The sequence below is a fragment of the Phyllobates terribilis genome, unplaced genomic scaffold (genome assembly GCF_046119375.1).
Source record: "Phyllobates terribilis strain yellow unplaced genomic scaffold, ASM4611937v1 Scaffold_2__4_contigs__length_985480577, whole genome shotgun sequence".
Taxonomy (NCBI): Eukaryota; Metazoa; Chordata; class Amphibia; order Anura; family Dendrobatidae; genus Phyllobates; species Phyllobates terribilis.
In genome coordinates this window covers 692,593,417-692,737,595 of record NW_027362762.1, presented here as the reverse complement: position 1 = coordinate 692,737,595, position 144,179 = coordinate 692,593,417, and the positions used below count along the sequence as shown (strand labels likewise).

Here is a 144,179-nt window from a genome sequence, read left to right as displayed (position 1 = left end):
ATGCAAATGTTGGACTAAAGCACATTCATCTCTGGGGCACAGAACCCGTCTCCGTCCTGAGCGGTATGATGCCTGGACATTCCCATCTTGTTTGTACTTGCGTATAATTGTTTGAACAGATGACTTCAGGTATCTTGAAATTGACTTGTACAAGCCCACAATTCTCTTCCTGATATCTTGACTGATTTCTATAGATTTCCCATGATGCTATACAAAGAAGCAGTGTGTTTCAGGTGTGCATTAAAATACATCCACAGGTGTGTCTCTAATTAACTTAGATGTTGCCAAAAAATTATCAGAAGCTTCCAAACACATGACATCATCATATGGGCAGTCCAGAATTGTTTAAAGGAATAGGAATTAGTGTATGTAAACGTTTGACTTTGCAGTAAGTAACACCTAAACATATGTCATTTCTATTCTGCATTCTATTCCAGAACGTGTCACGTGTCAAACTTGTGTCATCCGTGTGCTCATGTGCGTGACGTATTGACATCCAAGTTACCGGAAAAAAATGGACATGTCTACATGTGGGTCACACAGACACATGGTCGTGTGACGTGTGTAAGTGTCTCCAGTGAAAACGGTCACCACACGTACTGGAAACACTGACGTGTGATGTGAAGGGGGCCTTAAGGTGTTGGCAAGTTGGGAGTTGAAAAAATTGCTTACGCAGTTCATCTCTTTAATGAAGCATTCTGAAGAGTGTGTTTTTTGTGACTACAAAACCTCTCTCCTCCAAAACATAAGTAGCTGCACATATTGATAAAACAGAATCATGTCTTTTACCTCAAATAGGAGACATAAAGTAGTATAAACCAACATATGAAACCAACATACAGTGGTGTGAAAAAGTGTTTTCCCCTTTCTGATTTCTTATTCTTTTGCATGTTTGTCACACTTAAATGTTTCAGATCACAAAACAAATTTAAATATTAGACAAAGATAACACAAGTAATCACAAAATACAGTTTTTAAATGAATTTCTTTATTATTAAGGGAAAAAGAAATCCAAACCTACAGGGCCCTGTGTGAAAAAGTGATTGCCCCCTAAACCTAATAACTGGTTGGGCCACCCTTAGCAGCAACTACTGCAATCAAGCATTTGCAATAAGTGGCAATGAGTCTTTTACAGCGCTCTGGAGGAATTTTGGCCACTCATCTTTGCAAAATTGTTGTAATTCAGCCATATTGGAGGGTTTCCGAGCATGAACCACCTTTTTAAGGTAATGCCACAGCATCTCAATCGGATTAAGGCCAGGACTTTGACTAGGCCACTACAAAGTCTTACTTTGGTTTTTCTTAAGCCATTCAGAGGTGGACTTTCTGATGTGTTTTGGATCTTTGTCCTGCTGCATAACCTAAGTGCACTTCAGCTTGAGGCCACGAACAGATGGCTGGACATTCTCCTTCAGGGTTTTTTGTCAGACAGCAGAATTTATGGTTCCATTCACCATAGCAAGTCAGCCAGGTCCTGAAGCAGCAAAACAGCCCCAGACCATCACACTACCACCACCATATTTTACTGTTGATATGATGTTCCTTTTATGAAATGCTGTGTTACTGGTATGCCAGATGTAATGGAACATACACCTTCCAAAAAGTTTAACTTTTGTCTGCTCAGTTCACAGAGTATTCTCCCAAAAGTCTTGGTGATCATCAAGATGTTTTCTAGCAAAACTGAGACGAGCCTTTATGTTCTTTTTGCTCTGCAGTGGTTTTCGTCTTGGAACTCTGCCATGCATGTCATTTTTGTCCAGTCTCTTTCTTATGCCACGGCCCCATTATCAGTATTTGGTCAGCATTCGGTCAGTATTTTTTCTCAGGAGTGAGAGCCAAAACCAGCAGTGGGTGATAAATGCAGAATTGGTGCACTTGTTTCTATTATACCTTTTCTATGATTATTCCTCACCTGGTTTTGGCTCCTACTCCCGAGAAAAAATACTGACCCAATACTGATCAAATACTGATAGTAGGGTCGTGGCCTTATGGTGAAGTCATGAACACTGACCTTAACTGATGCAAGTGAGGCCTGCAGTTTTTGGATATTGTTATGGGGTCTTTTGTGACGTCTTGGATGAGTCATCTTTGCGCTCTTGGGGTAATTTTGGTTGGCCAGCCACTCCTGGGAAGGTTCAACACTGTTCCATGTTTTCGCCATTTGTGGTCTACTTCACTTTGTCAGGCAGGTTCTAGTTAAGTGATTTCTTGATTGAGAACAGGTGTGGCAGTAATCTGGCCTGTGTGTGGCGAGGGAAATTGAACTCAACTTCCCAAAGATGTGATAAACCACAGTTAATTTATGTTTTAAGGGGGAGGGCAATCACTTTTTCACACAGGACCCTGTAGGTTTGGATTTCTTTTCCCCTTAATAATAAAGACCTTCATTTAAAAATTGCATTTTGTGTTTACTTGTGTTATCTTTGTCTAATATTTAAATTTGTTTTGTGAGAGTGGGACTCTTTTTTCTCACTTGTCATCCGTATACAATCCGCTTTTTTACTTGCCATCTATTAATCATTTACAGGACCATTTACAGTTTCCTATGCTACAGAATTGTAATGTATCTGTAAAAATTGGATGGCATACTGATGGTCCGTATGGCATGCGATTTTTTTCTCACACTATCCAATTTCGCAGTGAAATTGCAGCATGCTGTGATTTTTTTTCTCATGCTGAATACAGCTGGAAAAAAATACACAAATCTGCACTGCCTTACTGATTAATATTGGTCCAAGTGCAATCTGATTTTTTATCGGATTGCACTCGTTCGAATTATACGCTAGTGTAGGCGAGGCTTGTACACTAGGCGTGACCAAATGCTTAGTGCACCATTCTGCCCCTTCACCCCTTCAATCAACATGACGACACCTTCAAGCTATTATGACAATGCTGAGGTGCCCAGAGTGAGCTCTGCCTGAATTGAATGCCCTACTTTGCATGTCCACACTGACACTGCAGGAGTCCAAAGAGTGTGTGTCCACAAAGTAGGCATTCTCTCAATCTTCTCTCCTATCTGAAGTGGTAGCACACAGGATCACATGGTAGCAGGTGGCTGCTGCAGACAGGAGAGAAGAATGGCAGAGCACCCATAGGCTATGTGCCCGCGATGCAGAGATGAAGCAGAAAATTTCTGCAGCATTTCTGCATCTCCCTGGCAGAAAAAAACACATGCAGATTGTACATGCGTTTTTCCTGCAGAATACATGCGGATCCACATGCGGATTCACATGCGTTTCCGCATGCAGATTGACAAGCGCTTTCCAGGCGATAGCATCACTTGGAAAGTGCTTGACAACTAGGTCACACTATATAAATCCATGCAAACAGCATGGATTTATATAGTGTGAACCGTAAAAATTAAAACAAATAAAGCTATACTCACCCCCGAGGCCCCGGTGTGTGCAGCAGCGCTCGTTCCTGTCTGGTTCCCGGCTGCCGGCATATCGCGAGACACAGCGGTGAAGGGCCTGCAGTCACATGACTGTGACGTCACCGCAGGTCCTCAAGCGATGCCGGCATTCAGAGAGAAGCCTTCGGAAAGGTGAGTATAAACTTTATTTGTTATTTTATTCTTTTTTTACAGGTACAATGGTACCCAGGTCTGGATGAGAGTCTCCTCTCCTCCAGAACTGGGTACCATCCGCACATAGAGACGCATAGAAGCCGCTTGTACAAATGTACAGTCGCGGTTTCTATGCGTCTCAATGCAAGTCAATGGCGGGAGTTCCGCTGCGCTTCCCCAAAATTAAATGACATGCTGCAGATTTTTGTACGCAGCATAAACGCTGCGGAAAAATCCGCAGCATGTGCATAGAACATGCGGAATCCCCTTGGGGACCATGGGGTGCGGATTACCTAGCGTTTCACAAGTGTTTATGCTGCGGAAATTCCGCAGCATAAACGCTTGAAAAACGCTACGTGGGCACACAGCCTCACTGATATTGTGTGATCTGGGGATTCAGTTCTCACTCTGTCAATCAAGCTAAGGGGGGGCATGCTGATTAAGGTGGCTGAGATGGCGAACCGAGCCCTTGACCCTGACTAGGGAGCACAGAACAGACCTCATTTCCATATTACATAAAATGTTTTTTTCACAAAAACCTAAAGAAGTAAGATCTATGATACAGGTATGATTTTTATAGGGGCTAAGTCCTCTATAGGACTGTATAAGTAGTTTAAATCAAATTTTGAAGTAACAGACTCCGTTTAAATCTCGCATTGTTGTAGTGATAATAATCTGACAAGTATATTCCGTAAACTAGATATAGTACAATAACAAAATAGACACATTTTCAGGTACTGGTGGGGGGCTCCCCGACTTCTGCACCAATTACAAGTTGAGAGAACTATACCAGAAAGTGTGTACATGAGTATGCAGGATATCTGCAAAAGATTACTAGAGACAGAATGTTAATCCACTAATTTATTCTCATTGGCATTATTGGAGTAGAGAAGTATGGGGCACCTGCCATCATGGGAACTGTACTTCCTCTCAATCAACAAGGTAGAATTATAGGCTAAACATGATGGACCTGTGTCTTTTTTTAAACAATATCAGCTATGTAACAGTAACTGTAAAAGCAGATATGGAATGATATACATCATGTAATTTAGTAACTGCGACAGAAATTTAGGATCAGTGACAAATAAGTAAAACAGAGGATTAACAAAGATATTCAACTTGTCATAGCTTTATATAGAAATACTATAGATTGGTAATCAAAGATGATCATAATCTGAGTCTCAGGTAAACCCATAGTCTTGTTCTCCCCACCACATTACATTAGCTCTACCAAACTTTAACCTTAGAATTTAGTGCACCACTCTCTCTCTTTCCATATCTCAGGCCAAAGGAATTCCAGTTATAGGTGGAGAGATCCTTTTCTCTATCGACCAAGAGGGCTCCTTCAGGCACAGGAATAACACGGTTGGGAATGGGCAGGTCAGAAGGCCAAAGCTGTCCAGCAGGGAACAATTTTTTTCTTCGGCACAAAAGGGCAAGAATAGGTGACTGTTCCATACTCCATGCAGTAGTTATTTTATCTGGACAAGGTAACGAACTGAGCCCGGGCACCAAACTAATTTCCTCACCTGTAAAACAAGTATCAGATCATTATGTAGTATTTATTCTATTTAATAAAAAAAAACGTACTTATCACATTTCATTTGCACAGTAAAACAAATGTATATTTTATTTTGTCTCCTTGTTTCTTTGAAGTGAATGTCCATAGTTAACCCCTTCACCCCCTAGCCTGTTTTCACCTTCCTGACAAGGCCAATTTTTTCAATTCTGACCAGTGTCACTTTATAACTCTAGAACGCTTCAACTTATCCCACTGCTTCTGAGATTGTTTTTTCGTGACATATCGTACTTCATGATAGTGGTAAAATTTGTTCGATTTGACTTGCCTTTATTGAAAATATCAGAAATTTGGAGAACATTTCGCAATTTTCAAAATTATAATTTTTATACCTTTAAGCCAGAGAGTTTTATAACACAAAATAGTTAAGAAATAATATTTACCACATGTCTACTTTACATTAGCATCATTTTTGAAAAAAAATAATTTTTGTTAGCAAGTTAGAAGGGTTAAAAGTTGTCCAGTAATTTCTCATTTTTTCAACAAAATTTGCAAAACCATTTTTTTAGGGACCACATCACATTTGAAGTGACTTTGAGGGGCCTATTTAACAAAAAATACCTAAAAGTGACACCATTCTAAAAACTACACCCCGTAACGTGCTCAAAACCACATTAAAGAAGTTTATTAACCCTTCAAGTGCTTCACAGGAATTAAAGAAAAGTGGAAAGAAAAAATGAACATTTACTTTTTTTCACAAAAATGTTACCTTAGTCCCAAATTTTTTATTTTCACAAGGGTAACAGGAGAAAATGTACCATACAATACAATACCAATACAATACAATAATTTGTTGCGCAAGTTCTCATGAGTACACAGATACCCCATATGTGGTGGAAAACTACTGTTTGGGCACATGGGAGGGCTCGGAAGGGAAGGAGCGCCATCTGACATTTGTAGCGCAAAATTAGCTGGAATAGATAGCGGATGCCATATTGTGTTTGCAGAGCCACTGATGTGCCTAAACAGTGGAAACCCCCCAAAAGTGACCCCACTTTGGAAACTAAACCCCTCAAGGAACTTATCTAGAGGTGTGGTGAGCAACTTGAACCCACAGATGCTTCACAGAATTTTATAACGTTGAGGTGTGAAAATGGAAAAATATTTTTTTCTGGCAAAAATGTTGCTTTAGCCCCAAATATTTCATTTTCACAAGGGTAACAGATGAAAATGGACCATTCAGTTTGATGTGCAATTTGTCCTGAGTACGCCGATATTCCATATGTGGTGGAAAACTACTGTTTGGGCACATGGCAGGGCTCGTAAGGGAAGGAGCGGCAACTCAATTCTGGAGCGCAATTTTGGCTGGAACAGATTGCGAATGCCATGTCCCATTTGAAGAGCCCCTGACATTCCAAAACAGCAGAAACCCCCACAAGTGACCCCATTTGGAAAACTACACCTCTTGAGAAATTCATCTATCAGTGTAGTAAGCATTTTTAACCCTCAAGCGATTCACTGAATTGTATAATATTTGGCTGAGTCAAAGGAAAATTACCATTTTTTCCACTAAAATGTTACTTTGGCCCTTAAGTTTTCAATTTTCAAAATGGATAATAGGAGTTAAGTAACCATAAGTGAACCCATTTTACAAACTACACCTCTCAATGAATTCATCTAGAGGTGCAGTGAACAGAACCTCACACCATTGGGCGGTGAAGAAATAATAATTACATTTTTACCATAAAAATGTTGTTTTAGCCCCAGATTTTACATTGTCACATTGGGAAATGGATAAAAATGGCACCAAAATGTGTCACACAATTTCTGCTGAATGTGGCAATACCCAATATGTGGCTATACTGTACTGGCTTAGCCAAACGGCGAGGCTTGGAAGGGAAAGAGCTCTATTTGACTATTGGAGAACAAATTATCATAGAATAGTTTGCGGACTCCATATACAGAGCCCCTAATTGCCAGAAGAGCAGAATCCCCCCTCAAGTGGCCCCATTTTGGAAATTACACCCCTCTGGGAATTTATCTACAGGTGTAGTTACAATTTTGACTCCATAGATGTTTTCCAGAAACAAGCAGCAGTGGATGTTGCTGAGTGAAAATTGCAAATCTGCCAGTGCAGTGCCCGTACATTGCAGTGCCCAGTATGCTGCAGTGCCCATACATTGTAGTACGCATACATTGTGCCCAGCTCGTGCTTCTGGAGACATGCACCAGTAAAATAAGTGAGCTCTCATCACTACAGAAATGCCAACCATGTGGATGCTAGGTGTGGTTTAGGCACACTGTGGGGCTCAGAAGGGAGGGGGCATTTGGATTTGGGAGTGCAGAATTTGCTCAATTTCTTTTGGGGGCGGGGGGCCATAGCACTTTTCCAGAGCCTCTGTGCTACCAGTAATGTGGAAGCCTCTTATATTTCCATTGACAGATGATGGACCTGAGTGGGGACTTGTTTTTTTGTGGATTGAGTAGAGCCTTTTATTGGGAACATTTTACATAACATTTTGGATCACATTTATCCTGTGCTCTGCGCTGAGCACTTGCATCGGGATTTCCATCTAAATCTTCGAGTGATGTGATTATGATGAAACCCCCGAGGGATACATTCACTATAATGAGGCAGTGGAGTTACTTTTGACTCCGTCTGGCCTCTGTTCAGCTGTGTCCTTCTTTTCAGAGGTGCACAAAACTGTGGTCGACCACACTTTTATGCAAACTTAAAAAGATGGACACCGCCGGATCATAGGCCAGACAAAGTCCACAGTGTCCCAATCTGCCTCATTACAGGGGATCTTCATTTGGGAGTTCTGTCTGAATCACGTATTTCAGAGATTTACATGGAAACCCCGGTGTAAGTGCTCAGTGTAGAGTGCAGAATGAACAAATTAACAGCAGGTGAGGAATTAGTTTTATTTATTTTTTATGCCGTTCCTCGTGCGGTGTAAGTGATTAGACGACTTTATTCTTCGGGTGCGATTACAGCGATACCAGATTTATATATTTTTTTTATGTTTGGCTGCTGTCACACACTAAAAAATGCTTTTTCTTGCAAAACAAAGTTTTTGCATAGCCATATTTTGAGAACTATAACTTTTCTATATTTCTGTTGCCTGAGTCATGTGAGGGCTTGTTTTTTGCGGGACGAGTTTACGTTTTTATTGGTACCATTTAAGGTGAGATAACTTTTTTGATCGCTTTCCATTTTGATTTTTGGGAGGCAGAATGAACAAAAACCAGCAATTCAGAGATTGTTTTTTAATTTTTTTCTACATGAGCAAATTTATTAAAATATTGTAAATTACTATCACTTATTGCACTGCACATAAACACTTGCAAAAATCCAGTTGACTAGCTAAATTATTTAAGAATACCTATGTATTTGGAGTCAGGTGCGGATTCTTCAGCAGGCTGTCCAAGGTTGACTCCCACCACCAGAACAAGCAGAGAGAAAGCAGGAAATATCATCATGCTATGCCTCTGTCCCTAGAGAAACCAAGATGTAAGAAGTTAGGCCTCATCCATATTTATTTGTGTTTCTGACCTTTTGCTGTCAACAAATGATCCTACAATGGCAATACTGCAATGTATTACGGCTCTTCTTTTAAGCTGAGTGCACACAATATGGTTTTAATGCATTTCCACGGCGGTTATTCCGCCGTAGAAATGCATTAAAATCGCTTGGTAAGAGGTATGCCATGTATACCAAAGATAATCCGCATGTGCTGTGCACATGATGTGGAAATTTCCGCTGCGGATTATCATTGCGGCACAAACCACAGCACAACCAATTCAGGCGCAATTTTGCTGCGAAATCGCGCCCATTGACTTGCATTGAATCACAACAAACCCGCATGTATAATATCTATACATGCGGATTTGCTGCGTTTCAATGTAAATCAATAAGCGCAAAATTGCGCCGGAATTGCGCCGCGGCTGGTACCTCCGTCGGGAGAGGAGGCTTCTACTTCTCTCATCCAACCGCTGCTCTCACTGATAACATTGAGAGCAGCGTGGATGGGAGAACCAGCAGCCTGCTCTTCCCAGCCCGCATGCCATCGGCACTTAAAAAAGAATAAAAAAGTAAAAATTAAAAAAAAAACTTCATACTCACCTGTCCGCGCAGCCCCCGGCGTCGTCCTCTGCGATGTCGTCTCTTCCGCGGCTCGCGCCCCGCAGTGTACTTCCAGGACCTGCGGTGATGTCACTGATCACCTGATGGTCATGCGACCGTCAGCTGATCGGTGATGTCAGCGATCACCTGATGGTAGCGTGACCATTAGGTGATCAGTACCGGCAGCAATCAGCTGATGGTCACGTGACCATCAGCTGATTGCTCAAGCTGGTAATCAGCTGATCGGTCTCATGATCGATCAGCTGATGCTTACCGGTCTCATGACGGATCAGCTGATGCTTACCGGTCTCATGACGGATCAGCTGATGCTTACCATGGGAACCTTCAGAAGAAGGTTCCCACGGTCTCTAGCTCACCGGGGCTCATCAGCTGATCTTCAGCTGATGAACCCCAGTGACCCCCTGCAGCACTGTATACTGACAGGGGTGATTTTACAGGACAGGTGAGGGATATGGTTGTTTGCTTTTTACGTTTTTTCAGGAAATCAAGGGCTTTGCGGAGGCGTGTAATAACAAAATTGTAGAACCGTGTGTTTTTTATTTCATTAAAATACTTTATTCTGGCCGTGTCTTTTATTGAAAAAGCAGCCACCATTTAACCACGCAGTTAGTAATGGAGGGCGTCTTATAGACGCCATCCATTACTAACCTGGGCTTCACGCCAGCCGCCAATACAAGGCTGACGTGAACCCCAACCCCATTAACCCCTGCCACCGCTACAGGGCAGTGTGGAAGAGCGAGGCTAAGCGCATCTTATGGATGGGCCATTTCTCAGACTGCTGAGGGGTGATATTAATATCCACAGTGGGGGCTAGTATTCATGGCCCCTTCCATGGCTATTAATACCAGCCCGCAGCTGTCTAGTTTAGCCTTTGCTGGCTCTAACATTGTTGGCAAATGGCCCCTTCCATGGCTACTAATATCACCCCCCAGCAGTCGGCTTTCCCTCTGCTGGTTATAAAAATGACGTGGGAGCCCACGCTAATTTTTTTCAATTTTAAGCTTTGTGCCCATAATTCAACATCAAAACGTTGCGTTCTATTGAATGCAGGTAAATCCACATGTGTTCACTGAACCATGCGGATTTACCGCATTCAATAATTTCTAGTGGTCAAATTTCTGTTGTGGAGGCTAGAGACTCCACAAGAGAATTTGACATGCTGCGCCGTATGTCAGTGTCCACGGTTGACAGCCTCAGATGCACACATAGTGGACATTGGATTTCTAAAGATCCCATCCACTATGCTGTAAAATCTGGATGCTGCGGGTTTGACGCTGTTTAAACACGCAGCGTCAAACCTGCAGCGGTTCCTGACCGTGGCCACGTACCCAGACTAACCCGCAGCATGTCAACTTCTGTAGCGGACACGCTAGTTTCCGCTGCAGATTTTGACTGACTGAAGTGTCATTATATGCGGTGGATTCACATGTACTGACAACAAAAGTGCGGCACTAGAACACCGCGTCTTGGACGCAGCATAAATACGCTGCTGAGTGCTGATCGGGGTTGGGGACGTATGGGCTAACGAACCAGTTGTGAGATATTATTTATGGCCATCGAAAATGTTTGGCTAGTGGCACATTCTCAGGCTAAAAAAAACAGCTCCCAGCAGTCACATAAATTACATGAATAGAAATGCTAATGAGAATTTGGTGAATGGGATTAGCTGACACCCAGCTCTTTTGTTTGGTGATGTCAAGGTGTCAATCAGACCTTTTCATGACCAAACAAAGTAAAAAAACACACAGACAGTAGTGTAAACACGTTATTTGAAATACAACAGACCCATTTTTTAATCATTTAAATGAACCAATATACTCACCCCAGTTCTTATGTTAATCCAACGGCTTAAGCAATGTCACACCAACTTTATTTAGTGCCAAAAATCATTCATTGATGCTCAAAAACTCTTAAAAAACGCATGTAAAAACACGTCATAAACGCGTGTAAAAACCGCATACGTTTTTTCTGGCAAGGAGAGACAAAAACGCTCAGGAAATTTCTGCTTCAAATCTACATCGTGGGCACATACCCTTATGATTTTCAGTCTGGAGCAAATGTTATTACCTTACTACTTACCTACTTCCTGCTTTAAGTTTCTCCTCTTGAATACTTCTCTCTCTCTACCTCCAACTTTTCTTCCCCCACAAACTCTGTTCTCTTTTCTTAATTTTTACTTTCCACCCTTACATTTTCTTCCTTTATTCCTATTCTTCTTAATTTTTTCTTCTCCCTTCGTATCTTTTCTTCTCTCTTGCATTCCTTTTTTCCCCTTAATAATTATTTGACTTTCATTCCTTTTCTTATATGATTCTTCATTTAGAAGAATCATTGCTCATTGTTATTTCATATTAACGAATTGCTTCCAAACTTCTTGCATCCTTACTTTCATTACTTCTTCTATTTTCCTCTCTCCTTTTCCTTATTTTCTTCCTTTCCTACATCCTTTCTTACCTTCCACCTTTCCCCCATTCTCTATATTTCTGTTTTTTGTTCCTACATTCCCACGATACTGTTTCCAATCTCTTTTTTTCTTGCTTCCTTCCTTCTTTATCTTCTAAGGAACATTTCTCATTGTCAATTGTGATTAAAAATCCAATCATACTACTTTCAAGTTTCAGAATGTTAGATACAGTATTTGAGGATGTACATAACTAAAAATGACTTAAAAATAAGTGCTTGCATGACAAATAGGGCACAATTCATGATTTCCATGTTTCTTCAGTTTTCTTTTTTGTCTAGTGCTATTCACTGATGTGTTTTGCGCCAAATTTCATAAAAATGGCATACACAGTTCATGAATTTTGTCTTCAACCATTTTTGCAACCCTCTAAAGCAGAAAAAGTCACCCGTTTGTCAAAATATCGTAAAAATCTCTGCTGTATATTAAATCACTCCATGGAAGGGGGTACATTTTTGGAAAATTTTGCAACTTTTAGAAAAGCCAGAAATGATGAATTAGATGACAACATCTGGAAACCCTAGACAATGCTAATAGCAGTAGAACTTTTTTTAAAAAACAGGAGCAAATGGGAAGATTAATTTGGTGCAAACAAAAACACTAAAAACAGGTACAAATGCAATAATGAATCGGGTCCATAATGTATTGTTTTAACATTGTATGCAACCGGGAAAAAGCAAATGTGAAGCATAAAAATGTGAATTATAGATATACTTAGAAATAACCAAAAAGTGATATACAGCACAGTGTTTAACCTTTTTCTGACAAGGAGCGTAATAGTATGCCCCACGTCAGATCCCCCTTTTTGGTGCGGGCTCCGGCGCTGAGCTCGTACCTTTCCGGGCACATGTTAGCTGATCTATACAGCTGACATGTGCCCACAACAGCAGCGGGTGGAATCTCTGACAGCGGCAGTTAACTCGCACTTACGGGAAGCGAGTCATAGTCCCTGCCTATCGGCATGACAACCCAGTGTCTGCAGGAGACCCCTGTGGTTGTCACTGCCAGATTGCTATGAGCACCACCCAGCGGTCGGCGCTCATAGCAAGTGAGCAAATCTGCTACACACAGGCGATCTGATCATCGTCTGTGTGTAATAGAGGCAATCAGATAATTGCAGCTTCAAGTCTCCCATGGAGACTATTGAAGCATGCAGAAAGTGTAAAAAAAAATGTTTTTAAAAATATAAAAAATATATAAAAGTTTAAATCACCCCCCTTTCACCCCATTCAAAATAAAACCGTAAAAAAAAACCACACATACACATATTTGGTATTGCCGCATTCAGAATCGCCCGATCTATCAATATAAAAAAAGAATTAATCCAATCGGTAAACAGTGTAACGAGAAAAAAATTCTAAATGCCAGAATTAATTTTTTTTGCTTGCCGCAATATTGCAATAAAATGCAATAACGGGCGATCAAAACATCGTATCTACCCAAAAATGGTATCAAGAAAAACATCAGCTCAGCGCGCAAAAAATAAACCGGCCCGAGATCACGAAAAATGGAGATGCCACGGGTCTCGAAAAACGGCTGCATTTTTTTTTTAGAAAATTTGGAATTTTTTATCACCACTTAAATAAAAAAGAACCTATACATGTTTGGTATCTACGAACTGGTAATGACCTGAAGAATAATAATGGCAGATCAGTTTTAGCATTCAGTGAATGTGGTAAAAAAAAACAACAACTGTGGAATTGCACTTTTTTTTGCAATTTCACCACACTTGGAAATTTTTTCCTGTTTTCCAGTACACGATATGGTAAAACCAGTGATGTCGTTCAAAAGTACAACGTGTCCTGCAAAAAATAAGCCCTCACACGGCTATATTGATGGAAAAATAAAAAAGTTATGGCTCTGAGAAGAAGGGAAACAAAAAACGAAAAAGCAAAAACGCACAATGTCCCGGTCATTAAGGGGTTAAATAGTAATATGGATGAATACACGTAGATTTTTACAGCTAAGTGTATTTATGAGTCTTCTGGTCAGCAAAACACAGATGTATAGCTATTGTGAAAATGGATACATACAATATTGAGAGCAGCAAGAACAGATTGGTTCATATGCTATGCCTGACTACTAATATTAAATATTCCACTTCCTCTTGTATTCCCAAATGCCCTGAAATCAGTGTCTAGGATACAACACTCATCGTTATTAATATATTCTTGGTGTGCTATGTCCTACAGACTAAAAAAATTAATGAAACTCCTTTCTTTTTTTATTTAGTTAATGATGAATATATGTAAGCACTCATTGACAGAATACTAGATTTAAATCATGTAAACGACTTGTTTACTGCAGAAATGCTGTTATTTTCTTGGGCAATGCTAACTAACTCTTGTATTTCTTATCACTTCTTTAAACTTTAGATCAAAATGAGACACATAAAACTGAGGTCTCTAACTGCAAAGCATAACATGATGGGAAAAAGGTTGAGCGGAGGGAAAGGGAGGAGAATGTAAGTTTCTTCATGCATCTTCAACAATCTGCAGATATTTTTCTTCCTCATTAAATTCTTTGTATAAACTTACAGATATACTGATTTTATATACAATGAACCTATGCATTCTGGTACAATATTTGCCTTAAAAGTATATATTAAGGTGACATTACTTTCAGAGTATAGAAGCAAGACTGTCGTCAGCGTTCTATCAGTATTAACTTTCCAATATTTTTTCGCTCACTCACCTCTGTTATCGGCACTGATCCTGTAGACGTCCCCCTTACTGTGACTTGGATTCCGGCAGGATCACAGAACGTCAGCTCTTTCATAATCCTGAGTTCTTCTCCATTCAAAATGTCAGTGTTATATACACTGACCTGGTGACATCAGCACTTCAAAAGACATCCTACTTATAGACAAGCACCTGAACAATAAAAAAAAAACAATTTGAACAAATACTAGTACATCAGCTATTCATTCCGTAAGTGCTCAATAAATCAACATTTATATTTTAGTGGGATTATTGCAATATTTTCAATGTACTGTATAGAAGAAATGCATTTTTCTATTAAGATAATGGGGCAGCCTTTGCTATTACTAGTCCATCATAAGCCAATCTCTATAGCATCATAGGGACTTCATTAGCAGATTGTAGAAAACAATATCAGGTTGGACTGAAATATTGGATAAGTCGCAGTCTGGTCAACTGTGAAGCCTCTCCTGTATTTGGGAACACATTCATGAAAACAATTGAAAGTTTCATTTAAAGTCTAATAGCCATTTTAATCTTTTTTTCAGAAGTCAATGGTACATATGAAAATAAGAAACTTTGTAATATATCTTATCAGAGAATTCTGCTTCTTTCTCCACCAGGACTGTTCTTTTGTTCTCGAAATTAACAATTAAAGGATAAAATCTTGCATTCAATGAAGACAGATTATTACATTGTGACGACGGTGGGTGTGGATCCACTGAGCCACTGGCCGAGCTTACCCTGGAGAGGTGTAACTAGGTGACTACTTGGTCTTCACTAGAGCCTCTGATGGTGAGGATAGGCTTTGGCCGTTAGGGTAGTCAACAGGTACCGCTCCAGGGCAGACCCCGGACCTACAGCAGCTCACTAGCAGGTCAAAGGCAGAAATACGAAGCACAGAGGGGAAGACAGAGATGTGGTCAGACAGTCCGAGGATGGAGCAGGCAGCACAGGTTCAAAATACAAAGCCGGGATCAGGAGAGGAGAGATCAGATTAAACAAGAAAACAAGCCTGATCGTTAACAGGAGAGACAAAACGATAATGCACCTTGACAGAGAACTAGAGATGAACTGCAGCTAGGACCTCACCTCAGGCAAGGTGTGGCGGGAGTAGCTGCCTACCTAATATATTCACTGCTGGTAGGGGATCGGCCAGGGAAGATAAACTCTGCCAAAATAGTGTTTTAAATTCCTGCAAAGTCTGGCCTCGCCTCCCCATAGCCAGGTGGAGACTCTCCAGCAACAGAAGGATGTAGCAGTGCTGGGAGTGTAGCACGAGGCAGCTCAGTGAGATGGCCTGATACTAAGAGGAGCAGAGCGGTACACGCAGTGAGTAGGATAGAGCTTACAAACCATGCAAGTCACCGGCATGACATACATTACTGAGATAGGAGATGGCAGTTGATGCTCATAAAGTTTTATGGAGAATTGTAATTGGTGTTTCAGGAGAACTTGCAGCAGAATGTCTGTGTCTGCCTCCAGCTTCTCCATCTCCTCTCTCAGGATTAGAATTTAAAAAGGACCAATTGTCATCTACTATCTCAGTAGTGGGGAAATCTGTCATCAGTGAATACAAGTTTTACCCATGGATTGAGAGTAAATGATCAATATAGGAGAAAAAAGAAGTAGATTTCTCTGATAAGATATATTACAAAGTGGATTATTTTCATATGTACTACTGATTTATGAACTATAAAAAAATACGAAATAAAACAACGGACACTCTCTAATTAATGTGCCACATTAAAAATCTATATCTACAGCATATACAGTTGAAACCAGAAGTTTACATACACTATATAAAAAGACACATATGCATGTTTTTCTCAATATCTGACATGATATCCGAATAAACCTTTCCCGTTTTAGGTCAATTAGGATTAGTATGTAAGTATAGTATGTACATTCTTACCATGTGCATTCTGGAGTGATTGGCATAGCTAGAAGGTCTTGATGAACATATTGAAAAGTAGCATGTGATGACAATATTCAGACTGTCATCTTAAAATACCTATAGGTTCTGTCACCATCTTATAAGAACTGTTAAAGATTTAAGAGGTTATTCTTCTTTGCCTTGTTGAATGCATTTAAAAATAAAAAAAATTTCTGTTGCAAAAATCTTTCTGGTTTCCTAATAATATCTTGTTTACTTTACAGTCTAAAATCCTTCAGAGCACCTCTGTAACAATCAAACATTAAGCAATTAAGTAAATAAGAGTGACCATGAGAACGACAGAGGGTTAAATCTTGAAGTGCACTGCAATGTACTTTACTGAACAATGGTTGTCAAAGAGAAAACCTTATGTCTTTTAGTATTCGCACATAAGCAATTCGACTATACACAACGATACAGCAGTAGCAGAGGCGTAGTTAGAAGTTCAGCTCCCATGGGGGTGCGGGGTACCTATATCTCCCCCATACACAGTATGATGAGCCCACAGTACCCCTATACACAGTATAATACCCCCACAGCTCCCCTATACATAGCATAAAGGGCCCATGGCTCCTCTATACAAAGCATGATGGGCTTTCGGCTCCCCTATTCACAGCATGATGAACTCACGGCTCCCCTATACACAGTATGATAGGCCCACAGCTTCCATATACACAGTATGATGAGCCCACAGCTCCCCTATACACAGTATGATGGGCCCACTACTCCCCTAGACACAGTATTATGGCCTCCATGGCTCCTGCATTATGTCTTACACTGTATAATGGCCCCAACTGTAGCCAGCACACCGTATATTGGCCCCCACGGTAGGCCCCAAACTTTATAATAGCTCTCACATTAGTGCCCATGCTATAGTGGCTTGAGAAAGTATTCAACCCTCTTGGCTTTTTTACCTATTTTGATACATTACAACCTGTGTTTAAATATTTTTGTAATCCGATTTGTGTGTGATGTATCAGCACTAAATAGCATGAGATGGTGAAGTAAAGTGAAAAAATAAAGGCATAAATTAAATTTATAGGATCAAATAACTAAAATTTGGCAAGTACATATTTATTCACCCCTTTTACTATGGAGCTCCTAAAAATTTCTGGTGCAAACAATTACCTTCAGTGATAGCAAGTCCACCTGTGTGCAATCTAAGTGTCACATGGTCTGTAACTATACACACATTTTCTGATTTTGTTCAGAAGTACAAGTCAGGGTTGGGTTATAAAAAATATAGCAATCTCTGATGATCCCCCGGAGCACCATCAAATCGATTATCATCAAATGGAAAAAAAACAATAAACCGGCCAAGAGAGGGCCGCCCACGAAAAATCTCAGTCCAGGCAAGAAGGGCATTAATCAGAGAACTAGCACAGATACCAAAGGTAACCCTGAAAGAGTTGTAGAGTTCCCAAGCAGAGACTGGAGTATTTGACCATACAACCACAATAAGCCGTGCAATCCATAGAGGTGGCCTTTATGGAAAAGTGGTCACAAAAAATCCATTACTTACAAACAAAAATTGTAAGGCTTGTTTTGAGTTTGCCAAAAGACATGTGGGAGACTCCCCAAATGCACGGAGGAAGGTGCTGTGTTCAAATGAGACCAAAATTGAACTTTTTGGCCACCAAGGTAAACGCTATGTCTGGCGCCAAACCAACACAGCTCATCACCCCAAGAATACCATCCCCACAGTGAAACATGGTGGTGGCAGAATTATGTTGTGGGGTTATTTTTCGGCACCAGGGACAGGGAAAATTGTCTGAGTCGAGGGGAAGATGGATGATGCGAAATAGAGGGATATTGTTCAGCAAAACCTGTTTCAGTCTGTCAGAGATTTGAGACTGGGATGGAGGTTCACCTTTCAACAAGACAATGACCCAAAGAATACTGCTAAAGCAACACTCGAGTGGTTTAAGGGGAAACGTGTAAATGTTTTGAAGTGGCTTAGTCAAAGCCCGGATTTTAAGCCAATTGAGAATCTGTGGTCAGATCTGAAGTTTGCTGTTCACCAGAGGAAACTATCTAACTTGAAAGAGCTGGAGCAGTTTTGCCTTGAGGAATGAGCAAAATGTGGAAAGCTCAGAGAGACTTATCGAAAGCGACTTGCACCTGAAATTACGGCAAAAAGAGGCTACACAAAGTACTCACTTTAGGGGGGTGAATAGTTATGCACTCTGAAGATTCAGTTATTTGGTCCTATTTGTTGTTTGCTTCACAATAAAAATAAAACCAAATGTTCACAGTTGTAGGCATGTTCTTTACATAAACTGATGCAAACCCTCGAAAAAAACAGTGAAATTCTAGATTGTGAGGTAGCAAAACATGAAAAAGGAGGTGAATACTTGTGCAAGTCACATATAATGGTCCCCACATTATCTCCCATGCTATATAATGGCTCCCACATTAGCTCCCATGCTATATAATGGCTCCCAAATTAGCTCCCATGTTATATAATGGCTCCCAAATTAGCTCCCATGCTATATAATGACCTCCACATTAGCTCTCAAATTGTATAATGGCCCTCACACTTTATGGAAGCCCCACACTTTATGAAGGCCCCCCACAATAGTGCTTACAATGTATGAGGGCTCCACAGTCACACCACATGTTTTAATTAAAATAAAAAACACCATATACTCACCTACTTCAGGATCCTGCCGAGTCCTCCTCCAAGACTCTGTGACTTACTGCGCGTGCGCTGGCGCTTCCGTCCCAGCATCACCTTCTGTTCTGTAGACCGCAGGCTTAAAGTGACCTGCCGTCTATAGAACAGAGAGCGGCAGTTCTTCGGAGATTGTGTCTCCCTTCTCTACCGTAGAGATTAACTGTGCTGTGCACGCCAATACAGTTAAGGGTAGCTCAGGATGGGCCCTTCAGAGCGCAGGGCCCAGGGTGACCACAATCTCTTCCTTTCTCCCCAGTAGGTACACTACTGAGCAGTAGATTTAAAAAATATTACACCCAGGTTTGTGCTCAGGGGGGCACAACCTTTTCTATTCCAAGAGCCACATTGTCATATCATATCACTATTAAAGGGATTCTATTTATATGCACATGTAGCTCTTTCAAAGACTTTGTCACTCCAGCTCTATCTTCCGCCCTACACCGCTTCCTCCTGCTTGATTGACAGCCTCTATGATGTCAAAAGAACCATCAGCAAGCAGGAGGAGGCAGCAATGGGCATGGAATAGAGCCAGAATGACACAGGCTGGAAAAGAGCTTCCACATGCAAAAAGCACTCTACCTCATTTGCATATTAATTCAAACTCTGATATCTCAGTAGTGGTGGAACAGACTGGCCATGTAAAGGTATTGGTGGACTTGCCTTTGAAAGGGTTACATGCACATATAAATAGTTTTTGGGGGGGTGAAGTTCTGCTGACATATTCCCTTTAATAGCTGCAATTAAACTTAAGAGGGCATTCCCATCTGAGATATATATTATTATTTATTTATATAGCACCATTGATTCCATGGTGCTGTACATGAGAAGGGTTTACATAAAAAATACAGATAAAACGTATAGTAAACAAACTAACAATGATAGACTGGTACAGAGGGGAGAGGACCCTGCCCTTGCGGGCTTAGATTCAACTGGTATGGGGAAGGAGTCAGTAGGTTGGGGGGTTGCAGCAGCTCCGGTGGTATTGAAGAGGCAGCGGGGTCATGGCAGGCTGTAAGCTTTCTTGAAAAGATGGGTTTTCAAGTTCTGTCTGAAGGATCTGAGTGTGGCGGATAATCGGACGTGTTGAGGCACAGAATTCCAGAGGATGGGAGATATTCGGGAGAAGTCTTGAAGGCGATTGGGTGAGGAACAAATAAGTGTGGAGGAGAGAAGGAGGTCTTGGGAGTACCGGAGATTACGTGAGGGAAAATATCAGGAGATTAGTTCAGAGATATACAGAGGAGACAGGTTATGGACGACTTTGTAGGTCAGTGTTAGTAGTTTGAATTGGATACGCTGGGGAAATGGGAGCCAGTGAAGAGATTTGCAAAAGGGAGAAGTGGAGGAGTAGCAAGGAAGGAGATGAATTAGTCGGGCAGCAGAGTTAAGAACGGACTGGAGGGGTGCAAGAGTGTTAGCAGGAAGGCCACAGAAGAGGATGTTGCAGTAGTCCAGGTGGGAGATGATGAGGGCATGCACAAGCATTTTAGTAGATTGAGGGTTGAGGAAAGGAGGGATTCTGGAAATATTTTTGAGCTGGAGGCGACAGGAGGTGGAAAGAGCTAAATGTGCGGTTTGAAGGTCAAGGGTTACTTAGAGGCAGCGGATGTCCAGTACAGGGGAAAGCATGATGTCATTTATTGTGATAGAGAGATCAGGTAGGGAAGATACATGAGATGGAGGAAAAATGAAAAGTTCAGTTTTGTCCACATTGAGCTTGAGGAAGCGAGAGGAGAAGAAGGAGGATATGTCTGAGAGACACTCTGGGACTCTGGACAGCAGAGAGGTGACATCTGGGCCAGAGAGGTAGATTTGAGTGTCATCAGCGTATAGATGATACTGAAAGCCATAGGAATTTATGAGTTGTCCCAGGCCAAGAGTATAGATGGAGAAGAGTAGGGACCCTAGGACAGAGCCTTGAGTGACTCCAACAGAAAGAAGGCGAGATGAGGAGGTAGTGTGGGAGTGGGAGACGCTAAATGTGCCATTGGAAATGTATGAGGAGATCCAGGCTAGGGCAAGGTCTTTGATGCCAAAGGAAGATAGGATCTGTAGTAGGAGGCAGTGGTCAACTGTGTCAAAGGTAGAGGACAGATCTAGAAGGGGAGTATATAGAATTCTCTGTTAGCTTTGGCTGTAAGTAGATCGTTAGTAATTTTGGTCGGGGCAGTTTTAGTGGAATGATGGGGACGGAAACCAGATCGTAGGATGTCGAAGAGCAAGTTAGATGAGAGATGGGAGGAAAGTTTAGATATGCGTGATTGTGGCATGTTTGAAAGCAGAAGGCAAGGTACCAGAGGTTAGAGAGGAGACGAGTAAGCTCTCCTTCAGTGATGTTGGAGAGGGAGGTTATGGGGGAAGGGCGATGGTTTGGTATATAAAGGGGTAGTGGTGGTTGAACAATAAAGACTTGTCTTGTTTGGTCTATCTTATTTTTGAAGTGTGTAGCAAAGTCCTCTGCAGAGCTGAGGGGGGGTCAGAGGGGACAGTGGAGGGCAGGGAGTTAAAAGTGTTGAATAACTGTTTGGGGTTGTAGGATAAGGAAGATGCGAAGTTTGTGAAGTAGGCCTGTTTAGCAGAGGTGAGGGCTGATTTGAAAGTGAGCTCTGCTTGTTTGAATGCAGTGAAGTCGTCTTACAAATGTGTCTTCTTCCAACGCCACCTCGCAACCCTGAACACTTTCCAAAGCTTTTTAGTGAGGTTATTGTGCCCGGGTTGTCTATTGATTTGTCGCACTCTGCCATGCACGAGAGGGGCGACCGAATCAATAGCTGTTGCGAAAGTGGCATTGTAGAAGACAGTGGAAATGCCACTGCCTTCTACAATGCCACTCTCGCATAAGCTATTGATGTCTGTGTCGTTGAGTGAGGATATGGATGCAAGTGGTAGAATAGAGTCAGAGAGTGTGTGAGTATCTAGATGTGCAAGGTTTCTGGGGGGGTGTTAGTTGCTGGACATGGGTGACAGGTGAGGAGGATAGGGATGAGAAAGTGAGTAGATAGTGATCAGATAGGGGAGAGGGGAGGATGTGAAGTTAGATAGGGAGCAGAGACTGGTGAAGATAAGGTCTACTGTGTGTCCGTCTATGTGGGTGGCTGAGGAGGACCACTGAGTAAGTCCAAAAGAAGTAAGTGACAGGAATTTGGAGGTTGCTGACTGGTGGGTGTCAATTGGGATGTTGAAGTCACCCATGATGATGGTGGGAATGTGACTCGCCCCCTGGGCCGTGGGGCACGCGGATCCGGGCGATAGGGGAACGACGGGGGTAGTAGTAGTGGCGGCCCGGTCCCGCGGCTCAGGGTGGTCAGACCATTGGTAGTCTGCTACTGTACTTTAGATAATGTCCGACTACGCCACCCGTGGATTGCGGTTATTAGGAACCGCCGCTGCATGCAGACCGCTGGGGCTGATGAGGTGTGCAGCTGGGGTAGTGTGACTCCCCACGGGAAGAGTGCGGCCCCAGGGCAGTGTAGTGGATGGTGGGAGTGATGGTGGTGAGAGTCCCAGTACCGGTAGTGCCGGAGGAGCGAAGGAGCACACGGACAACAAGTTACAGTCCAGGGTCTTTACTCACAGTTCGTTTGTTCCGGGTCACTTCTGTCGGCAGTGACCGCCCGAGCCGTGCTGCGTCCACCAGGTGAGGGGCTCGGTCAACTCCCAGGCAGTTCAGGAGAATGGCACAGGACCCCCTTTAATCCTTTCTCTGGCCTGCCTCACCAGTGACCCACTTTTGTCCGGCTGCCGCGGACTTGTGCGGTTAAACGTGGGCCCCGCCCTCCGCTGTCCTATATGGTGCCTTCCTAGCAGGTTTGATGAGGTGTCGCACCAATAGATGATCACGACGACCGGTCTTTGGCTGAGGGTTGTTTCTCCTCCACCAACTTGGGATCCGGTACCCTTAATCTGCCTGACCCTGCACCCTGGATTCTCGTGGGTTCTTAGGGTCCCTTCCACCTTCTTGTTCCTGAGCCCTTCTGTTTCTCTTTCTCTCCTCCTCTCCTGTTCTGTCTTCTCCTCCTTCCCTTGGCCTCTTCTCCAGGCCCACTTCTCCTTCTCCTCTCAGGCTCCGGCCTCTTCCCTAGGCCTGCCTCTGGAGCAGCACTCAGCCTGAGCTGCTGCTCCCGGTCTTCTTCCCTGACTGAACCCTGATCTAAGATGGTGCCCACCTTTTATACCTCCCTCTGACCATGAGCCCAGGTGACCAGAAACCAATGGGCTCCTACCTACGCTCAGGAACCAACCCCTATCTGCCCCTACAGCACTAGGTGTTCCACCGATCCCTCCCCACTCCAGCAGGGACATGGTCGGTCGTGCCTGCACTTATGTCTAGTGGGAGCACCGTTGAGCTGTCCCTCGGAAATGGGGTGTGTGTGCTGTATGCAGCTAACTGAGCCCTGGTCCATACTCCATCCTTACCCGGGAGTGGAATATCACACCTCTGGACTGAGGTGCAATACCCCTGTAGCGGCCGAACCCTCGGGGCGCTACAAATGTCAGCAGAGAGAAAGTGAAGAAGCCAGGTGGAGAATTGGTCAATAAAAGCAGTGACTGGGCCCGGAGGTCGGTATATGACAGCCACTTGGAGGTTGAAGGGAGAGTAGATGCCGACAGAGTGGACTTCAAAAGAAGGGAGTATGAGGGAAGGCAGAGGTGGGATTGGGTTTAAGGTCCAGTTGGCAGAAAGGAGAAGACCCACTCCTCCGCCATGTCTGTTACCAGGCCGAGGAGTGTGGGTGAAGTGGAGGCCGCCGTAACACAGCGCAGCAGGGGAGGCAATGTCAGAGGGTGTCAACCATGTTTCGGTGAGGCCCAGGAAGGCGAAATTGCGATAGGTAAAGAGGTCATGAATCACATGGAGCTTATTGCAGACAGAGTGGGCGTTCCAGAGTGCTCCAGAGAAAGGGAGCAGGGGGACGGGAGTCAGGGGGATGGGTTTTATGTAGCAGAGGTTGCAGTAGTTTATATTTGGTTGGGTGTGATAGGAATGGGAATAAATGGGAGCTATCAACTGTGGGGGTCTAGAATTGGGAGATATATCGCAAGCAGTGAGGAGAAGGAGAGAGAGGGAGAGTAGGTGAAAGTGGGCGGCTTGTTTTATGTTTTAGTAGGATAGATCTGAGGTTGAGGAGCAGGTCGGCAGATAAGGTCAGGTGGGGACTTAAGAGTGACAGAGAGATGATTAGTTGGTTAGGGGGTGCTGGGGTTCGGGGACAGCGAAGGAGAGTGACGATTAGTGGAGCAAAAGCTTTAAGAACATAAGTTAGCATGGTGAAAGGATAGGAGTAGATTCAAAGAAAAACTGGGTAAATGTGATAAGCCGTGCTTACTGTTAACTTCTGGTCTCTTCTAGTATATTCCTACATCACACTTATTACAGCCACACTTGCTGCAACCTATATCTACAAATTTATACATCTATGATTAGACCGGGTGTGGGCAGAGGGGAAGAGCCAGAGATCAGACAATCACAGCAGGGGTTAAGTAAGACACAGGAGGTAATATGGGCCTATTACTTGCTATACAGCAAGGACTGCAGACAGGCCAAAATTGACAGATAGAGAGTAGTGTTGAGCGAACATGCTCGACACTGCTTGGTACACGCCCGAGCATCACGCTACTCGGGATGTTCGGCGAGCACCGAGCATTTCCGGGTTACTTGGGCGGGAGCTCGGGTCTCCGCCCTGCATGTTTGGCGCTCTTTACAGAGCCAATGAACATGCAGGGATTGCCAGCCAGTCACTGTAATGCCGCAGCCATGTTGTTTGTGGGCATTACAGTGATTGGCTGGCTGCACAGCGTCACCTCAAGTATTTAAAACCGGGCGCCGCCATCTTGGACACAGTCGCTCCAGATCAGACAGTGTAGGGACAGCGCTGCTGATTTAGGGAGAGATATAGTTATAGTTAGTGTAGGACTTCTCAGGACTAATATCCATCCCAGGTATATCAGGCAGGCAGGCAGGCAGGCTGTATAGGAGACGCAGTGGTTATACCAGCAAACGCTGCATTACAGTCCTGTGTGCTGCTCCTGTTGCTGAAATTGCTGGACTTAGCTCCAGGTCCCGGGGGCCAGGAAAAATCCTTTTTTTTATCTAAATCCTCTTTTTTTTTTCCTCCTTCACAATGTACAAATACCCATCTTATTAACCTTTGGTGCCCCCCCCCCCCCCACCACCACCAAAAAAAAGTGTGCCTCTGATTTTTCAGACACAAATATATCTGGTGAAAATAGTCTGGTGTAGGCCAGAGAAATAGAAGTGTGGTTTTGCAGTTCTATGGGCCATTTGTATCTAAAAAAAACAGTTTGAGTGTGTCGCTCACTGTTCAGCCGCAAATATATATATATTTTAAATAGCCTGGTATACACCAGTAAACCAGTAAATTATTACTGTGGTTTTGATGTTCCATGGTAAAACATCTCTATTATCCTGTTTTTGGCATTTTTTGCTGTATAAAAATAATAATAGTGTCTCCCTGATTTTTCAGACACAAATATATCTGTTGAAAATAGTCTGGTGTAGGCCAGAGAAATAGAAGTGTGGTTTTGCAGTTCTATGGGCCATTTGTATCTAAAAAAAAAGCAATAAATATAAAATATAAAAATAATAATAGTGTCTCCCTGATTTTTCAGACACAAATATTTCTGTTGAAAACAGAGACACAGAAGTGTGCTTTTGCTGTTCCACGGTAAAAAATCTCTATTATCCTGCTTTTTGCATTTTTTGCTGTAAAAAAAAAAATAGTGTCTCCCTGATTTTTCAGACACAAATATATCTGTTGAAAATAGTCTGGTGTAGGCCCGAGAAATACAAGTGTGGTTTTGCAGTTCCACGGTACAAACCTCTGTATTATCCACTTTTGGGCCATTTGTATCTAAAAAAAACAATTTGAGTGTGTCGCTCACTGTTCAGCCGCAAATATATATATATTAAAAAGCCTGGTATACACCAGTAAATTATTACTGTGGTTTTGATGTTCCACGGTAAAACATCTCTATTATCCTGTTTTTGGCATTTTTTGCTGTATAAAAATAATAATAGTGTCTCCCTGATTTTTGAGACACAAATATATCTGTTGAAAATAGTCTGGTGTAGGCCAGAGAGACAGAAGTGTGCTTTTGCTGTTCCACGGTAAAAAATCTCTATTATCCTGCTTTTTGCATTTTTTGCTGTGAAAAAAAATAAAAAATAGTGTCTCCCTGATTTTTCAGACACAAATATATCTGTTGAAAATAGTCTGGTGTAGGCCAGAGAGACAGAAGTGTGCTTTTGCTGTTCCACGGTAAAAAATCTCTATTATCCTGCTTTTTGCATTTTTTGCTGTAAAAAAAAAAAATAGTGTCTCCCTGATTTTTCAGACACAAATATATCTGTTGAAAATAGTCTGGTGTAGGCCCGAGAAATACAAGTGCGGTTTTGCAGTTCCACGGTACAAACCTCTGTATTATCCACTTTTGGGCCATTTGTATCTAAAAAAAACAGCTTGAGTGTGTCGCTCACTGTTCAGCCGCAAATATATATATATTGTTATGCACACGCCCGGGCTAAGCGGCGTGTGCGTGTGATTGGTAGTGATTCCACTGGACCGTGCCGGAGAGTGAATGCCTGGAGGGGCGTGACTAAGTATTCACCCGATCCGACCAGGGTCGCACGACGGCATACGACACCAGTGCACCAAGGAGGAACCGAGCAGAGGGACCAGGTGCTACTCCAGGACAGACCCCGGACACGGCTGTTGACCCACACAGGGGAATACAGGAACAGGCTGGTAGGCTGGCACACAGACTGGTGGGTATAGGCAGGCACGACTGGTATGCAGGCAGGCGGGTATGCAGGCAGGGGGGTAAAGGCAAGCACAGCTAGAGTGCAGACAGGGAGGCACTAGCAGGTAGGAACACAGGCGGGATAGGACCCAGTACACACCGGGACTCAGGAACAATACAGGCAGAGGGTTACAGGCAAGCACAGCTAGAGTGCAGACAAGGCTGAGCAGGGAGGACAGGGCTCTGTTCACACGGAACAGACAGGAAGGGAAAGACAGAGCCAGATACTCACACAGTACTTGCAGAGACAACAAGCAGGAGTTAGGTACGAGTTCAGACTCTGCAGAAAAAGGAAGGGAACGGACATAGAGGCAAAACAGGTAAAGGACAGGAGAGAGTTCAGACTGGAACTGAGTGTACGGAGGAGACCGACACTGCAGAGGGATACAGGAGCGGGTCTGGGAATACGGCCCCCAGAGAGGCGGGACGAACAGGCAAGGAGCGTGTTCAGACAGGACAGACCAGACACAGGAGCGGGTCTAGGAAATCGGCCACTAGAAGGCGGAACGAACAGGCAAGGAGCGTGTTCAGACAGGACAGACCAGACACAGGAGCGGGTCTAGGAAATCGGCCACTAAAAGGCGGAACGAACAGGCAAGGAGCGTGTTCAGACAGGACAGACCAGACACAGGAGCGGGTCTAGGAAATCGGCCACTAGAAGGCGAGAGGAACAGGCTAGGAGCGAGTTCAGACAGGACAGACAAGAGAACACAGAAAGGAGTCAGTTCAGACACGGGAGCTGATACCGCAAAGCAGGAGACATACAGGACTCAGTTCAGACACGGGAGCTGATACCGCAAAGCAGGAGACATACAGGACTCAGTTCAGACACGGGAACTGATACAAAAAGCAGGAGACAAGAGACGGGACCTGGCACCTTCAGAGTGCAAGCACACACTGAAGGAAACACTATGCTCAGGCAGGGATAGAAGGGAGCCGCTGAGCTATATACCAAGTGACAGACAGCAATAGGCTGAGGACGCACAAGGGGTGTGACCCACAGCAGGTACAAAAGGCAGGAAGTGATCGGGCGCCGCCCCTAAGCAGCAGAAACAGACACAAACAGACAGCATGGAGGGAAGCCAGAGAGACATTCTGGACAGGAGATCAAGTGCGCCCTCTTGCACAGTGGGAGATGGACCACCATGCAAGGACGCCGCCAGGTATGTTACAGTACCTCCCCCTTACGCCCCCTCTTCTTCAGGCCTGCCAGAATCTTCCGCAGGGAATTCGAGGGCCAGTCGTTCACTGGGTTGGAGGGGGACAGAGACTTAAGGGTAATCTCTGCTTCGAGGTACATCTTGTCAAGCTCACAGGAAGAAATAGACGGGTTATCACGTACATAATGAGGAAAAGTCACTGTCTCTTTGTTATCTGGTGGTATCCCGGAGGATTCAGGAAACAACTGGAGGTCCTCCGCCGGGTCAGAAGAGTGCAGAGGCTCAGAGAAAACAACTGCTTCAGAGTACACTAGGTCGGACTCACTGGAGGAAGCAGGCGAGGTATCGGGTACCGAGTATAGGAAAGTCTCTGTCCATTCACCACCAGGTGGCACCCCGAAGGGTTCTGGAGACAGCTGGCGGTCCTCCGCCTGGTCAGAGGGGTGTAGAGACTCACGGGTAACCTCTGCTTCAGAGTACACTAGGTCGGACTCACTGGAGGAAGCAGGCGAGGTATCAGGTACCGAGTATAGGAAAGTCTCTGTCCATTCACCACCAGGTGGCACCCCGAAGGGTTCTGGAGACAGCTGGCGGTCCTCCGCCTGGTCAGAGGGGTGTAGAGACTCACGGGTAACCTCTGCTTCAGAGTACACTAGGTCGGACTCACTGGAGGAAGCAGGCGAGGTATCGGGTACCGAGTATAGGAAAGTCTCTGTCCATTCACCACCAGGTGGCACCCCGAAGGGTTCTGGAGACAGCTGGCGGTCCTCCGCCTGGTCAGAGGGGTGTAGAGACTCACGGGTAACCTCTGCTTCAGAGTACACTAGGTCGGACTCACTGGACGAAGCAAGCGAGGTATCAGATCCAGGATATAGGAAAGTCTCTGTCCATTCACCACCAGGTGGCACCCCGAAGGATTCTGAACACAACTGGAGGTCCTCCGCCTGGTCGGAGGGGTGTAGAGACTCAGGAGTAACCTCTGCTTCGGAGTACACTAAGTTGGACTCACTGGACGAAGCGAGCGAGGTATCAGGTACAGAGTATAGGAGAGTCTCTGTCCTTTCGCTACCAGGTAGCACCCCGAAGGGTTCAGGAGACAACTGGAGATCCTCCGCCTGGTCGGAGGGGTGTAGAGACTCGGAGGTAACTACCACTTTGGGGTACCCATTGTCAGGCTCACAGGACGAAGCGGACAAAGTATTGAGTACCGGGTGTAGAGAAGTCTCTCTCCATTTGTCATCGAGTGGTATCCCGGAGGGTTCAGGAGGCAACAGGGGATCCTCCGCCAGGTAGTAGAGGTGCACAGACTCTGAGGTAACCACAGCTTTGGAGCATCCTTGGACATGCACACCGGTTAAAGAGAAAGAAGCATCTGATGCCGGGTGCAGGAAGTTCTCCTGTGTGGAGTCTGGATGGGCAGAAGTCTCTTCGGCCAGGAGAACTGGTGCACTACCCACGCACATTACCCATTGGGGTTTCTCCGGGATACAGGGAGATGAAGCTTCAGTAGGGACTTCAAGGTTGGGGTCAGGAGGTCTCAGGGAGGACAGACCCTGGCGTGACGGCTTGCCTCTAAGTCTAGCACGTCTGGACTGCCTCTTGAGGTTGAGAGAAGTATTCTGGAAAGCGTAGTCACCCTGTGAGGATTCTGGGTGGGCAGTAGTCTCATTGGGCTGGAGGACTATTGCGCTACCCACACACATTACCCGTCGGGGCTGCTCCGGGATATTGGGAAGTGAAGCTTCAGCAGGGGCTTCAGAGTTAGGGTCCTCGAAGACCATACGAAAGGCCACCAGGAAGGCCTGCAGGTCAAGGATGACAGGATCCCATGCTTCCCATAGGGGGGTGACCCATTTCAAGGCATCACCCGCTAGGTAGTCAATCATAAAGGCCACTTTAGCCCAATCGGAAGGAAAATAGAGAGGGTAGGCCTTAAAGTGTAGCATGCATTGCTCCACAAATGCACGACACTGTCTTGGATCCCTATAGTAACGTGGCGGATCCGCAGGAACGAGGGCTGATAGATCCATCTGGACGGGTGCGTAATTCGCCTGGAACTCAGCTAAAGGGGGAAAAAAAATTTATTTATTTTATTTTAATGCATGTATTCGCTGGAAAAACTTCTCAAAGAGCGAAGGCCGTGGGGCTCAACGGGAACCATGGCCTGAGCATGCTGTTATGCACACGCCCGGGCTAAGCGGCGTGTGCGTGTGATTGGTAGTGATTCCACTGGACCGTGCCGGAGAGTGAATGCCTGGAGGGGCGTGACTAAGTATTCACCCGATCCGACCAGGGTCGCACGACGGCATACGACGCCAGTGCACCAAGGAGGAACCGAGCAGAGGGACCAGGTGCTACTCCAGGACAGACCCCGGACACGGCTGTTGACCCACACAGGGGAATACAGGAACAGGCTGGTAGGCTGGCACACAGACTGGTGGGTATAGGCAGGCACGACTGGTATGCAGGCAGGCGGGTATGCAGGCAGGGGGGTAAAGGCAAGCACAGCTAGAGTGCAGACAGGGAGGCACTAGCAGGTAGGAACACAGGCGGGATAGGACCCAGTACACACCGGGACTCAGGAACAATACAGGCAGAGGGTTACAGGCAAGCACAGCTAGAGTGCAGACAAGGCTGAGCAGGGAGGACAGGGCTCTGTTCACACGGAACAGACAGGAAGGGAAAGACAGAGCCAGATACTCACACAGTACTTGCAGAGACAACAAGCAGGAGTTAGGTACGAGTTCAGACTCTGCAGAAAAAGGAAGGGAACGGACATAGAGGCAAAACAGGTAAAGGACAGGAGAGAGTTCAGACTGGAACTGAGTGTACGGAGGAGACCGACACTGCAGAGGGATACAGGAGCGGGTCTGGGAATACGGCCCCCAGAGAGGCGGGACGAACAGGCAAGGAGCGTGTTCAGACAGGACAGACCAGACACAGGAGCGGGTCTAGGAAATCGGCCACTAGAAGGCGGAACGAACAGGCAAGGAGCGTGTTCAGACAGGACAGACCAGACACAGGAGCGGGTCTAGGAAATCGGCCACTAAAAGGCGGAACGAACAGGCAAGGAGCGTGTTCAGACAGGACAGACCAGACACAGGAGCGGGTCTAGGAAATCGGCCACTAGAAGGCGAGAGGAACAGGCTAGGAGCGAGTTCAGACAGGACAGACAAGAGAACACAGAAAGGAGTCAGTTCAGACACGGGAGCTGATACCGCAAAGCAGGAGACATACAGGACTCAGTTCAGACACGGGAGCTGATACCGCAAAGCAGGAGACATACAGGACTCAGTTCAGACACGGGAACTGATACAAAAAGCAGGAGACAAGAGACGGGACCTGGCACCTTCAGAGTGCAAGCACACACTGAAGGAAACACTATGCTCAGGCAGGGATAGAAGGGAGCCGCTGAGCTATATACCAAGTGACAGACAGCAATAGGCTGAGGACGCACAAGGGGTGTGACCCACAGCAGGTACAAAAGGCAGGAAGTGATCGGGCGCCGCCCCTAAGCAGCAGAAACAGACACAAACAGACAGCATGGAGGGAAGCCAGAGAGACATTCTGGACAGGAGATCAAGTGCGCCCTCTTGCACAGTGGGAGATGGACCACCATGCAAGGACGCCGCCAGGTATGTTACATATATTTTAAAAAGCCTGGTATACACCAGTAAATTATTACTGTGGTTTTGATGTTCCACGGTAAAACATCTCTATTATCCTGTTTTTGGCATTTTTTTGCTGTATAAAAATAATAATAGTGTCTCCCTGATTTTTCAGACACAAATATATTTGGTGAAAATAGTCTGGTGTAGGCCAGAGAGACAGAAGTGTGCTTTTGCTGTTCCACGGTAAAAAATCTCTATTATCCTGCTTTTTGCATTTTTTGTTGTAAAAAAAAAAAATAGTGTCTCCCTGATTTTTCAGACACAAATATATCTGTTGAAAATAGTCTGGTGTAGGCCCGAGAAATACAAGTGTGGTTTTGCAGTTCCACGGTACAAACCTCTGTATTATCCACTTTTGGGCCATTTGTATCTAAAAAAAATAGTTTGAGTGTGTCGCTCACTGTTCAGCCGCAAATATATATATATTTTAAAAAGCCTGGTATACACCAGTAAATTATTACTGTGGTTTTGATGTTCCACGGTAAAACATCTCTATTATCCTGTTTTTGGCATTTTTTTGCTGTATAAAAATAATAATAGTGTCTCCCTGATTTTTCAGACACAAATATATCTGTTGAAAATAGTCTGGTGTAGGCCAGAGAGACAGAAGTGTGCTTTTGCTGTTCCACGGTAAAAAATCTCTATTATCCTGCTTTTTGCATTTTTTGCTGTAAAAAAAAAAAAAAATACTGTCTCCCTGATTTTTCAGACACAAATATATCTGTTGAAAATAGTCTGGTGTAGGCCCGAGAAATACAAGTGTGGTTTTGCAGTTCCACGGTACAAACCTCTGTATTATCCACTTTTGGGCCATTTGTATCTAAAAAAAACAATTTGAGTGTGTCGCTCACTGTTCAGCCGCAAATATATATATATTTTAAAAAGCCTGGTATACACCAGTAAATTATTACTGTGGTTTTGATGTTCCACGGCAAAACATCTCTATTATCCTGTTATTGGCATTTTTTGCTGTATAAAAATAATAATAGTGTCTCCCTGATTTTTCAGACACAAATATATCTGTTGAAAATAGTCTGGTGTAGGCCAGAGAGACAGAACTGTGCTTTTGCTGTTCCATGGTAAAAAATCTCTATTATCCTGCTTTTTGCATTTTTTGCTGTAAAAAAAAAAAAAAAATAGTGTCTCCCTGATTTTTCAGACACAATTATATCTGTTGAAAATAGTCTGGTGTAGGCCAGAGAGACAGAAGTGTGCTTTTGCTGTTCCACGGTAAAAAATCTCTATTATCCTGCTTTTTGCATTTTTTGCTGTAAAAAAGAAAAAAATAGTGTCTCCCTGATTTTTCAGACACAAATATATCTGTTGAAAATAGTCTGGTGTAGGCCAGAGAGACAGAAGTGTGCTTTTGCTGTTCCACGGTAAAAAATCTCTATTATCCTGCTTTTTGCATTTTTTGCTGTAAAAAAAAAAAAAATTGTGTCTCCCTGATTTTTCAGACACAAATATATCTGTTGAAAATAGTCTGGTGTAGGCCCAAGAAATACAAGTGTGGTTTTGCAGTTCCACGGTACAAACCTCTGTATTATCCACTTTTGGGCCATTTGAATCTAAAAAAAACAGTTTGAGTGTGTCGCTTACTGTTCAGCCGCAAATATATATATATTTTAAAAAGCCTGGTATACACCAGTAAATTATTACTGTGGTTTTGATGTTCCACAGTAAAACATCTCTATTATCCTGTTTTTGGCATTTTTTGCTGTATAAAAATAATAATAGTGTCTCCCTGATTTTTCAGACACAAATATATCTGTTGAAAATAGTCTGGTGTAGGCCAGAGAGACAGAAGTGTGCTTTTGCTGTTCCACGGTAAAAAATCTCTATTATCCTGCATTTTGCATTTTTTGCTGTAAAAAAAAAAAAAAAATAGTGTCTCCCTGATTTTTCAGACACAAATATATCTGTGGAAAATAGTCTGGTGTAGGCCCGAGAAATACAAGTGTGGCTTTGCAGTTCCACAGTACAATCCTCTGTATTATCCACTTTTGGGCCATTTGTATCTAAAAAAAACAGCTTGAGTGTGTCGCTCACTGTTCAGCCGCAAATATATATATATTTTAAAAAGCCTGGTATACACCAGTAAATTATTACTGTGGTTTTGATGTTCCACGGTAAAACATCTCTATTATCCTGTTTTTGGCATTTTTTTGCTGTATAAAAATAATAATAGTGTCTCCCTGATTTTTCAGACACAAATATATCTGTTGAAAATAGTCTGGTGTAGGCCAGAGAGACAGAAGTGTGCTTTTGCTGTTCCACGGTAAAAAATCTCTATTATCCTGCTTTTTGCATTTTTTGTTGTAAAAAAAAAAAAAATATTGTCTCCCTGATTTTTCAGACACAAATATATCTGTTGAAAATAGTCTGGTGTAGGCCCGAGAAATACAAGTGTGGTTTTGCAGTTCCACGGTACAAACCTCTGTATTATCCACTTTTGGGCCATTTGTATCTAAAAAAGATAGTTTGAGTGTGTCGCTCACTGTTCAGCCGCAAATATATATATATTTTAAAAAGCCTGGTATACACCAGTAAATTATTACTGTGGTTTTGATGTTCCACGGTAAAACATCTCTATTATCCTGTTTTTGGCATTTTTTGCTGTATAAAAATAATAATAGTGTCTCCCTGATTTTTCAGACACAAATATATCTGTTGAAAATAGTCTGGTGTAGGCCAGAGAGACAGAAGTGTGCTTTTGCTGTTCCACGGTAAAAAATCTCTATTATCCTGCTTTTTGCATTTTTTGCTGTAAAAAAAAAAAAAAATACTGTCTCCCTGATTTTTCAGACACAAATATATCTGTTGAAAATAGTCTGGTGTAGGCCCGAGAAATACAAGTGTGGTTTTGCAGTTCCACGGTACAAACCTCTGTATTATCCACTTTTGGGCCATTTGTATCTAAAAAAAACAATTTGAGTGTGTCGCTCACTGTTCAGCCGCAAATATATATATATTTTAAAAAGCCTGGTATACACCAGTAAATTATTACTGTGGTTTTGATGTTCCACGGCAAAACATCTCTATTATCCTGTTATTGGCATTTTTTGCTGTATAAAAATAATAATAGTGTCTCCCTGATTTTTCAGACACAAATATATCTGTTGAAAATAGTCTGGTGTAGGCCAGAGAGACAGAACTGTGCTTTTGCTGTTCCATGGTAAAAAATCTCTATTATCCTGCTTTTTGCATTTTTTGCTGTAAAAAAAAAAAAAAAATAGTGTCTCCCTGATTTTTCAGACACAATTATATCTGTTGAAAATAGTCTGGTGTAGGCCAGAGAGACAGAAGTGTGCTTTTGCTGTTCCACGGTAAAAAATCTCTATTATCCTGCTTTTTGCATTTTTTGCTGTAAAAAAAAAAAAAAAATAGTGTCTCCTTGATTTTTCAGACACAAATATATCTGTGGAAAATAGTCTGGTGTAGGCCAGAGAGACAGAAGTGTGCTTTTGCTGTTCCACGGTAAAAAATCTCTATTATCCTGCTTTTTGCATTTTTTGCTGTAAAAAAAAAAAAAAATTGTGTCTCCCTGATTTTTCAGACACAAATATATCTGTTGAAAATAGTCTGGTGTAGGCCCGAGAAATACAAGTGTGGTTTTGCAGTTCCACGGTACAATCCTCTGTATTATCCATTTTTGGGCCATTTGAATCTAAAAAAAACAGTTTGAGTGTGTCGCTTACTGTTCAGCCGCAAATATATATATATTTTAAAAAGCCTGGTATACACCAGTAAATTATTACTGTGGTTTTGATGTTCCACAGTAAAACATCTCTATTATCCTGTTTTTGGCATTTTTTGCTGTATAAAAATAATAATAGTGTCTCCCTGATTTTTCAGACACAAATATATCTGTTGAAAATAGTCTGGTGTAGGCCAGAGAGACAGAAGTGTGCTTTTGCTGTTCCACGGTAAAAAATCTCTATTATCCTGCATTTTGCATTTTTTGCTGTAAAAAAAAAAAAAAAATAGTGTCTCCTTGATTTTTCAGACACAAATATATCTGTGGAAAATAGTCTGGTGTAGGCCCGAGAAATACAAGTGTGGCTTTGCAGTTCCACAGTACAATCCTCTGTATTATCCACTTTTGGGCCATTTGTATCTAAAAAAACAGCTTGAGTGTGTCGCTCACTGTTCAGCCGCAAATATATATATATTTTAAAAAGCCTGGTATACACCAGTAAATTATTACTGTGGTTTTGATGTTCCACGGTAAAACATCTCTATTATCCTGTTTTTGGCATTTTTTTGCTGTATAAAAATAATAATAGTGTCTCCCTGATTTTTCAGACACAAATATATCTGTTGAAAATAGTCTGGTGTAGGCCAGAGAGACAGAAGTGTGCTTTTGCTGTTCCACGGTAAAAAATCTCTATTATCCTGCTTTTTGCATTTTTTGTTGTAAAAAAAAAAAAAATAGTGTCTCCCTGATTTTTCAGACACAAATATATCTGTTGAAAATAGTCTGGTGTAGGCCCGAGAAATACAAGTGTGGTTTTGCAGTTCCACGGTACAAACCTCTGTATTATCCACTTTTGGGCCATTTGTATCTAAAAAAAACAGTTTGAGTGTGTCGCTCACTGTTCAGCCGCAAATATATATATATTTTAAAAAGCCTGGTATACACCAGTAAATTATTACTGTGGTTTTGATGTCCCACGGTAAAACATCTCTATTATCCTGTTTTTGGCATTTTTTGCTGTATAAAAATAATAATAGTGTCTCCCTGATTTTTCAGACACAAATATATCTGTTGAAAATAGTCTGGTGTAGGCCAGAGAGACAGAAGTGTGCTTTTGATGTTCCACGGTAAAAAATCTCTATTATCCTGCTTTTTGCATTTTTTGCTGTAAAAAAAAAAAAAAAAATAGTGTCTCCCTGATTTTTCAGATACAAATATATCTGTTGAAAATAGTCTGGTGTAGGCCAGAGAGACAGAAGTGTGCTTTTGCTGTTCCACGGTAAAAAATCTCTATTATCCTGCTTTTTGCATTTTTTGCTGTAAAAAAAGAAAAAAATAGTGTCTCCCTGATTTTTCAGACACAAATATATCTGTTGAAAATAGTCTGGTGTAGGCCAGAGAGACAGAAGTGTGCTTTTGCTGTTCCACGGTAAAAAATCTCTATTATCCTGCTTTTTGCATTTTTTGCTGTAAAAAAAAAAAAATAGTGTCTCCCTGATTTTTCAGACACAAATATATCTGTTGAAAATAGTCTGGTGTAGGCCCGAGAAATACAAGTGTGGTTTTGCAGTTCCACGGTACAAACTTCTGTATTATCCACTTTTGGGCCATTTGAATCTAAAAAAAACAGTTTGACTGTGTCGCTCACTGTTCAGCCGCAAATATATATATATTTTAAAAAGCCTGGTATACACCAGTAAATTATTACTGTGGTTTTGATGTTCCACGGTAAAACATCTCTATTATCCTGTTTTTGGCATTTTTTGCTGTATAAAAATAATAATAGTGTCTCCCTGATTTTTCAGACACAAATATATCTGTTGAAAATAGTCTGGTGTAGGCCAGAGAGAGAGAAGTGTGCTTTTGCTGTTCCACGGTAAAAAATCTCTATTATCCTGCTTTTTGCATTTTTTGCTGTAAAAAAAAAAAAAAATAGTGTCTCCCTGATTTTTCAGACACAAATATATCTGTTAAAAATAGTCTGGTGTAGGCCCGAGAAATACAAGTGTGGTTTTGCAGTTCCACGGTACAAACCTCTGTATTATCCACTTTTGGGCCATTTGTATCTAAAAAAAACAGTTTGAGTGTGTCACTCACTGTTCAGCCGCAAATATATATATATTTTAAAAAGCCTGGTATACACCAGTTAATTATTACTGTGGTTTTGATGTTCCACGGTAAAACATCTCTATTATCCTGTTTTTGGCATTTTTTGCTGTATAAAAATAATAATAGTGTCTCCCTGATTTTTCAGACACAAATATATCTTTTGAAAATAGTCTGGTGTAGGCCAGAGAGACAGAAGTGTGCTTTTGCTGTTCCACGGTAAAAAATCTCTATTATCCTGCTTTTTGCATTTTTTGCTGGAAAAAAAAAAAAATAGTGTCTCCCTGATTTTTCAGACACAAATATATCTGTTGAAAATAGTCTGGTGTAGGCCCGAGAAATACAAGTGCGGTTTTGCAGTTCCACGGTACAAACCTCTGTATTATCCACTTTTGGGCCATTTGTATCTAAAAAAAACAGCTTGAGTGTGTCGCTCACTGTTCAGCCGCAAATATATATATATTTTAAAAAGCCTGGTATAGACCAGTAAATTATTACTGTGGTTTTGATGTTCCACGGTAAAACATCTCTATTATCCTGTTTTTGGCAATTTTTGCTGTATAAAAATAATAATAGTGTCTCCCTGATTTTTCAGACACAAATATATCTGTTGAAAATAGTCTGGTGTAGGCCAGAGAGACAGAAGTGTGCTTTTGCTTTTCCACAGTAAGAAATCTCTATTATCCTGCTTTTTGCATTTTTTGCTGTAAAAAAAAAATAGTGTCTCCCTGATTTTTCAGACACAAATATATCTGTTGAAAATAGTCTGGTGTAGGCCAGAGAGACAGAAGTGTGCTTTTGCTGTTCCACGGTAAAAAATCTCTATTATCCTGCTATTTGCATTTTTTGCTGTAAAAAAAAAAAAATAGTGTCTCCCTGATTTTTCAGACACAAATATATCTGTGGAAAATAGTCTGGTGTAGGCCCGAGAAATACAAGTGTGGTTTTGCAGTTCCACGGTACAAACCTCTGTATTATCCACTTTGGGGCCATTTGTATCTAAAAAAAAACAGTTTGAGTGTGTCGCTCACTGTTCAGCCGCAAATATATATATATTTTAAAAAGCCTGGTATACACCAGTAAATTATTACTGTGGTTTTGATGTTCCACGGTAAAACATCTCTATTATACTGTTTTTGGCATTTTTTGCTGTATAAAAATAATAATAGTGTCTCCCTGATTTTCCAGACACAAATGTATCTGTTGAAAATAGTCTGGTGTAGGCCAGAGAGACAGAAGTGTGCTTTTGATGTTCCACGGTAAAAAATCTCTATTATCCTGCTTTTTGCATTTTTTGCTGTAAAAAAAAAAAAAAAATAGTGTCTCCCTGATTTTTCAGATACAAATATATCTGTTGAAAATAGTCTGGTGTAGGCCAGAGAGACAGAAGTGTGCTTTTGCTGTTCCACGGTAAAAAATCTCTATTATCCTGCTTTTTGCATTTTTTGCTGTAAAAAAAGAAAAAAATAGTGTCTCCCTGATTTTTCAGACACAAATATATCTGTTGAAAATAGTCTGGTGTAGGCCAGAGAGACAGAAGTGTGCTTTTGCTGTTCCACGGTAAAAAATCTCTATTATCCTGCTTTTTGCATTTTTTGCTGTAAAAAAAAAAAAATAGTGTCTCCCTGATTTTTCAGACACAAATATATCTGTTGAAAATAGTCTGGTGTAGGCCCGAGAAATACAAGTGTGGTTTTGCAGTTCCACGGTACAAACTTCTGTATTATCCACTTTTGGGCCATTTGAATCTAAAAAAAACAGTTTGACTGTGTCGCTCACTGTTCAGCCGCAAATATATATATATTTTAAAAAGCCTGGTATACACCAGTAAATTATTACTGTGGTTTTGATGTTCCACGGTAAAACATCTCTATTATCCTGTTTTTGGCATTTTTTGCTGTATAAAAATAATAATAGTGTCTCCATGATTTTTCAGACACAAATATATCTGTTGAAAATAGTCTGGTGTAGGCCAGAGAGAGAGAAGTGTGCTTTTGCTGTTCCACGGTAAAAAATCTCTATTATCCTGCTTTTTGCATTTTTTGCTGTAAAAAAAAAAAAAAAATAGTGTCTCCCTGATTTTTCAGACACAAATATATCTGTTAAAAATAGTCTGGTGTAGGCCCGAGAAATACAAGTGTGGTTTTGCAGTTCCACGGTACAAACCTCTGTATTATCCACTTTTGGGCCATTTGTATCTAAAAAAAACAGTTTGAGTGTGTCACTCACTGTTCAGCCGCAAATATATATATATTTTAAAAAGCCTGGTATACACCAGTTAATTATTACTGTGGTTTTGATGTTCCACGGTAAAACATCTCTATTATCCTGTTTTTGACATTTTTTGCTGTATAAAAATAATAATAGTGTCTCCCTGATTTTTCAGACACAAATATATCTTTTGAAAATAGTCTGGTGTAGGCCAGAGAGACAGAAGTGTGCTTTTGCTGTTCCACGGTAAAAAATCTCTATTATCCTGCTTTTTGCATTTTTTGCTGGAAAAAAAAAAAAATAGTGTCTCCCTGATTTTTCAGACACAAATATATCTGTTGAAAATAGTCTGGTGTAGGCCCGAGAAATACAAGTGCGGTTTTGCAGTTCCACGGTACAAACCTCTGTATTATCCACTTTTGGGCCATTTGTATCTAAAAAAAACAGCTTGAGTGTGTCGCTCACTGTTCAGCCGCAAATATATATATATTTTAAAAAGCCTGGTATAGACCAGTAAATTATTACTGTGGTTTTGATGTTCCACGGTAAAACATCTCTATTATCCTGTTTTTGGCAATTTTTGCTGTATAAAAATAATAATAGTGTCTCCCTGATTTTTCAGACACAAATATATCTGTTGAAAATAGTCTGGTGTAGGCCAGAGAGACAGAAGTGTGCTTTTGCTTTTCCACAGTAAAAAATCTCTATTATCCTGCTTTTTGCATTTTTTGCTGTAAAAAAAAAATAGTGTCTCCCTGATTTTTCAGACACAAATATATCTGTTGAAAATAGTCTGGTGTAGGCCAGAGAGACAGAAGTGTGCTTTTGCTGTTCCACGGTAAAAAATCTCTATTATCCTGCTTTTTGAATTTTTTGCTGTAAAAAAAAAAAAATAGTGTCTCCCTGATTTTTCAGACACAAATATATCTGTGGAAAATAGTCTGGTGTAGGCCCGAGAAATACAAGTGTGGTTTTGCAGTTCCACGGTACAAACCTCTGTATTATCCACTTTGGGGCCATTTGTATCTAAAAAAAAACAGTTTGAGTGTGTCGCTCACTGTTCAGCCGCAAATATATATATATTTTAAAAAGCCTGGTATACACCAGTAAATTATTACTGTGGTTTTGATGTTCCACGGTAAAACATCTCTATTATCCTGTTTTTGGCATTTTTTGCTGTATAAAAATAAAAATAGTGTCTCCCTGATTTTCCAGACACAAATGTATCTGTTGAAAATAGTCTGGTGTAGGCCAGAGAGACAGAAGTGTGCTTTTGCTGTTCCACGGTAAAAAATCTCTATTATCCTGCTTTTTGCATTTTTTGCTGTAAAAAAAAAAAAATAGTGTCTCCCTGATTTTTCAGACACAAATATATCTGTTGAAAATAGTCTGGTGTAGGCCCGAGAAATACAAGTGCGGTTTTGCAGTTCCACGGTACAAACCTCTGTATTATCCACTTTTCGGCCATTTGTATCTAAAAAAAACAGCTTGAGTGTGTCGCTCACTGTTCAGCCGCAAATATATATATATTTTAAAAAGCCTGGTATACACCAGTAAATTATTACTGTGGTTTTGATGTTCCACGGTAAAACATCTCTATTATCCTCTTTTTGGCATTTTTTGCTGTATAAAAATAATAATAGCGTCTCCCTGATTTTTCAGACACAAATATATCTGTTGAAAATAGTCTGGTGTAGGCCAGAGAGACTGAAGTGTGCTTTTGCTGTTCCACGGTAAAAAATCTCTATTATCCTGCTTTTTGCATTTTTTGTTGTAAAAAAAAAAAAAATAGTGTCTCCCTGATTTTTCAGACACAAATATATCTGTTGAATATAGTCTAGTGTAGGCCCGAGAAATACAAGTGTGGTTTTGCAGTTCCATGTTACAAACCTCTGTATTATCCACTTTTGGGCCATTTGTATCTAAAAAAAACAGTTTGAGTGTGTCGCTCACTCTTCAGCCGCAAATATATATATATTTTAAAAAGCCTGGTATACACCAGTAAATTATTACTGTGGTTTTGATGTTCCACGGTAAAACATCTCTATTATCCTGTTATTGGCATTTTTTGCTGTACGAAAATAATAATAGTGTCTCCCTGATTTTTCAGACACAAATATATCTGTTGAAAATAGTCTGGTGTAGGCCAGAGAGACAGAAGTGTGCTTTTGCTGTTCCACGGTAAAAAATCTCTATTATCCTGCTTTTTGCATTTTTTGCTGTAAAAAAAAGAAAAAAATAGTGTCTCCCTGATTTTTCAGACACAAATATATCTGTTGAAAATAGTCTGGTGTAGGCCCGAGAAATACAAGTGTGGTTTTGCAGTTCCACAGTACAAACCTCTGTATTATCCACTTTTGGGCCATTTGTATCTAAAAAAAACAGTTTGAGTGTGTCGCTCACTGTTCAGCCGCAAATATATATATATTTTAAAAAGCCTGGTATACACCAGTAAATTATTACTGTGGTTTTGATGTTCCACGGTAAAACATCTCTATTATCCTGTTTTTGGCATTTTTTGCTGTATAAAAATAATAATAGTGTCTCCCTGATTTTTCAGACACAAATATATCTGTTGAAAATAGTCTGGTGTAGGCCAGAGAGACAGAAGTGTGCTTTTGCTGTTCCATAGTAAAAAATCTCTATTATCCTGCTATTTGCATTTTTTGCTGTAAAAAAAAAAGTAGTGTCTCCCTGATTTTTATGACACAAATATATCTGTTGAAAATAGTCTGGTGTAGGCCAGAGAGACAGAAGTGTGCTTTTGCTGTTCCACGGTAAAAAATCTCTATTATTCTGCTTTTTGCATTTTTTGCTGTAAAAAAAAAAAAAAAATAGTGTCTCCCTGATTTTTCAGACACAAATATATCTGTTGAAAATAGTCTGGTGTAGGGGCGAGAAATACAAGTCTGGTTTTGCAGTTCCACAGTACAAACCTCTGTATTATCCACTTTTGGGCCATTTGTATCTAAAAAAAACAGTTTGAGTGTGTCGCTCACTGTTCAGCCGCAAATATATATATATTTTAAAAAGCCTGGTATACACCAGTAAATTATTACTGTGGTTTTGATGTTCCACGGTAAAACATCTCTATTATCCTGTTTTTGGCATTTTTTGCTGTATAAAAATAATAATAGTGTCTCCCTGATTTTTCAGACACAAATATATCTGATGAAAATAGTCTGGTGTAGGCCAGAGAGACAGAAGTGTGCTTTTGCTGTTCCACGGTAAAAAATCTCTATTATCCTGCTTTTTGCATTTTTTGCTGTAAAAAAAAAAAAAAATAGTGTCTCCCTGATTTTTCAGACACAAATATATCTGTTAAAAATAGTCTGGTGTAGGCCCGAGAAATACAAGTGTGGTTTTGCAGTTCCACGGTACAAACCTCTGTATTATCCACTTTTGGGCCATTTGTATCTAAAAAAAACAGTTTGAGTGTGTCGCTCACTGTTCAGCCGCAAATATATATATATTTTAAAAAGCCTGGTATACACCAGTAAATTATTACTGTGGTTTTGATGTTCCACGGTAAAACATCTCTATTATCCTGTTTTTGGCATTTTTTGCTGTATAAAAATAATAATAGTGTCTCCCTGATTTTTCAGACACAAATATATCTGTTGAAAATAGTCTGGTGTAGGCCCGAGAAATATAAGTGCGGTTTTGCAGTTCCACGGTACAAACCTCTGTATTATCCACTTTTGGGCCATTTGTATCTAAAAAAAACAGCTTGAGTGTGTCGCTCACTGTTCAGCCGCAAATATATATATATTTTAAAAAGCCTGGTATACACCAGTAAATTATTACTGTGGTTTTGATGTTCCACGGTAAAACATCTCTATTATCCTGTTTTTGGCATTTTTTGCTGTATAAAAATAATAATAGTGTCTCCCTGATTTTTCAGACACAAATATATCTGTTGAAAATAGTCTGGTGTAGGCCAGAGAGACAGAAGTGTGCTTTTGCTGTTCCACGGTAAAAAAATCTCTATTATCCTGCTTTTTGCATTTTTTGCTGTAAAAAAAAAAAAAATAGTGTCTCCCTGATTTTTCAGACACAAATTTATCTGTGGAAAATAGTCTGGTGTAGGCCCGAGAAATACAAGTGTGGTTTTGCAGTTCCACGGTACAAACCTCTGTATTATTCACTTTTGGGCCATTTGTATCTAAAAAAAAAACAGTTTGCGTGTGTCGCTCACTGTTCAGCCGCAAATATATATATATTTTAAAAAGCCTGGTATACACCAGTAAATTATTACTGTGGTTTTGATGTTCCACGGTAAAACATCTCTATTATCCTGTTTTTGGCATTTTTTGCTGTATAAAAATAATAATAGCGTCTCCCTGATTTTTCAGACACAAATATATCTGTTGAAAATAGTCTGGTGTAGGCCAGAGAGACAGAAGTGTGCTTTTGCTGTTCCACGGTAAAAAATCTCTATTATCCTGCTTTTTGCATTTTTTGCTGTAAAAAAAAAAAATAGTGTCTCCCTGATTTTTCAGACACAAATATATCTGTTGAAAATAGTCTGGTGTAGGCCCGAGAAATACAAGTGTGGTTTTGCAGTTCCACGTTACAAACCTCTGTATTATCCACTTTTGGGCCATTTGTATCTAAAAAAAACAGTTTGAGTGTGTCGCTCACTGTTCAGCCGCAAATATATATATATTTTAAAAAGCCTGGTATACACCAGTAAATTATTACTGGGGTTTTGATGTTCCACGGCAAAACATCTCTATTATCCTGTTATTGGCATTTTTTGCTGTATAAAAATAATAATAGTGTCTCCCTGATTTTTCAGACACAAATATATCTGTTGAAAATAGTCTGGTGAAGGCCAGAGAGACAGAACTGTGCTTTTGCTGTTCCATGGTAAAAAATCTCTATTATCCTGCTTTTTGCATTTTTTGCTGTAAAAAAAAAAAAAATAGTGTCTCCCTGATTTTTCAGACACAAATATATCTGTTGAAAATAGTCTGGTGTAGGCCAGAGAGACAGAAGTGTGCTTTTGCTGTTCCACGGTAAAAAATCTCTATTATCCTGCTTTTTGCATTTTTTGCTGTAAAAAAAAAAAGTGTCTCCCTGATTTTTCAGACACAAATATATCTGTTGAAAATAGTCTGGTGTAGGCCCGAGAAATACAAGTGTGGTTTTGCAGTTCCACGGTACAAACCTCTGTATTATCCACTTTTGGGCCATTTGTATCTAAAGAAAACAGTTTGAGTGTGTCGCTCACTGTTCAGCCGCAAATATATATATATTTTAAAGAGCCTGTTATACACCAGTAAATTATTACTGTGGTTTTGATGTTCCACGGTAAAACATCTCCATTATCCTGTTTTTGGCATTTTTTGCTGAATAAAAATAATAATAGTGTCTCCCTAATTTTTCAGACACAAATATATCTGTTGAAAATAGTCTGGTGTAGGCCAGAGAGACAGAAGTGTGCTTTTGCTGTTCCATGGTAAAAAATCTCTATTATCCTGCTTTTTGCATTTTTTGCTGTAAAAAAAAAAAAAAAAAAAAGTGTCTCCCTGATTTTTCAGACACAAATATATCTGTTGAAAATAGTCTGGTGTAGGCCCGAGAAATACAAGTGTGGTTTTGCAGTTCCACGGTACAAACCTCTGTATTATCCACTTTTGGGCCATTTGTATCTAAAGAAAACAGTTTGAGTGTGTCGCTCACTGTTCAGCCGCAAATATATATATATTTTAAAAAGCCTGGTATACACCAGTAAATTATTACTGTGGTTTTGATGTTCCACGGTAAAACATCTCTATTATCCTGTTTTTGGCATTTTTTGCTGAATAAAAATAATAATAATGTCTCCCTGATTTTTCAGACACAAATGTATCTGTTGAAAATAGTCTGGTGTAGGCCAGAGAGACAGAAGTGTGCTTTTGCTGTTCCATGGTAAAAAATCTCTATTATCCTGCTTTTTGCAATTTTTGCTGAAAAAAAAAAAAAAAAAATTAGTGTCTCCCTGATTTTTCAGACACAAATATATCTGTTGAAATAGTCTGGTGTAGGCCAGAGAGACAGAAGTGTGCTTTTGCTGTTCCACGGTAAAAAATCTCTATTATCCTGCTTTTTGCATTTTTTGCTGTAAAAAAAAAAAAAATAGTGTCTCCCTGATTTTTCAGACACAAATATATCTGTGGAAAATAGTCTGGTGTAGGCCCGAGAAATACAAGTGTGGTTTTGCAGTTCCACGGTACAAACCTCTGTATTATCCACTTTTGGGCCATTTGTATCTAAAAAAAAAACAGTTTGAGTGTGTCGCTCACTGTTCAGCCGCAAATATATATATATTTTAAAAAGCCTGGTATACACCAGTAAATTATTACTGTGGTTTTGATGTTCCACGGTAAAACATCTCTATTATCCTGTTTTTGGCATTTTTTGCTGTATAAAAATAATAATAGTGTCTCCCTGATTTTTCAGACACAAATGTATCTGTTGAAAATAGTCTGGTGTAGGCCAGAGAGACAGAAGTGTGCTTTTGCTGTTCCACGGTAAAAAATCTCTATTATCCTGCTTTTTACATTTTTTGCTGTAAAAAAAAAAAATAGTGTCTCCCTGATTTTTCAGACACAAATATATCTATTGAAAATAGTATGGTGTAGGCCCGAGAAATACAAGTGTGGTTTTTCAGTTCCACGGTACAGACCTCTGTATTATCCACTTTTGGGCCATTTGTATCTAAAAAAAACAGTTTGAGTGTGTCGCTCACTGTTCAGCCGCAAATATATATATATTTTAAAAAGCCTGGTATACACCAGTAAATTATTACTGTGGTTTTGATGTTCCACGGCAAAACATCTCTATTATCCTGTTATTGGCATTTTTTGCTGTATAAAAATAATAATAGTGTCTCCCTGATTTTTCAGACACAAATATATCTGTTGAAAATAGTCTGGTGTAGGCTAGAGAGACAGAAGTGTGCTTTTGCTGTTCCACGGTAAAAAATCTCTATTATCCTGCTTTTTGCATTTTTTGCTGTAAAAAAAAAAAAAAAAAAAGTGTCTCCCTGATTTTTCAGACACAAATATATCTGTTGAAAATAGTCTGGTGTAGGCCCGAGAAATACAAGTGTGGTTTTGCAGTTCCACGGTACAAACCTCTGTATTATCCACTTTTGGGCCATTTGTATCTAAAAAAAACAGTTTGAGTGTGTCGCTCACTGTTCAGCCGCAAATATATATATATTTTAAAAAGCCTGGTATACACCAGTAAATTATTACTGTGGTTTTGATGTTCCACGGTAAAACATCTCTATTATCCTGTTTTTGGTATTTTTTGCTGTATAAAAATAATAATAGTGTCTCCCTGATTTTTCAGACACAAACATATCTGTTGAAAATAGTCTGGGGTAGGCCAGAGAGACAGAAGTGTGCTTTTGCTGTTCCACGGTAAAAAATCTCTATTATCCTGCTTTTTGCATTTTTTGCTGTAAAAAAAAAAAAAAAATAGTGTCTCCCTGATTTTTCAGGCACAAATATATCTGTTGAAAATAGTCTGGTGTAGGCCAGAGAGACAGAAGTGTGCTTTTGCTGTTCCACGGTAAAAAATCTCTATTATCCTGCTTTTTGCATTTTTTGCTGTAAAAAAAAGAAAAAAATAGTGTCTCCCTGATTTTTCAGACACAAATATATCTGTTGAAAATAGTCTGGTGTAGGCCAGAGAGACAGAAGTGTGCTTTTGCTGTTCCACGGTAAAAAATCTCTATTATCCTGCTTTTTGCATTTTTTGCTGTAAAAAAAAAATAGTGTCTCCCTGATTTTTCAGACACAAATATATCTGTTGAAAATAGTCTGGTGTAGGCCCGAGAAATACAAGTGTGGTTTTGCAGTTCCAAGGTACAAACCTCTGTATTATCCACTTTTGGGCCATTTATATCTAAAAAAAAACAGTTTGAGTGTGTCGCTCACTGTTCAGCCGCAAATATATATACTTTAAAAATCCTGGAATACACCAGTAAATTATTACTGTGGTTTTGATGTTCCACGGCAAAACATCTCTATTATCCTGTTATTGGCATTTTTTGCTGTATAAAAATAATAATAGTGTCTCCCTGATTTTTCAGACACAAACATATCTGTTGAAAATAGTCTGGTGTAGGCCAGAGAGACAGAAGTGTGCTTTTGCTGTTCCACGGTAAAAAATCTCTATTATCCTGCTTTTTGCATTTTTTGCTGTAAAAAAAAGAAAAAAATAGTGTCTCCCTGATTTTTCAGACACAAATATATCTGTTGAAAATAGTCTGGTGTAGGCCAGAGAGACAGAAGTGTGCTTTTGCTGTTCCACGGTAAAAAATCTCTATTATCCTGCTTTTTGCATTTTTTGCTGTAAAAAAAAAATAGTGTCTCCCTGATTTTTCAGACACAAATATATCTGTTGAAAATAGTCTGGTGTAGGCCCGAGAAATACAAGTGTGGTTTTGCAGTTCCACGGTACAAACCTCTGTATTATCCACTTTTGGGCCATTTGTATCTAAAAAAAACAGTTTGAGTGTGTCGCTCACTGTTCAGCCGCAAATATATATATATTTTAAAAAGCCTGGTATACACCAGTAAATTATTACTGTGGTTTTGATGTTCCACGGTAAAACATCTCTATTATCCTGTTTTTGGCATTTTTTGCTGTATAAAAATAATAATAGTGTCTCCCTGATTTTTCAGACACAAATATATCTGTTGAAAATAGTCTGGTGTAGGCCAGAGAGACAGAAGTGTGCTTTTGCTGTTCCACAATAAAAAACCTCTATTATCCTGCTTTTTGCATTTTTTGCTGTAAAAAAAAAAAAAATAGTGTCTCCCTGATTTTTCAGACACAAATATATCTGTTGAAAATAGTCTGGTGTAGGCCCGAGAAATACAAGTGTGGTTTTGCAGTTCCACGGTACAAACCTCTGTATTATCCACTTTTGGGCCATTTGTATGTAAAAAAAATAGTTTGAGTGTGTCGCTCACTGTTCAGCCGCAAATATATATATATTTTAAAAAGCCTGGTATACACCAGTAAATTATTACTGTGGTTTTGATGTTCCACGGTAAAACATCTCTATTATCCTGTTTTTGGCATTTTTTGCTGTATAAAAATAATAATAGTATCTCCCTGATTTTTCAGACACAAACATATCTGTTGAAAATAGTCTGGTGTAGGCCAGAGAGACAGAAGTGTGCTTTTGCTGTTCCACGGTAAAAAATCTCTATTATCCTGCTTTTTGCATTTTTTGCTGTAAAAAAAAAAAAAAAATAGTGTCTCCCTGATTTTTCAGACACAAATATATCTGTTGAAAATAGTCTGGTGTAGGCCAGAGAGACAGAAGTGTGCTTTTGCTGTTCCACGGTAAAAAATCTCTATTATCCTGCTTTTTGCATTTTTTGCTGTAAAAAAAAAAAGAATAGTGTCTCCCTGATTTTTCAGACACAAATATATCTGTTGAAAATAGTCTGGTGTAGGCCAGAGAGACAGAAGTGTGCTTTTGCTGTTCCACGGTAAAAAAATCTCTATTATCCTGCTTTTTGCATTTTTTGCTGTAAAAAAAAAAAAAAATAGTGTCTCCCTGATTTTTCAGACACAAATATATCTGTTGAAAATAGTCTGGTGTAGGCCCGAGAAATACAAGTGTGGTTTTGCAGTTCCACGGTACAAACCTCTGTATTATCCACTTTTGGGCCATTTGAATCTAAAAAAAACTGTTTGAGTGTGTCGCTCACTGTTCAGCCGCAAATATATATATATTTTGAAAAGCCTAGTATACACCAGTAAATTACTACTGTGGTTTTGATGTTCCACGGTAAAACATCTCTATTATCCTGTTTTTGGCATTTTTTGCTGTATAAAAATAATAATAGTGTCTCCCTGATTTTTCAGACACAAATATATCTGTTGAAAATAGTCTGGTGTAGGCCAGAGAGACAGAAGTGTGCTGTTGCTGTTCCATGGTAAAAAATCTCTATTATCCTGCTATTTTCATTTTTTGCTGTAAAAAAAAATATAGTGTCGCCCTGATTTTTCAGACACAAATATATCTGTTGAAAATAGTCTGGTGTAGGCCAGAGAGACAGAAGTGTGCTTTTGCTGTTCCACAGTAAAAAATCTCTATTATCCTGCTTTTTGCATTTTTTGCTGTAAAAAAAAAAAAATAGTGTCTCCCTGATTTTTCAGACACAAATATATCTGTTGAAAATAGTCTGGTGTAGGCCCGAGAAATACAAGTGTGGTTTTGCAGTTCCACGGGACAAACCTCTGTATTATCCACTTTTGGGCCATTTGTATCTAAAAAATATAGTTTGAGTGTGTCGCTCACTGTTCAGCCGCAAATATATATATATTTTAAAAAGCCTGGTATACACCAGTAAATTATTACTGTGGTTTTGATGTTCCACGGTAAAACATCTCTATTATCCTGTTTTTGGCATTTTTTGCTGTATAAAAATAATAATAGTGTCTCCCTGATTTTTCAGACACAAATATATCTGTTGAAAATAGTCCGGTGTAGGCCAGAGAGACAGAAGTGTGCTTTTGCTGTTCCACGGTAAAAAAATCTCTATTATCCTGCTTTTTGCATTTTTTGCTGTAAAAAAAAAATAGTGTCTCCCTGATTTTTCAGACACAAATATATCTGTTGAAAATAGTCTGGTGTAGGCCAGAGAGACAGAAGTGTGCTTTTGCTGTTCCACGGTAAAAAATCTCTATTATTCTGCTTTTTGCATTTTTTGCTGTAAAAAAAAAAAGTGTCTCCCTGATTTTTCAGACACAAATATATCTGTTGAAAATAGTCTGGTGTAGGCCCGAGAAATACAAGTGTGGTTTTGCAGTTCCACGGTGCAAACCTCTGTATTATCCACTTTTGGGCCATTTGTATCTAAAAAAAACAGTTTGAGTGTGTCGCTCACTGTTCAGCCGCAAATATATATATATTTTAAAAAGCCTGGTATACACCAGTAAATTATTACTGTGGTTTTGATGTTCCACGGTAAAGCATCTCTATTATCCTGTTTTTGGCATTTTTTGCTGTATAAAAATAATAATAGTGTTTCCCTGATTTTTCAGACACAATATATCTGTTGAAAATAGTCTGGTGTAGGCCAGAGAGACAGAAGTGTGCTTTTGCTGTTCCACGGTAAAAAATCTCTATTATCCTGCTTTTTGCATTTTTTGCTGTAAAAAAAAAAAAAAAATAGTGTCTCCCTGATTTTTCAGACACAAATATATCTGTTGAAAATAGTCTGGTGTAGGCCCGAGAAATACAAGTGTGGTTTTGCAGTTCCACGGTACAAACCTCTGTATTATCCACTTTTTGGCCATTTGTATCTAAAAAAAAACAGTTTGAGTGTGTCGCTCACTGTTCAGCCGCAAATATATATATATTTTAAAAAGCCTGGTATACACCAGTAAATTATTACTGTGGTTTTGATGTTCCACGGTAAAACATCTCTATTATCCTGTTTTTGGCATTTTTTGCTGTATAAAAATAATAATAGTGTCTCCCTGATTTTTCAGACACAAATATATCTGTTGAAAATAGTCTGGTGTAGGCCAGAGAGACAGAAGTGTGCTTTTGCTGTTCCACGGTAAAAAAATCTCTATTATCCTGCTTTTTGCATTTTTTGCTGTAAAAAAAAAAAAAAATAGTGTCTCCCTGATTTTTCAGACACAAATATATCTGTTGAAAATAGTCTGGTGTAGGCCCGAGAAATACAAGTGTGGTTTTGCAGTTCCACGGTACAAACCTCTGTATTATCCACTTTTGGGCCATTTGAATCTAAAAAAAACAGTTTGAGTGTGTCGCTCACTGTTCAGCCGCAAATATATATATATTTTGAAAAGCCTAGTATACACCAGTAAATTACTACTGTGGTTTTGATGTTCCACGGTAAAACATCTCTATTATCCTGTTTTTGGCATTTTTTGCTGTATAAAAATAATAATAGTGTCTCCCTGATTTTTCAGACACAAATATATCTGTTGAAAATAGTCTGGTGTAGGCCAGAGAGACAGAAGTGTGCTGTTGCTGTTCCATGGTAAAAAATCTCTATTATCCTGCTATTTTCATTTTTTGCTGTAAAAAAAAATATAGTGTCGCCCTGATTTTTCAGACACAAATATATCTGTTGAAAATAGTCTGGTGTAGGCCAGAGAGACAGAAGTGTGCTTTTGCTGTTCCACGGTAAAAAATCTCTATTATCCTGCTTTTTGCATTTTTTGCTGTAAAAAAAAAAAGTGTCTCCCTGATTTTTCAGACACAAATATATCTGTTGAAAATAGTCTGCTGCAGGCCCGAGAAATACAAGTGTGGTTTTGCAGTTCCACGGTACAAACCTCTGTATTATCCATTTTTGGGCCATTTGTATCTAAAAAAAACTGTTTGAGTGTGTCGCTCACTGTTCAGCCGCAAATATATATATATTTTAAAAAGCCTGGTATACACCAGTAAATTATTACTGTGGTTTTGATGCTCCACGGTAAAACATCTCTATTATCCTGTTTTTGGCATTTTTTGCTGTATAAAAATAATAATAGTGTCTCCCTGATTTTTCAGACACAAATATATCTGTTGAAAATAGTCTGGTGTAGGCCAGAGAGACAGAAGTGTGCTTTTGCTGTTCCACGGTAAAAAATCTCTATTATCCTGCTTTTTGCATTTTTTGCTGTAAAAAAAAAAAAAATAGTGTCTCCCTGATTTTTCAGACACAAATATATCTGTTGAAAATAGTCTGGTGTAGGCCCGAGAAATACAAGTGTGGTTTTGCAGTTCCACGGTACAAACCTCTGTATTATCCACTTTTGGGCCATTTGTATCTAAAAAAAAACTGTTTGAGTGTGTCGCTCACTGTTCAGCCGCAAATATATATATATTTTAAAAAGCCTGGTATACACCAGTAAATTATTACTGTGGTTTTGATGTTCCATGGTAAAACATCTCTATTATCCTGTTTTTGGCATTTTTTGCTGTATAAAAATAATAATAGTGTCTCCCTGATTTTTCAGACACAAATATATCTGTTGAAAATAGTCTGGTGTAGGCCAGAGAGACAGAAGTGTGCTTTTGCTGTTCCACGGTAAAAAATCTCTATTATCCTGCTTTTTGCATTTTTTGCTGTAAAAAAAAAAAAAAATAGTGTCTCCCTGATTTTTCAGACACAAATATATCTGTTGAAAATAGTCTGGTGTAGGCCCGAGAAATACAAGTGTGGTTTTGCAGTTCCACGGTACAAACCTCTGTATTATCCACTTTTGGGCCATTTGTATCTAAAAAAAAAACAGTTTGAGTGTGTCGCTCACTGTTCAGCCGCAAATATATATATATTTTAAAAAGCCTGGTATACACCAGTAAATTATTACTGTGGTTTTGATGTTCCACGGTAAAACATCTCTATTATCCTGTTTTTGGCATTTTTTGCTGTAGAAAAATTATAATAGTGTCTCCCTGATTTTTCAGACACAAATATATCTGTTGAAAATAGTCTGGTGTAGGCCAGAGAGACAGAAGTGTGCTTTTGCTGTTCCACTGTAAAAAATCTCTATTATCCTGCTTTTTGCATTTTTTGCTGTAAAAAAAAAAAAGAAATAGTGTCTCCCTGATTTTTCAGACACAAATATATCTGTTGAAAATAGTCTGCTGCAGGCCGGAGAAATACAAGTGTGGTTTTGCAGTTCCACGGTACAAACCTCTGTATTATCCATTTTTGGGCCATTTGTATCTAAAAAAAACAGTTTGAGTGTGTCGCTCACTGTTCAGCCGCAAATATATATATATTTTAAAAAGCCTGGTATACACCAGTAAATTATTACTGTGGTTTTGATGTTCCACGGTAAAACATCTCTATTATCCTGTTTTTGGCATTTTTTGCTGTATAAAAATAATAATAGTGTCTCCCTGATTTTTCAGACACAAATATATCTGTTGAAAATAGTCTGGAGTAGGCCCGAGAAATACAAGTGTGGTTTTGCAGTTCCACGGTACAAACCTCTGTATTATCCACTTTTGGGCCATTTGTATCTAAAAAAAAACAGTTTGAGTGTGTCGCTCACTGTTCAGCCGCAAATATATATATATTTTAAAAAGCCTGGTATACACCAGTAAATTATTACTGTGGTTTTGATGGTCCACGGTAAAACAACTCTATTATCCTGTTTTTGGCATTTTTTGCTGTATAAAAATAATAATAGTGTCTCCCTGATTTTTCAGACACAAATATATCTGTTGAAAATAGTCTGGTGTAGGCCAGAGAGACAGAAGTGTGCTTTTGCTGTTCCACGGTAAAAAATCTCTATTATCCTGCTTTTTGCATTTTTTGCTGTAAAAAAAAAAAAAATTAGTGTCTCCCTGATTTTTCAGACACAAATATATCTGTTGAAAATAGTCTGGTGTAGGCCCGAGAAATACAAGTGTGGTTTTGCAGTTCCACGGTACAAACCTCTGTATTATCCACTTTTGGGCCATTTGTATCTAAAAAAAACAGTTTGAGTGTGTCGCTCACTGTTCAGCCGCAAATATATATATATTTTAAAAAGCCTGGTATACACCAGTAAATTATTACTGTGGTTTTGATGTTCCACGGTAAAACATCTCTATTATCCTGTTTTTGGCATTTTTTTGCTGTATAAAAATAATAATAGTGTCTCACCTGATTTTTCAGACACAAATATATCTGTTGAAAATAATCTGGTGTAGGCCAGAGAGACAGAAGTGTGCTTTTGCTGTTCCACGGTAAAAAATCTCTATTATCCTGCTTTTTGCATTTTTTGCTGTAAAAAAAAAAAAATAGTATCTCCCTGATTTTTCAGACACAAATATATCTGTTGAAAATAGTCTGGTGTAGGCCCGAGAAATACAAGTGCGGTTTTGCAGTTCCATGGTACAAACCTCTGTATTATCCACTTTTGGGCTATTTGTATCTAAAAAAAACAGCTTGAGTGTGTCGCTCACTGTTCAGCCGCAAATATATATATATTTTAAAAAGCCTGGTATACACCAGTAAATTATTACTGTGGTTTTGATGTTCCACGGTAAAACATCTCTATTATCCTGTTTTTGGCATTTTTTGCTGTATAAAAATAATAATAGTGTCTCCCTGATTTTTCAGACACAAATATATCTGTTGAAAATAGTCTGGTGTAGGCCAGAGAGACAGAAGTGTGCTCTTGCTGTTCCATGGTAAAAAAATCTCTATTATCCTGCTATTTGCATTTTTTACTGTAAAAAAAAAAATATAGTGTCGCCCTGATATATCAGACACAAATATATCTGTTGAAAATAGTCTGGTGTAGGCCAGAGAGACAGAAGTGTGCTTTTGCTGTTCCACCGAAAAAAATCTCTATTATCCTGCTTTTTGCATTTTTTGCTGTAAAAAAAAAAAAATAGTGTCTCCCTGATTTTTCAGACACAAATATATCTGTTGAAAATAGTCTGGTGTAGGCCCGAGAAATACAAGTGTGGTTTTGCAGTTCCACGGTACAAACCTCTGTATTATCCACTTTTGGGCCATTTGTATCTAAAAAATACAGTTTGAGTGTGTCGCTCACTGTTCAGCCGCAAATATATATATATTTTAAAAAGCCTGGTATACACCAGTAAATTATTACTGTGGTTTTGATGTTCCACGGTAAAACATCTCTATTATCCTGTTTTTGGCATTTTTTGCTGTATAAAAATAATAATAGTGTCTCCCTGATTTTTCAGACACAAATATATCTGTTGAAAATAGTCCGGTGTAGGCCAGAGAGACAGAAGTGTGCTTTTGCTGTTCCACGGTAAAAAAATCTCTATTATCCTGCTTTTTGCATTTTTTGCTGTAAAAAAAAAATAGTGTCTCCCTGATTTTTCAGACACAAATATATCTGTTGAAAATAGTCTGGTGTAGGCCAGAGAGACAGAAGTGTGCTTTCGCTGTTCCACGGTAAAAAATCTCTTTTATCCTACTTTTTGCATTTTTTGCTGTAAAAAAAAAAAAAAATAGTGTCTCCCTGATTTTTCAGACACAAATATGTCTGTTGAAAATAGTCTGGTGTAGGCCAGAGAGACAGAAGTGTGCTTTTGCTGTTCCACGGTAAAAAATCTCTATTATCCTGCTTTTTGCATTTTTTGCTGTAAAAAAAAAATAGTGTCTCCCTGATTTTTCAGACACAAATATATCTGTTGAAAATAGTCTGGTGTAGGCCAGAGAGACAGAAGTGTGCTTTTGCTGTTCCACGGTAAAAAATCTCTATTATCCTGCTTTTTGCATTTTTTGCTGTAAAAAAAAAAAAAAATAGTGTCTCCCTGATTTTTCAGACACAAGTATATCGGTTGAAAATAGTCTGGTGTAGGCCCGAGAAATACAAGTGTGGTTTTGCAGTTCCACGGTACAAACCTCTGTATTATCCACTTTTGGGCCATTTGTATCTAAAAAAAACAGTTTGAGTGTGTCGCTCACTGTTCAGCCGCAAATATATATATATTTTAAAAAGCCTGGTATACACCAGTAAATTATTACTGTGGTTTTGATGTTCCACGGTAAAACATCTCTATTATCCTGCTTTTGGCATTTTTTGCTGTATAAAAATAATAATAGTGTCTCCCTGATTTTTCAGACACAAATATATCTGTTGAAAATAGTCTTGTGTAGGCCAGAGAGACAGAAGTGTGCTTTTGCTGTTCCACGGTAAAAAATCTCTATTATCCTGCTTTTTGCATTTTTTCCTGTAAAAAAAAAAAATAGTGTCTCCCTAATTTTTCAGACACAAATATATCTGTTGAAAATAGTCTGGCGTAGGCCCGAGAAATACAAGTGTGGTTTTGCAGTTCCACGGTACAAACCTCTGTATTATCCACTTTTGGGCCATTTGTATCTAAAAAAAATAGTTTGAGTGTGTCGCTCACTGTTCAGCCGCAAATATATATATATTTTAAAAAGCCTGGTATACACCAGTAAATTATTACTGTGCTTTTGCTGTTCCACGGTAAAAAATCTCTATTATCCTGCTTTTTGCATTTTTTGCTGTAAAAAAAAAAAAAAATAGTGTCTCCCTGATTTTTCAGACACAAATATATCTGTTGAAAATAATCTGGTGTAGGCCAGAGAGACAGAAGTGTGCTTTTGCTGTTCCACGGTAAAAAATCTCTATTATCCTGCTTTTTGCATTTTTTGCTGTAAAAAAAAAAAAATAGTATCTCCCTGATTTTTCAGACACAAATATATCTGTTGAAAATAGTCTGGTGTAGGCCCGAGAAATACAAGTGCGGTTTTGCAGTTCCATGGTACAAACCTCTGTATTATCCACTTTTGGGCTATTTGTATCTAAAAAAAACAGCTTGAGTGTGTCGCTCACTGTTCAGCCGCAAATATATATATATTTTAAAAAGCCTGGTATACACCAGTAAATTATTACTGTGGTTTTGATGTTCCACGGTAAAACATCTCTATTATCCTGTTTTTGGCATTTTTTGCTGTATAAAAATAATAATAGTGTCTCCCTGATTTTTCAGACACAAATATATCTGTTGAAAATAGTCTGGTGTAGGCCAGAGAGACAGAAGTGTGCTCTTGCTGTTCCATGGTAAAAAAATCTCTATTATCCTGCTATTTGCATTTTTTACTGTAAAAAAAAATATAGTGTCGCCCTGATATATCAGACACAAATATATCTGTTGAAAATAGTCTGGTGTAGGCCAGAGAGACAGAAGTGTGCTTTTGCTGTTCCACCGAAAAAAATCTCTATTATCCTGCTTTTTGCATTTTTTGCTGTAAAAAAAAAAAAATAGTGTCTCCCTGATTTTTCAGACACAAATATATCTGTTGAAAATAGTCTGGTGTAGGCCCGAGAAATACAAGTGTGGTTTTGCAGTTCCACGGTACAAACCTCTGTATTATCCACTTTTGGGCCATTTGTATCTAAAAAATACAGTTTGAGTGTGTCGCTCACTGTTCAGCCGCAAATATATATATATTTTAAAAAGCCTGGTATACACCAGTAAATTATTACTGTGGTTTTGATGTTCCACGGTAAAACATCTCTATTATCCTGTTTTTGGCATTTTTTGCTGTATAAAAATAATAATAGTGTCTCCCTGATTTTTCAGACACAAATATATCTGTTGAAAATAGTCCGGTGTAGGCCAGAGAGACAGAAGTGTGCTTTTGCTGTTCCACGGTAAAAAAATCTCTATTATCCTGCTTTTTGCATTTTTTGCTGTAAAAAAAAAATAGTGTCTCCCTGATTTTTCAGACACAAATATATCTGTTGAAAATAGTCTGGTGTAGGCCAGAGAGACAGAAGTGTGCTTTCGCTGTTCCACGGTAAAAAATCTCTTTTATCCTACTTTTTGCATTTTTTGCTGTAAAAAAAAAAAAAAATAGTGTCTCCCTGATTTTTCAGACACAAATATGTCTGTTGAAAATAGTCTGGTGTAGGCCAGAGAGACAGAAGTGTGCTTTTGCTGTTCCACGGTAAAAAATCTCTATTATCCTGCTTTTTGCATTTTTTGCTGTAAAAAAAAAATAGTGTCTCCCTGATTTTTCAGACACAAATATATCTGTTGAAAATAGTCTGGTGTAGGCCAGAGAGACAGAAGTGTGCTTTTGCTGTTCCACGGTAAAAAATCTCTATTATCCTGCTTTTTGCATTTTTTGCTGTAAAAAAAAAAAAAAATAGTGTCTCCCTGATTTTTCAGACACAAGTATATCGGTTGAAAATAGTCTGGTGTAGGCCCGAGAAATACAAGTGTGGTTTTGCAGTTCCACGGTACAAACCTCTGTATTATCCACTTTTGGGCCATTTGTATCTAAAAAAAACAGTTTGAGTGTGTCGCTCACTGTTCAGCCGCAAATATATATATATTTTAAAAAGCCTGGTATACACCAGTAAATTATTACTGTGGTTTTGATGTTCCACGGTAAAACATCTCTATTATCCTGCTTTTGGCATTTTTTGCTGTATAAAAATAATAATAGTGTCTCCCTGATTTTTCAGACACAAATATATCTGTTGAAAATAGTCTTGTGTAGGCCAGAGAGACAGAAGTGTGCTTTTGCTGTTCCACGGTAAAAAATCTCTATTATCCTGCTTTTTGCATTTTTTCCTGTAAAAAAAAAAAATAGTGTCTCCCTAATTTTTCAGACACAAATATATCTGTTGAAAATAGTCTGGCGTAGGCCCGAGAAATACAAGTGTGGTTTTGCAGTTCCACGGTACAAACCTCTGTATTATCCACTTTTGGGCCATTTGTATCTAAAAAAAATAGTTTGAGTGTGTCGCTCACTGTTCAGCCGCAAATATATATATATTTTAAAAAGCCTGGTATACACCAGTAAATTATTACTGTGCTTTTGCTGTTCCACGGTAAAAAATCTCTATTATCCTGCTTTTTGCATTTTTTGCTGTAAAAAAAAAAAAAAATAGTGTCTCCCTGATTTTTCAGACACAAATATATCTGTTGAAAATAATCTGGTGTAGGCCAGAGAGACAGAAGTGTGCTTTTGCTGTTCCACGGTAAAAAATCTCTATTATCCTGCTTTTTGCATTTTTTGCTGTAAAAAAAAAAAAATAGTATCTCCCTGATTTTTCAGACACAAATATATCTGTTGAAAATAGTCTGGTGTAGGCCCGAGAAATACAAGTGCGGTTTTGCAGTTCCATGGTACAAACCTCTGTATTATCCACTTTTGGGCCATTTGTATCTAAAAAAAACAGCTTGAGTGTGTCGCTCACTGTTCAGCCGCAAATATATATATATTTTAAAAATCCTGGTATACACCAGTAAATTATTACTGTGGTTTTGATGTTCCACGGTAAAACATCTCTATTATCCTGTTTTTGGCATTTTTTGCTGTATAAAAATAATAATAGTGTCTCCCTGATTTTTCAGACACAAATATATCTGTTGAAAATAGTCTGGTGTAGGCCAGAGAGACAGAAGTGTGCTCTTGCTGTTCCATGGTAAAAAAATCTCTATTATCCTGCTATTTGCATTTTTTACTGTAAAAAAAAATATAGTGTCGCCCTGATATATCAGACACAAATATATCTGTTGAAAATAGTCTGGTGTAGGCCAGAGAGACAGAAGTGTGCTTTTGCTGTTCCACCGAAAAAAATCTCTATTATCCTGCTTTTTGCATTTTTTGCTGTAAAAAAAAAAAAATAGTGTCTCCCTGATTTTTCAGACACAAATATATCTGTTGAAAATAGTCTGGTGTAGGCCCGAGAAATACAAGTGTGGTTTTGCAGTTCCACGGTACAAACCTCTGTATTATCCACTTTTGGGCCATTTGTATCTAAAAAATACAGTTTGAGTGTGTCGCTCACTGTTCAGCCGCAAATATATATATATTTTAAAAAGCCTGGTATACACCAGTAAATTATTACTGTGGATTTGATGTTCCACGGTAAAACATCTCTATTATCCTGTTTTTGGCATTTTTTGCTGTATAAAAATAATAATAGTGTCTCCCTGATTTTTCAGACACAAATATATCTGTTGAAAATAGTCCGGTGTAGGCCAGAGAGACAGAAGTGTGCTTTTGCTGTTCCACGGTAAAAAAATCTCTATTATCCTGCTTTTTGCATTTTTTGCTGTAAAAAAAAAATAGTGTCTCCCTGATTTTTCAGACACAAATATATCTGTTGAAAATAGTCTGGTGTAGGCCAGAGAGACAGAAGTGTGCTTTCGCTGTTCCACGGTAAAAAATCTCTTTTATCCTACTTTTTGCATTTTTTGCTGTAAAAAAAAAAAAAAATAGTGTCTCCCTGATTTTTCAGACACAAATATGTCTGTTGAAAATAGTCTGGTGTAGGCCAGAGAGACAGAAGTGTGCTTTTGCTGTTCCACGGTAAAAAATCTCTATTATCCTGCTTTTTGCATTTTTTGCTGTAAAAAAAAAATAGTGTCTCCCTGATTTTTCAGACACAAATATATCTGTTGAAAATAGTCTGGTGTAGGCCAGAGAGACAGAAGTGTGCTTTTGCTGTTCCACGGTAAAAAATCTCTATTATCCTGCTTTTTGCATTTTTTGCTGTAAAAAAAAAAAAAAATAGTGTCTCCCTGATTTTTCAGACAAAAATATATCGGTTGAAAATAGTCTGGTGTAGGCCCGAGAAATACAAGTGTGGTTTTGCAGTTCCACGGTACAAACCTCTGTATTATCCACTTTTGGGCCATTTGTATCTAAAAAAAACAGTTTGAGTGTGTCGCTCACTGTTCAGCCGCAAATATATATATATTTTAAAAAGCCTGGTATACACCAGTAAATTATTACTGTGGTTTTGATGTTCCACGGTAAAACATCTCTATTATCCTGCTTTTGGCATTTTTTGCTGTATAAAAATAATAATAGTGTCTCCCTGATTTTTCAGACACAAATATATCTGTTGAAAATAGTCTTGTGTAGGCCAGAGAGACAGAAGTGTGCTTTTGCTGTTCCACGGTAAAAAATCTCTATTATCCTGCTTTTTGCATTTTTTCCTGTAAAAAAAAAAAAATAGTGTCTCCCTAATTTTTCAGACACAAATATATCTGTTGAAAATAGTCTGGCGTAGGCCCAAGAAATACAAGTGTGGTTTTGCAGTTCCACGGTACAAACCTCTGTATTATCCACTTTTGGGCCATTTGTATCTAAAAAAAATAGTTTGAGTGTGTCGCTCACTGTTCAGCCGCAAATATATATATATTTTAAAAAGCCTGGTATACACCAGTAAATTATTACTGTGCTTTTGCTGTTCCACGGTAAAAAATCTCTATTATCCTGCTTTTTGCATTTTTTGCTGTAAAAAAAAAAAAAAATAGTGTCTCCCTGATTTTTCAGACACAAATATATCTGTTGAAAATAGTCTGGTGTAGGCCAGAGAGACAGAACTGTGCTTTTGCTGTTCCATGGTAAAAAATCTCTATTATCCTGCTTTTTGCATTTTTTGCTGTAAAAAAAAAAAAAAGATGTCTCCCTGATTTTTCAGACACAAATATATCTGTTGAAAATAGTCTGGTGTAGGCCAGAGAGACAGAAGTGTGCTTTTGCTGTTGCACGGTAAAAAATCTCTATTATCCTGCTTTTTGCATTTTTTGCTGTAAAAAAAAAAAGTGTCTCCCTGATTTTTCAGACACAAATATATCTGTTGAAAATAGTCTGGTGTAGGCCTGAGAAATACAAGTGTGGTTTTGCAGTTCCACGGTACAAACCTCTGTATTATCCACCTTTGGGTCATTTGTATCTAAAAAAACTGTTTGAGTGTGTCGCTCACTGTTCAGCCGCAAATATATATATATTTTAAAAAGCCTGGTATACACCAGTAAATTATTACTGTGGTTTTGATGTTCCACGGTAAAACATCTCTATTATCCTGTTTTTGGCATTTTTTGCTGTATAAAAATAATAATAGTGTCTCCCTGATTTTTCAGACACAAATATATCTGTTGAAAATAGTCTGGTGTAGGCCAGAGAGACAGAAGTGTGCTTTTGCTGTTCCACGGTAAAAAATCTCTATTATCCTGCTTTTTGCATTTTTTGCTGTAAAAGAAAAAAAAAATAGTGTCTCCCTGATTTTTCAGACACAAATATATCTGTTGAAAATAGTCTGGTGTAGGCCCGAGAAATACAAGTGTGGTTTTGCAGTTCCACGGTACAAACCTCTGTATTATCCACTTTTGGGCCATTTGTATCTAAAAAAAAACAGTTTGAGTGTGTCGCTCACTGTTCAGCCGCAAATATATATATATTTTAAAAAGCCTGGTATACACCAGTAAATTATTACTGTGGTTTTGATGTTCCACGGTAAAACATCTCTATTATCCTGTTTTTGGCATTTTTTGCTGTATAAAAATAATAATAGTGTTTCCCTGATTTTTCAGACACAAATATATCTGTTAAAAATAGTCTGGTGTAGGCCAGAGAGACAGAAGTGTGCTTTTGCTGTTCCACGGTAAAAAATCTCTATTATCCTGCTTTTTGCATTTTTTGCTGTAAAAAAAAAAAAATAGTGTCTCCCTAATTTTTCAGACACAAATATATCTGTTGAAAATAGTCTGGTGTAGGCCAGAGAGACAGAAGTGTGCTTTTGCTGTTCCACGGTAAAAAATCTCTATTATCCTGCTTTTTGCATTTTTTGCTGTAAAAAAAGAAAAAATAGTGTGTCCCTGATTTTTCAGACACAAATATATCTGTTGAAAATAGTCTGGTGTAGGCCCGAGAAATACAAGTGTGGTTTTGCAGTTCCACGGTACAAACCTCTGTATTATCCACTTTTGGGCCATTTGTATCTAAAAAAAAACAGTTTGAGTGTGTCGCTCACTGTTCAGCCGCAAATATATATATATTTTAAAAAGCCTGGTATACACCAGTAAATTATTACTGTGGTTTTGATGTTCCACGGTAAAACATCTCTATTATCCTGTTTTTGGCATTTTTTGCTGTATAAAAATAATAATAGTGTCTCCCTGATTTTTCAGACACAAATATATCTGTTGAAAATAGTCTGGTGTAGGCCAGAGAGACAGAAGTGTGCTTTTGCTGTTCCACGGTAAAAAATCTCTATTATCCTGCTTTTTGCATTTTTTGCTGTAAAAAAAAAAAAAATAGTGTCTCCCTGATTTTTCAGGCACAAATATATCTGTTGAAAATAGTCTGGTGTAAGCCCGAGAAATACAAGTGTGGTTTTGCAGTTCCACGGTACAAACCTCTGTATTATCCACTTTTGGGCCATTTGTATCTAAAAAAAAACAGTTTGAGTGTGTCGCTCACTGTTCAGCCGCAAATATATATATATTTTAAAAGCCTGGTATACACCAGTAAATTATTACTGTGGTTTTGATGTTCCACGGTAAAACATCTCTATTATCCTGTTTTTGGCATTTTTTGCTGTATAAAAATAATAATAGTGTCTCCCTGATTTTTCAGACACAAATATATCTGTTGAAAATAGTCTGGTGTAGGCCAGAGAGACAGAAGTGTGCTTTTGCTGTTCCACGGTAAAAAATCTCTATTATCCTGCTTTTTGCATTTTTTGCTGTAAAAAAAAATAGTGTCTCCCTGATTTTTCAGACACAAATATATCTGTTGAAAATAGTCTGGTGTAGGCCAGAGAGACAGAAGTGTGTTTTTGCTGTTCCACGGTAAAAAATCTCTATTATCCTGCTTTTTGCATTTTTTGCTGTAAAAAAAAATAGTGTCTCCCTGATTTTTCGGACACAAATATATCTGTTGAAAATAGTCTGGTGTAGGCCAGAGAGACAGAAGTGTGCTTTTGCTGTTCCACGGTAAAAAATCTCTATTATTCTGCTTTTTGCATTTTTTGCTGTAAAAAAAAAAATAGTGTCTCCCTGATTTTTCAGATACAAATATATCTGTTGAAAATAGTCTGGTGTAGGCCCGAGAAATACAAGTGTGGTTTTGCAGTTCCACGGTACAAACCTCTGTATTATCCACTTTTGGGCCATTTGTATCTAAAAAAATCAGTTTGAGTGTGTCGCTCACTGTTCAGCCGCAAATATATATATATTTTAAAAAGCCTGGTAGACACCAGTAAATTATTACTGTGGTTTTGATGTTCCACGGTAAAACATCTCTATTATCCTGTTTTTGGCATTTTTTGCTGTATAAAAATAATAATAGTGTCTCCCTGATTTTTCAGACACAAATATATCTGTTGAAAATAGTCTGGTGTAGGCCAGAGAGACAGAAGTTTGCTTTTGCTGTTCCACGGTAAAAAATCTCTATTATCCTGCTTTTTGCATTTTTTGCTGTAAAAAAAGAAAAAAATAATGTCTCCCTGATTTTTCAGACACAAATATATCTGTTGAAAATAGTCTGGTGTAGGCCAGAGAGACAGAAGTGTGCTTTTGCTGTTCCACAGTAAAAAATCTCTATTATCCTGCTTTTTGCATTTTTTGCTGTAAAAAATAAAAATAGTGTCTCCCTGATTTTTCAGACACAAATATATCTGTTGAAAATAGTCTGGTGTAGGCCAGAGAGACAGAAGTGTGCTTTTGCTGTTCCACGGTAAAAAATCTCTATTATCCTGCTTTTTGCATTTTTTGCTGTAAAAAAAAAAAAATAGTGTCTCCCTGATTTTTCAGACACAAATATATCTGTTGAAAATAGTCTGGTGTAGGCCCGAGAAATAAAGTGTGGTTTTGCAGTTCCACGGTACAAACCTCTGTATTATCCACTTTTGGGCCATTTGTATCTAAAAAAAACAGTTTGAGTGTGTCGCTCACTATTCAGCCGCAAATATATATATATTTTAAAAAGCCTGGTAGACACCAGTAAATTATTACTGTGGTTTTGATGTTCCACGGTAAAACATCTCTATTATCCTGTTTTTGGCATTTTTTGCTGTATAAAAATAATAATATTGTCTCGCTGATTTTTCAGACACAAATATATCTGTTGAAAATAGTCTGGTGTAGGCCAGAGAGACAGAAGTGTGCTTTTGCTGTTCCACGGTAAAAAATCTCTCTTATCCTGCTTTTTGCATTTTTTGCTGTAAAAAAAGAAAAAAATAGTGTCTCCCTGATTTTTCAGACACAAATATATCTGTTGAAAATAGTCTGGTGTAGGCCAGAGAGACAGAAGTGTGCTTTTGCTGTTCCACGGTAAAAAAATCTCTATTATCCTGCTTTTTGCATTTTTTGCTGTAAAAAAAAAATAAATAATGTCTCCCTGATTTTTCAGACACAAATATATCTGTTGAAAATAGTCTGGTGTAGGCTCGAGAAATACAAGTGTGGTTTTGCAGTTCCACGGTACAAACCTCTGTATTATCCACTTTTGGGCCATTTGTATCTAAAAAAAACAGTTTGAGTGTGTCGCTCACTGTTCAGCCGCAAATATATATATATTTTAAAAAGCCTGGTATACACCAGTAAATTATTACTGTGGTTTTTATGTTCCACGGCAAAACATCTCTATTATCCTGTTTTTGGCATTTTTTGCTGTATAAAAATAATAATAGTGTCTCCCTGATTTTTCAGACACAAATATATCTGTTGAAAATAGTCTGGTGTAGGCCAGAGAGACAGAAGTGTGCTTTTGCTGTTCCATGGTAAAAAATCTCTATTATCCTGCTATTTCCATTTTTTGCTGTAAAAAAAAAAATAGTGTCGCCCTGATTTTTCAGACACAAATATATCTGTTGAAAATAGTCTGGTGTAGGCCAGAGAGACAGAAGTGTGCTTTTGCTGTTCCACGGTAAAAAATCTCTATTATCCTGCTTTTTGCATTTTTTGCTGTAAAAAAAAAAAAAATAGTGTCTCCCTGATTTTTCAGACACAAATATATCTGTTGAAAATAGTCTGGTGTAGGCTCGAGAAATACAAGTGTGGTTTTGCAGTTCCACGGTACAAACCTCTGTATTATCCACTTTTGGGCCATTTGTATCTAATAAAAACAGTTTGAGTGTGTCGCTCACTGTTCAGCCGCAAATATATATATATTTTAAAAAGCCTGGTATACACCAGTAAATTATTACTGTGGTTTTGATGTTCCACGGTAAAACATCTCTATTATCCTGTTTTTGGCATTTTTTGCTGTATAAAAATAATAATAGTGTCTCCCTGATTTTTCAGACACAAATATATCTGTTGAAAATAGTCTGGTGTAGGCCAGAGAGACAGAAGTGTGCTTTTGCTGTTCCATGGTAAAAAATCTCTTTTATCCTGCTTTTTGCATTTTTTGCTGTAAAAAAAAAAAAATAGTGTCTCCCTGATTTTTCAGACACAAATATATCTGTTGAAAATAGTCTGGTGTAGGCCAGAGAGACAGAAGTGTGCTTTTGCTGTTCCACGGTAAAAAATCTCTATTATCCTGCTTTTTGCATTTTTTGCTGTAAAAAAAAGAAAAAAATAGTGTATCCCTGATTTTTCAGACACAAATATATCTGTTGAAAATAGTCTGGTGTAGGCCCGAGAAATACAAGTGTGGTTTTGCAGTTCCACAGTACAAACCTCTCTATTATCCACTTTTGGGCCATTTGTATCTAAAAAAAACAGTTTGAGTGTGTCGCTCACTGTTCAGCCGCAAATATATATATATTTTAAAAAGCCTGGTATACACCAGTAAATTATTACTGTGGTTTTGATGTTCCACGGTAAAACATCTCTATTATCCTGTTTTTGGCATGTTTTGCTGTATAAAAATAATAATAGTGTCTCCCTGATTTTTCAGACACAAATATATCTGTTGAAAATAGTCTGGTGTAGGCCAGAGGGACAGAAGTGTGCTTTTGCTGTTCCATGGTAAAAAATCTCTATTATCCTGCTTTTTGCATTTTTTGCTGTAAAAAAAAAAAAAAAATAGTGTCTCCCTGATTTTTCAGACACAAATATATCTGTTGAAAATAGTCTGGTGTAGGCCCGAGAAATACAAGTGTGGTTTTGCAGTTCCACGGTACAAACCTCTGTATTATCCACTTTTGGGCCATTTGTATCTAAAAAAAATAGTTTGAGTGTGTCGCTCACTTTTCAGCTGCAAATATATATATATTTTAAAAAGTCTGGTATACACCAGTAAATTATTACTGTGGTTTTGATGTTCCACGGTAAAACATATCTATTATCCTGTTTTTGGCATTTTTTGCTGAATAAAAATAATAATAGTGTCTCCCTGATTTTTCAGACACAAATATATCTGTTGAAAATAGTCTGGTGTAGGCCAGAGAGACAGAAGTGTGCTTTTGCTGTTCCATGGTAAAAAATCTCTATTATCCTGCTTTTTGCATTTTTTGCTGTAAAAAAAAAAAAAAATAGTGTCTCCCTGATTTTTCAGACACAAATATATCTGTTGAAAATAGTCTGGTGTAGGCCAGAGAGACAGAAGTGTGCTTTTGCTGTTCCACGGTAAAAAATCTCTATTATCCTGCTTTTTGCATTTTTTGCTGTAAAAAAAAAAAAAAATAGTGTCTCCCTGATTTTTCAGACACAAATATATCTGTTGAAAATAGTCTGGTGTAGGCCCGAGAAATACAAGTGTGGTTTTGCAGTTCCACGGTACAAACCTCTGTGTTATCCACTTTTGGGACATTTGTATCTTAAAAAAAAACAGTTTGAGTGTGTCGCTCACTGTTCAGCCGCAAATATATATATATTTTAAAAAGCCTGGTATACACTAGTAAATTATTACTGTGGTTTTGATGTTCCACGGTAAAACATCTCTATTATCCTGTTTTTGGCATTTTTTGCTGTATAAAAATAATAATAGTGTCTCCCTGATTTTTCAGACACAAATATATCTGTTGAAAATAGTCTGGTGTAGGCCAGAGAGACAGAAGTGTGCTTTTGCTGTTCCACGGTAAAAAATCTCTATTATCCTGCTTTTTGCATTTTTTGCTGTAAAAAAAATAAATAAATAGTGTCTCCCTGATTTTTCAGACACAAATATATCTGTTGAAAATAGTCTGGTGTAGGCCAGAGAGACAGAAGTGTGCTTTTGCTGTTCCACGGTAAAAAATCTCTATTATTCAGGTTTTGGTCGTTTTTTCCGTAAAGAAAAACAGTAGTGTCTCCTGACTGTTGTGACACAAAAATATATCTGTTGAAAATAGTCTTGTGTAGGCCCGACATCCCAGTGTGGTTTCGCAGTTTCACGGGTCAAATCGCTGTACTATCCAGTTTTGGGCCTTTGGTATCTAAAAAAAAGCAGTTTGAGTGTGTCGCTCACTGTTCAGCCGCAAATATCTCTATTTAAAAAAGTGTGGTATACCCCAGTAAACAATAACTGTGGTTTTCCTCTTCCACGGTTCTAATCTACTTTTTATTACCCTTTTTCCATTGATAGTGCAAGTGTAAGCTATTTTACTTCATTTACAATGGGCAAGGCGCGTGGCAAGGGACGTGGAAGTGGACGTTCTGGTGATGGTTCGTGCAGAGGACGGGGCCGTGGCCAAGGTGAAAATGTGCCACAGCCAACAGCCACATCTTCTCGCTCCCACTTCTTGACCGAATTACTAGGGAAGCACAGAACAACACCAGTATTGAGAACTGATCAGTGTGAACAGGTTATTAATTGGATAGCAGACAATACTTCCAGTTACCTGGGCACCACCACCTCCGGTCTGTCTTCCACACGGTCATCTCTTAGTAGCCGTGAGTCTCGACCGCATACTCCTCCTCACCCTGATGCTCCTTCCTCCCACCATGCCGAGTGTCGTCAGACAGCAAGTGATCCCACACTTGGACACTCTGAAGAGCTGTTCACTGGTCTATTTCCATATTTGGGCCCCTCGCCTGATACGCTTGAAGTGGTGGAAGAGGAGATCCCATGTTGCGATGCCCAAATATTTGAACAGACACAGCCACAGGAAGTCGACGTTGGCAATCTGTCACAAGAGGTGGACGATGACGAGACACAATTGCCAGGAAGTGAGATGGAGGATCGTGGTGCGCAAGTGGAAGAGGAGGAGGTGGTGGATGATCTAGTAACTGACCCAACGTGGAAGGAGGACATGCAGAGTGAGGCCAGCAGCACACAGGGGGAGGGAGGCAGAGTACCCCAACAGGCAGGAAGAAGCAGTGTGGTGGCCGCAGACAGAAGGCAGGCAACCGTTCCCCGTAACACCAACACGAGGGACGTTGCCAGTACAAGCGGTAGGTCTTCCAGAGTCTGGAATTTTTTTAAAGACTCTGCTGATAACCCCAAAAAGGCCATATGTTCCACCTGCCATGACAGCATCAGCAGGGGTGACAAAACTACCAGCCTGACCACCACCAGCATGATCAGGCACATGGCAGCAAAGCACCCGACTTTGTGGGGCGAAACCCAGGGTCCACGACCAGTGTCAGCGGGTGTCACCACTGCTTCTTCCACTGTTGTGCGTGCAATAGAACCCCCTGTTGTGTGTGCAAGGCAATCCCCTGTCCATACTGCATGTAAAGATGCCCCCTCCTCTCAGTCTTCACTTGTTATGGCAGTTTCTCAAGAAACAGCATCAACGTCCACGTCCCACCACAGCGTTCAATTGTCCATATCCCAGACCTTTGAACGAAAGCGGAAATTCGCAGCTAACGCCCCACAGGCCACAGTCCTAAATTCGCACATTTCACGACTGCTTGCATTGGAAATGCTGCCTTTTAGGCTGGTGGAGACGGAATCCTTCCGCAATCTTATGGCGGTGGCCGTCCCTCGGTACTCGGTCCCCAGCCGACACTATTTTGCCCGGTGTGCCATCCCCGCACTACACAAGCACGTGTCACAAAGCATCTGCCGTGCCCTCAACAACGCAGTTACTGGGAGAGTCCACCTGACAACGGACACGTGGACAAGTGCTTGTGGCCAGGGACGGTACATCTCTCTGACGGCACACTGGGTAAACATAGTGGAAGCCGGGACCCAGTCGGACCTTGGGACGGAACACATCCTCCCCACACCGAGGATTGCGGGCCCTATGTCAGTCAGAGTTGCCCCCACAGTGTACAGCTCCTGCGCATCCTGCTCCTCCTCCTCCTCATGTTCAGCCTCCATCTCAGATATCACCACATCAGTTACAAGCTGGAAGCATTGCAGTACTGCCTCCGCCAAGCGGCAACAGGCTGTGCGGAAACTCATAAGCTTAGGTGATAAACCTCACACTGCTTGTGAGTTGTGGACAGCTGTGAAAGAGCAGGCAGATCTGTGGCTGAGACCGCTGAACCTACATCCCGGCATGGTCGTGTGTGACAATGGCCGTAACCTGGTGGCGGCTCTGAGGCGAGGTGAGATCACACACGTACCATGCCTGGCTCATGTGCTTAACCTCGTGGTTCAGCGGTTTCTTAAATCGTACCCAGAGTTGCCAGATCTGCTCGTGAAAGTACGCCGCTTGTCAGCTCATTTTCGCAAGTCGCCTACAGCTTCCGCCGCCCTTGCTGTGTTGCAGCAGCGTTTGCAGCTTCCGGCACACCGACTGGTGTGTGATGTCCCCACACGTTGGAACTCTACCCTCCACATGTTGCAAAGGATTTGTGAGCAGAAGAGAGCAGTTGTGGAGTACCAGCTGCAACAAGGCCGTCGATATTCAGGTCAGACTCCACACATAAGACCTCAGGAGTGGACCTGGATGTCTGACATATGTACCATCCTGACAAACTTTGAGGAGGCCACCAAGATGGTGAGTGGCGATGACGCCATCATTAGTGTCAGCATCCCACTTGTCTGTCTTTTGCAACGCTCTCTGCAGAGAATTAAAGAGGAGGCATTGCAGCCAGAGTATGATGAGATGGATCAAGAAGCCGTAGCGGGCGATTACACACAGCCCAGCCTCATCTCATCACAACGTGCATTGGGGGACAATGAGGGAGAGGAGGAGGAGGAGGAGGAAGAACAGGAGCTGCTATCATGCGTTGTAGACGGTAGTACCTGTACAAGTGTCATGCCGTCGGTTCAGCGTGGGTGGCCTGAGGACAGGGGGGAGGAGGAAGAGGAGGAGGAGGAGGAGAGCATGGTCAGTCGTCATCTTGGTGAGGATACAGAAATCTTGCCCGTTACCAGTCTGGCACGCATGGCTGACTTTATGTTACGCTGCCTTAACCGTGACCCTCGCGTTGTCAAAATGTTGGGTGACAGTCATTACTGGTTGGGGACACTTGTAGACCCCCGCTACAAGGAGAACTTTCACTCTCTTATTCCTGAGGTGGAGAGGTCTACAAAAATGGGGCAATACCAGAAGGCCCTTGCTGCAGAACTCTTAAAAAAATTCCCATCTGAACACGCTAGCGGCAGAGGTCACAGTTCGTTGCCCAACCAAGGCGTACAGGCGAGAGAGATGCAACTCCAATCCAGCAGAGGCAGGGGAACACTGTCAACGTTCTGGGACAGTTTTCTGACACCCGCCCAGCTTACAGGCCCTGAGGCGCGGGGTACTCTCACAAGGAGTGGAAAGTTTCAAAAGATGGTGAGGGAGTACCTTGCCGATCGTACCAGCGTCCTCCGTGATTCCTCTGTGCCTTTTAATTATTGGGTATCCAAGCTGGACACTTGGAATGAACTCGCTCTGTACGCCTTGGAGGTCCTGGCCTGCCCTGCCGCTAGCGTGCTATCGGAGCGTGTTTTTAGTGCCGCTGGGGGAATTATAACTGATAAGCGCACTCGCCTGTCAACTGACAATGCTGACAAGCTGACCCTTATCAAAATGAACAAGGGCTGGATTGGGCCAGATTTCTCATCACCACCAAATGACAGCAGAGTAACAAAGTCAAATCCACTGTGTTATTTCGGGAGGTGTATTCACATGCACCGCTTCACACCCACACATGGGTATACGCTTCCTCGTTTCGGCTGTTTAATCTTCTTCTCCTTATCCTCAGCCTCCACCACCACTATACCACCAGGGTGCCAGCATTGCAAGTACCTCCGTCCTAATTTTTGGCAGCTTTTGCTGGGAAAGCATAAGCAAATACCATGGGACACCCACTCCCCAATAATGGGACTTATGTTTGTAATATGCTGTACTGCATGGCTCTTGTAAGGGGCATTGCAAGTTGCTCCGTCCTAATTTTTGGCAGCTTTTGCTGGGAAAGCATAAGCAAATACCATGGGACACCCACTCCCCAATAATGGGACTTAGGTTTGTAATATGCTGTACTGCATGGCTCTTGTAAGGGGCATTGCAAGTTACTCTGTCCTAATTTTTGGCAGCTTTTGCTGGGAAAGCATAAGCAAATACTATGGGAGACCCACTCCCCAATAATGGGACTTATGTTTGTAATATTCTGTACTGCATGGCTCTTGTAAGGGGTATTGCAAGTTGCTCCATCCTAATTTTTGGCAGCTTTTGCTTGCAAGGCATAAGCAAATACTATGGGACACCCACTCCCCAATAATGGGACTTATGTTTGTAATATGCTGTACTGCATGGCTCTTGTAAGGGGCATTGCAAGTTGCTCCGTCCTAATTTTTGGCAGCTTTTGCTGGGAAAGCATAAGCAAATACTATGGGAGACCCACTCCCCAATAATGGGACTTCTGTTTGTAATATGCTGTACTGCATGGCTCTTGTGAGGGCCATTGCAAGTTGCTCCGTCCTAATTTTTGGCAGCTTTTGCTGGGAAAGCATAAGCAAATACTATGGGAGACCCACTCCCCAATAATGGGACTTATGTTTGTAATATGCTGTACTGCATGGCTCTTGTAAGGGGCATTGCAAGTTGCTCCGTCCTAATTTTTGGCAGCTTTTGCTGGGAAAGCATAAGCAAATACTATGGGAGACCCACTCCCCAATAATGGGACTTATGTTTGTAATATGCTGTACTGCATGGCTCTTGTAAGGGTCATTGCAAGTTGCTCCGTCCTAATTTTTGGCAGCTTTTGCTGGGAAAGCATAAGCAAATACTATGGGAGACCCACTCCCCAATAATGGGACTTATGTTTGTAGTATGCTGTACTGCATGGCTCTTGTAAGGGGCATTGCAAGTTGCTCTGTCCTAATTTTTGGCAGCTTTTGCTTGCAAGGCATAAGCAAATACTATGGGACACCCACTCCCCAATAATGGGACTTATGTTTGTAATATGCTGTACTGCATGTGACGCGCCCCCTGGGCCATGTGTACACGTGTGTGGGATACCCGGTGCCGGGTCTCTGGGGTCTGTAGTCTCCGTGGCGTTGACCCGGTCCCGTGGCTCAGGCTGGTCAAACCAGTGGCAGTCTTTCTTAGGTTTTGAGGTTAATTGTCCGACTGCGCCACCCGTGGATTGCGGTCAGGGAGTACCACCGCTGCGAGGCAGACCGCTGAGGCTGGTGTTGTGTGCACAGCATAGAATGGGATAACTCCCCTCGGGAGGAGTATAGCCTCAGGGCAGTGAGTGTGGATGATGGGGGTGATGGTGCACGAGCGCAGCACGAATGACTCAGAGTCTTTGCAGTGTAGTTCAGGGTCTTTACTGATGATTATAAGGTAGACCCTCCCGGGAGTACTGGCTAGCATAAGAGGCCTGGTCAGTCTGTGAGCAAGCAGGAGTTCCCCTGGCCAGGTGGAGTTGTAGGCCTCCCCGTCTGTCTGCACTCTTCCTGGCTACCTTGCTGTAAGCGGGTAGAAGTAGCCCACGTCCCTGAGTGTACCGTGTAGTGCTCACCCGTATGGCTGGTGACTTGGGGCCTTCTGTTAGCCTCCGCTCCACGACGGCGGTGCTGGTCCCTTGCTTGTGACTGAGCCTCCGGGCTTCTATGGCCAGAGGACCTGAAATCCCCTGCCGGCTGGTTTCTGCTGCTGGATATATAAGTCCTCACAGCTTCGGACTCCTGTGTCTGGTTCCTATTGTCTTCTGCCAGGGCGAGCTCTGCTCAGCTTCCAGCCCCTGGTCTTTAGCTCCTAGCTCCTGCAGAGCTCCTTGCTGTTACTTTCCCTTGCTCTCACTCTGACTCTGACTGTTCTCTGACTCACTCAACCCCGCCCCAGATCCAGTTTATAACGACAGAATTCTCCCCTCCCAGGACTGGGGCAGGAGGATGTTGCATGTTTAAGGGATCCTGACCAGGAAACCTCCCACTTGCTCTCTGACGTAATATCTCTATTACTGTGGTGACCAGACCCCTGGGGTGCCACACATGGCTCTTGTAAGGGGCATTGCAGTTCCTCATAATTTTTGGAAAGCCTTCCATTCACTGCTTAGGCCAACAGTGCACAGGAGACCCAGTTGCTATAAATGGAAAGAAAGGTTTAGTTAACGCCCTCTGACCTCCATGTCATTTCCAAGGGGCATTGGAGTGGCTCGAAATTTTTGGTAGGCATTGCACTCACTGTATGCCCTATAACTGTGTAGCCGAACCGCTCCTTTTGTTACAGAAACATATCCTACAAGACATATCTTGTTGACTGGCCTGATATTGATGTGAATGGTCCCTGTTCCTCCTGCTCTTTCTCCTTTGCCACCACCTCATCCATCATTCATCACCTGAAGCTTTGTTTTAACGGGAGTCATAGAACTGGGATAGTAGCAGGAAAACATCCAGCAATCCTCGGAGGAGGTAGGATATGCGCCAAAACGCGGACCACCTCAGGCCTAGCCGCTACTACATACATGCGCTTGCATTCCAAGAAAACAAAGCAGATGCTAACTTCTATCATCATCATCATGCTCCTCACCTAGGCACTCTCAACTCCCCTGATGGAGAAGCCAGGGCCCACCGGAGGAGTCTGGTTCTCTGGTGGGCTCGTCCAATGCTGCCCTAAAGCAGGCCAGGCTAAGAAAAGTGTGGGGGAAGGTGACAGGAGAAATCAGGGCTGGGGACAGAGTATGGATACCTCGCTGCCGAAGCGGCCATGAGGTAGTGGCCAGCTTCGTCCTCCTCCAAACTAAAAGGCCCCATTTCAAGTGAAAGCTAGCAGTATGGTATTGCAGCCTGCGGGTGGGTGGGTGGTTGGCTGCATATTTTCGCTTGCATTGCAAGGAATGGGGGAGGTACAATTGAACACTGCCCTGGGACAAGGACTTGCACTGGGATAGTTGCAAGTCTGCATCTTCTGATGTGGCAAGGATCACTTCTGATGGGCACACTTTTAGACAGTGACCTGGGGGTCAGAGATGCTTCCAGGGGTCTTCCCCATGCTGATCCCTTGTCTTTTCAGCACTGTATGCATGTGTCACACAGCACATGGCCAGATAAGGTTGTAAAATGTTAAAATGACATTTCCAGGTGAACGCATTTGTCACGGTTGAAAGCAATACAAAAGTGCAAAATCGCATGAAAAATGCTACTTGTGAACATAGCCCAAGGTGTGGAGGAGTATTTTTGTTTTTGGTTATTTATTTTACCTTATACACAAGTTTTTACCCTGGAAAGGAAATTCCTTAACATATTTCACAGGAAAACCGTTTCAGTTTCGTTTTTGAACGTTTTATTGTGAGCCCGCAAAAGTGGCTTAATACCTCTGACCATGTTGTTGACAGCAGTGACCTGGGGGTCACAAATGCTTCCAGGGGCAACCCCCATGCTGCCCCCATGTCTTTTGAGCACTGTCACTATCGTTTTGGGCACTTTTTAGGCTTTCTACAGACTGCCGGGGGTGTTGCCGCAAAAATGCTCGGGTCTCTCATAGACTAACATTGGGCTCGTTGCTCGGGTCGAGCACCCGAGTATCACGGTAAGCTCGGCCCGAGCTTCGAGCACCCGAGCATTTTAGTGATCGCTCAACACTATCAGTCGTCATCTTGGTGAGGACACGGAAGTCTTGCCCGTTACCAGTCTGGCACCCATGGCTGACTTTATGTTACGCTGCCTTAACTGTGACCCTCGCATTGTCAAAATGTTGGGTGACAGTCATTACTGGTTGATGACACTTTTAGACCCCCTCTACAAGGAGAACTTTCACTCTCTTATTCCTGAGTTGGAGAGGTCTACAAAAATGGGGCAGTACCAGAAGGCCCTTGCTGCAGAACTATTAAAAAAATTCCCATCTGAACACGGTAGCAGCAGAGGTCACAGTTCGCTGCCCAACTAAGGCATACAGGCGAGAGAGACGCAACTCCAATCCAGCAGAGGCAGGGGAACACTGTCAATGTTCTAGGACAGTTTTCTGAGACCTGCCCAGCTTACAGGCCCTGAGGCGCAGGGTACTCTCACAAGGAGTGGAAAGTTTCAAAAGATGGTGAGGGAGTACCAGCATCCTCCGTGATTCCTCTGTGCCTTTTAATTATTGGGTATCCAAGCTGGACACTTGGAATGAACTCACTCTGTATGCCTTGGAGGTCCTGGCCTGCCCTGCCGCTAGCGTGTTATCGGAGCGTGTTTTTAGTGCCGCTGGGGGAATTATAACTGATAAGCGCACTCGCCTGTCAACTGACAATGCTGACAAGCTGACCCTTATCAAAATGAACAAGGGCTGGATTGGGCCAGACTTCTCATCACCACCAAATGACAGCAGAGTAACATAAAGTCAAATCCACTGTGTTATTTCGGGAGGTGTATTCACATGCATCGCTTCACACCCACACATGGGTATACGCTTCCTCATTTCGGCTGTTTTTTGCTCTTCTCCTTATCCTCAGCCTCCACGACCACTATACCACCAGGGTGACCGTGGTCCATGCTGCCAGCATTGCAAGTTCCTCTGTCCTAATTTTTGGCAGCTTTTGCTTGGAAGGCATAGGCAAAGACTATGGGAGACCCACTCCCCAATAATGGGAATAATGTTTTTAATATGCTGTACTGCATGGCTCCTGTAAGGGACATTGCAAGTTCCCCCTTCCTAATTTTTGGCAGCTTTTGCTTGGAAGGCATAGGCAAAGACTATGGGAGACCCACTCTCCAATAATGGGAATGTTTTTAATATGCTGTACTGCATGGCTCTTGTAAGGGGCATTAAAATCGTCTTGTTAAGCTACTGTGACCTCCACGTCTCTTCCAAGGGTCGTTAATATTGTCTTTTTATTCCACTGCGACCTCCACCACTCTTCCAAGGGGCATTAAAAGCATCTTGTTAAGCTACTGTGACCTCCACGTCTCTTCCACAAGGCGTTTATATTGTCTTTTTATTCCACTGTAACCTCCACCACTCTTCCAAGGGGCATTGATATTGTCTTTCTATTCCACTGCGACCTCCACCACTCTTCCAAGGGGCATTAAAACCGTCTTGTTAAGCTACTGTGACCTCCACGTCTCTTCCACGGGGCATTGATATTGTCTTTTTATTCCACTGTAACCTCCACCACTCTTCCAAGGAGCATTAAAACTGTCTTGTTAAACCACTCTGAACTCCACGTCTCTTCCAAGGGGCATTAAAACCATCTTGTTAAGCTACTGTGACCTCCACATCTCTTCCAAGGGGCATTAAAACTGTCTTGTTAAACCACTCTGAACTCCACAGGTCTTCCAAGGGGCATTGACATGTTGTTTTTAATTACCTCTAACCTCCACGACTCTTGCAACGGGCATTGCATTTCCTCCTAATTTTTGTCAGCTTTTGCTTTTCAATGCATAGGCGAACACTAAGGGAGACCCACTCCCCAATAATGGGTAGAAGGTTTTTAATACGCTGTAATCCACGTCTGTTTCAAGGGGCATTGCAGTGCCTAATAATTTTTGGAAAGCCTTCCATTCCCTGCTTAGGCCAACAGTGTACAGGAGACCCAGTTGCTATAAATGGAAAAAACGGTTTAGTTAAGGCCCTCTGACCTCCATGTCACTTCCAAGGGGCATTGGAGTGCCTCGAAATTTTTGGTAGGCATTGCATTCACTGTATGCCTTATAACTGTGTAGCTGAACCGCTCCTTTTGGTACGGAAACATATCCTACAAGACATGTGTGGTTGGCTGGCCTGATATTGATGTGAATGGTCCCTGTTCCTCCTGCTCTTTCTCCTTTGCCACCACCTCATCCATCATTCATCACCTGAAGCTTTGTTTTAACGGGAGTCATAGAACTGGGATAGTAGCAGGAAAACATCCAGCAATCCTCGAAGGAGGTAGAATATGCGCCAAAACGCTGACCACCTCAGGCCTAGCTGCTACTACATACATGCGCTTGCATTCCAAGGAACAGAAAGCTAAGGAGGTGGATGGCCTCATGATCATGAATAATTTACTCGTTGTGTAGGAGGCCGACCACTGCTGCTGTCTACCTTCTGAACTTTGTGTTGAAGCCTGATTGACCCAGGACCCGCAATCCTCTATGTCTGGAGGACGTGTTGCATCCCAGTGTCCAACTGTGTCCCGGCTTCCACAATATTAACCCAGTGTGAAGGCGTCAGTGAGATGGACCATTCCTGGCCACATTCACTTGTCCACGTGTTTGTGGTTAGGCTGTCCTTCCCACTAAATGCACTGGGGAGGGCACAGGTAATGTTTTGGTATGCGCGCTTGTGTATAAGGCGCACCGGGACAAATAGGGGCGGCTGGGGACCGTTTATGGACACCCGGCCACCCCCACGCGGCTGCGGACTGTGTGTGGGCACCCGGCCGCGGGGCGGCTGGGGACTGAGTATGGACACCCGGCCGCCGGGCGGCTGGGGACTGAGTATGAATACCAGGCTACCGACGCAGCCATGACGTGGTGGCCAGATTCCACCTCCACATGCCTAAAAGGCCCAATTTCAAGTGCAAGCAAGCTAGCAGTATGGTATTGCAGCCTGGGGGGGTGGGTTTGTGGCAGGCTGCATACTTGCGCTTGTATTGCAAGTTATGGGGGAGGTACAATTGAACACTGCCCTGGGACAAGGACTTGCACAGGGATAGTTGCAAGTCTGCATCTTCTGATGTGGCAAGGATCACTTCTGATGGGCACACTTTTAGGCAGTGACCTGGGTGTCAGAGATGCTTCCAGGGGTCTTCCCCATGCTGTTCCCATGTCTTTTTAGCACTGTATGCATGTGTCACACAGCACATGGCCAGATAAGGTTGTAAAATGTTAAAATGACATTTCCAGGTGAATGCATTTGTCACGGTTGAAAGCAATACAAACGTGCAAAAACGCATAAAAAATGCTACTTGTGAACATAGCCCAAGGTGTGGAGGAGTATTTTTGTTTTTGGTTATTTATTTTACCTTATACACAAGTCTGGAAAGGATGTTCCTTAACCCCTTTCCGACCTGGTCAATAATAGTACGCACCAGGTCGGGAAGGCCGGTTCAGCGGGGGCTCCGGCGGTGAGCCCGCACTGAAGCGAGCACATGTCAGCTGATTATTGGAATCGCAATCCACCCGCGGCTGTTAATATGTTAAATCTCTGACAGTGGCATTTAACTCGCGCTTCCGGGAGTCCTAAGCCCCGCCCATCAGTGACCCCGTCACGTGATCGCGGGTCACCAATGGGTGGGCATGACAACTCAGGGTCTGCAGCAGACGCCTGTGGTTGTCATGTCTCAATTGCTATGAGCGCCACCTAGTGGTCAGCGCTCATAGCAAGTGAGCATTTCTCCTGCATACAAGCGATCTGCTCATCGCTTGTATGCAGTAGAAGCAATCAGACAACTGCTGCTTCTAGTCTCCTCTGGAGACTATAGAAGCAAGCAGAAAGTGTAAAAAAAAGTTTTTAAAAAAATAAAAAATATATAAAAGTTTAAGTCACCCCCCTTTCGCCCCATTCAAAATGAAATATATATATATATATAAAAAAAAAACCACATACACATATTTGGTATCGCCGCGTTCAGAATCGCCCGATCTATCATTATAAAAGAAGAATTAATACAATCAGTAAACGGCGTAACGAGAAAAAAATTTTAAACGCCAGAATTAAGTTTTTTTGGTCGCTACAACTTTGCAATAAAATGCAATAACGGGCGATCAAAACATCGGATCTACCCCAAAATGGTATCAATAAAAACGTCAGCCCGGCACGCAAAAAATAAGCCCTCACCTGGCCCCAGATCCCGAAAAATGGAGAAGCTAAGGGTCTCGGAAAATGGCGTCATTTTTTTTTGTTTTTTTAGCAAGCTTTGGATTTTTTTCACCACTTAAATAAAAAAGAACCTATACATGTTTGGTGTCTATGAACTCGTAACGACCTGGAAAATAATGATGGCAGGTCAGTTTTAGCAATCTGTGAACGTGGTAAAAAAGGACCCAAAAAACAACTGTGGAATTGCATTTTTTTTGCAGTTTCACTGCACTTGGAATTTTTTTCCCCATTTTCCAGCACACGATATGGTAAAACCAGTGATGGTGTTTAAAAGTACAACTCGTCCCGCAAAAAATAAGCCCTCACATGGCCATATTGAACGAAAATTAAAAAAGTTCTGGCTCTGGGAAGAAGGGGAGCAAAAAAGGAAAACACAAAAACAGAAAGACCCATGGTCGTTAAGGGGTTAACATATTTCACAGGAAAGCACTTTCACTTTCGTATTTTTGTTTTTGGTTATTTATTTTACCTTATACACAAGTTTTTACCCTGGAAAGGAAATTCCTTAACATATTTCACAGGAAAACCGTTTCAGTTTCGTTTTTGCATGTTTTATTGTGAGCCCGTAAAAGTGGCTTAATACCTCTGACCACGTTGTTGACAGCAGTGACCTGGGGGTCAGAAATGCTTCCAGGGGGCGATCCCCATGCTGTCCCCATGTCATTTGAGCACGGTCACTATCGTTTTGGGCACTTTTTAGGCTTTCTACAGACTGCCGGGGGTGCCGCCGCAAAAATGTTCGGGTCTCCCATAGACTAACATTGGGCTCGTTGCTCGGGTCGAGCACCCGAGTATCACGGTGAGCTCGGCCCGAGCTTCGAGCACCCGAGCATTTTAGTGCTCGCTCAACACTAATAGAGAGGTGTGAATTCAGATCAAAGGATTTCAGGAAATTACAAGGAAAATATACTGGCAGGGAGATATACACTGGTGTGAATTCAGTGCAGTGATCTGAAGGATGTTACAAGAATTAACAGACAGAAACAAGAACAGACGGATTGATATAAACAAGGAATATTCTGCTCCCTGTTTGGCACTACAAATGCCCCTGCTCATAACAGTCTTCATGGGAGTCAACAAACAAGCTAAGTATTTTGCAACTCTCATAAGCTACAATGGAAAGCACCACACACGTGCTCAACTTCGTGAATACACTACCCCCTAAACCTGTGCCTGCCACATGGATCCTACAATGCCAATATTCTTCATAACACTGCCAGAAGCACAGTGCCCCCTATAATATTACTAACTACACAGCATCCCCCATAACAATGATAACCACACAGTGCCCCACTAGAAATGACTTGTTTCTTTTCCAGCATGATGTGCCCCTCCTTGTCACTCTATTTGACAAAAACAATCATTTGAGTAGCCACTAGAGGGCGCTTGTTAATGTCCTGCAGTGATATCTATGATCCGTGCAAGAAGGAAAAAAGGACACTTCTCAAATAATAACATTATGGGGCAGGCAGATATTAGACAATTTCTATATATATACAGGGTGGTCCAAAAGTAGGTGGACAGAAAGTGTAATAAGGTTATGAAGGGGGAGATTTATCAAACATGGTGTAAAGTGAAACTGGCTAATCGTGGAAAGCTTATCATCCATGTCTACTTCATGGTTTATTGGAGGATGATCCAGACAGGCGGCTGCAATTTATATATATACAGTGCATTGTGAAAGTATTTGGCCGCCTTGAACTTTTCTACCTTTTGCCACATTTCTGGCTTCAAACATAAAGATATGTAATTCTAATATTTCATTCACTCAGATCTGGGATGTGTTATTTGAGTGTTCCCTTTATTTTTTTGAGCAATAAATACACATATTATATATAAAAAATGTGCTAGAATTATGAATTAGCTTAGAATTATGCTGCATTAGAAGGATGTTGGTATCGATAACTTTCAGCATGCCCTAAAGTTGCATATGATTTTTCCACTACCTGCTGATGAGTTTTGAAAACACCATTCATGTGAGTGGTGCAGTCAATTGTTTCAGATTTTAGTATGCAATCTGCATCAGAAATCCACCATATGTGACTTCATCCTATGTGTGTTTGGTTTTTCTTTTTTTTAGATGCTCTCGGTCTGTGTGTTAAGACTTTTCTTACGAGGGGTACAAGAATAGATTTCCAACATTAACACAAGTTTATAGGTTTATTTTCATATTAAATTACATTATTATACATTAAATTTCTACATAGTAAAAACAGATTCCTTGACAAATGGCTGTGATGGAGGATATGAGTGGTCCTGCTTGACCAGATGCATAGACTGCATTTACAAAAGATGTAAGCTTGAATGTTGATATGCTTTTGTCATAGTGGGGTTATACCATGGTCGTATCACCTCCTGCCAGGCTCTGAAAAAGCTGAAAAGTATAAAAATGTCAATAGATGAAATGCATACATTGTAATAAGCATGAAACTGAACATGTTGCCATATCTGTTAGAAAGGGTTTAGCAAATTGATATACATAAAGCGTATGAAAATTACCTGTTGTTAAAATAGGGTTTTTGTATTTTTCATGTTGCTATTTATAAGAAAAAATCTTAAAACATACTAATTTTCATGCTGGCTTCATAACAGACTAATTCTTTTCATTGATCAGCTTAGTCCATGGCCAGGAATCATCTCATCATGAGATGGCAAGATTATAATGAAAGGTAACGCCAATATTGTCAAAGTGGAGCTAGATAAAAGAGGATTCACGGTGACTACTACACATGGCACAGAGCATGCACACAACACTCTCAATATAAGGCACAGAGCATGCCCACAACACTATCAATATAAGGCACAGAGCATGCCCACAACACTCTCCAAATAAGGCACAGAGCATGCCCACAACACTCTCAAAATAAGGCACAGAGCATGCCCACAACACTATCAATATAAGGCACAGAGCATGCCCACAACACTATCAATATAAGGCACAGAGCATGCCCACAACACTATCAATATAAGGCACAGAGCATGCCCACAACACTATCAATATAAGGCACAGAGCATGCCCACAACACTCTCAATATAAGGCACAGAGCATGCACACAACAATCTCAATATAAGACACAGAGCATGCACACAATACTGTCCAATGTAAAGCACAGAGCATGCACACAACACTATCAATATAAGGCACAGAGCATGCCCACAACACTATCAATATAAGGCACAGAGCATGCACACACCACTCTCAATATAAGGCACAGAGCATGCCCACAACACTATCAATATAAGGCACAGAGCATGCACACAACACTCTCAATATAAGGCACAGAGCATGCACACAACACTCTCAATATAAGGCACAGAGCATGCACACAACACTCTCCAATATAAGGCACAGAGCATGCCCACAACACTCTCAATATAAGGCACAGAGCATGCCCACAACACTCTCAATATAAGGCACAGAGCATGCCCACAACACTCTCAATATAAGGCACAGAGCATGCCCACAACACTCTCAATATAAGGCACAGAGCATGCCCACAACACTATCAATATAAGGCACAGAGCATGCCCACAACACTCTCAAAATAAGGCACAGAGCATGCCCACACCACTCTCAATATAAGGCACAGAGCATGCCCACACCACTCTCAATATAAGGCACAGAGCATGCCCACAACACTATCAATATAAGGCACAGAGCATGCCCACAACACTATCAATATAAGGCACAGAGCATGCCCACAACACTATCAATATAAGGCACAGAGCATGCACACACCACTCTCAATATAAGGCACAGAGCATGCACACAACACTATCAATATAAGGCACAGAGCATGCCCACAACACTCTCAAAATAAGGCACAGAGCATGCCCACAACACTATCAATATAAGGCACAGAGCATGCACACACCACTCTCAATATAAGGCACAGAGCATGCACACAACACTATCAATATAAGGCACAGAGCATGCACACAACACTATCAATATAAGGCACAGAGCATGCCCACAACACTCTCAATATGAGGCACAGAGCATGCCCACAACACTCTCAATATGAGGCACAGAGCATGCCCACAACACTCTCAATATAAGGCACAGAGCATGCCCACAACACTATCAATATAAGGCACAGAGCATGCCCACAACACTCTCAAAATAAGGCACAGAGCATGCCCACAACACTCTCAAAATAAGGCACAGAGCATGCCCACAACACTATCAATATAAGGCACAGAGCATGCCCACAACACTATCAATATAAGGCACAGAGCATGCACACACCACTCTCAATATAAGGCACAGAGCATGCCCACAACACTATCAATATAAGGCACAGAGCATGCCCACAACACTATCAATATAAGGCACAGAGCATGCCCACAACACTCTCAAAATAAGGCACAGAGCATGCCCACAACACTATCAATATAAGGCACAGAGCATGCACACACCACTCTCAATATAAGGCACAGAGCATGCACACAACACTATCAATATAAGGCACAGAGCATGCCCACAACACTCTCAAAATAAGGCACAGAGCATGCCCACACCACTATCAATATAAGGCACAGAGCATGCCCACACCACTCTCAATATAAGGCACAGAGCATGCCCACAACACTCTCAATATAAGGCACAGAGCATGCCCACAACACTCTCAATATAAGGCACAGAGCATGCCCACAACACTCTCAATATAAGGCACAGAGCATGCCCACAACACTCTCAATATGAGGCACAGAGCATGCACACAACACTCTCAATATAAGGCACAGAGCATGCACACAACAATCTCAATATAAGGCACAGAGCATGCACACAACAATCTCAATATAAGGCACAGAGCATGCACACAATACTGTCCAATGTAAAGCACAGAGCATGCACACAACACTCTCAATATAAGGCACAGAGCATGCACACAACACTCTCAATATAAGGCACAGAGCATGCACACAACACTCTCAATATAAGGCACAGAGCATGCACACATCACTCTCAATATAAGGCACAGAGCATGCACACAACACTCTCAATATAAGGCACAGAGCATGCCCACAACACTCTCAATATAAGGCACAGAGCATGCACACAACACTCTCAATATAAGGCACAGAGCATGCACACAACACTCTCAATATAAGGCACAGAGCATGCACACAACACTCTCAATATAAGGCACAGAGCATGCACACAACACTCTCAATATAAGGCACAGAGCATGCACACAACACTCTGCAATATAAGGCACAGAGCATGCACACAACACTCTCCAATATAAGGCACAGAGCATGCACACAACATCCAATATAAGGCAGAGAGCATGCACACAACACTCTCCAATATAAGGCACAGAGCATGCACACAACACTCTCCAATATAAGGCACAGAGCATGCACACAACACTCTCCAATATAAGGCACAGAGCATGCACACAACACTCTCAATATAAGGCACAGAGCATGCCCACAACACTCTCTAATATAAGGCACAGAGCATGCTCACAACACTCTCTAATATAAGGCACAGAGCATGCACACAACACTCTCCAATATAAGGCACAGAGCATGCACACAACACTCTCAATATAAGGCACAGAGCATGCACACAATACTATCCAATGTAAAGCACAGAGCATGCACACAACACCCTCAATATAAGGCACAGAGCATGCACACATCACTCTCAATATAAGGCACAGAGCATGCACACAACACTCTGCAATATAAGGCACAGAGCATGCACACAACACTCTCAATATAAAGCACAGAGCATGCACGCAACACTCTCCAATATAAGGCACAGAGCATGCACACAACACTCTCCAATTTAAGGCACAGAGCATGCACACAACACTCTCTAATATAAGGCACAGAGCATGCCCACAACACTCTCAATATAAAGCACAGAGTATGCACACAACACTCTCCAATATAAGGCACAGAGCATGCACACAACAGTCTCAATATGAGGCACAGAGCATGTGTTACAAGCACGCCGCTAGGTTCAGATTGGGCGAGACCGGTTTCATGAATTCTTTGGAATCCTGGAGGAACCATTACTCAGGGCGACCATGGCCAGACTCACCTGATCTGAATCCTGTTCAGTTGCCTTCTGTCAGATCCAGATAACACACCACCTTTCTCTTTGGCTTCAGCCAGACTACAATAACATGTTCCCCACAATCCCCCTGGGGCTCAGCTAAAACACTCCCTGTCTCCTGTGACTGTGTTAACCCCTCTAGTTGCTGGATGTTTCTGAAGCACAACACTTCCTGTCTCCTGTGCTTGTGTTATTTGTAACAGTTGCTGGATGCTTTGGAAGCAACAGTACTACTTCTGTATGTCACACTCTTCCCTCCTTTTTGAATGTCGTCCTCGACATTCGTCTTAATTGGTCAATCTGACCAATTCTGAGACAGTGGTGAAAGCTTAGTAACTATATATATAAATTTGTCATTGTCAAATTAGTATAACATTTATTAACATTGATAAAAACCTATTCTTACAACCTTTTTCTTGTAGGACTCCTGTAAGAAATAAACAATTAACACAATCAGCGTCTCTTCAACTGGAGTTTTTCGTAGGTCTTCGACCAGCTCTCTCTCTCTCACTAGGCCTTAATAGTTTTTTGTTTCTACAAAGTCTTTTAAGGAAAATCAAAGCATGAAAACAAGTCTTTCCACCCGGCAACATCTTCCATACTGCCTCTCGGTGGTGAATACCACTCCAGTGGGCTTACCTGGTCCGTAGGCAGAGATACCTGTTTCCAGTCAACAGTCCTTGGCACTTGACTCGGTTCACCAAGTGTCTCATACGTCAGCATCATGGGCCTCCTCACTTCTCTAGTCGACATCCTCCTGATGGGTTGTTCCTCAGATACCACGGGTTCTTTGGTCACAGGAGTTTATTTATATACAGTACAGACCAAAAGTTTGGACACACCTTCTCATTTAAAGATTTTTCTGTATTTTCATGACTATGAAAATTGTACATTCACACTGAAGGCATCAAAACAATGAATTAACACATGTGGAATTATATACTTAACAAAAAAGTGTGAAGCAACTGAAAATATGTCTTATATTCTAGGTTCTTCAAAGTAGCCACCTTTGGCTTTGATGACTGCTTTGCACACTCTCGGCATTCTCTTGATGAGCTTCAAGAAGTAGTCACTGGAAATGGTTTTCACTTCACAGGTGTGCCCTGTCAGGTTCAATAAGTGGGATTTCTTGCCGTATAAATTGGGTTGGGACTATCAGTTGTGTTGTGCAGAAGTCAGGTGGATACACAGCTGATAGTCCTACTGAACAGACTGTTAGAATTTGTATTATAGAAAGAAAAAAGCAGCTAAGTAAAGAAAAACGAGTGGCCATCATTACTTTAAGAAATGCAGGTCAGTCAGTGCGAAAAATTGGGAAAACTTTGAAAGTGTCCCCAAGTGCAGTTGCAAAAACCATCAAGCGCTACAAAGAAACTGGCTCACATGAGGACCGCCCCAGGAAAGGAAGACCAAGAGTCACCTCTGCTTCTGAGGATAAGTTTATCCAAGTCACCAGCCTCAGAAATCTCAGGTTAACAGCAGCTCAGATTAGAGACCAGGTCAATGCCACACAGAGTTCTAGCAGCAGACATCTCTTCAACAACTGTTAAGAGGAGACTTTGTGCAGCAGGCCTTCATGGTAAAATAGCTGCTAGGAAACCACTGCTAAGGACAGGCAACAAGCAGAAGAGACTTGTTTGGGCAAAAGAACACAAGGAATGGACATTAGACCAGTGGAAATCTGTGCTTTGGTCTGATGAGTCCAAATTTGAGATCTTTGGTTCCAACCACCGTGTCTTTGTGCGATGCAGAAAAGGTGAACGGATGGACTCTACATGCCTGGTTCCCACCGTGAAGCATGGATGAGGAGGTGTGATGGTGTGGGGGTGCTTTGCTGGTGACACTGTTGGGGATTTATTCAAAATTGAAGGCATACTGAACCAGCATGGCTACCACAGCATCTTGCTATTCCATCTGGTTTGCGTTTAGTTGGACCATAATTTATTTTTCAACAGAACAATGACCACAAACACACCTCCAGGCTGTGTAAGGGCTATTTGACCAAGAAGGAGAGTGAAGGGGTGCTACGCAAGATGACCTGGCCTCCACAGTCACCAGACCTGAACCCAATCGAGATGGTTTGGGGTGAGCTGGACCGCAGAGTGAAGGCAAAAGGGCCAACAAGTGCTAAGCATCTCTGGGAACTCCTTCAAGATTGTTGGAAGACCATTTCCGGTGACTACCTCTTGAAGCTCATCAAGAGAATGCCAAGAGTGTGCAAAGCAGTCATCAAAGCAAAAGGTGGCTACTTTGAAGAACCTAGAATATAAGACATATTTTCAGTTGCTTCACACTTTTTTGTTAAGTATATAATTCCACATGTGTTAATTCGTAGTTTTGATGCCTTCAGTGTGAATGTACAATTTTCATAGTCATGAAAATACAGAAAAATCTTTAAATGAGAAGGAGTGTCCAAACTTTTGGTCTGTACTGTATTTAGATTCATTTCCCGTGCTTCCTCAGATGCTCTTGGAGCTGACTCTGTAAGTTCATGTACTTCTCCTGAATTGCCTGTTTCCACACGGTCTGGTAATTCTGCTCCTCCTGAGTGTCGATCGGTCTCTTCAGGGGCAGGTGTTCGATCATTAGATCTAAATTGGACTTCACCTGTACTCCTTGGTACAAACTCTGGAGCCTCGGGACTTAGTTCACTCTTCTGAGGATGGTATATCCCTCTCCTTGCCGGTTCCGAGAAATACAACGGTGTACTCTTCTTCATCGGAACTTTCAAGGTCACTATCCACCTCCGGTGCTTCAGTCTGTGGTGGTCCCTTAGTCGATCTCGGACGATGTCGGTCTACTTCTGGGAAGTCTTGTTGTGGTGGGAGATAATAAAGGGTAGTAGTAAATTCTGATAGACTATTCTGGTTTTCTTGTCTTCCGTTTCCAATCTGATTTCATACACTGGACTGTCATCGGCTTTCCTCCTTACGACCACATACACCTTGTCTTCCCAGTGCGAATGAAGTTTTCCTGGGCCACCTTTCTCACGTATGTTCTTGACTAGCACCTGGCTTCCCGTGCCAATTCTGCTCCATAACATTTTCGATCATAGTACTCCTTACTCTTGCTCTGTCCTTGCGTAACCACTTTGCACGCTATGTTGTATGCCTCTGCCATCCGTTCCTTCCATTTCCGAACGTACTCCAGAAATGTTCTGTAAGTCGCTGACACCGGAGTATCGAACATGATGTCGATTGGCAGTCTTGGCGAAAATAGGAAGAAGGGTGAGTAACCCGTTGCATCGCTCTTTGTACAGTTATAGGCTTGTACCACTTTTGACAGGGAACTCTTCCAGTCTTTCTTCTCACCAGCTGTTAAAGTGCGCAACATCGACAATAATGTCTAGTTAAAACGTTCCACTTGTCCATTACCCTGTTGGTGATAGGGCGTTGTGTGGGATCTCTGAATTCTACAGTATTTTCCTAGCTTGGCAAAGAGCTGGTTCTCAAATTATCTTCCTTGGTCATGGTGTAACCTTGAAGGGAACCCAAACCTCAAAGCAAAATCATTGAAGATCTTCTCTGCCGCTGTTCGACCAGGTTTATTGATGGTGGCATATGCATGGGCAAATCGAGTAAACTAGTCCATCACCACCAATATGTATTCGCAACCACCCTTGCACATCTCGAGATGTAGAAAGTCTATTGAGACCATCTCAAATGGATATGTAGTTTGGATGTTGCCCATAGGTGCCCGGGTTGATGTGTTAGAACGTTTATCTTTCAGACACTCACACTCCCTGTTCACGTACCTCTCAATATCTTTCTGTATGTACGGCCAGAAGAAACATTCACGGATCAAGTTGGATATCCTTTCCACTCCCAGATGTCCCATGTTTTCATGGAGTTCTTTGAAGACCAACCTATGGAATACTCTGGGTAGTACCAAGTGCCGGTTTTGTCCTCCTTTACGATACAGGATACCATCTTCACTGAGGTAGAGCTTCGTCCAGTCTTTGACTAAAACAGATATGGCTGGTGACTCATTATCTCTCTCCCGTTTACTTGGAAACCGATTTTGGTCCACGTAAAGTAGTATTCTGCCAATTATGTGATCTTCCCGTTGTGCTCTATGGATTTTTCCTTTTAGTAGATGTTGAATGGACAGGGGGTGATCTTGTTCTCTCGCTTTTATGGTGGTTTCCACCGTCAACGGACACCACAATGGTGTGTCTTCCTGTTGATAAGCTTGTACTGCTTGGGTAGTGCTCTCAATTGCTTCCAGACTGACTTCCTCCGAGCATTCTTGCATGAACTCCTCAGGCTCTAGTGGCATTCTCGACAATCCGTCAGCATCCGCCTTGCATTTTACTGGCCTGTACTTGATGCTGAAATTGAAGTCAGCTAGTTCAGTGACCCATCTCTGACCCGTGGCATTCAGTTTGGCTGTACTGAGAACATAGGTCAAAGGGTTGTTGCCAGGCTGTGTGCCACTATGCGTTTTTAAGCGTTTCCACAGTGACAGTTCCGCTGTAGAAACGCTTAAAAAACACTTGGTAGAAGGTCTGCCATGTTCCCCAATGATAATCCGCATGTGCTGTGCACATGCTGCAGAAATTTCCGCTGCGGATTATCATTGCGGAGAAATCTGCAGCACTACCAATTATTTTGCGTAATCGCGGCGTTTTCGCCGCCATTGACTTGCGTTGAATCGCTTAATATCCGCATGACTACATGTGCACATGCGGATATTAAGCGATTCAATGTGTGGATGGTACTCGGGTCTGGAGAGGAGGAGACTCTCCTCCAGACCCGGGTATCATAGCACCTGTAAAAAAAAAGAATTAAAGTAAAAAATATACATTATACTCACCTTCTGATGGCCCCCGGTCTCCATAGCAATGCGTCCTGGCTCCCCGGCAGCTTGCGATGGTCTAAAAGGACCTGCCATGCCGTCATTTAGTCATTTAACGGGTCACGAGACCGCTGACGTCAGCGGTTGCGTGACCTGTCACATGACTAAATGACGTCATGGAAGGTCATTTTACACAACCGCGAGACACCGGGAAGACCGGACGCTTTGGATAAGGATACCGGGGACCATCGGAAGCTGAGTATATGTGGGTTTTTTTTTTTTTTTTTTTTTAAACTAACTTGGTCACACTATATAAAATCCATGCCGGTTGCATGGATTTATATAGTGTGACCAAGTTGTCAAGCACTTTCCAAGTGATGCTAAAATCACTTAGAAAGCGCTTGACAACCCGCATGCGAAATCGCATGATCAAAACGCTTCACTTACGTTTGTCCCTGGCAGGAAAAACGCATGTAAAATCCGCATGCGTTTTTTCTGCCAGGGAGATGCAGAAACGCTCAGGAAAAATCCGGAGCATTTCTGCATAGTGGGCACTTAGCCTTTGTGTATACCTCAAACTCTTTGCTGTAGTAGAGATAATCTCTAAATCGTTCACAGATAGCACATTTCAATGCCAGGAACTCCAATTTTCCGGAATGTAGATGGTAATTCTTCTCAGCGTCTGTCAACGTTCTGGAACAGTAACCGATGACTCTCAATTTTCCATCTTGATGCTGATACAGGGCAGCTCCCAGTCCAACTTCAGAAGCGTCACAATGAAGAACAAATGGAGAGTTGAAATCAGGATATCCCAAGATGGGTGGTTTTACCAGGTAGTCTACTAGTTCTTCTGACGCGCCCCTTAGGCCGTGGGGTACTCGGTAGCCGGGCCGGTCGGTGCTGGGGGATGTCACAGTGGCGGTGGCCCGGTCCGTGACCCAGGGCGGTCAATAAAAAGGGATTATAGTTTTTATAGTTTAATGTTCGTGACGCCACCTGTGCTATGCGGCTATATGGGGCCGCCGCTGTGGTACAGATCCTCTGGAGCTGATGGTGACGCAGCAGAGTTGGTTCAGCTCTCCACAGGCAGAGCTTAGCTCCAGGGCAGTGTAGATGGGGATGTTATAGATGTTGCTGTGCAGTGTAGTGCAGGGGATGGTGCAGATAATAATTCCAGGACACAGTGGGGTGCAGTCTTCAAGGTTTACTCACAGTTGTTGAACTCCAGGTTACCAGTACTAGAGTAACCTCCCACGTCGTCCTACGTTCACCAAGGAAGGGGTTCAGCAACCTCTCAAGTAACTCCGGAGTACTTAAACAGGACCCCGTTCTATGTGCCTTCCTCAGTCGTCTTCCTGCGCTGGCTCTCACCCTCCTGCCCTGCTCCTCACAATTAGTGTCCCAAGCCGGTAGCCTCGGATCTTGTCGGGCGACCTGCAGTCCCCTGGCCACATTTTCGGCGATGTAATTGTTGTGGTTGGCAGCTGTACCTTGCAAGTACAGCAGCCTCCAGTTTCTAGCTGAGCCTTGTAGTTCTCCACTAGTTTAGGGGCCGGTCCCCTCTGCAGCCAGATCCCTCCACGTCCTGGTAGATTCGGGCGCATGGGTGGCATCCGCACTTCCCGTTCCCTTGGGATCCCTTCTGTTCTTCTTGGAGCCTTCCCTCATCTCCCGTCCTCCTGGACCTCTCAGACTAGGCCCGCTCCTCCTGAGCAGAGCTCCTACAGAGCTCCTGTTCCCACTCCTTCTCCTCAGACTGTCTTCTCTGACTGGACCCACTCTCTCAAGATGGTTCCCCTTTTTAAACACCTACTGAAGTGCTCCCCTAAACTACTTCCTCCACCCACACCCACTACATGGTTCCACCCTGCAGCTAGGGACCAGGGACTGTGCTCTCCCTTAGGGGCAATCTTGCCCTTCCCTCTGAAGTGGAGTGTAATGGATGCAAGTGCGTGGGTCCCGGGCAGTACTCCATCCTTACCTGAGAGTGGCATTCCACACCTCTGGGTGAGATGCAGTACCTCTGTGGCGACTGAACCCGCAGGGGCGCCACACTTCCAATACCTCCTGGTGGTCTGCTGTCCAGAGAATGGGCTGTTTGGACGAAACAGTGTTGTTTCTTTTAAGCCCGGTTCTTCTTTTTCTCGTGGGTGTTGTTGACTGTGTCGTCCCCCCCCAAGAGGAGGTATAGCGGGGCAGAAAACATGGAGAAGTTCCAAACGTATGTACGATAGTAGGAGAGGAATCCTAAGATCGGCCTCAACTCCCTGACAGTAGAGGGGAGCTGGTCTTTTAAGGCCAGTACTGGAGCGATTTCTGCTGGGTCCATGGTATATCCTTCTCTGTACACAATTTTCCCTAGAAATTTGACTAGCCTTTTAAACAGTTCACACTTCTTTGGGGTCAACTTAACTCCGTGTTGTTGATACCGCTGTAATATGGTCCTCACGTGTACAACATGCTCCCAAAAGGTTGTGGTGTGTATCACATTGTCATACAAGTACGGCTGACAGATATCGTCCCTCAATCCTTCCAAACAGGTCTCCATGCTCCTCTGAAATACTGCTGGAGCTGAACTGAGCCCAAACGTTATGGGGATCCACTCATATAACCCCCACGGTGTGATGAATGCTGTCAAGGGTCTACTGGACTGTTCAAAAAACCGTTGATGGTATGCTTTACCCTGATCGAGGACAGAGAACCATATACTTCCTGATAGGCTATCCAGCATATCTTGAATCTTTGGTATCGTGTGCCGATCAGGTACTGACTTTCGGTTTAGTTCCCAGTAATCATAGCAGAGTCCCAATGTACCGTCCTTCTTCCTAACAAAAACAGTAGGAGAGGAATAAGACAACTTCAACTTTTGGACCCAACCTCTGTTGATTAGATCTTGTAAATACTCTTTCACTTCACGGTGTAATGGATTCGGCAAAGACATGTAACTTCTGGTTACTGGGGTCGTGTCTTTCAAATTGATTTTCAATTGCAACGACGGGATACAGCCTATATTAGAGTCATCTTTAGAAAATGCATGACACTCTTCTCTCAGCATCTGTTTTGCTATCGCTATATCGTCAGCACACCAGTGTTCCAGGGATACTAGGGGATCTCAGGACTCTGAGGTGGGTTTTACAATTTCCTCCCCTGGGCAACTTCTGTTCCTTGGTGGGGAGACTGAATTAACGGTAGACCCCTGGGCGGGTCTAACACTGGCTGGATATACCGTTTTAACGGTTTCAATGTGACCTAACACAGTCTTTGAATCCAGTCTAATTTCGTCTTTTGTAGTATTTATCACCGGTACTGTCACTCGAGCAAACCCACAAGTAGGAATCGTAAGCACAGTCTCACCTTCCGGAAGTTCTGAGGAGTCTTTTGGCACGAACAGTCTTTTCTGGACTTTTCTTCCCGGTTCTACCCGGACTCCACACCTCACTCCCACCATTTGGTTTGCAGGGATGATGGTTGGACACCAGCATACCTTGACTTCTTTTAGGTCCATTGTATTCTGTGCTTTCTTTACTCTATGAATCACATTTTACAACACAGCGTTGGGTATGGCAAGTGATGTGGCAATTGCATCCACCACCAGCGTCTGGAACGAATCAACTTTTTCACCTCAATCAACTCAGCTCGCAGTTCTCCTATTATTTCCTCCCAGTCAGCGCTGGCAGTCCTCTCTTTTGTTGGTGATTTAAGGTTCCCTCTCGGAGGTGGAACTGGAGGGTCTCCATGATGATCTTCGGACTGGCCACCGTGGGTCTCCAACTTCAGCTGACTCATTTTGGTGATTTTAGGAGCAGAGCCTTTCTTTAACTTCTGTTCACTCTCTGACTCCAAACTAGCTGCCTCATTCATTTTTTCAATTAGGACTTCATCCAGAATGCCAGGATCTTCTGGGTACTGTTTCAGCTACAACTTGATGTCTTTGTCGATTAACCCAGCATCCAGCTTCTCCTACATCTTTGGATGCAAACAACAGTCTATCCTTCAGTTCAATTGCTCTGAACAAGAAACTTTGGGGTGATTCATTATTTTTCTGTGAAAGGTTAATGAGTCGGTGGAACAATTCTGAAGAACTCTCTTCTTTATAGTGCCCTTTTAAAATAATCTTCAGCTGTTGCAAGGTCAATTGACTCTCCATTTCTAGCATACTACGGAGGTTCAGTCCTGGGCTTATCACTTTCACCAGCCCCCTCAATGATCTCATCTGGCTGGTAGCCTTTCTGTAAGCCTGCATCGATCTGGTTCAACAAGTTCATATAAGACAGTTTCTCTTTCTGTTCACACTCTAAAACTGTCCCAGGACCTTAAATTCTTTCCTTATGGTGATTTGTGGCGTTAGAGAGGACTGTCTTCCAGATTTATCTAACCCGGGCAGGGTAAAGGTTTTGTCTGAATCTGTCACCTGTTCAGAGGTTTTGGTCAATTCCTGCAGGGCTGTTGTTAGGGCTTTGAATTGTTCTTTCAATTCCTGTAGTTCTGTCTGCGGACGGGGATTCCCGCTTTTGGTAACTGGCGCCACCCCTCCATCCTCCAACTTCAACCTGGCTAGAAACTGTGTTATCATTGGGGACGTTCCTCCAGGGGCTGTCTTCAGCTTCTTTCTCCCCCAGCTCATCCATTTTTGCATTAATGGCAGCTAACAGATGCCTGCGGTTGTGTGCTTTAGAAATCTGTTCTTCTGACATCTTTATATGTTGTGCTACTGTTCTCAATTCTTCACAGGTTAACTGAAAAAGAAGCTCACTAATTCTGTCCATTTATATTTCCACATCCATTGCTGCTAGTGAGTTTTCTTTAGGGCTGGTCCCCTTTAACTGGTGTAGCAGAGTTGGACTGAGGTGCTGTGCTGCTCTGTTTTTCCAGACATTTTTCCTCTTCTCCCTCTACATGCTAATTCCCACTCAGGATTCCTCATACGGGCCACCAATCTTACACGCATGCCGCTAGGTTCAGATAGGGCGAGACGGGTTTCATGAATTTTTTGGAATCCTGGGGGAACCGTTACTCAAGGCGACCATAGGCTGCAGCTTCTCTCAGGCACACGATAGATTCAACTGCTGACCAGACACGAGTCTTTTGCAACAGTTTAACAGTGGAATTTAATCTGAAGCACGGCCAGTGCAATTCAGGGATATTACTGCAACAATCTTCACTAAAGTACAGTCTGAGTTTCTTGAGCAACCGGCTCCAGTAACAATACAGTCGTTTCTTCACAAGGCACAGTAGTACAGTCTTTACAGGAGCATAATTCAGCATAGATTAGATCTCTTAGCAGCACACTTCTATGCATACACAACCACAGGCTTTTCCTTCACAAGGACATAATAGTACACAGCATTTTTTATCCTGCATGGAGATGGGGGGGAGGGTTTGATGGGGGAAATGATCCCTGTGACACAATTCCTTCCAGTCCTTATCTTCCTGCCAGATGATACTCTGCACTGTTAGTTCAGGGAGTTTATCTGACCTGTGTTTAGTTTCTCTCCTGATCTGAATCCTGTTCAGTTGCCTTCTGTCAGATCCAGATAACACACCACCTTTTTCTTCAGCTTCAGCCAGACTACAATAACAAGTTCCCCACAATCCCCCTGGGGCTCTGCTAAAACACTCACTGTCTCCTGTGACTGTGTTAATCCCTCTAGTTGCTAAGTGCTTCTGAAGCACACCACTTCCTGTCTCCTGTGCTTGTGTTATTTGTAACAGTTGCTGGATGTTTTGGAAGCAACAGCACTACTTCTGCATGTCACACATGCACACAACACTCTCTAAAGGAGGCAAAGAGCATGCACACTACACTCTCAATATAAGGCACAGAGCATGCTCACAACACTTTCAATATAAGGCACAGAGCCTTATTTTGGATGGGCTGTAGTTACAGACATGGTTCACTGGTGTAAGTGAATTTGTCTCATACCATACTTTGACAAATATTATTTAATAAGCATTGCAAGACAAGAAAGCTGCTAAGTTACTACAGAAATGTTCTATCATGACTAGTTGGTATGTTATAAATAATAATAAGAATAAGATAAATAATACGAAACATTAAAGGGAACCGGTGACATTGTACCTGCAGGCTGATCTGTGGACAGCTTGGTATAGAGAAGGAGAAGCTGAGCAGAATGATACACAGGTTTGTTGGAAAAGATGCAGTATAATTTGTATTTTATTCATTGAAATCCCTGATGTTTGTATGCGTATGAGTCCAGTGGGCGCTCCTACTAGTGATTGACAGCTATTTCTGCATCCACAGTCATATAGGGAAGATTATCAATCACTGAATAGGACCGCCCACTGGACTCTTGCATACAAGTACCAGGGATTTCAATGAATAAAACGCAAGTTCTACTGCATCTTTTCTCACAATAAAAATGTATATCAACCTGATCAGCTCCTCTTGCTCTAGTCTGACTGCAGATCAGATATAATTTTCACCATGACAGATTCATTTAAACGAATTGTCCCATCATGATGTTCAGTGAAGGGCTATAGATTTCATAAATTAGCAAGGCCTGCTTAGGACTCCCTCATTTACCAAGGTCAGAGAGCCAATGCTGCTCTGGCAGACTCTGTACCTGTCAATATATTAAAGGATCATCAAATCCTAATAATATAATCAGACTAGTGGTGATCAATTGTTACATATAGAAAGAAGATGATGTGTTGAACCTTTAAAATTATACAGAAAATAATGTTTCATTCTAAAGAACTGTTGCAGAAGGTCAGAACCCCATTAGGTGGTTGAGAGTATTTTGTTTATATTTTTGCAAAAAAAACCCTGTCTTTCATGATTTCACCATATTTATTCGGTGTTTTAGACTCCATATGTGGCTTTTCCAATGTTGTGCTTGAACTCCCTGAAAATGGGTCTGGCTTAATGGAGAACAGGTATGGCTTAAAGTTTGAGACCCAGCTCCTAATAATGCAAGAAAAATGTGGTGCAAATTTACTGCTACAAAGTAAGCCAATTAATAGTTGATGTAAACTTGGACTAGACAGTGTAAAAATACTGACTAATCAAAAAAGTCTGACCAACAAAGTGCTTGGTTTTTATAGGACGAGTTTTCAGGCAACATTTTGAGGTACATAATTTTTTTTAAATGGTGGAATGCATAAAAAATTAATTATGTATAGATTTTTAAATACAAGTCATTTAATTAAATACAGATATTAATTTAAAAAAAAATTGTTTATGGTCTCTTTTTATGTATTTTTATAGTCACATTAAAGGGCATGAACATTCAGACATCATTTTGACCAATTTAATGTCATTGCTGCCCACATACATAGAAATTGCAGCATAAATTAGTTTTTTAATGAAAGTTTTTTTTCCATTATTCAGCGATAAATCTTTTTTTCACATAGGTTGTCCACCTGTGAAGATATTTTTTTTGTTATTTAAATACATGTATTTTTGGCTAAAGATCATGTTTGTAACTGAGTTTCATAAAGAAAATTTGCACCATGTGCCTTCTATAGCTTCTGTCTTCAACTGTTTATTGCTGACTTCAGAATATGCTAACTGAGAATCCTTCAGTGAGCTCATTCTGACAGACCAATGGGACAACTTTCTTACTCTCAACTACGTTTTTAAGCTTGTCTCAGCTGATTTATGATCAAAGATACAAAGATATAAAAGCAAAACAGTGCAAAACTTAAAAAAAAAATTAAATGCAAAAATGATTTTTATCCCCAAATACATGCATTTAAGTAAAAAAAGGTGTTTCTAGAGATGGACAACTCTTGTCTTTGTTTATGTAAAAATTATGATAATTACCTTGGTGAGCAAAGGAATATTGCCCAGTGTTCCCAGGAATCCAAACACTAATGGGAAGAATCCTCTGTAAATAAGAAAAAATTCTCTTATGTAAAAATAACAAACCTTTGCTCTACATCTCTTGTTCTAGTTGGCACTTTAATATTACTAATGTAACGACAAAATAAACAACTCACAATGGAGATTTCTGTGTTGGAATATACAATCTGCTAATGTATCCTGTGTTAAATTACCATTCTGGCTTTTTTTTTTTTCATTTAATTTGCTGTTCGCTATCATTAAAGGGGATCTGTCAGTAGGATCAACCCTCCTAAGCCGTCTATATGGACATGTACTTCATAGGGAGCTGAATACAATGGTACCTTGATATGTGCAATCCGATGTCTTACTCCAGAGAAATCCAAGTTTTTCTTATATGTAAATGAGCTGTTAAGAGCTATGGGCCGGACACAGATCTACATGACAATTTGCCTTGGAGCTTATTTTAAATTTAAGGGCAAGTTACCAGTGTGAGACACGTAATGACTGACTCTTTGCTCTCACAATCACACACAGCTCTGCAATGAGTTCAAAGCTAACAAAGTACAGCAGAATTGACGTTTTTCTCATTACAAAAACATTTGCAACCGCAGTCCCCTCTTAGTGCTTCAGCTTCCATCTCACAGGCAACTAGCTTGGGGAAATGGCAGTACAGCAGAGCTGACAGCACTGTGAGAGGACAACTGCAAATGTGCTTGTTTTGTTTGCAATGAGACAAAGTTCATCTCTGCTGTACTGTGTTGGTTATTACTAGTGTTGAGCCACCCCCGTAGTGTTCGAGTTCGGTTCGGTTCGTCGAACACCCGTGTGTTCGCCGAACTGTTCGTCGAACACCTTCAAACACCGTTAAAACCAATAGCAGGCAAACAAAAACACATAGAAACACATAGAAAACACCTTCAAAGGTGTCCAAAAGCTGACAAACTGCTCAGAAGACACAACTAACACATGGAAAAGTGACAAGTACATATAGTCATGCGAAAATAAAAGAGGTGGAGGAGTAAAAGGAGGGGGAGACACAGATATAGGCATGTCATGCCCTTCTAAAATCCAAAAAGTGAGAAGCCGACACGGCCAGTCCGCTCCTGCCCGTGCCACCTCCGTGTCGCCGGATTTGTGCCAGAGCCGCGGTGAACCCTGATGGCCAGCCCCCCTCTCCCAATACTGGTGCCTGTCCGCTGGTGGGTCGAGCGAGCCCCCCTGTGGTGGAGGCAGCTCTAAGCTTTTTAATTTAAATTGTCTCTCTAATTTGAATGAATACACTTTAAATCCATTTACAAGGATCTATTGGAGGGCAAGTCTCATGCCAGCAGCCGCGTAATTCCAGCTCCAGTAGCGTCCACTAAAGCTGCTGCAGTTAAAAAGCTTTTATAAGGATCGAGCTCGGCTGTCCACCGCAAGGCATCCTACTGCCAGTCCCAGCCCCTATGCCTTGGGGTGCCTCCTGATGCTCTTCACTGAGTATCCCATGGTCCCGAAGCATTTCCTTTGAAAAAATTAAGTGTCTAAACTACAGGTGGTGTAGCTTGCTTAACAGCCGGGATAATCCGCTGACTAGCAGACACTGCTACTAGGCACAAAGTATTTCCTGGGCTAGATGCAGTTAAAAATTTGTAATTAGATACTCTCGTTGGATGCTGAGAAAGCATTCCATAGAGTCTCCTGGCACGCCATATATGATTCTCTTAAAAAGCTTGGGGTAGGGGTCTAGGGGACCCTTTTATAGCCAAAATCACGGCCCTGTATCGCAATACGTCAACTAGGCTGAAGATAAATGGAACTGTAGCACCCTGAGGGCTCGGTTGCTACAGACGTATTGCACCTCACCCAGAGGTGTGATATCTCACTCTCAGGTAAGGATGGAGTGTGGATCAGGACCCGACACCTGCATGCATTACACCACATTGCCGTGGGGCAGGGCGACCAATATGCCCCTGAGATGGGCACGACAGTCCCTGTCCCTGGCTGGAGTGGGGGGAGGGAACACTGAGGAAGGGGAACCCTGTAGTGCAGGAGCAGGGAGGAAGCAGTTCCTGGGTGCATTGAGAAGGGAGTATAAAAGGTGGGCACCATCTTAGTTCAGTGCAGAGAAGTCTGAGCAGAAGTGGCAGGGAGCAGGGGCTCTGCATGAGCTCTACTCCGGAGGCGGGCCTAGTAACAGAGGCCCAGGCCTGGAAGAGGGAGAAGGAAGGAAGAGGAGCGGAGAAGGCTCCAGGAACGAGGAATGAAGGGATCCCAGGGGTGCGGACGGGCGAGTCGCCACCGCACGCCCGAATCCACCTGCGTGGAGGGGTCAGGCCAAAGGGGGAGACCGGTCCCCGAACTAGTGGAGGCAGGAAACGACCCTCAGCTAGAAACCGGAGGCTCTGACATTTTATGTGGCGCAGCCCCTCGCTACACCCGCTAGGAAGGCACCACATAGGGTCAGGGAAACTGGCGCCAAGTTTACCAAGAGGAGGCCCGAGGCAGCCGGACAGAAGTGTTGGTAAGAAAGGCCAGACAAAGGAAACACAAAGGGGGTCCTGAGAAGTGCTCCAAAGTTATCTGGGAGTTGTCTGAGCCCCTCACCTGGTGAGCACAGTACAACATGGGCAGCCGTTACCTGCAGACGTGGTCTGGATAATAAGAACTGTGAGTAAAGGCGCTGGACTGCATCACTGACTCCGTGTCGTTACTGCTGCTGCCCTGCACCATCACCCCCATCCTCCGCATACACTGCCCTGAGGCTATACTCCTCCCGTGGGGAGTTATGCTACGCTCTGCTGCACCCACAACACCAGCCTCAGCGGTCTGCCCTGTAGCGGCGGTTCACTCTGACCGCAATCCACGGGTGGCGTAGTCGGACATTTAAACATCAAAACCACATAAATAGTTCCGCCACTGGTTTGACCGCCCTGAGCCACGGAACCGGGTCGCCGCCACGAAGACTACAACCACCAGCATCCACCAAAAAGGGTCCGGCTCCGGGTGTCCCAAGGCCCAGGGGGTGCGTCAGAACATTTTCATCACCTTTCACAATCACCAATGGGACAAGGCAGGGATGTCCTCTGTCCCCTCTCTTATACATCCTAGTGACGGAGCACCTGCTCTCATCAATTCGCCATAACCCCAATATTAGGTGGATTGAGGTGGGAGGCACCGAGTACAAGTGCTCTCTATTTGCTGATGATGTCCTAGTATATATCACTCAATCACATATATCCATCCATGCTGTTATGGCTGAAATAGATCACTTTGTTACATGGTAAAATTTTAAAATCAATGCAGCGAAGTCTGAGGCCCTCGATGTCTCCCTCCCCAAATCCATATAGGATTCCATCCAGTACAACTTTCCCTTTGCCTGGCCCTCACAGGGTATCAAATACTTAGGAATTCCTATTCATAGAGACCTCTCCCATCTATGTTATCTTAATTTTGGGCCCTTTATTGAACAATTCCATACAGACCACGGTTGGCAAGTTAGAACTGTAAGATTCACTACGTGAACCACTGGTGTTTTGTGGAAAAGCACATGTACACCGCGTTCCAAATTATTATGCAAAAAGTGTTTAGGAGTGATAAGGGAAGAATTTGTTTGTTTGTCAGTTAAACTCATTGATGGTGATGTGTGTCAGGGCTCTTTATATCACTGTAAGCAATTGCAGACACCTGTGCTAATTAGTTTGGCAGGTGTGTCCAATGAAAGGCAAGACTACTTAAGAAGGCTGTCTCACATTATTAAGCAGCCTACATTTTCTGCCAAAATGGGAAAGAAAAAGGATGTGTCGGCTGCTGAGAAGCAACAAATTGTGGAGTGTTTAGGTCAAGGCATGACTACAATCAACATTGCGCGATGATCAGGATGAAGTGTCTTGGCAATCAAGAAGTATGTAGCTGATTCACAGTACACACGTGTGCGTGCTGATAAGGGCAAATTGAGGACTCTTTCCTACAGGCAATTACGTCAGGTTGAAAGAGCAGCGGCAGAAAAGCCTTGTCATAGCAGCAGACAAGTTTTTGAAGCTGCTTGTGCCTCCAACGTCCCCCGAACAACAAGATGCAGGGTCCTTCAGAGGTTTGCAGCTGTGCATACGCCATCCTGTCGACCTCCTCTATCCACTTCACACAAGCAGAAACGGCTCCAGTGGGCCAAACATTACATGAAGACTGATTTCAAAACTGTTTTGTTCACGGATGAGTGCCGTGCAGCGCTCGATGGTCCAGATGGATGGAGTGGAGGATGGCTGGTTGATGGACACCCCACGCAAACACGGCTACAGCGCCAACAAGGAGGAGGTGGAGTAATGTTTTGGGCTGGAATCATGGGGAGAGAGATTGTCGGCCCATTTAGGATCCCTGAAGGCGCTAAAGATGAACTCCATAATGTATGTGGATTTTCTCAAACAGCACTTCCTGCCATGGTTCAAGAAGAAGAACCGTGTATTTCACAGCAAGATCATTTTTCTGCATGATAATGCACCATCTCATGCTGCACATAAAACATCTGCATCTCTGGCTGATATGGGCATAAAAGGGGACAAACTTATGGTGTGACCCCCATGCTCCCCTGACCTCTACCCCATTCAGAACCTTTGGAGCATCATTAAAAGGAGTGTCTATGATGGCGGGAGGCAGTTCACATCTAAGCAACAGCTCTGGGAGGGTATTCTGTCCTCATGCAAAACAATTGAAGCAGAAACCATCCAAAACCTGACAAATTCAATGGACGAGAGAGTTCAGAAGCTCCTTTCGAACAAGGGGTCCTATGTGAAAATGTAACATCACCTAGAATAAAGTTTTGAGTTGAAAACTGTTTGATTTCAGTTTCTAACAACCTGCTAATGCTTATAATTTCAAAAATGACCATTTTTTTGGTCTTTATTAAAATGAAAAGGTTGATCGAAAAGTTTGGGGGATCTAAGAGTGTGGCAACCCAGTAGTCATGATTACTTCGAATTCTGACAATATGAGGGTCATGCTGCAGGTAGTGCAGCAAGAAGGCACTTATGTGTCTTGCGCATCTCGGAGCCCCAAAATTATTTTCCGGGCTAGATGCAGCTAAAAATTATTTTTAATTTTAAATCTGGTGGAGCTTATTATAGATGGCCTAATAGGATCAGTGCTGCACACTGCTACAAAGCCCAAATTATTTTCCAGTCAAGATACAGATAAACATGATTAGTAATTTGAAAGCTTAAAACGTTTGGTAGGGTGATTTTAACCAATCATCAAGCTTTTACTCTCCCCAGGATGACACAGGGGTAGAAAAGTCGTTTCGGATCCATGATTTGTTCATCTTTATGAACGTGAGTCTGTCTACATTATCAGTGGAGAGCCGCGTGCGCTTATCTGTCAGCACACCACCAGCAGCGCTGAACACACGTTCAGACAGAACGCTGGCTGCGGGGCATGACAAGATCTCCAAGGCGTAAGTGGCTAGCTCCGGCCATTTATCCAGATTGGAAGCCCAAAAAGAGCAAGGGTCCAGTGACACAGTCGTGGCTTCAATGTTTACTTTGAGATACTCCTGTACCATCGTCTCTAGGCGTTGACTATGTCAGACTTCTTGTCTCCTGTGGCCTTGCAAAGGATGGGCTAAAAAAGTGGTGAAATGATTCCGCAAAATTGATGTTACCAGCAGATACTGTGGTTCTGTTACGGTTTGAGTGCTGAACACTTGACGGTCCCACGGTTGGCAAGTTGGAACTGTGAGATTCACTACGTGCACCACTGGTATTTTGTGGAAAAGCACATGTAAGATTCTGCAACAGTCTCTGCTGATACTCCTGCATGCGTGCATCCCTTTCTATGGCAGGAATAATTTCTGCAAATTTACTTTTGTACCGGGGATCTAACAGTGTGGCAACCCAGTAGTCAGGATTATTTCTAATTCTCACAATTCGAGGGTCATGTTGCAGGTAGTGCAGCAAGAAGGCACTCATGTGTGTTGCGCATCCAGGAGCACCAAGTCCCTGTTGTGTTGGTGGCGAGGTAACAATCATGCTTCCTTCCTCTGTCCTCTCCCCCCAACCTCGCACAACAGAAATGTGATCAAGGTCTCCCTCATCTGATGAGTCTTCCATCAGTTCGTCCTCCACTTCTTCCTGGGCTCCTGCACCTTCCTCACTAGTTTGGCTGCTACCATGCGCCCTGGTAAAACCATCTCCCCCACCCTCACATGCCTGTCGCCTTGGTGCTGCCGACCTTCTGGACCTTGCAGATGTTAGCCCTTCCGCATACAACTCCTCCTCCTCTACTTCCTCCACCTCCTCTTGTGCCACCACCTGACTCCGAATTCTGTTTAACATGTGCTCCAGCATGTAAATCACCGGAATAGTCATGCTGATAATGGCATCGTCAGCACTAAACATCTTCGTCGCCATTTCAAAACTGTGCAGAAGGGTGCATAGGTCCCTGATCTGAGACCACTCCTCCAGCGTGATTTGCCCCACCTCTGAATCTCGTTGGCCCAGGCTATACGTCAGAACGTATTGCACCAGGGCTTGTCGGTGCTGCCACAGTCGCTGCAACATGTGCAGAGTTGAATTCCACCGGGTAGGCACATCGCATTTTAGCCGGTGAAGTGGCAGGCCCAACGACTTCTGTAGAGATGTAAGTCGCTGAGCTGCGGGATGCGAACGGCGGAAGTGAGCACACAGCGACCGTGCCCTCTGCAGAAGGCCATCTAGTCTGGGATAGTGGGCTAAAAATTGCTGGACAACCAGGTTCAACACGTGAGCCATACAAGGCACGTGTGTGACATTGCCCCGGCGAAGGGCCGCACCCAGGTTTGCAGCATTGTCGCACACGGCCTTCCCTGGTTTCAGGTCCAGTGGAGACAACCATTCATGAAATTGGTTCTCCAGAGCTGACCACAACTCCTCAGCTGTGTGACTCACATTTCCCAGACATTTCAATGTAAAAACCGCCTGATGACGTTGAGCCCTACTGCCAGCATAGTAAGGAGGTGTGCAGGATCCCTTCTGCGCAGTTAGAAAGCTTGTGGCATGACCAGACAGGCTTTGGGTGCAGGTGGAAGACCGAGAGGAGGTTGAGGAGGCAGAAGCAGTGGAGGAACTTTGACATAAAGAGGATTGACGCACAACTCGTGGGGACGGCAAGACTTGGACAGCAGCCCCTTGTCCTGCTGTCACCATAGTTACCCAGTGCCCAGTCAGCGACATGTAACGCCCCTGTCCATGCCTACTCGTCCAAGTGTCTGTGGTGAAATGCACCCTGTCACACACAGAGTTTCTCAAAGAAGCGGTGATGTTGTGTGCGACATGCTGGTGGAGCGCAGGCACACCTTTCTTTGAGAAGTAGTGCCGACTGGGCATCTGGTACTGGGGCACTGCGACGGACATAAGGTCTCGAAAATCCTCTGTGTCCACCAGGCGGAAAGGCAGCATTTCTGTAGCCAAGAGCTTGCAGATGGTGAAATTCAACCTCTTAGCTTTCTCATGGCTAGGAGGAAATGGTCTTTTACTTGTCCACATCTGAGGGACCGAGGGCTGGCTATTGTGCTTAGACGGGGTTGATAAGGGTGTCCCCGGCAAACTGCCGGTCTGTGAGGAAGATGCAGGCGGACATGTTAGGTTGCCTTGATCCAAAGGTGGTGCTATCGATGTCGGACAGCGCTCAACACCAGCTGGTGTTACCACCTCCAAAGAAAATGATGACCTGCCAATCACGCTTGCTGTTGCGGGTAAAGAGGTGGCAGGTCTGCGCCCCAAAACAGGTGTGACTGCTGTCCCCCCAGTCACAGAGGATGAAGAGGCCGCGGATGCACAAGATATGGCAGACGGTGGTTGGCCCGGCCGGCTAGGCCGCATTGTAGCACGCTGAGCTTCCCACTGCAACTTATGCTTCATGTCCATGTGCCGGTTCATGCATGAAGTACTCAAACTATGTATTTTTTGGCCTCTACTTAGCTTTTGCTGACAAATGTTACAGATAACACGAGTTGGGTCATCTTTATCGATCTGAAAAAATGCCCAGGCTATGCAAGGCTTAGCACCCATGCGACCTGAAGAGCCACCACGACTTGTGGTGAGAGGCAGAGTTGTGTTTGAGGATGCAGTTGTTGACGTGCTTCCAGTACTACGTCTCTGTCCAGGAAGGCGCAACCTGACCTCGTCGTCACTAGCATCTTCCTCCACCTCCTCTGCTGACCTCATCTCTTGGCTGACTGTGGGTTGACAGTAAGTGGGATCTCCGACCTCATCATCATCACCCTGTGCGTTATCACACCCGTCGTCCTCAGAGCCAACCTGTTCCTGCCCTGACAAAAAACTAAAGTTGTCGCTCCAATCAGGTATTTAAGTCTTATCATCGTCTTCCTCATTGTCTCCACCAACAGGAGTTACAGTTTGGGAATGAGGGTCTACATTATGGTCAGAACCTTCTGCGTCTGGTCCTGGATCCGACTCAAAGATTCTGGGCATCAGTGCAGATCATTTCCTCGTCTGGATTCACAGAAGAGCTGGAGTCGACCTCTGATTCCCAGGCTATAGTATGAGTAAACAGCTCTGCAGACTCAACCATCTGTTCTACCTCATACTCAGACGGGCAGCTGGAGATTTGGGAGCTGTGAGGAAGCAAGTGCGATTTGGGTGACACCTTTGAGGACTGGAGTATTTGTGATGTTGAAGTTGATGTGGAGGAGAGCCCACTTAAAGGAGCACTTGATATCCGTTGAAGCACCTGCTGTTTTTGTGCCTCATCTGGAATTTGTAGCGATTGGCGTGGCCGTAAGAAAGAGATCTTATCACATTGTCCGCTAAAAGAAGTAGACATTTTAGTTTGGCTGGAAGATGGTCTTTCTTCTGCAGATGTTACTGTTGCTTTAACACCTACCCCACGGACACAACCTTTTTTCCCCTTCCCAACACGCCTATTCCCCTTTCCACCAGCAGCAGGCCTTTTTCCACTCATTTTGGTGGTTAACTAATTCACAACTCTGGAGTTGTTTGCACAAAAAAACAATGGATGGTAACCGAGCAGAGCTGAGTGGCCAAACTGTGGTATTAGGCCAAAACTATTGGCTGGGTTAGATGCAGAAAAAAATTATTTTGAATTTGCAACCTGATGGAGGTCAGTATAGATGGACTAACAGAGAAAGTCCGACACACTACTAGAAGGCCAAATATTTTTTCAGAGGTAGATGCAGAAAAAAATATATTCAGTTTGCAACCTGATGGAGGTCAGTATAGATGGATTAATAGAACAAGACCCACACACAGCTAGAAGCCCAATATTTTTTCAGAGGTAGATGCAGAAAAAACTATATTCAGTTTGCAACCTGATGGAGGTCAGTATAGATGGACTAATAGAACAAGTCCCACACACTGCTAGAAGCCCAAATATTTTTTCAGAGGTACTGTAGATGAAGATAAAAATTAGTTTTAATTTGCAACCTGATGGAGGTCAGTATAGATGGACTAATAGAGAAAGTCCGACACACTACTAGAAGGCCAAATATTTTTTCAGAGGTAGATGCAGAAAAAAATATATTCAGTTTGCAACCTGATGGAGGTCAGTATAGATGGATTAATAGAACAAGACCCACACACAGCTAGAAGCCCAATATTTTTTCAGAGGTAGATGCAGAAAAAAATATATTCAGTTTGCAACCTGATGGAGGTCAGTATAGATGGACTAATAGAACAAGTCCCACACACTGCTAGAAGCCCAAATATTTTTTCAGAGGTACTGTAGATGCAGATAAAAATTAGTTTTAATTTGCAACCTGATGGAGGTCAGTATAGATGGACTAATAGAGAAAGTCCGACACACTACTAGAAGGCCAAATATTTTTTCAGAGGTAGATGCAGAAAAAAATATATTCAGTTTGCAACCTGATGGAGGTCAGTATAGATGGACTAATACAACAAGTCCCGCACACAGCTAGAAGCCCAAATATTTTTTCAGAGGTACTGTAGATGCAGATAAAAATTATTTTTAATTTGCAACCTGATGGAGGTCAGTATAGATGGACTAATAGAGAAAGTCCGACACACTACTAGAAGGCCAAATATTTTTTCAGAGGTAGATGCAGAAAAAAATATATTCAGTTTGCAACCTGATGGAGGTCAGTATAGATGGACTAATAGAACAAGTCCCACACACTGCTAGAAGCCCAAATATTTTTTCAGAGGTACTGTAGATGCAGATAAAAATTAGTTTTAATTTGCAACCTGATGGAGGTCAGTATAGATGGACTAATAGAATGATGCTATGCCCAAAAGATTTTACTTCACTAGGTGCAGTAAAAAAATTGGTATTCTATACACAGGTGGTATATCTTGCAACACAGATAGGCTACTCCACTGACTAACACACTCTGCAATAGGCCAAAAAGGATTAGCTTTGCTAGATTCAGCCAAATGCTGTGAAAAAAACTTGCACAGCACTGGCACAGACCTGCCTGGCAAAAACTGATAGGAACTCATGTAACCTAGTCCTGAAAAGGACTGCAATTACAATTAGTCTTTACTCCCACAACCGATCTATTTAAGAGCACAGACCTCCCTGATAAAAGTCGTAGGAAATGCTGTAACCTAGTCCTTAAAAGGACTGCAATCACAACTATTCCCTACTCCCAAGCTATCTGTATATTTGTGCGAAAATTGGCTTGAAATTAACAAGGTATAGCGCACACAGCAACAGCGGTGCCGTCTAACACGCAGCTGCAGCAGTGAGAAAATGGTGGCGACGGGGAAAATGGCTTGGTCTTATAGGGCAAGGACATGTGAAATACACTGCCAATCACACATGCCCTTGCTTGTGTGAAAAAAAGCACTTCGCTCCGTGTGTGCGCTGCTGATAGGCTGACAGATTGCACCTCCCCACTGCAAATGCGGGAAAGAGAAAAAAAAATGGAGATCTTCATTGTTCCTGCAGAGATCCATCCCCTGCCCCTCCCCCCACCCCGCTGTACACTCAAACTGCGTATTAACATTAATTTTCATCATTACTGAGAAAAAATCCAGTTATGATTTTGGTGCATGAACAGTTATCGAACATAACCTCGAACAGCCGAATTTTTCTCAAATTGTTCGTGTTCGCCGAACGGCTCGAACACCGCCCAAAACAGCTCGAATTTGAGATTGGCGAACAGTTCGAGTAGAACAACGCTCATCTCTAGTTATTACCAGGCCCAGTTCTGCAGCAGAGCTGACAGCACTATGAGGGGACAAGTGCTGCTGCAAATGTTTGCTATGAGACAAAGTTCAGTTCTGCTATACTGTTAGCTCTGCTGTGCTGTGTTAGCACTGCTGTACTGTGTTAGCTCTGATAGGATGTGTTAGTTCTGATCTCATTACAAAGCTGTGTGTAAGTGACTCGCCCCCTGGGCCATGGGGGTACCCGGAGCTGGGCCTTGTAGATGCTGGGGGTAGTAGTCACCGTGGCGGTGACCCGGTCCGTGACCCAGGGCGGTCAAACCAGGGTAGTTTATGTATAGTATTTATAATGTCCGACTACGCCACCTGTGGATTGCGGTTATTGGGAACCGCCTCTGCGGAGCAGTCCGCTGAAGCTGGTGGTATGTGCAGCAAGGTAGTGTAACTCCCCACAGGAAGAGTGTAGCATCAGGGCAGCGTGTATAGATGATGGTGGTGATAGTGCCTGGATCAGTAATAATAACACGGAGTCTTTGCAGTGCAGTCCTAGGGTCTTTACTGGTGGTAATTATATAGGCCCCAACGGGAGTACTTGCTAGGGATGAGGGCCTGGTCAGTCTGGGAGCAATCCTAGAATTCCCCTGGCCAGGTGGAGTTGTAAGCCTGTTGGCTGTCCCGCTTATAGTCGTGTTGTAGCCCACGTCCCTGAGTGTGACGTGCTGTGCTCACCCGTGTGGCTGGCGACTCCTCGTTGGCGTGTATTCCTCGCTCCTCTGTGGCGGTACTGGTCCTTTCGTGTGGCTGAGCCTCCGGGCTTCTGTTGGGCCAGGAGACCTGCAATCCCCTGCCCTGCGGTATCTGCTGCTGGGTTTGCAATCCCCACAGCCTCGGACTCCGGTGTCCGGTCCTCTGTAGATACTATCCAGGATGAGATAACTCCAGCTCCAGTCCCTGGCTCTTTACTCCTTCGTGTTCTACTTGACTCCATACACTAGACTCCCTAACCCCGCCTCCAGATCCAGTTATATAGGGCAGGATTCTCCCCTTTTCTGGTCTGGAGCAGGAGGTGTTGCTTGTAGTGTGTTCCCTGACCAGGAAACTCCTGTTTTGCTCCCAGACATGGTATTACTACCACTGTGGCAACCAGACCCCCTGGGGTGCCACATAAGTATAAGAGCAAAGTGTCAGCCATTACTTATCACACTAGTAATGCCCCCTTTTATTTAAAATAATCCCTGGAAGTAGGTTCTCAGGGAGATCAGTATCCAGCCCATAGATATTAACAGCTTATGTACATTTAAGAAAAATTTGGATTTCTCTGAAATAAGACATTGGATCACAGATATCAAAGTATTTTATTCAGCTTCCTATGACCTACATGCCCTTATAGACGGCTTAGGAGGGTTGACCCTACTGACAGATTTCCTTTAATGTCTGTCCAATGTTTGCCTTCAACTCCTTACCGGACACTGTCTTCTACCATTTCCAGCACTGCTCTAGTCCCTCTCCGTCATCTTTTCACCACAACTCTTAGTTGTTGGATCTCTCTGTGGACTGTTACTTCCTCTCTGGTAGTCACACAGAGATTGAGCCAGTGAGACAGAACTGTGGTCCAGTAGAGGGCTGGAGTGGTGCTTGAAATGGCCAAAGTCGGCGACCAGTAACTATTTGAATGCACACAGCTGACATACATTAATGATAGCGAACAGGTAATGACATAATAAAACTGCAGAATGGCTCTTTAACCCCTTAACAACATCTGACGTACTAATACGCGTCTGTGCCCTGGGACTTAAGAGCCAGACCCGTATTAGTACGTCATCGCGATCGCGCGCGCACACAGGCTGTGCGGGCGCGATCGCCGCCGGGTGTCAGCTGATTGTCACAGCTGACACCCGGTACTATGTGCAGGGAGCGGTCCTGCACCGCTCCCAGCACATTAACCCCTGCGATCGAAGTCGATCGCGGCATTGCGGGGGCAAGGGGAGGTGATCGCCGATACTCACCTCCTCTTCCGGCTTCCAGCGCAGTCTGCAAAGGCTTCCCGGGTGTTGCCATGACGACCCGATGTCGTCATGACAACATCCGGGTCACCAGACAGCAGGAAGATTGTTTGGACATGCGCAGTGCATCTCCAAACAATCTTCACACTGTGCACCGCTGACAGCCTGTATGACACAGGGATGGTGCTGCATTCCTGTGCCATGCAGGCGATCAGAGAAAAAAAAGTGAAAGTCCCAGAGTGGGACAAAGTAATAAAGTGTATAAACTGTCTGAAAGTGGGGGAAAAAAAATTGCAAAAATATAAAAAAAAAATAAAAAAAATAATCCACCAAAAATAAAAATATAATGTACCCATCAATAAATATTATTATAAAAAAAAACCCAATAAAAGTACACATATTTAGTATTGCCGCATCCGGAACAACCTGACCTATAAAACTGTCCCACTAGTTAACCCCTTCAGTGAACACGGTAAAAAAAAAAAAAAAAAAACGAAGCAAAAAACAATGCTTTATCACCATACCGCCAAACAAAAAGTGGAATAACACGCGATCAAAAAGATGCATATAAATAAAAATGGTACCGCTGAAAACGTCATCTCGTCCCGCAAAAAACAAGCCGCCATACAGCTCCATCAGCCGAAAAATAAAAAAGTTATAGCTCTCAGAATAAAGCGATGCTAAAAAATATTTTTTTCTATAAAATAGCTTTTATTGTGTATAAGCGCGAAAACATAGAAAAATGATACAAATGTGGTACCGCTGTAAACGTACTGACCCGAAGAATAAAGCTACCTCATCAATTTTACCACACGCGGAATAGAATAAAAAATAAAAAAAAAAAACAATTCCTGAATTGTTGGTTTTTGTTTATTCTGCCTCCCAAAAATCGGAATAGAAAGCGATCAAAAAATGTCACGTGCCTGAAAATGGCACCAATAACAACGTCAAGTCATCCCGCAAAAAAACGAGCCGTCACATGACTGTCTGCCAAAATTTGGAAAAATTATAGCTCTCAAAATATGGCGATGCAAAAACTAGATTTTACAAAAAATGCGTCTTTTAGTGTGTGGAAGCTGTCAGTCATAAAACCCCCATATGATTCTGGCATTGCTGTAATCACACCGACCCGAAGAATAAAGTCGTCTAATCACTTATACCGCACAAGGAACGGCGTCAAAAATAAACTCTTGGGTTAGGATTGGGCTAGGGTTTGGGCTAGGGTTAGGGCTGGGTTTGGGGCTAGGGTTGTGCTGGGGCTAGGGTTGTGCTGGGGCTAGGGTTGTGCTGGGGCTAGGGTTGTGCTGGGGCTAGGGTTGTGCTGGGGCTAGGGTTGAGCTGGGGCTAGGGTTGAGCTGGGGCTAGGGTTGTGCTGGGGCTAGGGTTGTGCTAGGGCTAGGGTTGTGCTAGGGTTAGGGTTGTGCTAGGGTTAGGGCTGGGGTTGGGATTTTTTTCAAAAGTAAGAAAAAAAGATGACGATATGGCGACTAGTGTTGAGCGCAAGTGCTCGCTACTTGAGTTTGCATTGGGTGCTCTGGTATGCATTGAGTATCGTGGGTATTTGAGTGACATGCTCGAGTCTCTGCCCCATATGCTTCGCGGCCAAAAAAACTTTACGGGGATTGCCTGCCATGCACGAGCGATCCCCGCATGTTTTTTTTTGGGTGTCTAATAACCGTGAAACATGCGGAGCAGGGACTCGAGCATGTCACTCGAGCACACGCAGTACATGGTGCATACCTGAGTACCCGATGCAAACTCAAGTAGCAAGCACTTGCGCTCAAGAATAATGACAACTTATTCAATATGATGACCTAATGTAAACAAATTCTGTGCCGTACCTCTGGGTTCAAAATGTTCACTATACACCTTAATAAAATCTTTGAGGGGTATAGTTTCCAAAATGGGGACACTTGTGGGGGAGCTCCACTGTTTAGGCACATCACGGGCTCTCCAAACGCGATATGGTGTCCGCTAACAAATTGGATGGAAAATCGGCTCAAATTGTTAGCGGACGCCATGTTGCGTTTGGAGAGCCCCTGTGTGCCCAAACTTTGGAGCTCCCCCACAAGTGACCCCATTTTGGAAACTAGACCCCCCAAGGCACCTATCTAGATTCATAGTGAGCACTTGCAACCCCAGGTGCTTCACAAATTGATTCATAAAAATGAAAGTGGTTTTTTTTTCACTTTTTCATTTTTACGAATCAATTTGTGAAGCACCTGGGGGTTCCAAGTGCTCACTATGCATCTAGAAAGGTGCCTTGGGGGGTCTAGTTTCCAAAATGGGGTCACTTGTGGGGGAGCTCCAAAGTTTGGGCACAGAAGGGCTCTCCAAACGCAACGTGGTGTCCGCTAACAATTTGAGCCGATTTTCCACTCAATTTGTTAGCGGATACCATGTTGCATTTGGAGAGTCCCTGTGTGCCCAAACATTGGAGCTCCCCCACAAGTGACCCCATTTTGGAAACTAGACCCCCCAAGGCACCTATCTAGATGCATAGTGAGCACTTGGAACCCCAGGTGCTTCACAAATTGATTCATAAAAATGAAAAAGTGTTTTTTTTTTTCACTTTTTCATTTTTACGAATCAATTTGTGAAGCACCTGGGGGTTCCAAGTGCTCACTATGCATCTAGAAAGGTGCCTTGGGGGGTCTAGTTTCCAAAATGGGGTCACTTGTGGGGGAGCTCCAAAGTTTGGGCACACAGGGGCTCTCCAAACACAACCTGGTGTCCGCTAATTATTCAAGCAAATTTTACAATCAAAAAGTCAAATGGCGCTCCTTCCCTTCCGAGCCCTGCCGTGCGCCCAAACAGTGTTTTTTCCCCAAATATTGGGTATCTGCGTGCCCAGGGGAAATTGCACAACAAATTTTGGGGTCCATTTTTTCTTGTTACCCCTGTGAAAATAAAAAAAATTGGGTCTAAAGTAACATTTTTGTGAGAAAAGTTAAATGTTCATTTTTTTCTTCCACATTCAAAAAATTCCTGTGAAGCACCTGAAGGGTTAATAAAGTTCTTGAATGTGGTTTTGAGCACCTTGAGGAGTGCAGTTTTTAGAATGGTGTCACTTTTGGGTATTTTCTGTCATAAAGACCTCTCAAAGTTACTTCAAATGTGATGTGGTCCCTAAAAAAATGGTTTTGTAAATTTTGTTGGAAAAATGAGAAATCGCTGGTCAACTATTAACCCTTATAGCTCCCTAACAAAAAAAAATTTTGGTTCCAAAATTGTGCTGATGTAAAGTAGACATGTGGGAAATGTTATTTATTAACTCTTTTGTGTGACATATCTCTCTGATTTCAGGGCTTAAAAATTCAAATTTTGAAAATTGCAAAATTTTCAAAATTTTCGCCAAATTTCCGTTTTTTTCACAAATAAACGCAAGTGATATCGAAGAAATTTTTCCACAATCATGAAGTACAATATGTCACGAAAAAACAATCTCAGAATCAGGGGGATCCGTTGAAGCGTTCCAGAGTAATTACCTCATAAAGTGACAGTGGTCAGAATTGTAAAAATTGGCCTGGTCATTAACGTGCAAACCACCCTCGGGGCTTAAGGGGTTAAAGGGTTATTCCCATTTTCATAGATTAGTCTTGTTGGGTAGTGCTTGAAAAAATGCACTTTTGCAATTTACTATCTATTAAAATTTTTAGCTGCTCTTGAGATATCAACACTTTTCCTTTTCTTTTGTTTATAGCTCACGTAGGATAAGAAGAACCCTTTAAGTGTTAGCTGTTACAGTGTGATCTCTTTGGCATGTGCGCATCAGTTCTCTTCTGTAATCCTCCATGTTGTAATGAAAAAGATAATCGTTGCTCTAGGTCCCAAGCAAACCAACTCATTCTCTCACAATGTCTGAGTGCTGAATGATTCTGCTGAAAGCTGAGATCTGCAACATGGTGAACTGTTTTACCAAATTACTGGGAAGTCAAAACTGGACTTTCCACACAAAAATTTATTGAAAATGGAATCCGGTGAAAAAGTCACTAAGAATATGCATTTTCTATGAAAGTGTCTTTGATGATGATGACAGAAATTAAAGTAACAATAAGAACACAAAATAAATTGTAAAGTACATAGCAGAACAAAATTTTATAAAAGTGGCAAATGATTAAGTGCTGTACGTATGGTAATATACAACACCCCACAATAGTGTATAAAATGATATTTCTCCTGACCATCTGGTTGTTTCTCATACATACATGAAGAGTTCAGATAGAATAGGGCCAATTAAATAGTAATGCCTAAATATTGCACGTCACACAGTAAAATCCATGCTGTAATGGCAGCCATAATAGTGGCATATAATTGGAAAAGTCACATTAAGAAGTATCATCTATAATACTAATCTTAGTTCCAGTTACTAGCCTCATAGAACTGCATATTAGTTGCGAGCCATTAGTGAGTCATAGGACTGTCCATTAACAACCTCTTTGTATGGTCAGTCAATCAGTGCCTATCAGAGCACTAAAGAATTCTCATATGGCCCTAGGATCTGACCATAATCACCTCATACTAGTGCTTATTATTAATGCCATTTTCTGGCATTTTTTTGGCAAGGTGAGTACCTCCTTTGTTTGTTATTTTAGACATAAAAGAGCATTTGGGGTCCACTTTCCTTAAAGTGGAAAACCCCTTTAATTATGAAGTCTGGCATGGAGTTTGAATTCATTTAGGAGTCTGGTGTGGGTTTTTTTTTTTGCTATAGAGGGTGGAAATGAGATTCATTAGGCTTCATTCACCCATCAGTTTTTCTACATAGGAGAAAAACGGACCAAGTTTCATCAGTGATTTTTATCAGAGTTTCATCCATTTTTTTTCACTGATAATAAAAAAATAAGTTTCTTCACCTTCTCCTATTTGTCAGTCAGTGAAAAACAGACATCATATGGATGTCATCCAAGTGCCATCTGATTTTTTCATGGACCCATAGACTTTCATTGCTGATTTTGATCCTAGACTCGGATCAATATGTCTCTGCAATTCTGCGTAGAACACTTGGTCCAAGGAAACAAATCTGACATGTGAACAGCCCCATTGAATATCATAGATATAAGTGCTATCTGTGAAAAAAAAATGGATAGCACTTGTATGTGAAAAACTGATGTGTGAATGAGCCCTTAGTGTTAGTGAAGTTTTGGGAAGAAGCCGTCATGGGCTGAATGGAGAAGAAAAGGATAATGAATGACTCCAATCAGAGAAGACGTCACCCTTAAGTCACTCTGGATGTGACTCTACTGTATTCATACACGCAGGGGCGGACACAGACTGTAGTGGGCCCCTGTGCAAGAATTTTTTTGGGGCCCCCCCCCTGCCCTTCATAGGGGGCATGAAGGGCCCCCCCCCCCGTGCATCTCTGATTTCCCCCACTCCTAGTTAATTAATTGTATTTAAAAAAAATAAAACTTGTTATACTTACCCCCAGGGCCGGCTCCAGGTTTTTGTGGGCCCTGGGCGACAGAGTTTCAGTGAGCCCCTTTAACACATACCACGCTTCATGATGCACAGATACCGCAGAGAAATATTATATATATATATTAGTACAAGGCCAAGGATTTCACTTCTTACATTACAGGAGTGATATCTATCGTAAATTCTACAATAGCTCAGAAACCGGCAAATCCTCACAACACACAGTGCAGACCGGACAGTATAGTCCTCCATACAGTATAATGGACCCCATATAATGCTCCATACAGGATACTGACCCCCTTATAATGCTCCATACAGGATACTGGTCCCCATATAATGCTCCATACAGGATACTGGTTCCCATATAAAGCTCCATACAGGATACTGATCCCCATATAACACTGCATACAGAATACTGGCCCCCATAAAATGCTCCATACAGAATACTGACCCCCATATAACGCTCCATACAGAATACTGACGCCCATATAACGATCCATACAGAATACTGGTCCCCATATAACGCTCCATACGGAATACTGGCCCCCATATAACGCTCCATACAGAATACTGGCCCCCATATAACGCTCCATACAGAATACTGACCCCCATATAAGGCTCCATACAGAATACTGTCCCCCATATAACGCTCCATACATAATACTGACCCCCATATAACGCTCCATACAGAATATTGGCCCCCATGTAATGCTCCATGCAGGCTGTTCCCCCCTTATAATGCCCCATGCAGGATGACAACCCCCTTTTAATGCCCTATGCAGGATGTCACCTCTACCCCCCATAAAATGCCCCATGCAGGATGTCACCTCTCCCTCCCATATAATGCCCCTTGCAGGATGTCACTTCCCCCCCTTTTCAATGCCCCATGCAGTATGTCAGACTACCCCTCCCTTATAATGCCCCATGCAGGTCACACCCCCCCTCCTTATAATGCCCCATGCAGTATGTCACACACCCACCCTCCTTATAATGCCCCATGCAGGATGTCAATTCCACCCTCCCCCTCTTATAATGCCCCATGCAGAATGTCACACCCCCTCCCTTATAATGCCCCATGCAGGATGTCACCCCCCCTCCCTTATAATGCCCCATGCAGGATGTCACCCCCCCTCCCTTATAATGCCCCATGCAGGATGTCACTTCCCCCCTTCCCCTCTTATAATGCCCCATGCAGGATGTCACTTCCCCCCTTCCCCTCTTATAATGCCCCATGCAGGATGTCACTTCCCCCCTTCTCCTCTTATAATGCCCTATGCAGGATGTCACACTCCCCCCCCACCCCCATATAATGCCCCATGCAGGATGTCAATTCCCCCCTCCCCCTCTTATAATGCCCCATGCAGGATGTCACCCCCCCCATATAATGCCCCATGCAGGATGTCACCCCCCCATATAATGCCCCATGAAGGATGTCACACCCACTCTCCCCCCACCATATAATGTCCCATGCCCCCATAAATAAAAAAAAAAAAATCAAATACTCACCTCACTTCTCACCTGATGCTGATCCGGACTCCAGCATCGCCCGCGTCTTCGCGCTGTGACAGCTCAGGAGATATCGCGCGGTGTAAACATGTCACCGCGCCCTCTGACCTGAGATGTCACAGTCAGAGGACACAGAAGACGCTGCGGAGGCACGGGGAAGGGTAAGTATTGTGCCGGCGCCGTCACATGACCGGAGATGTCCCTGCGCTCAGCATGGGGCCGGGGGCCCATGCTGATCGCAGGGACATCTCTGGTCATGTGACGGCAGGGGGTCCTGCGGGGGGGCTCCATGAGGAGACGCACAAGAGGGGGGCCCCAACGGGGCCCCGACCGGCCGGGCCCCATGCTGGAGTCAGGGCAGTCATGCCCTGATGACTGCCCTGCTGGAGGCTGGAGGGGCCCCCTCTCCCTCGGGGGCCCCCGTTCAATGAACCGGCTGCACGGGCGGTAGGTTCGCCCCTGCATACACGTGATCTTCAGTATTGTTCCTTATCAGTGTAGTGGTATTATTCAGACACTGGGTGGCGGTAATATGTCCCCTCTTTCAGAAAAGTGTTGAACGGCAGAAAAGTAGACAAAAGTTCCACATTTTTTCCTCAGAGCAGACATGCACAAAATTTGTGACTTTGTCTTTTCATGATTATTTCATTATTACATCGTCTATTCTATATTACTGCCTGGATTCTTTCTTGTAGATCACAATATACAAGCTCAGTAAAGATAAAAAATGACCTATGTTGCACCAACGTCTGTCACGTCAGTATCGTACATTGTAGGCTTAAATCATTGAATTGTATATTTACCTAAAAAGACTAATGAAGCCATAGAATTCACAGAGCATTCCTATTAGTGGCCATCGGAGAAGGACCAGCAGCGCTCCCCCTAAAAAGAAGGAGCTGCCCCTCAGTTTATGTCTCTGGAAGAAGAAACTGAAAGTCCTCCTGAAGCCTATAATCAGTGCAAGACCAAACAGGAACAAAATCTACAAGTTAAACGTAGAAAAATTATTTCAAGTTTATTTCTTTAGATTATTGATTTAGAGTATTGAATGACCTACAGAAAATACTTACGTTTCCAAAAGCTAAGAGAACACTGTCAAAATAGAGTAAAATGCCAAATATCAGAAAAAAAATTCCAAACCCAGTAAAACCAGCACCGAGCTCTGCAAAGGAAGTAAGAAAAAAATTAATGAGGTATCAAACTACTATCAACGTAGGCATCCTAGGGGAGTGTAGGCATTTGTAATGTCTACTTCACATAGAAAGAAAATCATCATAACTTGCCAGTACTTTTCCTCTAGCTATAAATGTGAATAAATCCAGAAAGTAGGAAACTTTTAATCTCTTAACGACACATAATGTAGCAATATTTGGCTCCCTGCCTTTGATGTAGGCTCAGGAGCTGAGCCCGCATCTTTGCCGGCAGATGATGGCTATATCCGCCCTCTGTATCAGTGTTCTGTTCTATCTGCCATTTAATGTTCCCACAAAGCAATCGCGGGCTTCTGATGAGCTGCCATAATCGCCAGGGGTCTACTGAAGACCTCCCTGCCTGTCCTGAGGAACTCTTATGAAAGCCAGCCTTTATCAGGCGTTTATAGGAGATCGTGATTTTTCTTATATACAGCAATACTGTGATGTTGATGCATGTAGTACGAGTGATCAGACAATCGTGGGTTCAAATTCCCTAAGGAGACAAACAAGTACAGTAAAAAGTGAAAAAAAAAAAAGGTTTTTAAAAATATAAAAATGAATTTTAAAAAATATAAAGTTGGAATCATCTCATTTTTCCCCATGAAAAATATAGAAATAAAAAAAAAATACACACTTGGTACTACCACATCTGTAAAAGTCTGATCTAGCAAAACATCAAATTAATTATCCTGATCGATAAAGAATGTAATGACAAAAAATGTTTAAATGCCGGAATTTTTTTTTTCGCCCACCAGAACCCCACAAAAATTTAACAAGAGGTGATCAAAACATTATGTCTACCTCAAAATGGTATCAATAAAATCATCAGTTCAGGGTGCCAAAAAGAAGCTTCACACGGCTTCATTGACCAAAAATCGAAAATGTTATGGGTCAAAAGCAAGTTTTTTGAAAATTTCTGAATTTGTTTTCATCACTTTAATAAAAAAAAACTATGCATGTTTGGTATCACTGTAATTGCACTGTCCTTTAAAATCATATTGCCAGGTCATTTTTATTGATAATGAACGCTGTAAAAACAAAGCTCAAAACATTTGCTCTTCTAAGAAGGAGAGGAAAAAAGTACAAAAAAGGAAAATCGCCTGGTTTGGAAGGCGTTAAAGAGTTATTTCCATCTCTGTCTTTCATGGCCTAGACGAAAATAACTGCTTCTTGATCTTGGCCACCAGATGCAGGTTACAGAAAACTGCTGCTGTGCTACACGTTTTCGTATCTTCCATAGAAATGAATGCTAGTTGCACCACCAGCATAGGACAGCACGCTAAGCTGTTCCCATTCATTTCTATGGGCATTACGCAAACTGATTTCATAACCTTGGATTCTGGTAGTCGTCAACTAGAAGCAGTTATTATTGTTTTGGCCATGAAAGTCATAAATGAGAACAACCATTTAAAACTTCTTGTATGTTGAAATTATTTGCTTGCCATTGAGCAAGTTTGCTACTATGGGCCACCTCTGTGGATCTTGGCTTGTATTTCTGCTGCTTTTTCTGGATACTGAGATAATAGAACTCCTACAGCGCATCTGTGCCATGCTACTTATATATTTTGAGACTCTGGGGAGCTTTATGATACAGAGGAGGAACCAGACAGCAGTAGACCACTGTGTAAAAACTATACCATCACCCCCTCTTAGCATGTAGTCAGACGGGCGTATAACATGAACAACATTTGCATTGCAGTGCATGGACTGGCTGGCGGCTCTCCTGACCCGAGTGTGACAGCTGCATAGAAATACAGGCTATCACGCACAGGTCAGGAGAGCCACCGGCCAGTCCGAGCATTGTGATATGATGGTCGTCTGAGCTGAACAGCTGTCTGACTGTGCCATTACCCTGCACCTCTTTATATAGCACCTGGTTATTTCTCTAACATTCCACCAATAATTGAGAACTAAGAAGTTATCAGTTCCTACGTGCAATATAATAGTTTTTAGATGACAGTGTGCCCCCTAATCTATTGGGCCCTTGTGCAGCTGCACAGGTGGCATCAACGCTATGCCCGTCCCTGATGTGATATTGGCTCACTGCCAACATTTATGTAATACTGAGTTTGCTTCATATAAGTAATGGTAGGTAGCAGTTGGTTTGCTAGAAGGGTGAACTACTGTATGTATATGGCACATACTATATATTGCCTTTTTTAACTAATGTTACTGGTTGTCCTAACAACTTTGGTAAAGAAAAGTGGGGTTTGTGTATAATGGAGCTGGGACCCTTGAGATCAGCGCTTAGAGTGAGGTGATTTGTAACCCTTGAAGGCAAGATCATGGTGAGAAGGACAGGGAGCCAGAGAATAAGGCTTGATAATGAAGAAATATGACTCTACAGGGTCTTGGCAGTGTGTGGAAATAACACCTTGAGAGTGATTGGCTGTGTTTATGTGAAGTAACATAGTCTTGGGAGTGACCCCTGGGATGTGAACAGGATCCTGAGATAGAAGATTACCCAGTTGCTTTATTGGGTTAATTCGGTCAGTAATTGGGGCCTCTAAAGGGTGTTATAACCAACAACATTGTGTGTCTCGACTTTAACGACCAAACATCATTTTTAGTTTTTAGGGGTTTTTTTCATTGTCACATTCCTAAAGCCATCATTTTTTTTCATTTTGTCATTGATTAAACGGTTTGAGGAATTGCTTTGTTCATAATTAATTGTATTTGTCAGTAGTACAGTTTTGGGTACATATAAATTAATACCTAACTTTTAAATATACGAAGGAAGGTGACTTGATATCTGGCTCGACCTATGAGAATTTTCTCACGGTGCTACAGTCCTGCTCATCGTTATTGGCACCCATGAAGTTTAAGTACATAATGTGGAATGTCTCCTGAAAAAAATGAATCAAGTGAAACAGATTTTTTTGTATAGAGCACTCGTGTTAAATACAAAAGAGCAAATGACAAACATAAATTTAAAGCCAAAAACAATGGGAGGGAAAAATAAAAAAAACTTAAAGTTTGCAGTGTCACTGGTATTGGCACCCTTTCCATTAATTTAGTATGGAAACACATTATGACTCACCTGTGGTAAATCACAAAAGAGATTCACCCGTGATTAATTGTCAGTGACCATGTGACATGAATTAGCCAATGAATGATGACTTTACTGTTTTAAAAAGCCACATGGTAGGCCCTGTTCCTTTGTCACAATGGGGAAGACAAAAGAGTTGCCTGAGGACATCAGAACTGCTATTATTAGCAAACACAAGACTTTCAAAGGGAATAAGGCAATCTACAATGACCTTGGTATCCAACAGTGCACAATGTTATTAAGAATTTTGCCAAGCATGGAACCATCAAGAACCTCCCTGGAAGTGGGGGAAAGAGGAAAATTGACAAGAGATGTCTTCAAAGGTTGGTGCAAATGGTGGAAAAAACACCATGTCAAATATCCAAAGACCAGAAGGCCAACCTGGAACAGTCTGGAGTCATGGTTTCAACAAGTACCATATGCTGCACACTAAACCAAGCAGAACTTTATGGGCGAAGGCCAAGGAAGAAAACATTTCTGAAGAAAAGACATAAAAAGGAACGACTGGTGGAGGATCCATAATGCTGTGAGGTTGCTTTGGTGCATTTGGTACTGGAGGCTTTGACCGTATCACAGTGTTGGCAGCGGATCATTTAGGATAATCTCAAAGCGTGTTGACAACAGAACAAAGCTTTAATTAGCTATAAACAGGTACAGATATGATAGGCTTTATGGAATCAGGAATATACATATCTTAAGTGTCTCTGTGCAGCATCAGCAGGTTGCTTCTCCTCTCATGCACAGACACAGGAAACTGAACACAGTCACATGGTCTTTTCTGTGTGTGAGCCTCTGGGAGTTTTTTTGTTTTTTTTTAACTATATAGACAATACACAAACCTAGCAATAGAACATTTACATACACAGGAATGGAGTTGTTGCACTAAACATATTCCAACACCCCCACTCAACAACTACTTATCCTGTTAGTCCCATTGCGGTTCTGAAGTCCTCAAACTTGGCTCTTGGCAATGGCTTTGTCATACCATCAGCTAACATCTTGTCAGACTCACAATAAACAAACTCTAGTACACCTGTAGCACCCCGAGGACTCGGCTGCTACAGGGGTAGTGCACCTCGAGCCAGAGGTGTGGTATTCCACTCCCGGGTAAGGATAGAGTGTGGGACTGAGCTCAGCTAGCTGCATGCACTACACTCATCCCATTTCCGGGGGACAGATCAATGGTACTCCTATTAGGTGAATGTGCAGGTACGACAGTGTCTGTCCCTGGCTGGAGTGGGAGGGGGGGTGGAACATCCCAGTAGTGTAGGGGCAGATAGGGGAGGGGCTGTGGGCATAGAGATAGGAGCCCATTGGGTGCTAGTCACCTGGGCTCACACATAGAGGGAGTATATATGGTGGGCACCATCTTAGGACAGGGAGAGTGAGTGAGTGAGTCAGTCAGTCAGTCAGTCTGAGGAGGGCTGACGGGGAGCTGTGGCTCCGGCTGGGCCCAGCTCCAGGGCCAAGCCTGCAGTGGAGAGAGAGGAGGAAGAAAGGCCCAGAGACGCAGAGCCAGAGGGAACCCTGAGATCCCACAAGTTACCGGGTGAAGGGTTGGCGGAAACAGGTACCGGAACTCAAACTGGTGGAGGCTAATGATCCTCAGCCAGGAACCGGAGGTCGTGGTCAAATTTTGCCACGACCCTCACCATATCCACCAGGAAGGCACACCACGAGTAGGGTCAGGAAAGCCAGAGAAGGTTTAACCACCAAGAGGCCCGAGGGAGCCGGACAAAAGTGGATCCCTGGTGGGGACGGCCAGCAGAAAGAGAGAGAGAGAGGGGAGCTCAGGACCACGCTCCGGAACTGCCTGGGGGTTAGCCGAGTCCCGCACCTGGTGAACGCAGTACGGCTCGGGTGGTCACTCCCGGCCGAAGTGACTGAAGTACCATCTGTGAGTAAAAACCCTGAAACTGCACCATACGTTTCTGACTCTCCTTGCTGCACCATCACAACCCCCATCATCTACACCTGCTGCCCTGAGGCCATACCCCTCCCGTTGGGGGTTATACCATCCCCGCTGCACCATCCTTCCACCGGCCTCAGCGGTCTGCCCTGCAGCGGCAGCTCCAAAGCTGCATTCAACGGGTGGTGTAGTCATCCAACATCTACTGCTAATAGACTCGCCACTTAGTTTGACTCCCTGGGCACGGACCGGGTCACCGCCACGAGACTACTACCCCCATCTGATCCGGCTCCGGGTAAGCCCCCGTGCGCGCGATGCCGCACGACACAGAAGGCCCAGGGGCGCATCACACCACGTTCTACTAAGTCACATAAGTGGTGATGTTTAACGTCGATGTGTTTAGTTCTTGCACTAATCTTCTCACTGCTGGCAAGTTTAATACATCCTTGGTTGTCCTCATAGATAACTGTTGGCTGAGCTAGTGGCTTGCTGAAATCTTCCAAAAGTTGTTTCAACCAAATAACTTCTTGACTTGCATAAGCAGCTGACACATATTCTGCTTCTGTAGAAGACAATGCGACTGACACTTGTTCTCTGCTGGACAAAGAAATTGAATTTTCTCCTAACTTGAACAAGTAACCACTTGTTGATTTCCGATCACCTGTATCTTCAGCCCAATCTGCATCCACATAACCTCTGAGAGTGAGATCTCCTGATGCAGATATCTTAAGATTTAGCCTTTGAATTTCCTTAAGATATTGTAGAATTCTCTTAGTTGTGTTCCAGTCTCTTTGGCCTGGCTGGCTTACACGTCGGCAGAGAATTCCAACTGCGGCTGTAATATCTGGACAAGTTGTGGTTGCTATATACAGAAGCGCCCCCACTGCTTGTCTGTAACTCTCATTGGTGGGTAGCAGATCTTCTTCTCATTCCAACTTTACGTAGGATGGATCCATTGGTGTTGATGCACCTTTGGCTTCTGACAGTCCAAATTGGTTCAGGATTGCAAAAATTTTAGAACTTTGATTGTGAAGAAAACTCCCATCTTCTTCTCTCTGGATTTGGATTCCCAAATAATACGTCACATTTCCAAGGTCCTTGGTCTCAAAGTGCTGGTTGAGAATTTCACCTAGCTTTGTAATTTCTTTTTCATCTCGATGAGACATGATTACATTGTCTACATATAGGAGAACATACATCCACTCCTTTGTTACAATTTTCGTATACAAACATGGATCAGCTTGAGATCCTTTAAATCCTTCATCCATCAAAACTTTGCTCATTTTTGAGTTCCATGCTCTTGCCGACTGCTTAAGTCCATAGAGAGATTTTTGCATTCTACAAACAAGGTGCTCTTCACCCTTTTTAATATATTCCTTGGGTTGGCTCATGTACAATTCTTATTCAATATCACCATGTAGGAAGGCTGTTTTGATGTCAAAATGTCTCACTGTCATCTGTTGAACTGCAGCTACGGACATTAAAGTTCTGAATGTGGTTTGCTTCCCAACTGGAGAAAATGTAGCATCATAATCTTCACCATATTTTTGCGACTACCCTTTTGCGACCAATCTTGCCTTAAACCGGTAAACTTTACCTTCAGAGTCATATTTGTTTTTGAAGACCCACTTACATCTGATAGCTCTTTTTCCTTGTGGTAGCTCCGTAAGCTCCCATGTCTGGAGTTGGTGAAGGGACTCCATCTCTTCATTAGCGGGATTTATCCACTTCTGCTTCTCGTGGACAGGCAGTTTTTGCATCTCTTGCCATGACTGTGGCTCTGGCTCAGGAAGTGTTCTGAACATATAAGAAAGGAGTCTAGCTGGGATACCTTTGTTTGGTCTTTCTGATCTCCTGACTTGAGGTTGACTTGGTTCTTCTGTTTCTTTCTTGCTGGATTCAGAGCTTATCCAGACTTCAGTGTTTTCTTTTTCAGTGTCTGGGTTTGGTGATTGAGATTCTTGTTCTTGTTTCTTGGCTTGAATGACTGGTGTAACTTCATGGAATTTGAGCGAAACTGAGTTCTCATCAATCACTACGCCTCTGCTGATTGTTACTGTGTTGGTCTCTGGGTCCAAGATTCTGTATCCCTTTTGAGTTTCGCTATAGCCCACCAGGACTCCTTGCTTTGCATGTGATTCCCACTTGGAACGTTTTTCTTTGGGAACATACACAAACGTTTTGCTTCCAAATTTCCTTAGGTGCTTCAGGTTAGGCTTCTCACAGTTCCATAGCTCAAATGGAGTTTTATTTGTGGCTTTACCTGGCAGTCTGTTTTGAAGATAGCAAGCTGTTGTGATGGCTTCTCCTCAATACGTTGTAGGTAGATTCGAATCAAACAACATACTTCTTACACTTTCAAAGAGAGTGCGGTTCTCTCTCTGCAATGCCATTCTGTTCTGGGTTGTATGGGATGGTAGTCTAGAACACAATTCTACCATTATTTTTCAAAATGGTTTGCATCTTACCACTTGTATATTCAGTCCCATTATCTGCACGCAGGGCTTTTGTCATTCTTCCAAATTTGTTAAATACTACGGCAAGATAGTCTTCAAGTTTCTGTGAAACTTCATCCTTACTGTGAAGCAGGTAGGCGACTGTATATCTGGAGTAGTCATCAATAAATGTGAGAAAATATATCTTCTTGCTTGGAGTTTGAACACTCATTGGACCGCAAACATCTGTGTATATCAAATCCAGTGGCTGTGCAGATCTAGTGGTGCTTACTTTAGGAAAGGATTTTCTGGACATTTTCCCTTTAAGACAGCTAGTGCACTTCGTCATTTGACTACATTGCTTGATTTCCACACCATTTGCAAGTTGATTTAGCTTCCTTATTGTTTCTGGGTCTCTGTGCCCAAGACATCTGTGCCATATATGGATACAGTTCTTATGGAGATCTTGTCTAGCAGTGTACACTCTTTCTTTGCATTTTAGCTGATAAAGTTCATTTTGGATTTTTCCTTCTGCAAGAGTGTGACCCTTCTTTGATATAATGCAGCTGTTGTCTTTAAAAGTAACTACATTCCCTTTTTGCGTAAGCTTCTTTACTGGCAGAAGATTGCTTTTAAGACTGGGAACATAGAGAACATACTTTACTGGGATCTTTCTGCTTTGTACTGAGGAAACTGGACAGTGGAGGTAGCCATCCCCTACTCCTTCTGAAGTCATATATTGACCATTAGCTAAGATGACCTTTTCTGACTTGCTTTCATCAAACTCCGTGAAGAAATCCTTTTTATTCGTCATATGGCTGGTAGCACCAGAGTCTATACACCACATATGCTTTGCAGATGAGCCAATACTGGTATTAAATGCAGTTTCAACACATGCAGACTTTTCCTCTACAGCTGTTTTCACCTTTTGATCACTATTCTGCTTTTTAGGCTGACTCATTCTTTTCAAATTCTGCAGTCTGCTTTAAGGTGGCCTGGCTTTCTACAGACAAAACATTCACGAGTTTCCCTTAGATTGCTTTTATTTTTAGGAAATTCCTGTGTCTCTAATGCTGTTTCTGCTCTAGATTCATTACTGCTGCTTACATTGTGTGTTTTTCGCTTGAATTCATCTACAAGCTTGCCTTTGACATATTCTAGTGTGAGCTCATCATCTGTCTGTGCATCTAGTGCAGTGACAAGTGTGTCATAATTTTCTGGAAGACCATTTAATAGTAGTGCAGCAAAATGAAAGTCTTTAATTTCTTCTCCAATGCCCATGAGACGCTCCACAATCTCTAGGGTGTTTTTATATAGTCCTATATTTTCTGCCCATCACTTAGCTTAGACTTATACAGTTTTCTCATGAGATAAAGCTTATTGCTGAGATTTGATCTTTCATGCACTTTCTGTAATTCATCCCACATCTCTTTTGCAGTTGCACATTTGCATATATGCACAATCTGATCATCATCTACACTGAGGGAGTGCTTTGTGCCTTTTGATCCTTCTCTAGCCAATCATCTGGTAACGGATGAGGCACTTTTCCTGCGTATATTTCCACGCACCTTCTCTTATGAGCAGCATTTTCACCTTAAATTTCCAAGATTGATAATTCTGATTGGTGAGACTTTGCACTGAGAACTTGCAGTGATCCATGCTTGTGGTCATCTTCTCTGTTGCTCTGTGCTGCTTTTGCTTTAGACTTTTGTTGCTGTATTACTCTTCTGTGTCACTCCTGGGGCTCTGTGTCACGCTGGGCCCATAAGCTGTTGGCAGTGGATCATTCAGGATACTCTCAAAGCGTGTTGACAACAGAACAAAGCTTTAATTAGCTATAAACAGGTACAGATATGATAGGCTTTATGGAATCAGGAATATACATATCTTAAGTGTCTCTGTGCAGCATCAGCAGGTTGCTTCTCCTCTCATGCACAGACACAGGAAACTGAACACAGTCACATGGTCTTTTCTGTGTGTGAGCCTCTGGGAGTTTTTTTTTTTTACTTTATAGACAATACACAAACCTAGCAATAGAGCATTTACATACACAGGAATGGAGTTGTTGCACTAAACATATTCCAACACACAGGAATCATGAAATCAGAGAATTATCAAGAGATTTTAGCTACCCAGTGTAAGAAAACTTTGTTTAAGTCAAAGATCATGGGTCCTCCAGCAAGACAATGACCCAAAGCGCACATCCAAAAGTACTCAGGAATGGTTGAAAAAGAAAAAATTGACTGTTTTAAAATAGCCAGCAATGAGTCCTGACCTCAATCCCATTGAAAATCTTTGGGGTGAGTTGAAATCTGCCATTGGGAAAAAGAACCCTGCAAATATTCAAGAGCTTGAACAAACTGCAAAGGAAGAGTGGGAGAAAATTCCAGCTGAGAAGTGCAAGAAGCTTATAGATGGCTACAAGAAACGGCTGTCATCAATGCCAAAGGGTGTGCAACCAAGTATTAATTAGGGGTGCCTTTATTGCTGCACATGCTGTTTATTCTGTTTATTCCTTGAAATTGCAACATGGAAGTTGAAAAACAATGTTTTATTGTTGTATTACTTTGGACCACTAATTAAAAAATCCTGAATATACACTGCTCAAAAAAATAAAGGGAACACAAACAACAGAATATAACTCCAAGTAAATCAAACTTCTGTGAAATCAATCTGTCCACTTAGGAAGCAACACTGATTGACAATCAATTTCACATGCTGTTGAGCAAATGGAATAGACAATAGCTGGAAATTATTGGCAATTATCAAGACACCCTCAATAAAGGAGTGGTTCTGCAGGTGAGGACCACAGACCACATCTCAGTACCAATGCTTTCTGGCTGATGTTTTGATCCCTTTTGAATGTTGGTTGTGCTTTCACACTCGTGGTAGCATGAGACGGACTCTACAACCCACAGAAGTTGCTCAGGTAGTGCAGCTCATCCAGGATGGCACATCAATGCGAGCTGTGGCAAGAAGGCTTTCTGTGTCTGTCAGCGTAGTGTCCAGAGGCTGAAGGCGCTACCTGGAGATAGGCAAGTACACCAGGAGACGTGGAGGGGGCTGTAGGAGGGCAACAACCCAGCAGCAGGACCGCTACCCCCGCCTTTGTGCAAGGAGGAACAGGAGGAGCACTGCCAGAGCCCTGCAAAATGATCTCCAGCAGGCCACAAATGTGCATGTGTCTGCACAAAAGGTTAGAAACCGACTCCATGAGGGTGGTATGAGGGCCCGACGTCCACAGATGGGGGTTGTGCTCACAGCCCAACACCATGCTGGACGCTTGGCATTTGCCACAGAACAGCAGGATTGGCAAAGTCACCACTGGCGCCCTTTGCTCTTCACAAATGAAAGCAGGTACACACTGAGCACATGTGACAGACGCGACAGAGTCTGGAGATGCCGTGGAGAGTGATCTGCTGCCTGCCACATCCTTCAGCATGACCGGCAGTGGCAGTGGGTCAGTAATGGTGTGGGATGGAATTTCTTTGGAGGGCCGCATAGCCCTCCATGTGCTCACCAGAGGTAGCCTGACTGCCCTAAGGTACCGAGATGAGATCCTCAGACCCCTTGTGAGACCATATGCTGGTGCGGTTGGCCCTGGGTTCCTCCTAATGCAGGACAATCCCAGACCTCATGTGGCTGGAGTGTGTCAGCAGTTCCTGCAAGATGAAGGCATTGAAGCTATGGACTGGCCCGCCCGTTCCCCAGACCTGAATCCGATTGAGCACATCTGGGACATCATGTCTTGCTCCTTCCACCAACATCACATTGCACCACAGACTGTCCAGGAGTTGGCGGATGCTTTAGTCCAGGTTTGGGAGGAGATCCCACAGGAGACCATCCGCAACCTCATCAGGAGCATGCCCAGGCATTGTAGGGAGGTCATACAGGTACGTGGAGGCCACACACAATACTGAGCCTCATTTTGACTTGTTTTAAGGACATTATATCAAAGTTGGATCAGCCTGTAGTGTGTTTTTCCACTTTAATTTTGGGGGTGACTCCAAATCCAGGCCTCCATTGGTTAATAAATTTGATTTCCATTGATGATTTTTGTATGATTTTGTTGTCAGCACATTCAACTTTGTACAGAACAAAGTATTCAATGAGAATAATTCATTCATTCAGATCTAGGATGTGTTATTTGAGTGTTCCCTTTATTTTTTTGAGCAGTGTATATCACTTTGGTACATTTCCATTTATTTCTGAAGATATTGTACAGTCTATGTAAAAAATTAAGGGGTGCCAATAATGGTGAGCAGCACTGTAGGGGTGATTTCACTGAGCTCAGCGCAAGCACCGTGAGCAGCGCAAACTAGCAGTGATCTCACTGAGGTCCCCCCCAGTTCATTGGCCCGCTCATAGCAGCTTATTGTCCCCTGCTTTTCAACATGAAAGGTCGCATCATGCCACGGTTCATTTTGAAAAACACATGTCGCACAGATGGATTACGGTGTGGGACAGTATGGGTTATCTTCACGTCGGACAGGTGAGGGATATGGTTGTTTATTATTTTTGTTTTTGTACAGGGGACATTAGCTTCAGTGGATTAGGCGTTAAGGTGAGTATAAGCTTGCTTTTTTATATTTGTTTTTTACAGGGTACAATGGCTTCAATGTATTAGGCATAAAGATAAGTATAGCAGTGTTTTTTTATTTTGTTATACAAGTGTAAAACAGGGAATTTAGTTTTATTTCAAATAAAGAATTGTTTTCAGGCTGTGTGTTTATTTCAAAACTTACTATGGGGTTAGTAATGGGGGCGTCTTATAGACGCCGCTTCATTACTAACCTGGGCTTCATGTCAGCCGTTAATACAAGGCTGATATGAACCCCAACTCTATTACCCCACTTGCCACCGCTACACGGCAGTGGGAAGAGCGGAAGCTAAGCACCAGATTTGGCGCATCTTATGGATGCGCCTTTTCTGGGGCAGCTGAGAGCTGATATTATTAGCCTCGGAGAGGGCTAGTCTCCATGGCCATGGTGCCTCTCAATTACTAACCCCTGGGCTTCATGTCAGTTACCAATACAAAGCTCACATCAACCCCAACCTTATTACCTCACTTTCCACCACACCAGGGCAAGTGCGAAGAGCCGAGGCTAAGCACCAGATTTGGCGCATCTTATTGATGTGCCATTTCTGGGGCGGCTGAGGGCTGATGCTATTGTCCTCCGAGGGGGCCAGGATCCATGGGCCCTTCCCAGTCCATTAAGATCAGCTCACAGCTGTCTGCCTTTGCTGGTTAGAATTTATAGGGGGACCCTACGTAAAAAAAAATTCTGAGGTCCTCCTGTAATCTAGCCAGTGAACGCTAATCAAACAAGTGAGAGCTGTTATTAATAGAATGGGAACATTTTTGGCTAATGGCCCTTTCCCTGGCAAGTAATGTAAGCCCCCAGCGACTGGCTTTCTCTCTGCTGGTTATGAATAATCGGCGGGAGCCCACACCATTTATTTTATTTAATACTTGATTTTACACAGGATGTACACAGCGAGTGCTGAATACAACTCCCATCAATGTCTCCTGGTCGCGCTGATCTCAGTGCGACCAGGCAGCAAAGATGAGAGCTTCGTTCAGCAGCCAGTGCCTGGGATCAGCGCTTTCTGTACTGACTTTTCCCAGGCGCCAGTACGTGTAACGCTGATGACACATGGATGTCATCTGTCTGTCATCAGTGTCCACGTGTGTGCGGCATGCATTTTGTCCGTGCTGCGAAAAAAACTGACATGTCTGTGGGTTTTTCACATGGACACGCGGTTCGTGTGAAAAACCTGATGTGCGCACACCCATTGAATACAATGGGTGTGCATATGTCCGTATTTGCGGTCCTTAAAAAACTGACCTCATACGGAAATAAAAAATGAACGTGTGAAGGGTGCCTAAGGCTAGGTGAAGACGACCTTGTATTCTGTCATCTGAGAGAATCGGGTTGATTATGAAAATCACATCAAAGCGTGATTTGATCCTCTCAGTTGAGGAGAAGATGGAGAAAAAAAATTGTCCATTTTGTCAGTCCGTGGAAAACAGACTGCACTCAGATGTCCTTCAAGTGCAGTGCAATGTATTCCACGGACTCATTGACTTGCATGACCGAGTGCAATCCAAATATCACATCAAATTTGGGCATGCTGCGATTTTTTTCCTTGAACCGGCTCGGTACAAGGAAACAATTGGCCATTTGCACAGCCCCATAGAATAACATTAGTCTGAGTGGGATTCAATGTTTTGTCGGATCACACTCAGACCAAAAATACGTCTGTCTGCACGAGCCCTGATAGAGGGAATACTAGATCTAAATTTCAGGGAAAGAGAAGGGGGAACCCCAGTATCACAATGCCAAAGGGGAGCCAGGATGCCTTTTCACGTCTTCATGAAAAGTGGCATGTTCCATTTGCATGTGAAAAAGCAGGTAGGTGATGGGAAGCTCTTAAAATGGTTTTCTGAGACAAGCCAAAAATGGGCCTATAGCCAGAAATGGGGATAATATTATAATAGAAGCTGTACTTATCCATCTATTTTCTGTGAAACATCTCTTGTCATCCCACTGATCTTCTGTTTACCTAGCTACATACATGACACCTCAATAACCCTATGTGACTGCTGAGGCCAGTGATTGACTGCAGCAATCATGTGGGTTAGGCCAAAACCAGGTGAGGAACAATCAGAGAAAAGGTATAACAGAAACAAGTCACCAATTCTGCATTTATCACCCACTCCTGGTTTTGGCTCCCAGGACCGAATACTGACCAAATACTGATAGTTGGGTTGTGGCTTTATACAGAGCATCACAACACATTGCTGCATTTGCGGTACAGAGTCATCCCATTACAACACATAAGTCTGATTTGCCTGCATTTTCCATCAGTGCGGGTTGGAATAATTGTTCATGAGACACCAAGGAGAGAAGATTCGAACAGGATGCAAAGTCTAGTGTAGTAGTAGACTGATGTCTGGAGGACAATGGTGTGAGTGTCGTGTAGGGCAGTAGCAGTCTGGTAGAGAGATCCAGCAAGTAGATGTGGAGCAGAGTCTAGATAAGAAAGGTTGCACTTTGGAGCCTGGATTGCTGCCTCAAGACCAGCTTCATAGCAGAAATTTAGGAGAGAGAAGTGAGTAATCATCACACAGTTTAAAGGGCACCTGATGTATAAATTGCCTAACATAACCCTATAAGAAATTAGATACTACTCTCCTCAACATTGAAATTGCAACACCAAGAAGGTAAAGGCATGGAATTCTGGAAATCACAGGATAGATATGTGGCACCCCAGGGGTCTGGTTTCCACAGTAACGGCAATGTTATGTCTGAGAGCAGGTGGGAGGTCTCTTGGTCAGGGATCCTGTGCATGCCACACCTCCTGCCCAGTCCTGGGAGGGGGAAGAACTTCCCCTATATAAACCTAGGGCTGAGGCAGGGTTAGGAAGTAGAGAAGAAGTAGAGACAGAGAAGCAGATATAGGAAAAGAACATCAGGAGCTCTGTGGTAGCAGTGCTACAAGGAGTCAGGGGCTGGCAGCTGCAGAGCTCGCCCTGACTGAGAAGTTATCACCGGACCCGGAGTCCGAGGCTGTGGGGACTAACTCCTATCCAGCAGCAGAAACCGACCGGCAGGGGATTGCAGGTCCTCTGGCCCAGAAACCCAAAGGCACGGTCACACGCGTGGGACCAGCACCGCCGTCGTGGAGCGGAAGCTACTAGAAGTCCCCGAGTCACCGGTCATACGGGTGAGCACCACACGGTACACTCAGGGACGTGGGCTACTTATACCCGCCTCTAGCAAGGTAGCCGGAAGAGTATCGTTAGTTTAGGAGGCCTACAACTCCGCCTGGCCAGGGGAGATCCCATCTGCTCAAGGACTGACCAGGCCCCAATCGCTAGCCAGTACTCCGGGAGGGTCTATCTTTGTCACCAGTAAAGACCCTGAACTACACCGTACCGTCTCCGAGTGGTTCCTGCTACCCCCATCATCCACGTCGGCTGCCCTGAGGCCATACCCCTCCCGTTGGGGGTTATACTATCACGCTGCACAATCCTACCACCGGCCTCAGCGGTCTGCCCTGCAGCGGCAGCTCCTTAGCTGTACTCAACGGGTGGCGTAGTCGTCCAACATCTACCGCTAATACAGCGCCACTTAGTCTGACTCCCTGGGCACGGACCGGATCACCGCCACGAGACTACAACCCTCAAGAGATCCGGCTCCGGGTAAGCTCCCGCGTGCGCAACGCAGCGCGACACAGGCCCAGGGGCGCGTCAGATAGACATGTTAATGATATGCAAATGATGAAAAGATGGAAACAAAATTCTCAAAACATCGCAATTTACTCAGTATCAAGTACAAATGCCATACACAGACATTTACTCACATACACACCTTAGCTGCTATCATTGAGGTTATTAATGGTCGTCTGAGGATTGTTCTTCCATGCTAATTGCACTTATGCACTTAGTGACCCAAATCATCTTGATCCGCTGCTGACAGTTCCTTTGCTGACCAATGACGTCCCAGATGAGCACGATGAGAGGCAAGCCACGAGATGCTGCTTGCCATTTTAGCACATTTAGGCCACACAGACTGCTCACACTAGCATGAGAAACATGTGGCAATGCACTGTCATGTTGAAAAACGTCTCTTAGGACACTCTAGAGCAGTGGTCCCCAACCTTTTTTGCACCAGGGACCGGCTTGAAGCAAGATCATTTTTCCATGGCCCAGCAAGGAGGGGGTGGGGTGGGGTAATGGAGGGATTTGGAGTTTAGTGCATACTTATCATATAGTGTAGACCAGGTCCCCGCCAGGAGCTATGCCAGGAGCCGCATCACTGAGGCCCCATCACGCCCTGCAGCAGGACAGGGCAGCTGTCCTGACAGCTGCTGTTCAGCTGCATTTACTTCATCCCAGGGGCGGACACAGACTGTAGTGGGCCCCTGTGCAAGAAATTTTTGGGGGCCCCCCCCGCCCTTCATAAGGCAACAAAGTTATGTAAACATAACCCCCCCATGTGCATCTCTCACCCCCCCATGTGCAGCTCACCCCCATGCATCTCTCATCCCCTCCGTGCATCTCTCATCCCCCTCCGTGCATCTCTCATCCACCCCCCGTGCATCTCTCATCTCTCCCCTCCCTCCCATGTGCATCTCTCATCTCTCCCCTCCCCCCATGTGGATCTCTCATCTCTCCCCTCCCCCATGTGCATCTCTCATCTCTCCCCTCCCCCCCATGTGGATCTCTCATCTCTCCCCTCCCCCATGTGCATCTCTCATCTCTCCCCTCCCCCCATGTGCATCTCCCATTCCCCCCACTCCTAGTTAATTGTATTTAAAAAAAAATAAAACTTGTTATACTTACCCCCATGCCATGCGATCCCTGCAGAATCCTGGCGCTCGTCCAAATCGCTGACACCAGGTTCTCCTGACTTCCGGCCATGTGACGGCACCGTCACATGACCGGAAGTCAGGGGAATCATGAAGGTGCTGCCGCAGCAGCGCAGCGCTAAGATGTCCCGGACCCGGCGCTTAGCATGCGGCCGGGGGCCCCATGAGGAGAGAGACGCACAAGAGGGGGGCTCCTACCGGCCGGGCCCCATACTGGAGTCAGGGCAGTTATGCCCTGATGGCGGCCCTGCTGGAGGCTGGAGGGGCCCCCTCTCCCCGCGGACCGGCTGAAAAACCCCAACGGCCCGGTCCTGGTCCGCGGACCGGCGGTTGGGGACCTCTGCTCTAGAGGAATGGCTGTATCACTGGGTACACAACCAAATCAATGTAACATTGTAAGGCTATGTGCCCACGATGCAGAAATGAAGCAGAAAATTTCTGCAGCATTTCTGCATCTCCCTGGCAGAAAAAACGCATGCAGATTGTGCATGCGTTTTTCCTGCAGAATACATGCGGATCCACATGCGTTTCCGCATGCAGATTGACAAGCGCTTTCCAGGCGATAGCATCACTTGGAAAGTGCTTGACAACTAGGTCACACTATATAAATTCATGCAAACAGCATGGATTTATACAGTGTGAACCGTAAAAATTAAAACAAATAAAGCTATACTCACCCCCGAGGCCCTGGCGTGTGCAGCAACGCTCGTTCCTGTCTGGTTCCCGGCTGCCGGCATATCGCGAGACAGAGCGGTGAAGGGCCTGCGGTCACATGACTGTGACGTCACCGCAGGTCCTCAAGCGATGCCGGCATTCAGAGAGAAACCTTCGGACAGGTGAGTATAAACTTTATTTGTTATTTTATTCTTTTTTTACAGGTAGAATGGTACCCAGGTCTGGATGAGAGTCTTCTCTCCTCCAGAACTGGGTACCATCCGCACATAGAGACGCATAGAAACCGCTTGTAAAAATGTACAGTCGCGGTTTCTATGCGTTTCAATGCAAGTCTATGGCGGGAGTTCCGCTGCGCTTCCGCAAAATTAAATGACATGCTGCGGATTTTTGTACGCAGCATAAACGCTGCGGAAAAATCCGCAGCATGTGCATAGAACATGCGGAATCCCCTTGGGGACCATGGGGTGCGGATTACCTAGCGTTTCACAAGCGTTTATGCTGCGGAAATTCCGCAGCATAAACGCTTGAAAAACGCTACGGAAATTCCGCAGCATAAACGCTTGAAAAACGCTACGTGGGCACACAGCCTTAGGCTAAGTGCCCACGATGCAGAAATGCTCTGGATTTTTCCTGAGCGTTTCTGCATCTCCCTGGCAGAAAAAAAACGCATGCGGATTGTACTTGCTGATTGCACATGCGTTTTTCCTACCAGGGACATGCGTTTGTCAAGTGTTTTTAGCATGCGATTTCACATGCTTTTGTCAAGCGCTTTTCCAAGTGATTTTAGCATCACTTGGAAAAGTGCTTGAAAGTTAGTCACACAATATAAATCAATGCAACCGGCATGGATTTATATTGTGTGACCAACATAATGTTAAAAAAAAAAAAGAATTTGAACTTAAAAAAAGATTTAAAATAAAAAATAACCTTATACTCACCTTCTGATGGCCTCCACTCTGCTCCCGGTGTCGCTGCTGGCTCTGTGGCGGGTACCTGTGGCGGGTACCGGTAATGTAAAAGGACCTTCCATGATGTCAGCGGTCATGTGACAGGTCACGCGACAGCTGACGTCATGGAAGGTCCTTTTACATTACCGGTACCCGCCACGGAGCAAGCAGCGATGCCGGGAGCAGAGTGGAGGCCATCAGAAGGTGAGTATACGGTTATTTTTTATTTTAAATCTTTTGTTACTTACAGGTTCTATGGTACCCGGGTCTGGAGGAGAGTCTCCTCTTCTCCAGACCCAGGTACCATCCGCGCATTAATCACAGAAGATCCGTATGTGTACATGTAGTCATGCGGATCTTATGCTATCCAATGCAAGTCAATGGCGGCGATTTTGCAGCGCGCACTAGAATTGGTCTTGCTGCAGGTTTTACTGCAATGCAAATTCGCAGCGGAAATTTCCACATGATGTGCACAGCACATACGGATTTGCATTGCAGTAAATGGCAGACCTATTACAAGCAATTTTAATGAGTTTTTGTGGCGAAAATACGCCGCAAAAATGCATTAAAATCACTTTGTGTGCACATAGCCTTAGTATTTGTGGAATGAATACTGAAGGGGACCGGCTACCATACAGTATACCATCCACACCATAATCCCGAGAAAAAGACTGGTCTGACGTTTACTGTAAAGGCATCTTCATGGCTTTTCCCACGGGGCCTCCAATTTCCTGCTATCATTGTAACCGAGACAAAAGTGGAACTCATCACTGAAGAGGATAGATCTCCATTCCAGCCTCCAATACCATCTTGCTCTGCACCATGATAGCCTTTGATAGCGGTTGCATGAGGTCAATGACACACCTGTATCTGGATGTGTAGTTTGTAGCCCAATTTCATGCAAATGTCATGTGATGTTTTGTGTAGACATTTTGATGCCTTGGGCCTGGTATGTGATGTCTAATTTCACTGGCAATACAGAATGAAACAGTCATGGAACCCTTGATATGGCCATTTCTCGAAGGTTTCCTTGGAGCTGTTTTACAACATGCCAACAATAGGCCCAGTGTTGCGCATACTACTCTGAGTAGCGTGTGTGGCTTAACCTGCTACCATGGCCTGGAGCGTCTTCATTGAGCATGTGTAGGGGGGACAAAAGTGAAGATGAAGTCGCCGTGGCAACAGAAGGGTTTTATATATATTTAGTGTGATGTGAAAATATGTTTTATTTATATGTGTGATAAAAAGAATGTTATATTTTATCCTTATGACTGGAAAACAGGTTCTAGAAAGGTGATGCAGCAGAGAGGAAAGTGTTCTGGCAGGGCAAGTTTCCTAATAGAATGAGGACACATCTAAACATCCATCTGGATGCTGGGATAGTCTTGGGCCTAAGGTCCGGAAGAGGTACTGAGAAGCAGACCTCTGTCTCCCTGATGAGGAAGATATCGGCCGGGTCACAGAGGGAGAAGATGGTGGGTCTCAGGACAGGATGGGGGCAAGGACTGTTAAGACACAGAACCAAGTGAACATCACTAAAAAGAGAGACTGTCTTAATCTGTATGCTGCAGCCGTGTGTAAATGAATTGTACAGTAAAGCCGAAGCTGTTAACCCTGACCCAAGGTCTCCTGTCTTGTTTGTAGGCGGATCCGGTCCCATGGTTGGGGAGGTAATGAGTACTCCTGAACTAACAGTGAATACAGAACAAACTCCGCCACTCAGTACACTCCACTCAAATTCCTGTTTAGAACAGGGGTTTCAGGGCAAAGAGAACTCAGTTCCGGCCCACAGCAAACTGACCCTGTGCCCCCCTTCACACATCTGGGATGTTATCAGTCAGCAATTGCCCAGGGAGCTGCCAGCAGCGGATCTTGATGATTTGCGTGCCCAAGTGCATTCAGCATAGCAGCCAAATAATGTCACCAGAAATTATTGAAGTTACTTAGGCATGTATGCATGTCCAGTTTACATTCCTTTTGCACTATTCAACCTGTTTTTTCACAGGCTTTAAGTAAACTTCAGTAGAATACACATTCTGGATTTTTTTTATATTGTCCTCATCTACCTGCACCATTACAAATTCTGCAGCTAGGTAAACAGAAGACAAGCGGGAAGAGCAGAGATGGAGTGATAGATCGGCAGCAAAATAAATCAGTAAGTACAGCTTCTGTTATTACTTTATCACCATTCCTGGTTATGAGCACATTTTTTCAGGACTTGGAAAGCAACTTAACGTATATAGTGCCTCTTAAAGCGACAGTAACGAAAAAGATTCTCATACCAAGTGATTATAATACCTGAAAACAAATGCAATATAAATGCAACTATTCTTTAAACTGATTCTAAATAGAGGTCAGTCTGATAATTTTGTTTTTCCTTAAAAAAATAATCTGTTCTGAATAGTCTCCCTTTCTATTATGTTTTCTTTATAATGCTACTGACCACTATTGCATATCTGTGATTAGTGTAACAGCAGATCTCACTAAGTGCTCTACATTATGTCTTGTGTTACAAAGCTGCCCCAGAGACTGGGTCCCTGTTTATATTCTATTACATTGACCAGGCAGATACATGCATAGAACATATCTTGCCCGTCAGCTTCTCAAATTGGACCAATTTCTTCTATGTATATGTTAAGAAAAGTGCATATTGCTGGTTGCCAAGATCTCTCTTAGCTTTTTGCCAGAGCAGAATATGTGCTGTGCTCCTCATCTGAGACTTCAAGTGGGGACACATCAGATTTCTTTCATGACATCAAGATACTAAAAGTGTAGCAAGAGGAAACACCGTCGACATCATAGTATATTGGTAGACATGGGAACAAACGCATTTCATACTTTCAACTACTTCAATGAAAATGTTAAGAGGCTTTACCCAGTACTGTCCCACTCACTCTGTATTTCGCTGATCATTGTCATCCAATGCTGGGGACGCAGTGTCTTGCCTTCCTCTTCCTAGTTTACGTGTTCTATCCTAAATGACCCTTGGAATATGAAGAAATCGACAGGAATGTTGACTCTAAGCGGCAGAGGCAGTGATGTAACTGGAGCATGTGTGAGAATTGTAATAAGATAAGGCACAGCATATCACACAGCTACTGCACAAATCTGTGTATAATACAAAGATGGCCACAATATGACGTTACATCTAAGGATAGGTGCACACGTCTATTAAACTTGGGCGAACCCGACAGTTTTTCAAGAGGAAGACACTTCAGAACAAAAGCGGCTTCCTCTTTCTTATTTTGCATCTTTTTGTTGGTATCCTGAATGCTTGCTTCATCGTTTTTGACCACTGACAGTTTTTCTGACCATTTTTCCATCGTTTTTGCGTCGTCTTTTTTACTGGTCATCTTTTTCCCTCCATTCAACAATGAAGAAACTACCACCGAAGCAAAAACGCTGGGAACGATCAATGCCTGGACATCGTTTGAGCTCCAATTGCCTTGTATTGTAAACCATGGAGCATCTTCACAGCTGAAAACACCTGAAGAATGGTCAGGTCACTTAGGCTACAAGCACACATTGAGTATTTGGTGATTTTTTTACCTCAGTATTTGTAAGACAAAATCAGGAGTAGGACCATCAGAAGAATAGTGCATCACGTCACCACTGCTGTATTTTTCACCCACTCCTGGTTTTGGCTTACAAATACTGAGGTAAAAACTCATCAAATACTCAAAGTGTGCACGTGGCTTTAGGGTATGTCTACAGTATTTCTTTTCAGAATTTTCGGAGCAGAAACTCTTGGAAAACAGGAATTCAATAACCACAAATTTTGATTGAAGAGTTAGGAGAGTTTGTATGTGCACACAACATTTTTCTCAGGTGGTAAAAGCATTGAGTTTTTCCAAGAGAAAGCTTCTTCAGGAATCTACAGCATTTTTTTTTCTTGAAGTGTACTTTTTAGCGTTTATTTTTTTGGTCATTTCCTGAGCACTTTTTCAATGTTTTTGAAGGTAGTTTTAGCATTTTTCCAGAATTTTTTGCATCTTTTTTACTGGCGTTTTCCAGTCAGTTTTTTTTTTTACTTCACTTAACAATAAAGAGATCACAAGCCATTTTTCAAGCAAAATGCTGGAAAAACTCAAAAAGATGCCCTGGCATCTTCCAGCTACCTTTGGAGCTTTCAATTGACTTGTATTGTAAAGTATAGCGCATCCACTATAGGGCATCCTCAGAGCAGAAATCACATGAAGAATGGTTAACTCATTTCTTTTAACTGTGTGACATCATTGGAAACCTAAAGTGATTAAAAGATGCCCAAAAGACTGAGCATATGAACAGCAAGTCGTTTTTACAATGAAATGCATTTATTCATTCTTTTGTTAGCGCTTTTTCAGGCAGTTTTCAGAGTGGAATCCACCTGAAAAAAACATTTATGTGCACATACCTTGACATTGAGGTATGGTAAACATCAACAAGTTTTCTAGTGGAAAACACTACAGGAAATGCTCATACTTAGTGCTTTGCTTTTTTTTTAGCAAAACTTCTTCAAAATTCTCCTCAGAAACTCATAACTTGGAGTTTTTGCTCAGTTTCTGCCCCAATAACTCAGCAAAAAGAATGGGTCCCTAACTGGTGTTCTTTGGAGTGGCTCTGCTAAAATAACATCTGAAAAAACATCATGTGAACATACCCAAAGGGGAGTTTTTGGATGAGTTCTCAGCTTCTTGAAGAAGTTTTAAAAAGGTTTTGAAGGGCTTTAGAAGAGTTTTTTTTTTTGCAAACTTTGTGTAACACCCCTTCAGGGCGACCACGGTACGCTGGGTGTTATGGGGGGTCTCACCTCTCTAGGGCGCAGTGCCTCCACCCGAATCTTGATTGGAGCTCTCTCTAGGACTGCAGAAGGACTGTTATCTTCTGCCAGGGACTGATTCGGGAAACCCCTGCCTTTAGCTCAGTACACACTCACCCAGAACAGGAGTAAAACAGTTAACAGGTTTATTGCTATGCAGCAGAAATGAGGTGGATTTAAAGAAACAACATACAATACAGGTAACGGTGCTCTATAAAAAATCATATACACATCACAACCTAATTCTTCCCCGCCCCTGCAAATATAACGTAGCAGGGTTCCCCTTTTCTTGTATTAACTCAGTCCAAACGTTGGGGCCCAGTTGCCGCGGATGTTGGCGCGCAAATTTATAACCGTTGGTGCACTTAGATGAACATTAACGTAAAAAGTCTGGGGCGTAGTGTACTCACTGTAACTGGCGCTGGTAGAACCACAAGTCTCAAAAGGGCACTCACGGTGCGTCTCAACCGGTTGTAGGTTTCCCTGGACACCAGCTGGGGGCGGCAGGATTCAGGCCTTTATACGGTGGGAGTGCCGGCAGAATTCTCCGAGTCCTTGATGTCACTTGCTTCACTGGGTGACAGGGCCACGCTCTCTCCAGATGCGCGGATATATCAGAGGGGACGGCAACGCTCCGCAGCGTAGCGGGATACAAGTCCACAGCGCTCCGTCTTTCACAACAACAAGCTGCCACACTTCCTTTCCTCTCTAGTTTTACTTTCACTTTCTCTCCAGCTCCCTCCCCCAAGTCCCTCCTCCCTCCTATCTTTCCAGGCTGTGTCATCTGACAGAAACAAGGGTCCATGGGAATTGTAGTCCACTGCAGCTCAGGGAAAGAACAATTAATGTCTGTAGGTCCCTGTTTAACAGCAGCTGCAAAGCTCTTCTTAGTGTCTGTAAGTCCCAGTATACCAGTAGCTGCTCTGACAGTTCCATGTGCAGGTGTTACATTCTCCCCCTGGTGGGTCATCGAAAGTGTCCCATCAAGACATGAGGACTCACCACCTGAAATATGAATGGGGGTTAAGACATCCTGACTAACACCAAATTTACATGCATACAAACCACCTCCTGGACACATGGAAGATACCGGGAAATAAGGCCAAACAGAATTTGA

The 144,179-nt window shown here is 42.5% G+C and overlaps 2 protein-coding genes across 3 annotated transcripts; both read right to left on the bottom strand.

The window, feature by feature from the left end:
* Positions 1-3,842: 3,842 nt before the first annotated feature.
* On the bottom strand, positions 3,843-14,482 carry KISS1 (KiSS-1 metastasis suppressor). Its single transcript, XM_073670696.1, has 3 exons — positions 14,387-14,482; positions 8,471-8,582; positions 3,843-5,094 (listed from the first exon to the last, which is right to left on the bottom strand). The coding sequence occupies exons 1-3, from the start codon at positions 14,468-14,470 to the stop codon at positions 4,793-4,795; spliced, it is 498 nt and encodes a 165-aa protein (XP_073526797.1). The 5' UTR covers positions 14,471-14,482; the 3' UTR covers positions 3,843-4,792.
* A 67,578-nt stretch (positions 14,483-82,060) lies between these two features.
* On the bottom strand, positions 82,061-143,184 carry GOLT1A (golgi transport 1A). 2 transcript variants are annotated; one of them, XM_073670695.1, is made up of 6 exons: positions 143,054-143,184; positions 141,159-141,248; positions 119,749-119,840; positions 119,482-119,660; positions 98,611-98,674; positions 82,061-82,328 (listed from the first exon to the last, which is right to left on the bottom strand). In XM_073670695.1, the coding sequence occupies exons 2-6, from the start codon at positions 141,181-141,183 to the stop codon at positions 82,287-82,289; spliced, it is 402 nt and encodes a 133-aa protein (XP_073526796.1). In that variant the 5' UTR covers positions 141,184-141,248; positions 143,054-143,184; the 3' UTR covers positions 82,061-82,286. The 2 variants fall into 2 exon arrangements, with proteins under 2 accessions (XP_073526796.1, XP_073526795.1); XM_073670694.1 differs by having other exon boundaries at positions 82,062-82,328; positions 141,159-141,308; positions 143,054-143,162.
* Positions 143,185-144,179: the final 995 nt, after the last annotated feature.

Bases quoted from the DNA above. Each gene is read 5' to 3' on its own strand.
- GOLT1A (XM_073670695.1), bottom strand. From the start codon at position 141,183: ATGACAATGATCAGCGAAATACAGA. The intron at 98,675-119,481 runs GTAAATATACAA...TCTTATTTACAG, and splicing joins GGCTTCATTAGTCTTTTTAG to AGGATTCTTCCCATTAGTGT. The intron at 82,329-98,610 runs GTAATTATCATA...TATACTTTTCAG, and splicing joins ATATTCCTTTGCTCACCAAG to CTTTTTCAGAGCCTGGCAGG.
- KISS1 (XM_073670696.1), bottom strand. From the start codon at position 14,470: ATGAAAGAGCTGACGTTCTGTGATCCTGCCGGAATCCAAGTCACAGTA. The intron at 8,583-14,386 runs GTGAGTGAGCGA...TGGTTTCTCTAG, and splicing joins GATCAGTGCCGATAACAGAG to GGACAGAGGCATAGCATGAT. The intron at 5,095-8,470 runs GTATTCTTAAAT...CTTGTTTTACAG, and splicing joins ACCTGACTCCAAATACATAG to GTGAGGAAATTAGTTTGGTG.